We start from the raw sequence: 144,179 nt of genomic DNA on the forward strand, positions 1-144,179 counted from the left end.
CTCTCATTAAAAACTAAAAATCAAACGTATTGTAATTCATCACCACCTTCCTTTCTCGGTTATTTGAAATAACTATAGGTTATACTTGGTCTGGCATGGTCACGTGGTTAGAGTGCTCGACTCGTAACTTGAGTGTCGCGGGATCGAATCTCTGTTACACCAAACATGCTCATTCTTTCAGTCGTAGGGGCGTATTAATGTGATGGTCAATTCCGCTGTTCGTTGGTCAAAGAGTATCTCAAGAGTTGGCGATATGTGGTGATGAGTTTCTGCCTTCTCTCTAGTCTTACACTGCTAAATTAGAAACGGCTAGCACAGATAGTTCTCGTGTAACTTTGCACAAAATTCAAAACCAAACCCAAGTTACAGGAACTAAATTAGGGTTCAAACGTCTGAGTATTCATAAAACTGAAATTAGGGTTCAAACGTCTGAGTATTCATACAACTTAAATTAAGCTTCAAACGTCTGAGTATTCATACAACTTAAATTAGGCTTCAAACGTCTGGGTATTCATACATCTTAAATTAGGCTTCAAACGTCTGAGTATTCATACAACTTAAATTAAGCTTCAAACGCCTCAGTGATCATACAGTTTAAATTAGGTTTCAGATTTCTGAGTGGTGATGGTACCATTGAGGCTTGCACTACTTTTCCTTTTGTTTGTTTTCGCGCGAAGTTATAAAACATCCATCTGTAATTCTTAACTAATGGAGTTAGGTGTAAGCATCATACCAACTAAAGGTAAGACAAACTGTTAAGCTACTCTTGTTTGACCAAATTAATCTAACAGTTACACTTCTAACGCGCAACAACAGCCCTAAATTGGAGATCGTTTTTGCAGCGTTGAGCCTCAAACATTTCATCCTCGAATTCACATCGCGAACGCCACAGCTGGACATGCAGTTTTCCAGATACTAGAAAAATAAAGAGTACTTGTGGTATAGTTGGATCACTCAGAGGCAATTTATGGTCACTGAAAAGTCCTTCAGTATACTAAAATGGTAGAAAAGAGTCTGCTTTAGGTTATATATATCTCCAGATACACCTCTATGGATAAACGTGTTTGTTGTCTGCTTTAGGTTATATATATTTCCAGATACAACTCTATAGATGAACGTGTTTGTTGTCTGCTTTAGGTTATATATATCTCGAGATACATCTCTATGGATAAACGTGTTTGTTGTCTGCTTTAGGTTATATATATCTCCAGATACACCTCTATGGATAAACGTGTTTGTTGTCTGCTTTAGGTTCTATATATCTCCAGATACATCTCTATGGATAAACGTGTTTGTTTTTTTATTGCAAAGCCACATCGTACCATTGTCTGAACCCTGATTTTAGCGTTGTAAATCCATTGTCTTACCATGGAACTCGCGTGGGGCTAGAGGATAAACCATCTATCACTTTTACCCTCTTTCCTTAAGCCTCGCATATGAAATAAAATATGAGACAATTTAACATTTCAAGTAGGTTTAGACGTTTAGGTAGAAATACAAAAATGATAGATGAACCACAGCGTAATAATATAGCATTATTATTTGCATATGGTCACCGATCTGGTGACTCAGAGAGAAGTCTGAAAGCTTATAATGCTAAAAACCAGGTTTTGATAACCGTGGTGAGCACATTACACTGAATCCATTATGTAGCTTCAAGGTTAAAACCGTGGTGAGCACATTACACTGAATCCATTATGTAGTTTCAAGGTTAAAACCGTGGTGAGCACATTACACTGAATCCATTATGTAGCTTCAAGGTTAAAACCGTGGTGAGCACAGTACACTGAATCCATTATGTAGCTTCAAGGTTAAAACCGTGGTGAGCACATTACTCTGAATCCATTATGTAGCTTCAAGGTTAAAACCGTGGTGAGCACATTACACTGAATCCATTATGTAGCTTCAAGGTTATAACCATGGTGAGCACATTACACTGAATCCATTATGTAGCTTCAAGGTTAAAACTGTGGTGAGCACATTACACTGAATCCATTCTGTAGCTTCAAGGTTAAAACCGTGGTGAGCACATTACACTGAATCCATTCTGTAGCTTCAAGGTTATAACCGTGGTGAGCACATTACACTGAATCCATTATGTAGCTTCAAGGTTAAAACCGTGGTGAGCACATTACACTGAATCCATTATGTAGCTTCAAGGTTATAACCGTGGTGAGCACAGTACACTGAATCCATTATGTAGCTTCAAGGTTAAAACCGTGGTGAGCACATTACTCTGAATCCATTATGTAGCTTCAAGGTTAAAACCGTGGTGAGCACATTACACTGAATCCATTATGTAGCTTCAAGGTTAAAAGCGAACAAACAAAATCATGGAGGTCATGAAGATTTCATTTTTTTTAATGATAAGCGTCTGTTTTTTGTAAATGTGCAAACATTAGTAAAAAGAAACACAGCAGAACATAATCGTTATCATTACTGCAAGAGGAGAAACAAACAAACCATTTTACAAACTGCCAGTTTCCAGTAAGAACCAGTTGGATTTATGTTTTCTTCTAATAATATTACTTACGGTTCCATACAAAAGCTTAAAGAATTGAGTGAGAAACAAGTGGAGACAGCTAACGACATGGACACTAACTGTATTGTGTGATTTTAAAGTAACGGAAGCAAAACATATTTTTTTCTCGAGCGGGTTATTTCTTCTATAATCTTCATTGGAATGGACCACAGAGAAATATTCTTCAAATAGAAATCTGATTGATTTATTGCAAATAACGAAACTGTGTCTGGAGTCAGAAGTCTTTGTTAATCGGTCAGTAACCAATAAGTGACTGTTTATACACAGATAGCTTCTCACTGACCAAGAACTGTTTCTATATAGTTAGCTTGTTACTTACTGACCAGGGTCTGTATACCTAGAGGTAGTTTCTCACTGACCAAGGACTGTTTATGTATGGTTAGCTTGTCACTGACCAGGGTCTGTATACATAGAGGTAGTTTCTCACTGACCAAGGACTGTTTATGAATGGTTAGCTTGTCACTGACCAGGGTCTGTATACATAGAGGTAGTTTCTCACTGACCAAGGACTGTTTATGAATGGTTAGCTCCTCTCTTATCTGTGATCATTATAAACTTTTAGTTTCCATTTACTTAAGATGGTTTGACGCAGATAAATGTCTGTTATGGGCGAGTGATTAGGTTACCGAGATACAAATTAAAACAATTTAAGACAGTGTTAAAATCAAGTTAATTTTCATATAACTTTCTCAACCTCCGTCGGATCTACAACCCCCTGACACATCTATGGAGAATCTTCTAGTGTATAGTATAACACTGACATTGTTCATGCCCCAAGACATCTGATTACAATACCCTTATTAAACTGACCCATCGGTTGAATGGTTTCATGTGTACTGATATTCATACCATATCAAGACTGTTTGTTTTTGAATTTCGCACATGGATACCCTAGGATTATAACCGCTATTTGAAAGTGATAAACTTAGGAGTGACGGCTAGTGAACACCACCTACCACTAGCTCGTGATCTACTGTAATTAATCTTTACTCTTATAACGCAACCACCGTGGGCGGAGGGATATTTCCACTCTAATTTTTGGGTTTCACTCGGCTGCTTTATCAAGATAAAAGATAATTTTATTTCAGTAAGTATATTATTTAATTAATATTATATTATGTCTACGCATACATCTGACTTATTATAATAATGTGTTTTAATATTCGTATAAATTAAAACTTAACATATATTTATGTTAACATATTTGTAGCGCCGGTGATTGTGACACCTCGGCAATAATTATTCCCCATCTAAGTGAATCAACTGTAAGGTAACACAATTAAAACACTAAAATTGAAGGTTCGATTCTTCGCGATGGACAGAGTGCAGATAAACCTTTTTTTTTATAATTTGACACTAAGAATATAATAACAACTGTAATAATTTTCACTATTAGTACTGAAGGATGTGTAGTTATGTGAGCTCACAGAATAAGGAAAATATCGAACAACAAAAACGTTAAAACCGAATGACCATGTCACGTGATATTCGGTTCCAATGACAAAATAACTTCTTATAGAATATGTTGATACACGTAACAAAACCTGCAAGTGTTGGGCACGCTCATGGAGTTGACAAGTTGATGAGACACCAAGTCGTATCTCAAAGTTGATAGCGATAATTTTTTCGCGTCATAAATCAGACGTTAAAACGGTGAATGACAAATGTGACGGAATAATCAAAAGACACGCTGGTGTTTCATCCGCTGGCTGACGGGAAAGTTGAGACAAACGCACCAGCTATTCTTATCTCTCCGTTTAATCGTCAGAATATAAATATATATTTCAATCTTTCTTCTGAAATCAAAATAACGTTGATTTTGGGAGGAATCTCAACTATAGAGGTTCATTTCCAAGATACAACGTTATAGTGGATCCCAAACTCTGTCAGAAATGTCTAAAACTGACGCAGCTGAAAACAGATTCAAGCTAAGAATCAAGTTCACGTTCACGTTTTATATCGGAGAATTACGAGATTCTCATAAGTTGCATATTAATTTCGAACGCTAAGAATTTTGTTTTTGTTCCAATGTCTGACTGTCTGTTGTATGAACTCAATATGATACACTTTTATAAACAATGAAAATAAAAATAACAAGAACCTATGGCAAGAGCAAAGACTATTCATGAGACCCGTGTGATCTTTATAGCTTCTTCAATTACAGACTTCAACAGAAAAACGTATTTAGTGGGTTTTCTTATAGCAAAGCCACATCGAGCTATCTGCTGAGCCCACCGAGGAGAATCGAACCCCTGATTTTAGCATTGTAATTCCGTAGACTTACCGCTGTACTAGCGGGGGGCCAAAACGTATTTACCACGCTATATATGTTCCTAAAGTCACAAAACATCTTCAACCAGTAACAGTCATATACTATTGAAGTTCCTTACCCTGACGTCACACTAAAACTAAGTATCTGACACGTATATTTCGCTATGTTTGTTTCTTTAAGAGCAAAGCCACACTGGGCAACCTGCTGTTTTCACGTACAAGAATCGAACCCTAGATCTTAGCATTGTAACTTTTTAAAATTACCGGTGTCCTATTGTTAAAGAAACGTTAATTATAAATTGTTGTTTGTTATTAAACACAAAGCTACACAAACGACTATATGTGCTCTGCAAACCACGGGAGTCAAAACCCCGTTTCTAGCTAATTATACGTAATCAGTATGATGGATCAAACTCATATAAGTTGTATAACATATCTTATATAACTTGTATAACACAAGTGAATCTTTATCTCTTATTTAAAACGTACGTGTAACTTCCTCTGATTAGTGGTTCTTGGAATGTAATACACGTTTCAATGACACTTTGAAAACATTGTAATGAGTGTAATAATATTCATGTATTCAACATTTTTATCTTAATTATTACTTGGTTCACGTAGAAAACGATAAAACAGACAAACGTCTGTTAAGATGGATTGAATTTGTTCTACAGGTAGTGTGGATTTAAATTGTTCTTCAGGTAGAATGGATTTAACTTGTTCTCCAAGTAGAGTGGATTTAACTTCTTCTACAGATAGTGTAGATTTAATTTGTTCTACAGGTAGAATAGATTTAACTTGTTTTACAAATAGTGTGGATTTAACTTGTTCCACAGGTAGAGATAATTTAACTTGTTCTACAAGTAGAGTGGATTTAACGTGTTCTACAGGTAGTGTAGATTTAACTTGTTTTACGGGTGGAGTGAATTTAACGTGTTCTACAGGTAGTGTAGATTTAACTTGTTTTACGGGTGGAGTGAATTTAACTTCTTCTACAGGCAGTGTGGATTTAACTTGTTCTAGAGGTAGTGTGGATTTAGCTTGTTCTACAGGTAGTGTGGATTTAACTTGTTCTACAGGTATAGCAGATTTAACTTGTTCTACAGGTAGTGCGGATTTAACTTGTTTTAACAAGTATAGCGAATTAAACTTGTTTTACAGGTAGTGTGGTTTTATCTTGATTTACAGGTAGGGTAGATTTAACTTATTCTACAGGTAGTGTCAATTTAACTTCTTCTACAGGCAGTGTAGATTTAACTTGTTCTACAGGTATAGCAGATTTAACTTGTTCTACAGGTAGTGCGGATTTAACTTGTTCTACGGGTAGAGCGAATTTAACTTGTTCTACATGTAGTGTGGATTCAACTTGTTCTACGAGTAGAGTAAATTTAACTTGTTCTAGGGGTAGAGCAAATTTAGCTTGTTCTACAGGTAGTGTGGATTTAACTTGTTCTACAGGTAGAGTCGATTTAACGTTTTATTCAGGTTGTGTAGATTTAACTTGTTTTACGGATAGAGCGGATTTAACTTGTTCTAGAGATTGTGGGGAATTAACTTGTTCTTCAGGTAATGTGAATTTAACTTGTTCTATAGGCAGTGTAGATTTAACTTGTTCTAATGGTAGAGCGGATATAAACTGTTCTACAGTTAGTGTAGATTTTACTTGTTCTACATATAGTGTGTATTTAATTCTTTTTACGGATAATGATTATTTAACTTGTCCTAGAGATTGTGGGAAGTTAACTTGTTCTTCAGGTATTGTGAATGTAACTTTATCTACAGGTAGTGTAGATTCAACTTGTTGTACAGGTAATGTAGATTTAACTCGTTTTACAGGTAGTGTAGATTTAACTTGTTCCACGGGTAATGAAGATTAACTTGTTCTACAAGTAGAGTGGATTTAACGTGTTCTTAAGGTAGTGTAGATTTAACTTGTTTTACAGTTAATGTAGATTTAACATCTTTTACAGGTAGTGTGTATTTATCTTGTTCTACGGGTAGAGCGGATTAAACTTGTTCTAAAGATTGTGTAGTTTTATCTTGTTCTACAAGTTGTGTAGGTTTAATTTATTCTACAGGTAATGTTATTTTAACTTCTTCTACAGGAAGTGTAGATTTAACCTGTTCTACGGGTAGAGCGGATTTGACTTGTTCTTCGGGTAGAATGAATTTAACTTGTTTTTCACGTTGTGTAGATTCAACTTGTTCTACATATAGTGTAGATTTAACTTATTCAAGTGCGAATTAGGTAGTGCGAACTTAACTTGTTCTACAGGTAGTGTAGATATAACTCGTTCTACTGGTAGAGCGGATTTAACTTGTTCTAGAGATTATGGTAATTTAACTTGATCTTCAGGTAATGTGAATTTAACTTGTTCTATAGGTAGTGTAGATTTAACTCGTTCTACAGGTAGTGTGGATTTAACTTGTTCTACAGTCGAGCGGATTTAACTTTCTACAGGTATAGCAGATTTAACTTGTTCTACATATAGTGTGAGTTTAACTTGTTCTACATATAGTGTGGGTTTAACTTGTTCTACGGTTAATGTGTATTTAACTTGATCTAGAGATTGTTGAAATTTAACTTGTTCTTCAGGTATTGTGAATTTAACTTTTTCCATACGTAGAGGGATTTAACTTCTTCTGCAGGTTGTGTGGATTTAAAATGTTCTTCAGATTATGTAAATTTAACTTTTTCGACGGTAGTGAGGATTCAAATTGTTCTAAAGGTAGTGTAGATGTAACTTGTTTTATCAGGTAGTACTTATTGAACTTGTTCTATAAGTTGTGTAGATTTAACTTTGTATACTTGTTGTGTAGATTTAACTTTGTCTATAGGTTGTGTAGATTTAACGTTTTCCTGGGTATTGGTTAAGAGAATCAACTTACTATACAACCTAGCATTGATAAAAGTATGTTGAAACAACACACGCCATTATTTATGTAAGTTTATGTTTATACCTCAAATCCACCTCTGAATTATGAATAATAATAATGATTCCACCACTCTGTTATACAAAACATATGATGATAGGTTCTTATACTTCGGGTCCAACTTGACAATCTACTGTTCTAACATCAGTAAAAGTAACGTACGTGGAACCAAACACAATGTTATTAAACATAAGATGTTCAATGCAATTAGTCATCCCATAAGTAACGTCCGAAAATTTAATACAGAAAGTCCTGTTGAGTTTAATAATGACCTGCTACTGGCTGTACTTGATGAAGATTGTGTTGTAACAGCTGAAGAACTAACACAGAAGCTTAAATCAACTCATTCAACAGTTCACCCACATCTGCAACAGCTTGGAAAGGTGTCAAAACTTGGAAAATGGGTCCTCCATTACTTGAGAGAAACCAACCTTAGAGCAAGAGAGAACATTTGTACTTCTTTGTACTATCGTGAACGTAACTCACCTTTTCTGGTCAGGTTAGTGAGCGGAGATAAAAAATCTATATATTATAAAAATGTTAAGCATAGCAAACAATAGTTCAGCGCAGATAACGTGGCTAAAACATAGCCTAAAATGGACCACCACTCAAGGAAAGTCTCGTTTAGAATTTGGTGGGATATTATTGGTGTGATCCACTTTGAGTTGCTGCCACTCAGTGTAACAGTTACATCAGATATCTATTGTCAACAGTTCGAGTGTTTGAATGTTGCACTGAAAGAAAAAAGGCCTGCTTTGATCAGTTATAAAGGTGTGTTACACCAGGATAATGCACGGCCCCATACAGCATGTTGTGTTACACCAGGATAATGCACGGCCCCATACAGCATCTTGTGTTACACCAGGATAATACACGGCCCCGTACAGCATGTTGTGTTACACCAGGATAAAGCACGGCCCCATACAGCATGTTGTGTTACACCAGGATAATGCACGACCCCATACAGCAGGGATCACATCTGTAAAGACTGACCAGTTGGAGTGGGAAAAACTTCCACATCTTCCTTATTCTCCAGACCTGCTTCATCTGATTATCATCTAGTTTGCAGAACGATCTTGATGGAAAAGAACTTGGAACACATGAAGATGTCAAAACTACCCTCTCTACATTCTTTTCCTCCAAACCCCAAGAATTTTATAGAAGTGACATTCAGAAGCTTGTGAATCATTGGCATGAAGTAATTAATAATAATGGAACACACATTACTGATTAAATAACATTAAAAGTGTTTCAAGTTCTTTCTCTTTTTCTGCACCTAAATTCTGACATTGCTTGAGGGATGACCTGATATAATCACTTCCTCTGATCACCCAGTGCCTCAGCGGTACATGTGAGAATTCATAACGCCAAAAATTCGGTTTCAAATATCCGCGTTAGACTGTGTAAAATAACCCACTGTGAAGGTTAGGGACACAATTCAGGTTAAACACAAAGCTTCTCATTGAGCTATTTATGCCCTTGTTACCAAAGTTATCGAACCCCGGACTGTAGCGTTTAACTATCGATAAATCTGGATTATTCAATTTCACATAACTGCTTTCTTTCAATACTGTAGTTTATCAAAACTGTATTACTGAGTTCCATAATAATATAGTGCAGTAAAATGATACAATAAAGATATAATATACTCGGTGGTAAATGTTCAGTAATTCCAAAGATTTTTTGTATCCACACAAGTTTGAGAAATAGACATTATGAACAAGTATAGTTTTTCTGCTGTTTCTTAAGTCAGTATGTGTTGTTCCTATGGTCTTATTCCTTAGTCTAGGGCTTGAGGTTGACTTTACCATCAACTCCAGAACCGTGTCGTTATTTATGAAGGCCTTGCCGTCAATCCTAGAGCCTCATTGGTGATTCTAGTAGCGTATCATTAATTCTACAAACCTGTCGTTAATTCTGTCTCAACTTGATGTTAACATTATGATCAACAACGCGAAAAACTAATTTTAAAACAATAACAATTTTAATTAAATGTTTTTCATCAACTGAAGTGTGCAATATATTTATTCATTTAAATAAAATAAGCTTTATGTCTTTCTTTTAATTAATTAAAGCCAAGTGCTTTTCGTGCTTTTCTTTTAATTAATTAAAGTAGGTATGGTACCCTTCTTTTAAATAATTAAAGTAGGTATTGTGCCTTCTAATTAATTAAAATAGGTATGGTGCCCTTCTTTTGATTAATTAGAGTAGGCATGGTGCCTTTATTTTAATTAAATAAAGTAGGTATTGTGCCCTTCTTTTAAATAATTAAAGTAGGTATGGTACCCTTCTTTTAAATAATTAAAGTAGGTATTGTGCCTTCTAATTAATTAAAATAGGTATGGTGCCCTTCTTTTGATTAATTAGAGTAGGCATGGTGCCTTTATTTTAATTAAATAAAGTAGATATTGTGCCCTTCTTTTAAATAATTAAAGTAGGCATGGTGCCTTTCTTTTAATTAATCAAAGTAAGTATGGTACCTTTCTTTTAATAAATTAAAGTAGGTATGGTGCCCTTCTTTTAATTAATTAAAGTATGTATTGTGCCTTTCTTTTAATAAATTAAAGTAGGTATCGTGCCTTTCTTTTAATTAATTAAAGTAGGTATGGTGCCATTCTTTTAATTAATTAAAGTAGGTATCGTGCCTTTCTTTAATTAATTAAAGTATGTTTAGTGCTTTTTTATTAGATAAGTAAATTATGTTTATTGCCTTTTCCTTTAATTAATTAAAGTTCGTTTTGTAATTTTGTAATCTCTATGCTGAAACGAACCTTTATTTCTGTGTAAGACAACGTCAACGTGTTTCCATCTATAACATAGGTTTTGTATTAAGTATGAATTTTACTTGTTTTTACCTGGATAAACTTTATCTCATCTCTTTACATCTTTCAAAGTTTACAAATTATTTATACAGTATGTTTTTCAGAAGCTTTTATTAAATAGCTTAATGTATCTCAGGACGCCTGGTATTGGTAGTAACACTTTTACCAAATTAAAGCAGAGCACAATGTTAACCTGAAGATGACCTAAGAAAGCCTAAGTTGTTCTCTGATTTATTTTGGTAAAAGTGTTAATACCAATACCAGCTGTCCTCAGATACATTTTTTACTTCAAGTGGGTTTCTCGTCATCACATATGTAGTTTAACATTGAAATATCTTTATGTTTTTCAGATTGGAAAAACTTTCATAATACTCTGGCAAACAAAGGACTTATATTAACTATACGTTTATTTTAACAATTATATGTTGCTTGAATTCACGATATATACTGGTCCAGATGGTGAACAATAAGTCTTAAGAATATTGTTATTTTATAATTCTATCACTGATATTAATTTATATTTATCAAAGAAACAGTCATTCTATTTATTAAAATAAAACTGGTTTCTGGTATACAAATATTAAGTTACGACAAGTTTTGTTCCTTTAATTTCACATTCTAAATTTAGAATTATTTATTAATCACTTTATATTGCTATTATTTTATGAATGTTAGTTTAAAGTTATCCGATGTAAGAATATTTATAATTCAGTTATTTTATTTTTAAAAGAAATATTTATAATGAATGTTTCATTTTTCAGTCTGTAATACAATTTCCTTATAAAAAAACTTTAGTTTTTATTCATTTATAAATGTGTACGTTACGTAAGATTTCCTAATATTATTTATATTTTTTTCTTATTAGACTTACGCTCTCAGGAATATCAAAACTTGCGAAAATGTACAAAATATTTCAACATTATTTGTAATTAATATTTGCTTTATTAAGATAATGAACTTATTTTTTATTACAGTATGTCGTGTGGGCAGGCTTAATCATCGATTTTATCGTATGTGTGAAGGAAAACGTTAAATGATTCACATACGAACGTAGGCCAGTTCGAGAAGTACTTGACGTTAGAGATTGGTATACAAATATCTGTAATGAAAATATGGAAATCAACTATTTATCTTCATATCATGAAGGAGATTTCATTGACGAAGTCAGATTATCAGGTCTTTAAAAATGTTTTTCTGAATAAGACCAGTCAACAATCATTTATTAGATGAACCAATTATTACACCCGTTTATTTCCACATACGAAGTTTTTCGTTGTGTTTTGACGTAATTTATATTTCAGCACATTTTTAATAATAAAGCCCATGTGCTCTGCATGGCCAGGTGGGTTAAGGCACTCGACTCGTTATCCGAGGGTCGCGGGTGGGAATCCCCGTCACACCAAATATGCTAGCCAAAAAAAACCCTGTAACTGTGCATCTAGCTAAGGTAGAGAAACTTGAAAATGATAATTTGGAAAACTTGTAAGTATTATTTAATTTATTTTAAAGACTTTGGTAAGTCTTTGGATTTACAACGCTAAAATCAGCGTTTTGATTCCCCTCGGTGGACAGCAAATACCCCGACGTGGCTTTGTTATAAGAAAACACACACCTAAGACTTACATAAGTAACTTCATAACATATATGACATATATATCTGTCATAAGACAGATATTTCTTACTATTGATGAGAGTTTAATTTTACACTAAAAGTTTGGTATTATAGCGTTTTTGTAAATCTTTAAAAACAAAACCAAGCAACTGTGTTAGCATCGTGTGTTATTTATTTTCAAAACGAGACCCAAACCTCGTGCCTTTTCGAATAACTAACTATAATTCTTCCTGTGTTATCACTGCTTGACTTGTTTCAACTCTGGTTTTATCTTTTGTTCTCAGGTGATTCCGGAAAACGAATCTTGCCCAGCTTTGCCGAGCCTATTCGAAATGTTACGAGCGCGAATGGGCGGTCCTTGTCGTTAGCTTGTGTTGTGGAAAACCTCGAACCATTCAAGGTTAGTGACATCTAGTGACTTTAAACCAAGTGATCGCACACTCACGTGAATAATTATGTTTAGAGAAATCTCACAATGCGAGGTGACCTAATATATCCTCAGATATTATTACATTCAACTCTAAGTAGAGCGGATGGTGTGTGGGTTGCAAAGCTCCATTAGAAACGGTAGCTCTAAGATTCTTATCGTAGAAAGGATCCAAAAATACAGAAACACGGCTTTTGAAAATCTGATTCGTAAATACATACACCTAAACATGTATGCTTTAAACTTATCTGACTCACACAATACTACAGTTAAGTGTTGTCGATTTCTTATGTACAACCAAGTGTACTTTCTATTTCGATTTATTATGTTTCTGTTTGTTTTGTTTTGAATTTCGCACAAAGCAACTCGAGGGCTATCTGGGTTAGCCGTCCCTAATTTAGCAGTGTAAGACTAGAGGGACGGCAGCTAGTCATCACCACCCACCGCCAACTCTTGGGCTACTCTTTTACCAACGAATAGTGGGATTGACCGTCACATTATAACGCCCCCATGGCTGAAAGGGTGAGCATGTTTGGCGCGACGGGGATCGATTTATTAAGAATGGAGTATATAATAATGTTTCTACACACACACATAACCATTCGGTGTATATATTTCATTATTTTCACAATAAAAGCCACACTATTGTTTTCACACACAGCCATATAGAGTTTACACTTTATTAATCTCAGAAAAACTAAATTATTCATTATTTTTATTATCATCTCAAAAAAAGTTCGTTCCCTGCTAGTACAGCGGTAAGTCTAGGGATTTACAACGCTAAAATCAGGGTTTCGATTCCTCTCGGTGAGCTCAGTTAATAGCCCGACTTGACTCTGTTATAAGAAAACACACACACACAGAAAAGCTAAAATTGGTAAAACTGACAATTGTTGAATGAGTTAATTCGTAAGAACGTTGTAATAAAATTAGTAGGGATTTAATTATGGTATATAAACCACAGAACAAAGCTAACATTACAGAGCTTGTACCTTGAAAATATCTAAGTTTTCAGAAAGTTTAAAAATTATGGAAGCAAAAGAAGATGAGACATATTAATAAATGAAGGTAAGGTTTGTGACACATTTATACACTTGTACATAGGTAAGGTTTGTGACACACTCATACACTTGTACATAGTAGGTAAGGTTTGTGACACACTCATACACTTGTACATAGGTAAGGTTTGTGACACACTTATACACTTGTAGATAGGTCAGGCTTGTGACACACTTATACAATTGCAGATAGGTTAGGCTTGTGACACACTTATACATGTACCAAGGGATGAATTACAGTTAGAAGTTTGTTATAACAGGTCCAAATAATATAGTGTATTCAGCATATTATTATATATTACTATATATATTGTTACTATTTACTTGATATATATTACAATTGTTATGAATTACAGTTAGAAGTTTGTTATAACAGTTCCAAATAATATAGTGTATTCAGCATATTATTATATATTACTATATATATTGTTACTATTTACTTGTTATATATTACTCTATATATTGTTATGCTTTATTTCTTATATATTACTGTATATATTTTACTATTTACTTGTTATATATTACTGTATATATTGTTACCAGTTACTTTTTATATATTACTCTATATATTGTTACTATTTACTTGTTATATATTACTATATATATTGTTACTATTTACTTCTTATATATTACTGTATGTATTGTTACTATTTACTTCTTATATATAACTATATATATTGTCACTATTTACTTGTTATATATTACTGTATATATTGTTACTGTTTAATTGATATATATTACTATATATATTGTTACTATTTACTTGTTATATATTACTGTATATATGGTTACAATTTACTTGTTATATAAAACTGTATATATTGTTACTATTTACTTGTTATATATTATTTGTATATATATTGTTGCTTTATTTGTTGTTATATTACTGTTGTATATTGTTACTATTTACATGTTGTATATATAATATATATATTGTTACTATTTACTCTTGTCATATATTACTATATATATTGTTACTATTTACGTTTGTATATATTACTATATATATATTGTTACTATTTTACTTGTTATATATTACTATATATATTGTTACTATTTTACTCTTGTTGTAATACTGTATATATTGTTACTATTTACTTGTACTATGTATATTACTATATATATGTTGTTATGAATTTAACTTGTTATATATTACCTATATATTGTTACTTTTTACTTGTTATGTATCACTTTATTTGTTGTTACTATTTACTTCTTATATATTATTATATATATTGTAACTATTTACTTGTTATTTATTATTAAATATATTGTTACTATTTACATGCTATATATTATTATATATATTGTAATTATTTATTTCTTATATATTTCTGTATATATTGTTACTATTTATTTCTTATATATTACTGTATATGTTGTTACTCTTTACTTGTTATATATTACAATGTATATTGTTACTATTTACTTGTTATTTATTACTGTATATATTGTTACTATTTACTTGTTATATATTACTATATATATTGTTACTATTTTCTTGTCATATATTACTCTATATATTGTTACTATTTACTTGTCATATATTTAAATATATTGTTACTATTTACTTGTTATATATTACTGTATATATTGTTACTATTTACTTGTTATATATTACTGTATATTTGTTACTGTTTACTTGTTATATATTACTGTATATTTGTAGTATCTATTTAATTCTTATATACTGTTGTTATTACTATATATCTTGTTACTATTCTTATTATATATTACTGTATACTATTTTACTATTTACCTTATATTTTTACTGTTTATATTGTTACTATTTTACTTGTTATATTATTAATATATATATTGTTACTATTTTATTGTTATATATTACTGTATATATTGTTACTATTTTATTGTTATATATTACTCTATATATTGTTACTATTTTATTGTTATATATTACTCTATATATTGTTACTATTTTATTGTTATATATTACTCTATATATTGTTACTATTTACTTGTTATATATTACTATATATATTGTTACTATTTACTTGTTATATATTACTATATATATTGTTACTATTTACTTGTTATGTTTTACTGTATATATTGTTGCTATTTTATTTGTTATATTTACTATATATGTTGTTCCTATTTACTCTTGTTATATAACACTTTATACTGTTATATGTTAACACATTTATGTTGTTATATACTATAGTTATTGTTTATATATATATTGTTACTATTTACTTCTTATATATTATTAAATATATTGTTACTATTTACATGTTATATATTACTATATATATTGTTACTATTTATTTCTTATATATTTCTGTATATATTGTTACTATTTACTTCTTATATATTACTGTATATGTTGTTACTGATTACTTGTTATATATTACAATGTATATTGTTACTATTTACTTGTTATATATTACTGTATATATTGTTACTATTTACTTGTTATATATGTTACTATATATATTGTTACTATTTTCTTGTCATATATTACTATATATATTGTTATTTATTTACTTGTATATATGTTTAAATATATTGTTACTATTTATTGCTTGTTATATATTACTGTATATATTGTCACTATTTACTTGTCATATATTACTCTATATATTGTTACTATTTACTTGTCATATATTTAAATATATTGTTACTATTTACTTGTTATATATTACTGTATATATTGTCACTATTTACTTGTTATATATTACTATATATATTGTTACTATTTACTTGTTATATTTTATTATATATATTGTTACTATTTACTTTTTATATATTACAGTATATATTGTTATTGTTACTATTTACTTGTTATATATTATTATATATATTTTTACTATGTAATTTTGTTATATTAATACTATATATATATTTTCATTATGTATTGTTATTATTCACTATTTGTTATAATATATTGTTATATATATATATATATATTGTTACTATGTTACCAGTTTATATATTAATTATATTTATATTGTTACTATTTACTTTGTTATATATTACTATATATATTGTTACTATTTACTCTCTTTATATATTACTATATATATTGTTACTATTTTATTTGTTATATATTACTATATATATTGTTACTATTTATTCTCATATATTACTTATATATTGTTATATATTTAATATTTACTGTTATATATGGTTACTGTACCGTATATACATGTTGTATATACTACTATTTACTTGTTATATATTACTATATATATTGTTACCATTTTACTTGTTATATATTTTACTGTTATATATTGTTACCATTTCACTTGGTTTATATATTATTATATATATTGTTACTATTTATTTGTTATATATTACTATATATATTGTCACTATTTATTCTGTTATATATTACTATATATTGTTACTATTTACTTGTTATATCTTTATTTATATATATTGTTACTATTTACTTTGTTATATATTATTATATATATTGTTACTATTTACTTGTTATATATTACTATATATATATTATGTTACTATTTATTTGTTATATATTACTATATATATATTGTTATTTATTTATTTGTTATATAATACTACATATATATATGTAATTTGTTATATATTTTATATATTTACTATTTACTTGTTATATATTACTATATATATTGTTACTATTTACTCTGTTATATATTACTATATATATTGTTACTATTTATTTCTGTTATATTTATTACTATATATATTGTTACTATTTATCTTTTATATATTACTATATATATATTGTTACTATTTACTTGTTATATATATAATATATATATTATTACTATTACTTGTTATATAATACTGTATATATTGTTACTATTTACTTGATTTATATTACTATATATATTGTTACTATTTACTTGTTATATAATACTGTATATATTGTTACTATTTACTTGTTATATATTACTATATATTCCTATATATTGTTACTATTTACCTGTTATATATTACTATATATATTGTTACTATGTTACCTGTTATATATTATATACCATATATATTGTTACTATTTACTTTGTTATTTATATATATTAATATATATTACTATATACTATGTTATATGTTTATATATATTAATATATATATTGTTACTATTTACTTGTTATATATTACTATATATATATACTGTTACTATGTAATTTGTTATATTAATACTTGTTATATATTACTACTAGTATTTATTCTGTTATATATTACCGTATAAAAAGTTGTTATTATATAATTTGCTATTTATATTACTGTATATATTGTTACTATTTACTTGTTATATATTACTGTATATATTGTTACTATTTTACTCTGTTATATATTACTGTATATATTGTTACTATTTACTTGTTATATATTACTGTATATATTGTTACCATTTCACTTGTTATATATTACTGTATATATTGTTACTATTTTTACTTGTTATATATTACCTGTATATATTGTTACTATTTACTTGTTATATATTACTTATATATATTGTTACTATTTACCATCTTGTTATATATTACTGTATATATATTGTTACTATTTACTTGTTATATATTACTATATATATATTGTTACTATTTACTTGTTTATATATTACCGTATATACTTGTTACTATTTTACTTGTCATATATTACTATGTATATATTGTTACTATTTTACTTGTTATATACTCCATATATATATTGTTATCATATTTACTTGTTATATGTCAGTGTATATATTGTTACTATTGTTACCTGGTCGTATATATGTTACTAAACATATATTGTTACTATTTACTTTTTATATATTACTATATATATTGTTACTATTTTTTATTGGTTATATATTACTCTATATATTGTTACTATTTATTGTTATATATTACTATATATATTGTTACTATTTTACTTATTATATATTTATATATATTGTTACTATTTACTCTTGTTATATATTACTGTATATATATATTGTTACTATTTACTTTGCTTATATATTACTCTATATATTGTTACTTATTTACTTGTTATATTTTAATTATATATACATTGTTACTATTTACTTTTATATATTACAGTATATATTGTTACTATTTACTTGTTATATATTATTATATATATTTTTACTACTATTTACTTGTTATATATTACTATATTATATATTGTTATTATTTATTTTGTTATATATTACTCATATATATTGTTACTTATTTTTACTCTTTATATATTATAATATATATATTGTTACTATTTACTCTGTTATATATTACTATATATATTGTTACTATTTACTTGTTATATATTACTATATATATTGTTACTATTTACTCTTTATATATTACTACTATATATTGTTTTACTATTTTAATTTGTTATATATATTACTGTATATATTGTTACTATTTTTACTCCTTTATATATTACTGTATATATTGTTATTATTTCATTTGATTTTATATATTTCTGTCATATATATTGTTATTTATTTTACTGTTATATAATACTATATATATTGTTACTTGTTACTGTTATATATTACTATATATATTACTACTATATACTCTTACTTATTACTGTATTATATTGTTACTATATACTTGTTATATATTGTATATATTTATTGTTACTATTTATTTACTTGTTATATATTACTATATATATTGTTACTATTTACTTGTTATATATTACTATATATATTGTTACTATTTAATCTTGTTATATATTACTATATATATTGTTACTATTTACTTGTTATATATTACATTATATATATTGTTACTATTTATTTGTTATATATTACTATATATATTGTTGTTATTTATTTTATTTGTTATATATTACTATATATATATGTTACTATTTTAATTGTTATATATTACTTATATATATTGTTACTATTTACTCTTTATATATTACTATATATATTGTTACTATTTACTTGTTATATATTACTATATATATTGTTACTATTTACTCTGTTATATATTATTATATATATTGTTACTATTTCTATTTGTTATATATTACTGTATATATATTGTTACTATTTACCTTGTTATATATTACTGTATATATATTGTTACTTTATTTACTTGTTATATATTACATTATATATATTGTTACTATTTACTTGTTATATATTACTATATATATTGTTACTATTTACTTGTTATATATTACTATATATATTGTTACTATTTACTCTTGTTATATATTACTATATATATTGTTACTATTTACGCCTTACATATATTACTATATATATTGTTACTTATTTATCTTGTTATATATTATGTATATATTGTTACTATTTACTTGTTATATATTACTATATATATTGTTACTAATATTTACTCTGTTATATATTAGTACTATATATTGTTACTATTTACTTGTTATATAATACTATATATATTGTTACTATTTACTCTTTATATATTACTGTATATATTGTTACTATTTACTTGTTATATATTACTATATATATTGTTACTATTTACTGTTATATATTACTATTTATATATTGTTACTATTTACTCTTTATATATTACTATATATATTGTTACTATTTACTCTTGTTATATATTACTATATATATTGTTATATATTTACTTACCACTTATATATATTACTTTATATATTGTTACTATTTTTACTTGTTATATATTACTATATATATTGTTACTATTTTACTTGTTATATATTACCACCTATATATTGTTACTATTTACATCATATTGTTATATATTACTTATATAATGTTACTATTTACTCTTGTTATATAATACTATTATTATATATATTGTTACTATTAATTCTTGTTTATATATTACTATATATATTGTTACTATTTACTTGTTATATATTACTTCTCATATATATATATATTGTTACTATTTATACGTTATATATTACTATATATATTGTTACTATTTACTTGTTATATATTACTGTATATATTGTTACTATTTACTTTTCTTATATATTACTATATATATTGTTACTATTTACTTGTTGTTATTTATTACTGTATATATTGTTACTATTTACTCTAATGTTTATTATATATATTGTTACTATTTACTTGTTATATATATTACTATATATATTGTTACTATTTACTTGTTATATATTACTATATATATTGTTACTATTTACTTGTTATATATTACTATATATTTTGTTACTATTTACTTGTTATATATTACTATATATATTGTTACTATTTTTACTTGTTATATATTACTGTATATATTGTTACTATTTACTTGTTATATATTACTGTATATATTGTTACTATTTACTTGTTATATATTACTATATATATTGTTACTATTTACTTGTTATATATTACTATATATATTGTTACTATTTTACTTGTTATATATTACTATATATATTGTTACTATTTTACTTGTTATATATTACTATATATATTGTTACTATTTACTTGTTATATATTATTATATATATTGTTACTATTTACTTGTTATATATTACTATATATATTGTTACTATTTACTTGTTATATATTTTTATATATATTGTTACTATACTGTTTTATTTGTTATATTATTACTATATATATTGTTACTATTTACTTGTTATATATTACTATATATATTGTTACTATTTATTACTGTTATATATTACTATATATATTGTTACTATTTACTTGTTATATATTACTATATATATATTGTTATTATGTATTTGTTATATATTACTTTATATATTGTTACTATTTACTTCTTTATATATTACTATATATATTGTTACTATTTACTTGTTATATATTACTATATATATTGTTACTATTTACTTGTTATATATTACTATATATATTGTTACTATTTACTTGTTATATATTACTATATATATTGTTACCTTATTTTTGTTCTTATATTACTGTATATATTGTTACTATTTTACTTGTTATATAATACTATATATATTGTTACTATTTACTTGTTATATATTACTGTATATATTGTTACTATTTACTTGTTATATATTACTATATATATTGTTACTATTTACTTTTTATATATTACTATATATATTGTTACTATTTACTTGTTATATATTATTATATATATTGTTACTATTTACTTGTTATATACTACTATATATATTGTTACTATTTTTACTTGTTATATAATTATTATATATATTGTTACTATTTTATTTGTTATATATTACTATATATATTGTTACTATTTACTTGTTATATATTACTGTATATATTGTTACTATTTACTTGTTATATATTACTATATATATTGTTACTATTTAACTCTGTTATATATTACTATATATATTGTTACTATTTATTCTGATTATATATTACTATATATATTGTTACTATTTACTTGTTATATATTACTGTATATATTGTTACTTATTTACTTGTTATATATTACCATATATATATTGTTACTATTTACTTGTTATATATTACTATATATATTGTTACTATTTTACTTGTTATATTATTACTGTATATATTGTTACTATTTAACTGTTATATATTACTATATATATTGTTACTATTTACTCTTGTTATATATTACTATATATATTGTTACTATTTATTTGTTATATATTACTATATATATTGTTACTATTTACTTGTTATATATTACTATATATATTGTTATTGTTATTTACTTGTTATATATTACTATATATATTGTTACTATTTATATTTGTTATATATTACTGTTGTATATATTGTTATTGTTATTTACTCTTCTTATATATTACTATATATATTGTTACTATTTACTTGTTATATATTATTATATATATATATATTACTATTTACTCTGTTATATATTACTATATATATTGTTTTATATTTATATTGTTATATATTATTATATATATTGTTACTATTTACTTCTTATATATTTACTGTATATATTGTTACTATTTATTTCTTTATATATTACTATATATATTGTTACTATTTACTTGTTATTATACTATATATATTGTTATTATATATAATATATATTGTTACTATTTACTTGTTATATATTACTGTATATATTGTTACTATTTATTTCTTTTATATATTTACTGTATATATTTGTTATACTATTTACTTCTTTATATATTACTTATATATTGTTACTTTTCTTTTGTTATATATTACTCTATATATTGTTACTATTTACTTGTTATATATTACTATATATATTGTTACTATTTACTTGTTATATATTACTATATATATTGTTACTATTTACTTGTTATATATTACTATATATATTGTTACTATTTACTTGTTATATATTACTATATATATTGTTACTATTTACTGTTATATATATTACTGTATATATTGTTACTATTTACTTGTTATATATTACTATATATATTGTTACTATTTACTCTGTTATATATTACTATATATATTGTTACTATTTATCTTGTTATATATTACTATATATATTGTTACTATTTTTACTTGTTATATATTACTGTATATATTGTTACTATTTACTCTTGTTATATATTACTATATATATTGTTACTATTTACTTGTTATATATTACTTTATATATTGTTACTATTTTACTTGTTATATATTACTCTTATATATTGTTACTATTTACTTGTTATATATTACTATATATATTGTTACTATTTACTCTTGTTATATATTACTATATATATTGTTACTATTTACTTGTTATATATTACTATATATATTGTTACTATTTACTTGTTATATATTACAATATATATTGTTACTATTTACCTGTTATATATTACTATATATATTGTTACTATTTACTCTTGTTATATATTACTATATATATATTGTTACTATTTACTCTGTTATATATTACTATATATATTGTTATTACTGTATATATTGTTACTATTTAATTGTTATATATTATTGTATATATTGTTACTATTTACTTGTTATATATTACTATATATATTGTTACTATTTATATTACGTTATATATTGTTACTATATATATATTGTTACTATTGTAATTTACTCTTTTGTTATATATTACAGTATATATTGTTACTATTTACTTGTTATATATTATTATATATATTGTTACTATATTTAATTTTCATATATATTAACTATATATATTGTTACTATTTATTTGTTATATATTACTACTGTATATATTGTTACTATTTACTTGTTATATATAATTATATATATTGTTACTATTTACTTGTTATATATTACTGTATATATTGTTACCTATATTCTTGTTATATATTACTATATATATTGTTACTATTTTCTTGTTATATATTACTATATATATTGTTACTATTTTACTTGTTATATATTACTATATATATTGTTACTATTTACTTGTTATATATTACTATATATATTGTTACTATTTACTTGTTATATATTACTATATATATTGTTACTATTTATTTGTTATATATTACTGTATATATTGTTACTATTTACTTGTTATATATTACTATATATATTGTTACTATTTACTTGTTATATATTACTATATATATTGTTACTATTTACTTGTTATATATTACTCTATATATTGTTACTATTTACTTGTTATATATTATTACTTATATATTGTTACTATTTACTTGTTATACATTACTGTATATATTGTTACTATTTACTTGATTTATATTACTATTCATATCGTTACTATTTACTTGTTATATATTACTATATATATTGTTACTATTTAATTCTTATATATTACTACATATATTGTTACTATTTACTTGTTATATATTACTATATATATTGTTACTATTTACTCTGTTATATATTACTAAATATATATTGTTACTATTTACTTGTTATATATTACTATATATATTGTTACTATTTACTTGTTATATATTACTATATATATTGTTACTATTTACTTGTTATATATTACTATATATATTGTTACTATTTACTTGTTATATATTACTATATATATATTGTTACTATGTACTTGTTATATATTACTATATATATTGTTACTATTTACTTGTTATATATTACTATATATATTGTTACTATTTACTTCTTATATATTACTCTATATATTGTTACTATTCTCTTCTCATATATTACTATATATATTGCTATTATTTACTTGTTATATATTATTGTATATATTGTTACTATTTACTTGTTATATATTACTATATATATTGTTACTATTTACTTGTTATATATTATTATATATATTGTTACTATTTACTTGTTATATATTACTGTATATATTGTTACTATTTACTTGTTATATATTATTATATATATTTTTACTATGTATTTGTTATATATTACTATATATATATTGTTACTATGTACTTGTTATATATTACTGTATATATATTGTTACTATTTACCTCTTTATATATTACTATATATATTGTTACTATTTACTTTGTTATATATTACTGTATATATTGTTACTATTTACTCTGTTATATATTACTATATATATTGTTACTATTTACTTGTTATATATTACTATATATATTGTTACTATTTACTTTGTTATATATTACTGTATATATTGTTACTATTTACTCTGTTATATATTACTGTATATATTGTTATTATTTACTGATTTTATATTACTATATATATTGTTACTATTTTGTTATATATTACTGTATATATTGTTACTATTTACTTGTTATATATTTACTATATATTGTTACTACTTACTTGTTATATATTACTATATATATTGTTACTATTTACTTGTTATATATTACTATATATACATTGTTACTTATGTATTTGTTATATATTACTATATATATATTGTTACTATGTACTTGTTATATATTACTATATATTTTGTTACTATTTACTTGTTATATATTACTGTATATATTGTTACTATTTACTTGTTATATATTACTATATATATTGTTACTATTTACTTTTTATATTTATTACTTGTATATATTGTTACTATTTACTTGTTATATATTACTGTATATATTGTTACTATTTACTTGTTATATATTACTGTATATATTGTTACTATTTACTTGTTATATATTACTATATATATTGTTACTATTTACTTCTTATATATTACTATATATATTGTTACTATTTTATTGTTATATATTACTCTATATATTGTTACTATTTACTTGTTATATATTACTATATATATTGTTACTATTTACTTCTTATATATTATTATATATATTGTTACTATGTACTTGTTATATATTACTATATATATAATGTTACTATTTAATTTGTTATATAATACTATATATATATTGTTACTATTTAATTTGTTATATATTACTATATATATTGTTACTATTTACTTGTTATATATTATTCTCTATATATTGTTACTATTTACTTGTTATATATTACTATATATATTGTTACTATTTACTTTGTTATATACTTTATATATATTGTTACTATTTACTCTGTTATATATTACTCTTATATATATTGTTACTATTTACTTGTTATATATTACTACATATATTGTTACTATGTACTTGTTTTATATTACTATATATATATTGTTACTATGTACTTGTTATATATTACTATATATATATTGTTACTATTTACTTGTTATATATTACTATATATATTGTTACTATTTACTTGTTATATATTACTATATATATTGTTACTATTTAATTCTTATATATTACTATATATATTGTTAGTATTTATTTGTTATATATTACTATATATTTTGTTACTATTTACTTCTTATATATTACTATATATATTGTTACTATTTTTTGTTATATATTACTATATATATTGCTACTATTTACTTGTTATATATTACTGTATATATTGTTACTATTTACTCTCTTATATATTACTATATATATTGTTTCTATTTACTTGTTATGTATTACTATATATATTGTTACTATTTATTTTGTTATATATTACTATATATATTGTTACTATTTACTTGTTATATATTACTATATATATTGTTACTATTTACTCTTGTTATATATTACTATATATATTGTTACTATTTACTTCTTTATATATTATTATATATATTGTTACTATTTACTTGTTATATATTACTGTATATATTGTTACTATTTACTTGTTATATATTACTGTATATATTGTTACTATATTTACTCTTTATATATTACTATATATATTGTTACTATTTACTTGTTATATATTACAATATATATTGTTACTATTTACTTGTTATATATTACTTCATTATATGCTTTGTTACTATTTACTTGTTATATATTACTATATATATTGTTACTATTTCATTGTTATATATTACTATATATATTGTTACTATTTACTTGTTATATATATTACCTATATATATTGTTACTATTTACTTTGTTATATATTACTATATATATTGTTACTATTTACTTGTTATATATTACTATATATATTGTTACTATTTACTCTTGTTATATATTATTATATATATTGTTACTATTTACTTGTTATATATTACTATATATATTGTTACTATTTACTTGTTATATATTACTATATATATTGTTACTATTTACTTTTTATATATTACTATATATATTGTTACTATTTACTTGTTATATATTACTATATATATTGTTACTATTTACTTGTTATATATTACTATATATATATTGTTACTATGTACTTGTTATGTATTACTATATATACATTGTTACTATGTACTTGTTATATATTATTACATATATATTGTTACTATTTACTCTACTATATTATATATTACTTTTATATATTATATATATATTGTTACTATTTACTTGTTATATATTACTATATATATTGTTACTATTTACTTGTTATATATTACTATATATATTGTTACTATTTACTTGTTATATATTACTATATATTTTGTTACTATTTACTTGTTATATATTACTATATATATTGTTACTATTTACTTGTTATATATTACTATATATATTGTTACTATTTTTTTTATATATTACTATATATATTGTTACTATTTACTTGTTATATATTACTGTATATATTGTTACTATTTACTTGTTATATATTACTATATATATTGTACTATTTTTTTTTAATATAATACTATATATTTTGTTACTATTTACTTGTTATATATTACTATATATATTGTTACTATTTTACTTGTTATATATTACTATATATATTGTTACTATTTACTTGTTATATATTACTATATATATATTGTTACTATTTATTTGTTATATATTACTATATATATTGTTACTATTTACTTGTTATATATTACTATATATATTGTTACTATTTACTTGTTATATATTACTATATATATTGTTACTATTTACTTCTTATATATTACTTATATATATTGTTACTATTTACTTTGTTATATATTATTATATATATTGTTACTATTTACTTGTTATATATTACTATATATATTGTTACTATTTACTCTTGTTATATATTACTATATATATTGTTACTATTTTACTTGTTTTATATATTACTATATATATTGTTACTATTTACTCTTGTTATATATTACTATATATATTGTTACTATTTACTCTCTTATATTTACTGTATATATTGTTACTATTTACTCTGTTATATATTACTTGTATATATTGTTACTATTTCTACTCTGTTATATATACTACTGTATATATTGTTATTATTTACTTGATTTATAATACTATATATATTGTTACTATTTACTTGTTATATATTACTGTATATATTGTTACTATTTACTTCTTATATATTACTATATATTGTTACTATTACTTTTTATATATTACTATATATATTGTTACTATTTTACTTGTTATATATTACTATATATATTGTTACTATTTACTTTGTTATATATTACTATATATATTGTTACTATTTTACTTGTTATATATTACTATATATATTGTTACTATTTACTTTGTTATATATTACTATATATATTGTTACTATTTTACTCATTATTTATTATCTATATATATTGTTACTATTTACTTGTTATATATTACTGTATATATTGTTACTATTTACTTCTTTATATATATTACTATATATATTGTTACTATTTACTTTTTATATATTACTGTATATATTGTTATACTTATTTATTTGTTATATATTACTATATATATTGTTACTATTTACTTGTTATATATTACTATATATATTGTTACTATTTACTTGTTATATATTACTATATATATTGTTACTATTTTACTCTGTTATATATTACTATATATATTGTTACTATTTACTTGTTATATATTATTATATATATATTGTTACTATTTACTTGTTATATATTACTATATATATTGTTACTATTTACTTGTTATATATTACTATATATATTGTTACTATTTACTTGTTATATATTACTGTATATATTGTTACTATTTACTTGTTATATATTACTATATATATTGTTACTATTTATTCTTGTTATATATTACTATATATATTGTTACTATTTACTTGTTATATATTACTATATATATATTGTTACTATTTATTTGTTATATATTACTATATATATTGTTACTATTTAATTTGTTATATATTACTATATATATTGTTACTATTTACTTGTTATATATTACTATATATATTGTTACTATTTTACTTGTTATATATTACTGTATATATTGTTACTATTTTATTGTTTATATTATTATATATATATATGTTACTACTTTATATATCTTGTTATATATTACTATATATATTGTTACTATTTATTTTGTTATATACATACTATATATATTGTTACTATTTACTTTTGTTATATATTACTGTATATATTGTTACTATTTACTTGTTATATATATTACTATATATATTGTTACTATTTACTTGTTATATATTACTATATATATTGTTACTATTTACTTGTTATATATTACTATATATATTGTTACTATTTACTTGTTATATATTACTATATATATTGTTACTATTTTATTTGTTATATATTACTACTGTATATATTGTTACTATTTACTTGTTATATATTACTATATATATTGTTACTATTTACTTGTTATATATTACTATATATATATATTGTTACTATTTATTTGTTATATATTACTGTATATATTGTTACTATTTACTTGTTATATATTACTATATATATTGTTACTATTTACTTGTTATATATTACTATATATATATTGTTACTATTTTTTTTGTTATATATTACTATATATATTGTTACTATTTACTTTGTTATATATTACTATATATATTGTTACTATTTTACTTGTTATATATTACTATATATATTGTTACTATTTACTTGTTATATATTACTATATATATTGTTACTATTTACTTGTTATATATTACTATATATATTGTTACTATTTACTCTTATATATTACTATATATATTGTTACTATTTACTTGTTATATATTATATATATATTGTTACTATTTACTTGTTATATATTATTATATATATTGTTACTATTTACTTTGTTATATATTACATATATATATTGTTACTATTTACTTGTTATATATTACTATATATATATATTGTTACTATTTACTTGTTATATATTATTATATATATTGTTACTATTTACTTGTTATATATTACTATATATATATTGTTACTATTTTCTTGTTATATATTACTACTATATATATTGTTACTATTTACTTGTTATATATTATTGTATGTATTGTTACTATTTATTCTTGTTATATATTATTATATATATTGTTACTATTTACTTGTTATATATTACTATATATATTGTTACTATTTACTTGTTATATATTACTATATATATTGTTACTATTTTACTTGTTATATATTATATATATTGTTACTATTTACTTGTTATATATTACTATATATATTGTTACTATTTATTTTTGTTATATTATTATATATATTGTTACTATTTACTTGTTATATATTATTATATATATTGTTACTATTTTCTTTATATATTACTATATATATTGTTACTATTTACTTGTTATATATTACTATATATATTGTTACTATTTATTTGTTATATATTACTATATATATTGTTACTACTATTTTACTTGTTATATATTTATTATATATTGTTACTATGTACTTGTTATATATTACTATATATATATTGTTACTATGTACTTGTTATATATTACTATATATATTGTTACTATTTACTTGTTATATATTACTATATATATTGTTACTATTTACTTGTTATATATTACTATATATATTGTTACTATTTACTTGTTATATATTACTATATATATGTGTTATTGTTATTTACTTGTTATATATTACTATATATATTGTTACTATTTACTTGTTATATATAATACTATATATATTGTTACTATTTACTTGTTATATATTACTGTATATATTGTTACTATTTACTTATTATATATTACTATATATATATTGTTACTATTTACTATTCTTATATATTACTATATATATTGTTACTATTTACTTGTGTTATATATTACTATATATATTGTTACTATTTACTTGTTATATATTACTGTATATATTGTTACTATTTACTTTGTTATATATTACTATGTATATATTGTTACTATTTAGTTTTTATATATTACTGTATATATTGTTACTATTTACTTGTTATATATTACTATATATATTGTTACTATTTACTTTGTTATATATTACTATATATATTGTTACTATTTACCTTGTTATATATTACTATATATATTGTTACTATTTACTTGTTATATATTACTATATATATTGTTACTATTTACCTTTTGTTATATATTTACTATATATATTGTTACTATTTTACTTGTTATATATTACTATATATATTGTTACTATTTACTTGTTATATATTACTATATATATTGTTACTATTTACTTGTTATATATTATTATATATTTTACTATGTACTTGTTATATAATACTATATATATATTGTTACTATGTACTTGTTATATATTACTATATATATTGTTACTATTTACTTGTTATATATTACTATATATATTGTTACTATTTATTTGTTATATATTACTGTATATATACTATTTACTTGTTATATATTATTCTTATATATTGTTTACTATATTGTTTATTTACTTGTTATATATTACATATATATATTGTTACTATTTACTTGTTATATATTACTATATATATTGTTACTATTTACTTCTTTATATATTACTATATATATTGTTACTATTTACTTGTTATATATTACTATATATATTGTTACTATTTTACTTGTTATTATATATTACTATTATATATTGTTACTATTTACTTGTTATATATACTACTATATATATTGTTACTATTTACTTGTTATATATTACTATATATATTGTTACTATTTACTCTGTTATATATTACTATATATATATTGTTACTATGTACTTGTTATATATTACTATATATATTGTTACTATTTACTTGTTATATATTACTATATATATTGTTACTATTTACTTGTTATATATTACTATATATATTGTTACTATTTACTCTGTTATATATTACTATATATATTGTTACTATTTACTTGTTATATATTACTATATATATTGTTACTATTTACTTCTTTATATATTACTATATATATATTGTTACTATTTTACTTGTTATATATTATATTTATATATATTGTTACTATTTACTTGTTATATATTATTATATATATTGTTACTATTTACTTGTTATATATTATATATATATATTGTTACTATTTACTCTGTTATATATTACTATATATATTGTTACTATTTACTTTTATATATTACTATATATATTGTTACTATTTACTTGTTATATATTACTATATATATTGTTACTATTTACTTGTTATATATTATCATATATATTGTTACTATTTACTTGTTATATATTATTATATATATTGTTACTATTTACTCTTGTTATATATATTACTATATATATTGTTACTATTTACTTTATTATATATTACTGTATATATTGTTACTATTTACTTGTTATATATTACTATATATATATTGTTACTATTTACTTTGTTATATATTACTATATAAAATGTTACAATGTACTTGTTATGTATTAGTATATATGTTGCTACTATTTACTTCTTATATATATCTTTATATATATTGTTACTATTTACTTTTTATGTATTATTATATATATTGTTACTATTTACTTTGTTATATATTACTATATATATTGTTACTATTTATTTCTTTTATATATTACTATATATATTGTTACTATTTACTTGTTATATATTACTATATATATTGTTACTATTTATTGTTAGTATATTATATATTTTGTTACTATTTACTTGTTATATATTACTATATATATTGTTACTATTTACTTGTTATATATTACTATATATATTGTTACTATTTACTTGTTATATATTACTATATATATTGTTACTATTTACTTGTTTATATATTACTATATATATTGTTACTATTTACTTGTTATATATTATTATATATATTGTTACTATTTACTTGTTATATATTACTATATATATTGTTACTATGTACTTGTTATATATTACTATATATATATTGTTACTATGTACTTGTTATATATTACTATATATATTGTTACTATTTACTTGTTATATATTATTATATATATTGTTACTATTTACTTGTTATATATTACTATATATATATTGTTACTATTTTATTTGTTATATATTACTATATATATTGTTACTATTTACTTGTTATATATTACTATATATATTGTTACTATTTACTTCCTTATATATTACTATATATATTGTTACTATTTACTTCTGTTATATATTACTATATATATTGTTACTATTTACTTGTTATATATTACTGTATTATATATTGTTACTATTTACTTGTTATATATTACTATATATATTGTTACTATTTATTGTTATATATTATATATATATTGTTACTATTTACTTGTTATATATACTATGTTATTGTTACTATTTACTCTTTTATATATTATATATTGTTACTATTTACTTGTTATATATTACTATATATATTGTTACTATTTATTTGTTATATATTACTATATATATTGTTACTATTTATTTCTTATATATTACTATATATATTGTTACTATTTACTTGTTATATATTACTGTATATATTGTTACTATTTACTTGTTATATATTACTATATATATTGTTACTATTTACTTTTTATATATTACTATATATATTGTTACTATTTACTTGTTATATATTACTATATATATTGTTACTATTTACTTGTTATATATTACTATATATATTGTTACTATTTACTTGTTATATATTACTATATATATTGTTACTATTTACTTGTTATATATTACTATATATATTGTTACTATTTACTTCTTATATATTATTATATATATTGTTACTATTTACTTGTTATATATTACTATATATATATTGTTACTATGTACTTGTTATATATTACTATATATATTGTTACTATGTACTTGTGAATATTACTATATATATATTGTTACTATTTACTTGTTATATATTACTATATATATTGTTACTATTTACTTTTGTTATATATTACTATATATATTGTTACTATTTACTTGTTATATATTACTATATATATTGTTACTATTTACTTGTTATATATTACTATATATATTGTTACTATTTACTTGTTATATATTACTATATATATTGTTACTATTTACTTGTTATATATTACTATTCATATCGTTACTATTTACTTGTTATATATTACTATATATATTGTTACTATTTAATTTGTTATATATTACTATATATATTGTTACTATTTATTTTGTTATATATTACTATATATATTGTTACTATTTACTTGTTATATATTATTTATATATTTTGTTACTATTTACTTGTTATATATATATACTATATATATTGTTACTATTTACTTGTTATATATTATATATATATTGTTACTATTTACTTGTTATATATTACTATATATATTGTTACTATTTACTTCTTTATATATTACTATATATATTGTTACTATTTACTTTTTATATATTACTATATATATTGTTACTTATTATATTTTATATATTACTATATATATTGTTACTATTTACTTGTTATATATTACTATATATATTGTTACTATTTACTTGTTATATATTACTATATATATATTGTTACTATTTACTCTTGTTATATATTACTATATATATTGTTACTATTTACTTGTTATATATTTACTATATATATTGTTACTATTTACTTGTTATATATTACTATATATATTGTTACTATTTTTTTTTATATATTACTATATATATTGTTACTATTTTATATATTACTTATATTTGTTATATTATTGTTACTGTATATATTGTTACTATTTCTTGTTATATATTACTATATATATTGTTACTATTTACTTGTTATATATATTACTGTATATATTGTTACTATTTACTTGTTATATATTACTATATATATTGTTACTATTTTATTTGTTATATATTACTATATATATATGTTACTATTTACTTGTTATATATTACTTATATATATATATATTGTTACTATTTATTTGTTATATATTACTATATATATTGTTACTATTTATTTGTTATATATTACATATATATATATTGTTACTATTTACTCTTGTTATATATTACTATATATATTGTTACTATTTACTTTGTTATATATTACTGTATATATTGTTACTATTTACTTGTTATATATTACTATATATATATTGTTACTCATATTAATATATTATTATTTATATATTGTTACTATTTACTTGTTATATATTACTATATATATTGTTACTATTTACTTTGTTATATATATTACTATATATATTGTTACTATTTCTTGTTATATATTACTATATATATTGTTACTATTTTATTGTTATATATTACTATATATATTTGTTGTTATTATTTACTTTTGTTATATATTACTATATATATTGTTACTTATTTTACTTGTTATATATTACTATATATATTGTTATTTATTTACTTGTTATATATTACTATATATATTGTTACTATATTTACTTTTATATATTACTATATATATTGTTACTATTTAATTTTTTATATATTATATATATATATTGTTACTATTTTACTTGTTATATATTACTATATATATTGTTACTATTTACTTGTTATATATTATTATATATATTGTTACTATTTACTTGTTATATATTACTATTATATATATATTGTTACTATTTACTTGTTATATTATTATCATATATATTGTTACTATTTACTTGTTATATATTATTATATATATTGTTACTATTTACTTGTTATATATTACTATATATATTGTTACTATTTTACTTGTTATATATTACTATATATATTGTTACTATTTATTTTATATATTACTATATATATTGTTACTATTTACTTCTTTATATATTACTATATATATTGTTACTATTTACTTTTTATATATTACTATATATATTGTTACTATTTACTTGTTATATATTTGTATATATTGTTACTATTATACTTGTTATATATTACTATATATTGATTTATTTTACTTGTTATATATTACTATATATATTGTTACTATTTACTTTTATATATTACTTATATATTGTTACTATATATTATGTTATATATATTTACTTGTTATATATTACTATATATATTGTTACTATTTATTTTTATATATTACTATATATATTGTTACTATTTAATTTTGTTATATAATACTATATATATTGTTACTATTTACTTGTTATATATTACTATATATATTGTTACTATTTATTTGTTATATATTATTTATATATATTGTTACTATTTAATTTGTTATATATTATTATATATATTGTTACTATTTACTTTTTTATATATTGTATATATATTGTTACTATTTATTTCTTATATATTACTATATATATTGTTACTATTTACTTTTTATATATTACTATATATATTGTTACTATTTTACTCTATTATATATTACTATATATATTGTTACTATTTAACTTGTTATATATTACTATATATATTGTTACTATTATTTGTTATATATTACTATATATATTGTTACTATTTACTTGTTATATATTATTATATATATATTGTTACTATTTTATTTTGTTTATATATTATATATATATATTGTTACTATTTATTGTTATATATTACTATATATATTGTTACTATTTATTTGTTATATATTACTATATATATATTGTTACTATTTACTTGTTATATATTATATATATATATTGTTACTATTTATTTCTTATATATTACTATATATATTGTTACTATTTACTTGTTATATATTACTATATATATTGTTACTATTTACTTTTTATATTACTATATATATATTGTTACTATGTACTTGTTATATATTACTATATATATATTGTTACTATTTACTTGTTATATATTACTATATATATTGTTACTATTTACTTGTTATATATTACTGTATATATTGTTACTATTTACTCTTGTTATATATTACTATATATATTGTTACTATTTACTTGTTATATATTTATATATATTGTTACTATTTTACTTGTTATATATTACTATATATATTGTTACTATTTACTTGTTATATATTACTATATATGTTATTGTTACTCTTATATATATTTATATATTGTTATATATTGTTATATATTACTATATATATTGTTACTATTTACTTTGTTATATATTACTATATATATATTGTTACTATTTATTATTCTTATTATACTATTTTATATATATTGTTACTATTTATATTGTTATATATTACTATATATATTGTTACTATTTTACTTGTTATATATTATTATATATATTTGTTACTATTTACTTGTTATATATTACTGTATATATATTGTTACTATTTACTTTGTTATATAATTATATATATATTGTTACTATTTACTTGTTATATATTACTATATATATATTGTTACTATTTACTTCTTATATATTACTATATATATATTGTTACTATTTTATTACTTTTATATATTACTATATATATTGTTACTATTTACTTGTTATATATTACTATATATATTGTTTATTTATTTGTTATATATTACTATATTGTTACTACTATTTACTTGTTATATATTACTATATATATTGTTACTATTTACTTGTTATATATTACTATATATATTGTTACTATTTACTTGTTATATATTACTGTATATATTGTTACTATATTGTATATTACTGTATATTGTTACTATATATTATTACTATATATATTGTTACTATTTACTTGTATATATATTACTATATATATTGTTACTATTTACTTGTTATATATTACTGTATATATTGTTACTATATTTACTTGTTATATATTACTATATATATATTGTTACTATTTATTTGTTATATATTACTATATATATTGTTACTATTTACTTGTTATATATTACTATATATATTGTTACTATTTATTTCTTATATATTACTATATATATTGTTACTATTTACTTGTTATATATTACTATATATATTGTTACTATTTACTTGTTATATATTACTATATATATTGTTACTATTTACTTGTTATATATTACTATATATATTGTTACTATTTACTCTTTTATATATTACTATATATATTGTTACTATTTATTTGTTATATATTATTATATATATTGTTACTATTTACTTGTTATATATTATATATTATTGTTATATTTACTTGTTATATAACACTTTATATATTGTTACTATTTACTTGTTATATATTACTATATATATTGTTACTATGTACTTGTTATATATTACTATATATATATTGTTAGTATGTACTTGTTATATATTACTATATATATATTGTTACTATGTACTTGTTATATATTACTATATATATATTGTTACTATTTATTTACTTGTTATATATTACTATATATATTATTACTATTTACTTGTTATATATTACTATATATATTGTTACTATTTACTTGTTATATATTACTATATATATTGTTACTATTTACTTGTTATATATTACTATATATATTGTTACTATTTACTCTTGTTATATATTACTATATATATTGTTACTATTTACTTGTTATATATTACTATATATATTGTTACTATTTACTTGTTATATATTACTATATATATTGTTACTATTTACTTGTTATATATTACTGTATATATTGTTACTATTTACTTGTTATATATTACTATATATATTGTTACTATTTTCTTTATATATTACTATATATATTGTTACTATTTACTTGTTATATATTACTATATATTTGTTACTATTACTCTTGTTATATATTACTATATATATTGTTACTATTTACTTGTTATATATTATTATATATGTTACTATTATTTTTTATATATTACTATATATATTGTTACTATTTACTTTTTATATATTACTATATATATTGTTACTATTTACTTGTTATATATTACTATATATATTGTTACTATTTACTTGTTATATATTACTATATATATTGTTACTATTTACTTGTTATATATTACTGTATATATTGTTACTATTTATTTGTTATATATTACTATATATATTGTTACTATTTACTTTTTATATATTACTATATATATTGTTACTATTTACTTGTTATATATTACTATATATATTGTTACTATTTACTTGTTATATATTACTATATATATTGTTACTATTTACTTGTTATATATTACTATATATATTGTTACTATTTACTTGTTATATATTACTATATATATTGTTACTATTTACTTGTTATATATTACTATATATATTGTTACTATTTACTTGTTATATATTATTATATATATATTGTTACTATGTACTTGTTATATATTACTATATATATATTGTTACTATGTACTTGTTATATATTACTATATATATATTGTTACTATGTACTTGTTATATATTACTATATATATATTGTTACTATGTACTTGTTATATATTACTATATATATATTGTTACTATTTACTTTTATATATTATTACTATATATATTGTTACTATTTACTTGTTATATATTACTGTATATATTGTTACTATTTACTTGTTATATATTACTGTATATATTGTTACTATTTACTTGTTATATATATTTATTATATATATTGTTACTATGTACTTGTTATATATTACTATATATATAATGTTAGTATGTACTTGTTATATATTACTATATATATTGTTACTATTTACTTTGTTATATATTACTATATATATATTGTTACTATTTACTTGTTATATATATATTACTATATATATTGTTACTATTTACTTGTTATATATTTATATATATTATTTGTATTGTTATTGTTATTCTATATATATGTTACTATTTACTTGTTTATATACTATTTATATTATTATGTATATATATACTATGTATATTTGTTATATATAACTATATATATATTGTTACTATGTTATTTATTTATATATTACTATATATATATTGTTACTATGTAATTTGTTATATATTACTATATATTTTGTTACTATTTACTTGTTATATATTACTATATATATTGTTACTATTTACTTGTTATATATTACTATATATATTGTTACTATTTACTTCTTATATATTACTGTATATATTGTTACTATTTACTTGTTATATATTACTATATATATTGTTACTATTACTCTGTTATATATTACTATATATATTATTGTTACTATTTTATTGTTATATATTACTATATATATTGTTACTATTTACTTGTTATATATTACTGTATATATTGTTACTATTTACTTGTTGTTATATATTACTATATATATTGTTACTATGTTACTTGTTATATATTACTATATATTTTGTTACTATTTACTTGTTATATATTATTCTATATATTGATACTATTTACTTGTTATATTTTATTGCATATATTGATACTATTTTTTTTTATATAATACTATATATATTGTTACTATTTACTTTTTATATATTACTGTATATATTGTTACTATTTATTTTTTATATATTACTATTTATATTGTTACTATTTACTTGTTATATATTACTATATATATTGTTACTATTTACTTGTTATATATTACTATATATATATTGTTACTATTTTATTTCTGTTATATATTACTATATATATTGTTACTTTATTTACTTGTTATATATTATTATATATATTGTTACTATTTACTTTGTTATATATTATTATATATATTGTTACTATTTAATTTGTTTTATATATTACTATATATTTTGTTACTATTTACTTTCTATATATTACTGTATATATTGTTACTATTTACTTGTTATATATTATTATATATATTGTTACTATGTACTTGTTATATATTACTATATATATATTGTTACTATGTACTTGTTATATATTACTATATATATATTGTTACTATGTACTTGTTATATATTACTATATATATATATATTGTTACTATTTACTTGTTATATATTACTGTATATATTGTTTTTATTTATTTGTTATATATTACTGTATATATTGTTACTATTTTACTTGTTATATATTACTATATATATATTGTTACTATTTAACTTGTTATATATTACTGTATATATTGTTACTATTTTACTTGTTTATATATTACTATATATATTGTTACTATTCTACTTGTTATATATTACTATATATATTAGTTACTATTTACTTTTGTTTATATATTATTATATATATTGTTACTATTTACTTGTTATATATTACTATATATGTTGTTACTATTTACTTCTTATATATTACTACATATATTGTTACTATTTACTTGTTATATATTACTGTATATTTGTTACTATTTACTTGTTATATATTACTGTATATATTGTTGCTATCTTATTATATATTTTATATATTGTTACTATTTACTTGTTATATATTAGTGTATATATTGTTACTATTTACTTCTTTATATATTACTGTATATATTGTTACTATTTATTTTTATATATTACTATATATATTGTTACTATTTACTTGTTATATATTACTGTATATATTGTTACTATTTACTTGTTATATATTACTGTATATATTGTTACTATTTTTTTGTATTATATTACTATTTATATTGTTACTATTTACTTGTTATGTATTAGTATATATGTTGTTACTATTTAGTTGTTATATATTACTATATATATTGTTACTATTTACCTGTTATATATTACTATATATATTGTTGCTATTTACTTGTTATATATTAGTATATATTTTGTTACTTTTTACTTTCTATATATTACTGTATATATTGTTACTATTTACTTGTTATATATTATTGTATATATTCTTACTATGTACTTGTTATATATTACTATATATATATTGTTACTATGTACTTGTTATATATTACTATATATACATTGTTACTATGTACTTGTTATATATAATTACCATATATATATTGTTACTATGTTACTTGTTATATATTATATATATATAGTTAGTATGTACTTGTTATATATTACTATATATATATTGTTACTATGTACTTGTTATATATTACTATATATATATTGTTACTATGTACTTGTTATACATTACTATATATAATGTTATGATTTACTTGTTATATATTACTGTATATATAGTTACTATTTACTTGTTATATATTGCTGTATATATTGTTACCATTTACTTCTTATATATTACTATATATACTGCTACTATTTACTTGTCTTATTTTATTATATATATCGTTACTATTTACTTGTTATATATTACTATATATGTTGTTACTATTTATTTCTTATATATTACTGTATATTTGTTACTATTTACTTGTTATATATTACTGTATATTTGTTGTATGTATTTATTTCTTATATATTGTTACTATTTAGTTGTTATATATTAGTGTATATATTGTTACTATTTACTTCTTATATATTACTCTATATATTGTTACTATTTACTTCTTATATATAACTATTTATATTGTCACTATTTTATTGTTATATATTACTATATATATTGTTGCTGTTTACTTGTTATATATTATTATATATTTTGTTACTTTTTACTTTTTATATATTATTGTATATATTGTTACTATTTACTTGTTATATATTATTATATATATATTGTTACTATGTAATTGTTATATATTACTATATATATATTGTTACTATGTACTTGTTATATATTACTATATATATTGTTACTATGTACTTGTTATATATTACTATATATATTGTTACTATTTACTTGTTCTTCTCTGCCACTAGGTGTCGTGGATACACATCGACAGACATATGCTTCTGACTCTACATGATACTGTGATTACTAGAAATCCACGTTTTCATATTAATCACAACGGACACAGCACGTGGGTCCTACACATCACTGATGTAAGACAAGAAGATCAGGGCCAGTATATGTGTCAAATTAATACAAACCCCATGATTAGCCAGAGTGGATACGTGAGAGTTGTAGGTGAGTCAATAACAAGCTGTATTATGTAGGTGTTACTACCCATATTACACTAACAACAAGAGGAGTTCACTGCAGTTGGTGAATCAATTGCAAGCTGTATTATGTAGGTGTTACTACCCATATTACACTAACAACAAGAGGAGTTCACTGTAGTAGGTGAATCAATTGCAAGCTGTATTATGTAGGTGTTACTAAACATATTACACTGACAACAAGAGGAGTTCACTGTAGTAGGTGAATCAATTGCAAGCTGTATTATGTGGGTGTTACTAAACATATTAGATTAGCTCTAACAACAAGACAAGTTCACCGTAGTTGGTGAATCAATTACAAGCTTTATTATGTAGGTGTTACTACACATTATATTAGCTCTAACATCGAGACAAGTTAACTGTAGTAGGTGAATCAATTACAAGCTGTATTATGTGGGTGTTACTACACATATTAGATTAGCTCTAACAACGAGACAAGTTCACCGTAGTAGGTGAATCAATTACAAGCTGAATTATGTACGTGTTACTACACATATTACACTAACAACAAGACAAGTTCACTGTAGTGGATGTATTATTTTCTGTTACAAAACGTGTTTTTGACATTAACAGAAAGGAAAGTCCACGATATTGGGTTAATAACAAACTATATAATGCAGGTGCTAATAAACATTAGCACAACATTAAGAAGAAGTCCAGCAGGTGAATCAGTAATAAACTGTATTATGTAGGTGTTAGTACACATATTACACTAACAACAAGAGAAGTTCAGCAGGTGAACTTGTATTGTCTATTAAATTCATCAGAGCCAGAACTAGTGTAAAACGAACATTAATATGACTATGAATCTATATATTTCTGTGATACATGTAGTGTCCAGTTTGTTCATTAAGTCAGTCTGTGTTCTTGAGTAAAATTAACGTGAATCTGGGAGTCTTTTTATTACTGTGATAAACAACTCTGTAGTTGTAATGTACAGTAGGTTCATTAGATCAAATCGTTGTTCTAAAACAAACCTAACATGAATCTGATAGTTTTTATTTTACTGTGATGCATTATTGTGTAAATGTAGTGTCCAGTAAGTTCCTAGTTAATTTTTTTATTACTACTGTAATACTGTTAATGTTGTATATTACTATTGTAATACTGTTAATGTTCTAAATTACTACTGTAATACTGTTAATGTTCTATATTACTACTGTAATACTGTTAATGTTCTATATTACTACTGTAATACTGTTAATGTTTCATATTACTACTGTAATACTGTTAATGTTCTAAATTACTACTGTAATACTGTTAAGGTTCTGTATTACTACTGTAATACTGTTAATGTTCTATATTACTACTGTAATACTGTTAATGTTTCATATTACTACTGTAATACTGTTAATGTTTCATATTACTACTGTGATACTGTAAATGTTTCATATTACTACTGTAATACTATTAATGTTTCATATTACTACTGTAATACTGTTAATGTTTCATATTACTACTGTAATACTGTTAATGTTTCATATTACTGCTGTAATACTGTTAATGTTTCATATTACTACTGCAATACCATTAGTGTTCTGTTATAATTTTCTACATTACTACTATAATACTATTAATGCTCTATATTACTACTGCAATAATATTAATGTTCTATATTACTACCGTAATACTGTAAATGTTTCATATTACCACTGCAATACTATTAGTGTTCTGTTTTACTACTGTAATGCTGTTAATGTTCTATATTACTACTGTAATATTATTAGTGTTCTGTTTTAATGTTCTATATTACTACTGTAATGCTGTTAATGTTCTATATTACCACTGTAATGCTGTTAATGTTCTCTATTACTACTGTTATATTGTTAATGTTCTACATGTTTACAGTTCCACTAGTTCTTCTATAAGTTTTTTTAAACATAGATTTGTATCATTTCTAGTTCCACCGAAAATTAATGAAGAGAAAACTAGTTCTGATAAAGAAGTTAAAGAAGGAAGTCATGTTACTTTACATTGTCGAGCGTCTGGGATTCCAACTCCTAATATCACCTGGAGGAGAGAAGACAACAAGGAGATTATTTTAGGACGTAAGAAAGGTTTGTAAGAAACATGATTTATATGTTTGGTTTGTAAAAAGTACTATTACTATTATTAATGACAGGACTCAAATCTCTAATTTTGGTAAATAAGGCACCTTCATCAATGATAACTCCAACAATTAAATATAATATGTATAATGTTCTTATTTTATATTTAAAATGATTAGAAGGCATCATTTCATGAGTTAGGTAGCGTCGTTGTTATCGGCTGTAACCCCAGTAATGCCCATGAATTTTCGTTAGTGTAGGAGATTTAGTTTAGTGTTAGACAGTGACACTAACAACTTTCACGATAAATATATTGCTGGTATAGTTCTTTTTCTGTGCTGTAAATTGGTGCCATTTTCCAATACTGGGGGCTGGAATCCTTACATCGAGAGGTAAGGTTATATCTTACTTACTTCCAAATGGTAGTACCTTTGTTCTTTATTTGAATTAATTATTTATATGGGAGAGCACTCACCTTCTCGCAACTGTCTGCAGGCAGTGAAGGGTGATATACCCACATCTCCTAATTTCTATTTCTAATTCTATATCTGTTAGTATTCTTTATTTCTTATGTGAGACTGGCGAATGGAGGTTAAGACTGATAGACGGTGTATCCCCACTTTTAGGTGAGTCGTACTTCCGCAGCCACCTCCGAAACGTAGGATACATTTTATAATCCCACATTTTAGGTTGAACCATGGAATCTTTCAGTTGATACTGTGTTTATGTTTAGTTTGTTTATCTTTCGTTTTGTTTTGAGTTAAAATAACAAATTATATAATTTAGTTAGAGGTTTGGATTTCCTGTTTTAATGCAGTCCTTTCTTATGATTTCTTCTTTTTATATAAATCAATTATAAATAGAAAAATAAAAATGTCTTATATGTATTAAATAATTAACACATATCGTTGACGAAACATTAATAATATAATGTGGTATAACTTTGCTAGAAGATACATAAAAACACTTTGTTTCCTTCATTAACTGTTATAAACGTAGTTTTCTAAAGAAGTTAAAAACAGGTGTTGAAAGGACTCGAATCCCCAATTTCACTTTTCATAATCGGATGCTTAACTAAGAAAGCTACAATGAGACAGTTGGTTGAAGCAGCAGTCAATGGGACGGAGTTAAGTTATGATTGATGTCTGTTTTTAGTTATTAAAAACCTTTTGTACTGAATGATCTAATGATATCTAGGAAATATGAAATATAATTCATTTTAACTTTAAAAGATGTATACCTTCCCTTTTAGAATTGTTTATTTTGGAATTTTGCGCAAAGCTACTGAAGGGCTATCTGCGCTAGCTTCCCTAACTTAGCAGTGTAAGACTAGAAGGAAGGCAGCTAGTCATCACCACCCCTCGACAATTCATGGACTACTCTTTTACTAACGAATATTGAGATTGACTGTCACATTATATCGCCCCACGGCTGAAAGGGTAAGTACGTTTTGTTCGACTGGGATTCAAACCCGCGACCCTCAGATTACAAGTCTAACGCCTCAACCCACCTGACCTTGCCGGGCCGTCCCTTTCTGGAATGTACTAGTTTAGAAGTTTAAAAGCGACTTCCAAAGCCACTATAATACAGACTCTGTAGAAGTAAGAGAGAAATGTTAATAAATTACAGATAACAAGGAATTATAGTTACTTCTTTCTAACATCATATACGACACCAAATCAAGGTAAAGAAAAAATAGACAGGAAATGATATTAAAATGCGAAACTAAATTAACATTAAAATCTTAACACTACCTCATAAATCACTTATACTGAATTATTTTCACAACAAAGACAAATCATGAAACAGATAATCCCATCAATAACACATTACAAGTGACCAATTAATCCTAAATGTTAATCCAGTAACACATTTTGAATGATCTCAATAATATATTTTAAACAATACACGACGTGTCAAATACATCCAACAGTACATCACGAGTAAACTAATCTCAACAATGTATTAAATAACACACGATATGTCAAATATACCAGCAGTTAGTCCAAAAATACATCACGAATAAACTAATCCCAACAATGTATTAAATAACACACGATATGTCAAATATACCAGCAGTTAGTCCAAAAATACATCACGAGAAAACTAATCCCAACAATGTATTAAATAACACACGATATGTCAAATATACCAGCAGTTAGTCCAAAAATACATTACGAATAAACTAATCTCAACAGTTCATTCAGTTATACAACTATTAGCAACAACTCATTCAACACGACCGTATATTTTAACAATATACAATTAGTGAACAATAAGGACGACTTCATAAAGTTTCGTCACTAATAACTCGTGTAAACTATTTACGACGTATTTGTTTCATAAATCAATAACTTCTGACATCTTAATGACCACGTCGTTCCGGACTCTTTCAATTGATCAATTTCAACACGTGTTTTGTTTGTATTCATGCCGAAACGTTCCTATTGGTTGATAAAATAGGGCTCAATGATTGTTCTTGTCTGATAGTCTAATTCTCGAATTTGTTCTGGTCTACTAACGTATAACAGATTTGACTGGTCGAAGCTGTTGTTTTGGTAATTTGAAAGACAATATAAAGAGACAATTGAGTCACTGTACATTGATTATAACGTCACCTCATTTACCGCAAATATGTTTACGTAACATCGGTCAACTTCTTGGCACGTGCTGACATAACATTCCAAATTTGAAACACCAAAAGAGCCAATGGAAACAAGCACAAAACGAATTTTCAATTCGCCCGCTTGTGTGAACTTTTGAATCAAGACAACTGAGATGCTTAAAATAGTTAAAGTGAAGTTTACCTGTATGAGGGCACATGGTGGTATGTTGTGTGGCCAAGAAGAGATTATGTGTCATTAACAGGATTGGCAGATTTGTTACCACATTCTATAGTTCGGATTGTGGTAATCCAAAGAATGACGTATTTTCAAAAAATGTTTTCTATTGGACTCCTACTTCACCAAATAAGGTAATCTGTTGTGAAACACCTGAGATATAATTTTTCATTAGTTTTCTTCCACTTTTTGTACTTATTTAACAGAAACACGTGCTTAAATTTAAGGATTTTCTTTTTTCAAATTTTGTTAAATGATATTTCTTTACAACCTTCAATTAGGAGTATCAGGTCGTGTCAATATAAGCCACAAGTGCAAAGTCATTCAACGAAAAACTGATCAAATTTAACGAAAACATTGCGCATGTCCACGCAAAAACCCATGTGATCACTTCACTAAATGTATAGGTGAACCGTTTTTAGCTTTTCTTTTTTTCGGATAAAAGACAGCTGAGTTAGAACAGCAAAACTATAAGGAGAAAGGGCGTGAAGAAACTCAAGCATTGTTTAGGACAACCAAATTATATTAGCATTTTCTGGATAAAGTTTTAAAGTAATTTAACGAGTGGACGGTTAGTTCTGATTATTCATTGTCAACTTTACACCATTTTATGAAATTATCCTAATTAAAGAGCAGTTAGCATTACATAATATTAGCTTAAGCAATTAGCATGAATAATGATTCTTGATATTGCTTTACCGATTGTATAAGGGTGATGACAGGAAACTGTTAGTTTAAATTCCATGGCGTTACAAACCAAAAAGCTATTAACACTAATTAAGAGAGGCAAACTATCACCATATATTTTATAGAATCTGGTTGGCTGTGTAAAGTAACGTTATATCCCTAATAATAAGGTTGCGATCCTAAAGCTAAGGCTGGTTAATATCGTGTGACACTTTCTTACTTGTCGTGGTTTGTTGGTGTGTATGAAGGAAAGACGGCGATATCTAATTAAAAACACTTTAGGTGTTTAAAAAAAACAACAACAACAACAGACCAAAACGGATTCAGCTTGAAATATGAGGTGATGAAATCAAAATTAGCGGTAAAACTCTTGTAGCATACATGAAAGGTTTACACAAACTACTAACTATTACCATGTAGTCTGTGTGTCATATAAACAAGCTATTAACTACTTCCCTGTAGTCAGGGAGTCATATAGCAAGCTAATATCTATTACCATGTAGTCAGTGTGTTATATAAACAAGCTGTTGACTATTTTCATAAAGTCAGTGTGTTATATAAACAAACTACTAACTATATCCATGTAGTCAGGGAGTCATATAGCAAGCTAATATCTATTACCATGTAGTCAGTGTGCTATATAAACAGCTATTAACTATATATATGTAGTCATTGTGCTGTATAAACAAGCTACTAACTCTTACCATGTATTCAGAGTGTTATATAAACAACCTATTAACTGTTTCCATATAGTCATTGTGCTATATAAACATGCTACTAACTATTGCCATGTATTCAGTGTGTTATATAAACAAGCTACTAACTATTACCATGTATTCAGTGTGTTATATAAACAACCTATTAACTGTTTCCATATAGTCATTGTGCTATATAAACATGCTACTAACTATTGCCATATATTCATTGTGCTATATAACAAGCTACTAACTATTACCATGTATTCAGTGTGTTATATAAACAACCTATTAACTATTACCATGTAGTCATTGTGCTATATAAACAAGCTATTAACTATTTCCATATAGTCATTGTGCTATATAACCAAGCTACTAACTATTACCATGTATTCAGTGTGTTATATAAACAACCTATTAACTATTACCATGTAGTCATTGTGCTATATCAACAAGCCACTAACTATTTCTATGTAATCAGAGTGCTATATAACCAAGCTACTAATTCTCTCCTTTTCCAGTTACCAAAGTTGTTGGAAATTCATTAACAATAAACAACGTCAAGAGAACCCACATGGGGGCCTACCTGTGTATTGCTTCTAACCAAGTACAACCTTCTGTCAGTAAACGTATAGTTCTTAGTGTGAAATGTAAGTTACAACTATCTTAAAGTAGTATTAAACCATCCTAAGTGTTTACAGTGTTAGGCTTCAAGACAATATCTTAAAGTAGTATTAAACCATCCTAAGTGTTTACAGTGTTAGGCTTCAAGACAATATCTTATAGTAGTATTAAACCATCCTAAGTGTTTACAGTGTTAGGCTTCAAGACAATATCTTATAGTAGTATTAAACCATCCTAAGTGTTTACAGTGTTAGGCTTCAAGACAATACCTTAAAGTAGTATTAAACCATCCTAAGTGTTTACAGTGTTAGGCTTCAAGACAATACCTTAAAGTAGTATTAAACCATCCTAAGTGTTTACAGTGTTAGGCTTCAAGACAATATCTTAAAGTAGTATTAAACCATCCTAAGTGTTTACAGTGTTAGGCTTCAAGACAGTACCTTAAAGTAGTATTAAACCATCCTAAGTGTTTACAGTGTTAGGCTTCAAGACAATACCTTAAAGTAGTATTAAACCATCCTAAGTGTTTACAGTGTTAGGATTCAAGACAATATCTTAAAGTAATATTAAACCATCCTAAGTGTTTACAGTGTTAGGCTTCAAACCTTTATGAGATTTAATAAAAGACGAAATATTTTCATAGTAAACATAAACCACCCTAAATAATTTAATTAGTTATAATACAAGGATGACCTTGAGTAACTATTCAACTCTATGCTCTTCCCAAAGCAGTTTCGATAATCGAGTGTTTACTTATAATTTATTATAAAAATATATAAGGTATTTATATATATATATGATGTTAGTGATTATTATGAATCTTTAGTGCGTTTGTTATACAGAGACAAACTGAAACCTTTTTAAACCAACAATGTGATTATAAGTGTTTAGAAACATATAATCGTCTTTGACTGTCAAATGAAATGACTTCTCTACAAGTTCATAACTCTGATAACTAGATTTCTAACGTCTTTACAATTGATGTCCCGAGATCTCCATGTTTGTATTTTGAAGTTAACGTTGTGAGCGACTGTTTCTATCTAATGCCTCCCTAAGGTTTTTAACCCAACTTAATTTGTATCCTAAATCGTGTATGCACTTTTATTTACCAGTCCGCGTAATACAGAATCGTAATCTTTATTACACCCTTTGGACATTTCAGAAAACTAATCGTTTACAGTTTTAGTTTCTTGTTGTGATCCTGTACTTGATAAAATACCTTTCTTGTTCGATATTAACACGTTTATATTTATATATTTCAGGTACTTACTGATAGATAAAACAAAAACGTAAATTTGAATCAATACATAACGAATAGTTATACAACTAACAACTCTGCTGTTTTATAACAAAGGCTATCGATTTCATAGTGTTATCGATTGAATATTAATCGTGCTTGTAAGTTAGATACCATTGACTTCCGTCTCGTCTTGACTAGCATTCATTATTCATTACGTAGAGGGCGCTAATTTTCTTCGTGGATCAGCAAACCTGGAACAGTTGAATATGTTATTAAACCATATAGGTTGCTCTATATTACAAATGTTGTATACCACCTGAAGTACCTTTAATCTGGACATAACTTATGTATAAATTCATGGTTAATGAAAAGTTATCTTAGTATACATAAAGTTTTTTGTTTTTTTTCCCTTATATGCAAGTGCAAAAATAAACCACAAAAAACATAGAAATCGCAAAGTACAAAATGCAAAACTGAAAATATGTATGTGTGTCTCCAGACATTCATTAAACCTTCTTACCAGTTTTTGTGAAGCTCCATTTATATAGATAAGTAGTTACACGGACATACATGAGACACTACTGTTATATTTATATAGATAAGTAGTTACGTGGACACACAAGAGGCAGTACTGTTATATTTATATAGATAAGTAGTTACGTAGACACACAAGAGACAGAACTGTTATATTTATATAGATTAACACCCTTATCATCTCACTGTTAATTGTTTATAAACGTAAAGTAAGCCACCACCTCAATTTGTGAGTTCACTAATCATTGTTTATAAACGTAAAGTAAGCCACCACCTCAATTTGTGAGTTCACTAATCATTGTTTATAAACGTAAAGTAAGCCACCACCTCAATTTGCGAGTTCACTAATCATTGTTTATAAACGTAAAGTAAGCCACCACCTCAATTTGTGAGTTCACTAATCATTGTTTATAAACATAAAGTAAGCCATCATCTCAATTTGTGAGTTCACTAATCATTGTTTATAAACGTAAAGTAAGCCACCACCTCAATTTGCGAGTTCACTAATAATTGTTTATAAACGTAAAGTAAGCCACCACCTCAATTTGCGAGTTCACTAATCATTGTTTATAAACGTAAAGTAAGCACCACCTCAATTTGCGAGTTCACTAATCATCGTTTATAAACGTAAAGTAAGCCACCATCTCAATTTGTGAGTTCACTAATCATTGTTTGTAAATGTAAAGTAAGCCACCACCTCAATTTGTGAGTTCACTAATCATTGTTTATAAACGTAAAGTAAGCCACAACCTCAATTTGTGAGTTCATTAATCATTGTTTATAAACGTAAAGTAAGCCACCATCTCAATTTGTGAGTTCACTAATCATTGTTTATAAACGTAAAGTAAGCCACTACCTCAATTTGTGAGTTCACTAATCATTGTTTATAAACGTAAAGTAAGCCACCACCTCAATTTGCGAGTTCACTAATCATTGTTTATAAACGTAAAGTAAGCCACCACCTCAATTTGTGAGTTCACTAATCATTGTTTATAAACATAAAGTAAGCCATCATCTCAATTTGTGAGTTCACTAATCATTGTTTATAAACGTAAAGTAAGCCACCACCTCAATTTGCGAGTTCACTAATAATTGTTTATAAACGTAAAGTAAGCCACCACCTCAATTTGCGAGTTCACTAATCATTGTTTATAAACGTAAAGTAAGCACCACCTCAATTTGCGAGTTCACTAATCATCGTTTATAAACGTAAAGTAAGCCACCATCTCAATTTGTGAGTTCACTAATCATTGTTTGTAAACGTAAAGTAAGCCACCACCTCAATTTGTGAGTTCACTAATCATTGTTTATAAACGTAAAGTAAGCCACAACCTCAATTTGTGAGTTCATTAATCATTGTTTATAAACGTAAAGTAAGCCACCATCTCAATTTGTGAGTTCACTAATCATTGTTTATAAACGTAAAGTAAGCCACTACCTCAATTTGTGAGTTCACTAATCATTGTTTATAAACGTAAAGTAAGCCACCACCTCAATTTGCGAGTTCACTAATCATTGTTTATAAACGTAAAGTAAGCCACCACCTCAATTTGTGAGTTTACTAATCATTTTTGAAGCGAATTCTCCTCAAGATTGGTCAGAGATCTTGATTTATCCAAACTCTGTCGTCTGATTCACTTTACATCACATAAAAATATACAGGTTACTAATGACAGGCAAACAAGAAATGTACTGAGTTTCTTATGAAACACACCTCACATCAATAATATTTAGTATTTAATCGCTTGGTACTAAATACAGTAATGGAAAAAGAGTCCCGCTGAACAGAACCCTAAACCGGATAAAAGTTTGGACTTTTCTTTGAGTGAATATTTTAACGGATCAGAGCTACATGAAAGATAAAACCTTTCGATTAAAGTATCAACGAACAGATTTCTGCGATAAAGAACGTATAGTTCACGAGACCGTAACATAACCTTTCAACTTTCCTTAGCTAATTATCAATCGATGTTCCATGGATATACTTCTATAATAACAGGTATGATACTAAAAAAAATTACTGGAAGGTCTACTGTGTAGTCACGTAGTACGACATGTCTTACATAAGAAATTATTTTGTTGTATACACTGTCTCGTGTCGACTAGAATCAGATGGGTCAAACGTTACCAGAATTGATACTGTAACACCCTGGTTGACAACCAGATGTTACAACAGCTGAGATTTACGCTTTTAGTGGACAATGTCTTCACATAATACAGATTGTTAATTCGGTAACAAACAAATGTGTACACTTAACGTGTACAAACAACCAAACTGACTGACTGTTAAACCTCATACGTTTATGTTTCGTGAAAGGTTTACACTGAGTTAAATATAAAATGATTTAAGAATTACATACATAGGCTACAATGTCTAAGATGGGAGTACTCATTAAGCTGTCAGTTACTTCGAAGTAATGACCTGCTAAATTCAAGCAACATCTTGTTCGTCAAAAATTTAACGATAATTACTTCGTTTTATTTAAAGTTCTATTTCAGAAGGTCAGGAAGTCAATTATTAATTTAAATTACTTTAGATAAGTTTGACTTGAAATATATATTTTTTTTTCTCTCTTTGCTAAGTTTCTCCCATGATTTGGACAAAGGATGAAGTGGTGGGAGCAGCTGTGGGGACCAGTGTGACACTGGAGTGTCACCTGGAGTCCTATCCTTCCTCTGTGACCTACTGGACGAGAAACGAAAACAATATTATCATCTCAGATTCTAAATACGATGTGATGCCAGTTGAGATAAACCTCTATAAGGTGGAGATGAGGCTAAGGATACGACAGGTTGAACACGACGACTTCGGTTCTTATACTTGTCATGCTAAGAATTCTCTAGGAGAAGTTCAAGCTTCCATTAAATTACATGGTAACTTGGTTGTATATAAACACAACAGTATGTGGTACTAACACTGACAACACAGTAGGTGTTACTATAGATTAACACTAGCACTGACAACACATGAGATGTTAGTGTTGATTAACACTACCAGTATCAAGACAGTAGGATTTAGTGTAGATTAACTCTAGCCCTGACAACACAGTAGGTGTTACTATAGATTAACACTAGCCACTGACAACACAGAAGGTGTTACTATAGATTAACACTAGCACTGACAACACAGGAGATGTTAGTGTAGATTAACACTACCAGTGTCAAGACAGTAGGAATTACTGTATATTAACTCTAGCACTGACAACATAGTAGGTGTTAATATAGATTAACTCTAGCACTGACAACATAGTAGGTGTTCATGTAGATTAACACTAGCACTGACAACACAGTAGGTGTTAATGTAAACTAACACTAGCACTGACAACACAGTAGGTGTTACTATAGATTAACACTATGACATGACTCTATAATAAGTACACTATACATTAACATTTGATTCTACAATAAATGTTATGATGGATTAACACTAACATTTGACTGTAGCAGGTGTTACATTAGGTTACAATAGATCTAATCTAACAACTGGCACGATACAATAGGTAAATCAATACTAGTATGTTAACAACAGGTTAATTATTATTAACTTTTCATATATAAAACTTATTATCATCTGATATGTAATTATTACTTGTGGTCTAATTAACATCTCATATATATTACATATGCGTTTATTTGTGCATATGTTGTACATGTCATATTCCTTTGCTAGTTACCCTTACTATATTACTTTATGGTAGCAATATTTATACAGTCGTCTTTATATTTATATCTCTACTTTAGATTTAGTTTATATGCTTCTATAATGTTTGTAGCACATCTTGTTACTGACCGTTCGCAACCTCCTGGGGTTGCGCGCCCCAGAGTTTGGTCACAATATATGGGTTTTTGTAAAGACATGATTTTCATGATTTATAAAACTTACGAACATGTTATCTGTTCTTTACATCAAACATGTCATGTGCTCGCAATGTTTAGGTAAGCACTCACAGTCTGAGTGTTACTCTTGTGTTAATAATGTTTAGGTAAGCACTCACAGTCTGTGTATTACTCTAGTGTTAATAATGTTTTAGGTAAGCACTCACAGTCTGTGTGTCACTCTAGTGTTAATAATGTTTAGGTAAGCACTCACAGTCTGTGTGTTACTCTAGTGTTAATAATGTTTAGGTAAGCACTCACAGTCTGTGTGTTACTCTAGTGTTAATAATGTTTAGGTAAGCACTCACAGTCTGTGTATTACTCTAGTGTTAATAATGTTTTAGGTAAGCACTCACAGTCTGTGTGTTACTCTAGTGTTAATAATGTTTAGGTAAGCACTCACAGTCTGTGTGTTACTCTAGTGTTAATAATGTTTAGGTAAGCACTCACAGTCTGAGTAGCTGTGTTACTTTTGTGTTAATAATGTTTAGGTAAGAACTCAGTCTGTGTGTTACTCTTGTATTAATATAATGTTATTGTTTTCTATTTAAATAAGTTCTCCGCTGTTTGGGTTTTTTTTAACAAAAAAGAATTTTTTTTTCCCCTCAAATATCAGTCAGTTGTTAAATTAAAGAGTTTGTTTTACAGCACCTTTAGTCTCTAGTTACGAAGAAAAATGACACCATTAGAGAAGGCTAAAATCAATACCCGCAATTAACTTATCTTATAACCAAAATGGATTCGTTCCTTTACGATAAGAGGGCGCTGAGATAGCTGTACAGAAAGCAGCTCGTGATAAGGAAGTCTTTCTTTTCTCAATTGATACCTTGACCAAACATTTTTGTATTAGTGTAAATTAGTTGAAACGCGTCAGGAAATTGATACTTAAATTCACAAGTGAGTCTGAATTATAGAAATGAGTAGAAATAAGATGAAGACGTTGATTCATGTGAACTATGACCTGTTTGGACTGTGATACACAGGATCTGTTGCTACGGCGAACGAAAATGTTGCCTTCCCTTAAACTTTTGGGCCCAGCATGGCCAGGTGGTTAATATACTCGACTCTTAATGTGAGGGTCGGGGGCTCGAATCCCTGTCACACGAAACATGCTCACCCTTTCAGCCGTGGGGACGTTATAAGTGACGGTCAATCCCACTATTCGTTGGTAAAAGAGTTACCCAGGAGTTGGCGGTATGTGATGATGACTAATCACTGTTAAATTAGGGACAACTGGCTCAGATAACTCTCGTGTAGCTTTGCGTAAATATTCCAAGCAAACTTAAACGCTGAGATTTGTTTGTATCTCCTGGTTTTACGGTTTAGTTAAATTCGACACAACATTATGTTTAACTGCAATAATCATAAGCCTAAGAGCACAGATTGATGCTTTGTGTGCACGTGAAAGCCAACAATCGAACGGACGACACAGATATCCACTGGTTAGAGAAGCATTTGCATTACATTAACGTAAAAAAAATAAATAAATCCGTTGTCTGACCATATAAACCAGGCGATAGAATAAAACTGAATTCTCTTCACAGGACTAGAAAGATACGGGATTATGTCATGAGAGAGTGAAGTTAAAATACGGGATTATGTCATGAGAGAGTGAAGTTAAAATACGGGATTATGTCATGAAGTTAAGAGACGCGTGTACCATTGATCGTGTTCATTCTCTTCTTTGACTTTTAAAGAGTTTCTACTCGATTAAGCGGAAAACAAAATGTTGTAATAGTAATGGCGGATTTCAGAATAATTTGCAATCGATTGAGGGTAATTAATTTTGTCGTTCTGAGTATAACAGATTTGTAACAAACAAATAGAAAAGACGTAATCTTTGTCATAAAATAACGACGCAGATTCGACAGACACTGGCACATCTTCGAAGAAACACTGTAAAGTGGTAGATGATTTGTTTTCAACATCACGTTATAACGATCACGCTGCTGAAAGTGTGACGTATTTGAGTCGAGAACCCCAACTATCAGATCATGAAATGCCCCAGCTGGAGAATAGACACTTTTGGTTTCATTGTTGATTAATATTGACACGTGGTAGATTTTGGTTTCAGGTTATCTTGTTGATAAGTCTTAGTATATTCAACGTGAACAGTTATAGACCACAAAGTTTAGGCTTAGTTAGCTGTCTGTAATTTAGTAGTGTAAAACTAGAAGGAAGACAGCTACACATCTTCACCCTCCTGTAAATGAGTTGTTAGTTAACAGCTTTCACCACTGCACACACAACTGTAGGTGGATTGACTGTCTATATGCATAACTTGTTCACAGCTAAAAGCGCAAAGCGTGTTCAGTGGTATATATCAAACTCGAACCTTGGACCTTTTGATGCGCAGCCTGTCACGCCAACCACCCAATCATTAACCATAAGTAATAAAACGAAGTTACTGATTAACTCACTGAAAATTTGAATCGATAACAAACACGACTGACGTTGTTGTCTTAGTTTAGGATATATCTATATCTATAACAAACATGTTATTCTAAAGCTTAATTTAAAATTAATATTTCATACATACATGCAAAGGATAGTGTCCACTTTCTAAAATCAAATTTTCTTTTTATTTCTTGTAGGGATTTTTCTGGTTATAATATGACCCTCATTTCTTCTTAAATTTATTTAGTAACCATTAGAGTATCTTACTTGCAATACACGGGTCGCGGGACCTAAACATGTCCTAGATTCTCCTTGCTCTATCACCCACGGGGGTATTATAATGTGCCGATTTATCCCATGATCATATTTTCATTAGGTTATCGTTCAGAAAACTGTCAGTGTCGATTTTTAGAGATTTATTTTCATGAATCATTGTCTTACATTTCTACAAATATTTTGAATTAACTTAGGAATGATTCGTTGTGTTACGTTTCATGGTTTGTTTACCACCATTTTCGGCCTCAGCCAGTTTCTTACAAAAAACTATTTTAGCGAATTTCTCACGAAACGTTGTTTGTGAAACTTGACTGTTTTACTACAAACGAAGTATAAAATATTTCCCAGAATATCTGAAAAGTTCTTTTTTCTAGTTCTGCGTTCTATATAAGGTTTTTTATGTTCGACTTATCTTACAAACGTGATTAAAATCACGTTCTACTCTAGTTGAGTTTGTTTTCTTTCTGCTCTAGCGAGTTCACCAAGACTTTTAAACAAGGTTTATTTAAAGGTTCCATCTCATTTCGTTATCATTTGCTTATTAGAACTCGAGTTATTTACAAAGAGACCTTTCGTTATTTACCGGTCATGCATTTCGTACTAGGAGTCAAATCATTGTCCAATAGGCCTCCGTGCATTGTCAGAACTCGAGTCACTGTTTAAGAAGCCTTCCATTTGGTACCCGAACTGAAATCACTAAGAAGTCTCCAGTTATGTGTAACTTAATTCACTGTTTAAGAAACCTATTAAATCTGTACCATACAGTTTCTCACTATAACAGGCCTTACGCTTTTACCAGAACTTGAGTCATCACAATAAGTGACCTCAGGTTACTACTACAACTTGAGTCACTCTCTGTAAGAGACCTCACGTTCCTACTACAACTTGGGTCACTCTCTATAAGAGACCTTACGTTCCTACTACAACTTGAGTCACTCTCTATAAGATACCTTACGTTCCTACTACAACTTGAGTCATCGCTATAAGATACTTTACGTTCCTACTACAACTTGAGTCACTCTCTATAAGATACCTTACGTTGCTATTATAACTTGAGTCACTCTCCATAAGACACCTCTCTTTCAGTACTAGTATTCATCTGCAAGTCCCAAACTTTAGTTTTGTCTTTTTATTTCTTAATTAGTTTGTTTTCTAGTATTCTGTAAATTTCAACAATCTCACATAATTAAAAAAACAAACTAGACGTGATACCGTCGACCCAGGTGTGCATCTCTAAGGCTATCTACTAAATATTACTTGTTTCTTTCTAAGTACGCCAATAAATAAGACAGTTTGTCTTAACTGATTTCATTGGATGAGATTTTCGTGCTTAAAATGTTTAATATTCTTTTATTGGCTTCCGTGGACTTATGTAAATTGGCGTTTACAACATATCCAATCAAGCTCGCGAAGATGCTTAAAAATGCATGCTTCTCTACTTTGCAAACCCTACCCAAACTACACCCCACATCGTATTGTTTCTCTATTGCTAATAAAAGACGCAATTTCCTGCAGTCGCCAGACAAGACGGCGGTGTCAGAAACATGTGTTCGCTCGTGCATGTTAGTTAGAAGTCTCGTGCCGCGAGCAGATGGGGAGAATGATCAATGGAACCCGAGAAAATGTACCCAAGGCTATTAAGACGTTAAGCCTTCCACAAATAATAAGCTTTTACCAATCACGATTAAGCATTCTGTAGAACCGACAGATTAATGTCGAATTTTGCTTGTAACATATCAATGTTAACTCCCTTCATCAATTCCTACGCTAGCGTTCTTAATAAGTAGACTTTGAAACACCACGCTTTATATTACTTTATCAACCACCTTGAAGAGGTGAATCACTCTAACAAGTAATGTCATACATAAACGACATGTTACGTGTTTTCATTTAAGGTTTCCTAAGTTAAAAACATAAACCGAATGTCTAGATAGTAATTACTTACCAATCATTGCAGTTTGTTCCTCCAATGTATTTTAAGCTACGGTCATATAAGACAGTGCAATTAAAGCTGCAACAAAAATATCAACTTTGTTAATACAATACAATTTGTGATAACTTCATTTTGAAAGTGTCAATATGTGCGTTTTGTTGTTAAATAACTTGTTTAACGAGTACTGACGTCGGAAAATATAAGGGTTTAAATTATCAGGGTTTCTTAAGTAGGGTGTAATTAATTCTCTATTCAACAACCAGATTATCCTTAACATAAATTATTCATGTCGATGTCCATAGATTAATTTATTTTTATTACTTATATTTTTATTACTACATACTAATTACTGATTAGCATATATCTTCAGTAAATCCCTGTCTTCGTGGTGGTTGTAGGGGATAGTTTTCATAGAACGTCCAGTGGGCTACCCTTTATTTTTTCCACCTGAATCTTTGTGTTAAATTTCCCAGTAGCACAACGGTGTGTTTATGGACTCACACCACTAAAACCAGGTTTCGATAACCGTAGTGATCAGATAGTCAATTGCGTAACTTTGTGCTTAATTCTAAACAAATCTTCTGTTAAGTATTACATGTTCTTGTGTCTTAATCAATCAAAGCATTAAATACGGTATATTAGATGTTACTGGAAGGTCATGGTATCAATCGCTTAAATATTTCTGTGGAAACTATAGTTGTTGTTATATAAAAATTCATAAAATACGCCAGAAATTCACAGTCAAAGCTACGAGCTTTGGGAAATATCCTACATAAGCTAGTGTTAGCACATGAATGACCTTACTATTTGAAATAACGAACTCGGGTACAAAGCTATCGAAATGGGTATTCTCAAACCAAACGTTTCTAAGAAACCGAATGCAGAACTCAAAACAACACTTATTTCTTGAAAGCATCTGAACGACTTTAAAACGAAGAATTTTCGTTTGTTGTAAGAACAAAATAACAGTAGAGAGTAAATCATAGTTTTGAAAGAAAATAGCACTGAAGCCTACAACTATTACCCTTTGAATATCACTGAAGCCTACAACTATTACTCTTTGAACATCACTGAAGCCTACAACTATTACCCTTTGAATATATTATTGTGTGCCAAGCTACACAATAAGACATTTGCTCTTGTCTATGACGGGTATGGAAACCCGATTTTTGGCGTTATAAGTCCTTAAACTGACCGACTGGGCTCGAGGGTACTTCATTACTGTCTTTATATACTTATAAACATTAAAATTAAAATTAAACCACTCATGTAGCTTTCCCTTGGGCATTTTATTAAGTTACAAATAAACTAGAAATGTAACTTTATCTTGGTATTTTATTAAGTTACAGTTAAACTACTAAAGTAACCTAAGTTTGGGACTTTCATGAAGTTGCAATTAAACCAGTAATATAACTTTATCTTGGGTCTTTTAAACAATTGAAATTAAACTAGTAACGTAACTTTATGTTGAATATTTAATTAAGTTACAATTAAACCAATAATGTAACTTTATCTTAGGTCATTTATGAAGGAAAAATTATACCAGTAATGTAACATCATCTTGGGTCTTTTATTCAGTTAACTTAAACCAGTAATGTAATTTTTCTTGGTGTTTTTATTAAATTACAATTCAACCTGTAATGTAAATTTATTTTGGGACTTTTATTAAGTTACAATAACACCAGTATATAACTTTGTCTAAAGCATTTTCTTAAGTTACAATTACGACAGTAATGTAACTTTATGTTAATTTTATAAGGTTAATATTAAACCAGTTATTTAACATTATCTTTGTTCTTTTATTAAGGTACAATTAAACCGGTAATGTAACTTTATCTAGGGTCATTTATTAAGTTACAATTAAACTAGATTTGTAACTTTATCTTGGTTTATTATTAATTTTACAATCAAATCAGTAATGTAACTTTATCTTGGTTTTTTTTATTAAGTTACAATTAATCCAGTAATGTAACTTTATCTAAGTTCTTTTACTAAAGTAAAATTGCACAAGTAATGAAACTTTATCTTGTGTCTTTTATTGGGTTACAATTATTCTAGTGATGTATCTTTATCTAGGTTCTTTTACTAAAGTACAAGTGAAAAGTACTTTAACTTTGTCGTGGGTGTTTTATTAAACTACAAGTAAAACCAGTAGTGCAACTTTATCTTGGGTCTAATATTAAGGTACAATTAAACGAATAATGTATATTTATCTAGATTATTTTATTAAATTACAATAAAACCAGTTTCATAACTTTATCTTGGGTCTTTAAGTAAGGTACAAATGTACCACTAATGTATCTTTATCTAGGTTCTTTAATAAAGTTACAATTAAACCACTAATGTTACTTTATCTTGGCTTTTTTATTAAGGAGGAATTAAATAAGTAATATAAATTTATCTTGGGTATTTTATTAAGATACAATTATACCGGTAATTTAACTTTATCTTGGTTATTTTATTTAGTTACAACTAAACTATTAATATAACTTTATCTTTGGTCTTCTATCAAGGCACAATAACATCAATGCCATAGCTTTATCTTGGGTCATTTATTAAGGTAAAATTAATAGAGTAATGAAATTTTGTCTAGGGTCATTTATTAAAGTACAATTAAACAAGTAATGTAATTTTATCTTGGTTCATTTATTAGATAAAATTAAAACAGTTACATAACTTTTTTATGAAGGTGCAATTTAACCAATAATTATCTTTATCTTTGCTTTTTTATTACGTTGCAATGAAACCAGTAATGTTGGCATTTATTAAGTTATAATTAAACAACTAATGTAACTTTGTATAGGTTCTTTTATTAAGGAATAATTAAACTAGTAGTGTAATTTTATCTTGTTTGCTTTATTGAGGTAAAATGACACTATTAATGTAACTTTTTCTTGGGTTTTTCATTAATTTATAATTCAACCACAAATTAACTAAATCTTCGGGATTTAATTAAATTACAATTAAACAACTAATGTAACTTTATCTTCAGTCTTTTATTAAGTTACAATTAAACTAGTAGTGTAACGTTATCTTGCTTATTTTATTAAGTTACAACAAAACTAGTAATATAACTTTTTTTCGTCTATCTTTTATTAAGTTACAATTAAACTAGTGATATAACTTCATATTGGGTATTTTATTAATTTATAATTAAACCAGTTATGTAACTTTATTATGGATCTTTTATTAAGTTACAACTAAACAAGTAATGTAACTTTATGTTGAGTCTTTTATTAATTTACAATTAAACCACTAATGAACATTATCTTGGGTATTTTATTATGTTAGATCTATACTAGTAATCTAACTTGATCTTGGTTCTTTTATTAAGTTACAATTACACCAGTATGAAACACTATTTTAGGTATTTTATTAAGTTATAATTTAACCATTAATGAACCTTATCTTGGGTCTTTTATTACGGAGCAATTAAACAAGTAGCGTAGTTTTATCTTGGGTTCTTTTATTAAATTAAAATTAAACCACAAATGGACTTATGTTGAGACTTTTATTAAATTACAATTAAACAAGTAATGTAACTTTGTCAGGTTCTTATACTAAGATACAATTAAATTAATAATGTAACTTTATATTGGGTTTTTTATTAATTTACAATTAAACCACTAATGAACTTTATCTTCGGTCTTTTATTAAGGGACAATTAAACCAGTTCTGTAACTTTATCTTGGGTCTTATATTAAGTTCCAATAAAACCAATAATGTAACGTTCTCTTCGGTCTCTCATTAAGATATAATTAAACAAGTATTGTAACTTTATCAAGAATATTTTATTAATATAATAGTAATATAATATTTTATAATATAATATAATAATTAATATAATATAATAGTAATATAACGTTATCTTGAGTCTTCTATTACGTTACAATGATCCAATAATGTAATGTAGTTTTATTAAGTAAGAGTCAAACCAGTAATGAAACTTTATATTGGTTTTATTAAACCAGGAACTTTATACTGGGTTTTTATAACGTCAAAAATAAACTAGTAATATAATTTCATCATGGGTATTTTATTTCAAGTATTAATGTCACTTTATCTTGGATCTTTTATTAAGTTACATTAGTCTAGTAAAGTAACTTTCCCTTGAGTCTTTTATTAAATTACAAATTAACTAGTAATATAACTTTATCTTAGATCTGTTATTAACTTACAACTAAACTAGTAATGTAATTTTATGTTGGTCTTTTATTAAGCTATAATTAAACCAGTAATGTAATTTTCTATTGGTTCTTTTATTACGTTTCAACTAAACTAGTAATATGAATTTATATTTCAATTTTCATTAAATTACAATTAAATTAATAATGTAACTTTATATTGGGTTTTTTATTAATTTACAATTAAATTACTAATGAACTTTATCTTCGGTCTATTATTAAGGGACAGTTAAACCAGTTCTGTAACTTTATCTTGGGTCTTATATTAAGTTCTAATAAAACCAATAATGTAACGTTCTCTTCGGTCTCTCATTAAGATATAATTAAACAAGTATTGTAACTTTATCAAGAATCTTTTATTAAGTTACAATTAAACCAGTAATATAACGTTATCTTGAGTCTTTTATAAGTTAGCATTCAACCAGTTATGTAACTTTATGTCTGGTCCTTTATTAAGTTACAATTAAACCATTAATGTTACTTTATCTAAAGTATTTTATTAAGTTATATTAAACCGGTATTGAAACTTTATCTTGGGTCTTTTATTAAGTTACAATTAAACCACTAATGTAACGATATTTTGGGTCTTTTATTAAGTTACAATTTAAAAAGTAATGTAATTTTATCTTGTTCTATTATTTAGTTTTAATTAAACGAGTAATGTAACTTTATTTTGGTTTTACTAAGTTTCAATTAAACCAGTAATGTAACAATATCTCGATTCTTTTAGTAAGTAAAAATTAAAATAGTAATATAACTTTATCTTGGTTCTATTATTTAGGTATAATGAAACCAGTAATGTATCTTTACCTTGGGTGTTTCATTAAGTCACAATTAAATCTGTAAAGAAACTTTATCTTGGGTGTTTCATTAAGTCACAATTAAACCCGTAATGTAACAATATCTTGGATGTTTTATTAAGTTACAACTAAACTAGTAATGTATCTTTATATTGGTCTTTTATTAAGTTATAATTAAACCATTTTTGTGAGTATATCTTGGGTTTTTTTATTACGTTATTATTGAGCCAGTAATTATGTTTATCCCGATTCATTTATTATGATGTAATTAAACTAGTAATGTAACTTTATCTAGGATATCTCATTAATTTGTAATTAAACCACAAATGTACTTTACCTTCAGTCATTTATTAAGGTACAATTAAACTAGTAATGTAACTTTATCTTGGGTGTTTTGTTAAGTTAGATTAAAACCTATAATTCAACTTTATCTTGGTTCTATTATAATTTTGCCATAAAACTAGTTATGTGACTTTATCTAGTGTTTTTTATTAAATAACAATTAAACGAGTAATGTAACTTTATCTTGGTTGTCTTATTAAATTACAATTACGCCAGAATGTAACTTTTACTTAGGTCTTTTAAGTAAGTTACAATTAAATCGGAAATTAACTTTATATTCGGTACTTTATTAAGTTACAGTTCAAATAGTAAGGTAATTTTATCTTGTTCTTTTATAAGGTAAGAATTGAACGAGTAATGTAACATTATTTTCGTTTTATTATGTTACAATTAAACCAGTAATACATTATCTTGGTTAATTTCTTAAGGTACAATTAAACAAGTAATGTTACTTTATCTTGGGCATTTATTAAGTGACAATAAAACCATTTATGTTACTTGATCTAGGTACTTTTATTAAGTTACAATTAAGATAGTAATGCTATTTTTTTAGGTTCTTTTACTAAGGTATAATTAAACAAGTTATATAACTTTATCTTGGTCTTTTATTAAGTTATAATTAAACAAGTAATGAATCTTTAACTGGGTCTTTTATTAAGGTAGAATTAAACTATTAATGTAACTTTATGTTAGGTCTTTTATTAAGTTACAATTAATATAGAATGTAACTTTATCTTGTGTCTTATATTAAGTTACAAATAAGCCAGTAATGTAACTTTACCTCGGGTCTTTTATTAAGTTACAATTAATCAAGTAAGGTAACTTTATATAAGTTCTTTTATTACGGTACAATTAAAGCAGTAATGTAACATTATGTTGGTTTTTAAGTTACAATTAAACCAGTAATATAACTTTGTCTTGAGTCTTTTATTAAGATAAAATTAATCCAGTAATGTAACGTGATCTTGATTTTTATAGGGCTACAATTAAAACAGTTACATAATTTTATATTTGTTCTTTTATGAAAGTACAATTAAACCAATAATGTAACTTTATCTTTGGTTTTTAATTATGTTGCAATGAAACCAGTAATGAAACTTTATCTTGGTTCTTTTATTAAGTTGCAGTTAAACCAGTAATGTAACTTAATTTTGGGTCTTTTATTAAGTTACAATTAAAAAGATAATGTAGTTCTATCTTGGTTTTTTTTATTGAGTTACATTTAAACAATTAATGTAACTTTATCTTTGGTCTTTTATTAAGTTATACTAAACCAGCAATGTAAGTTTGTCTTGGGTCTTTTGTTAAGTTACAACGATACAACTAATGTCACTTTATGTTTATTGTTTTATTAAGTTGCAGTTAAATCACTAATGTATCTTTATCTTGGGTCTCTTATTTAGTTACAATTAAACCAGTCATGTAACCTTACATTGATGCTTTTATTAAGGTAAATTAAACCAGTTATGTAATTTTATGTTGAGGCTTTAATTAAATTACAATTAAACGAATAATGTAACTTTATCTTGGTTCTTTTAATACGGTACCATTAAACAGTAATATAACTTTATCTTGTGTCTTTTATTAAGTTGCGTTTACACCAGTAATGTGACTTCATCTTCTTTCTTTATTAAGTTACAAATAAACCAGAAATGTAATTTTATCTTGATTCTTTTATTAAGTTACAATTAAACCAGTAATATAAGTTTATGTTAGGTATTTTATTTAGTTTCAATTAAACCTGTAGTGTAATTTTATGTTGGGTTTTTTATTATGTTACAATTAAACCTGTAATGTAACTTTATCTTGGGTTTTTATTAAGATAAAATTAAACCAGTAATATAACTTTATCTTGGATCTTTTATTAACTCACGATTAAACTAATATTGTAACTTTATGTTTGTTTTTTATTAAGTTACAATTAAACGAATAATGTATATTTATTTTGGGTCTTTTATTAAGTCACAATTAAACCAGTAATATATCTTTATCTTTGGTCTATTGTTAATGTACAATGGAACCTGTAATGTAACTTTATCTTGGGTTTTTATTTAGGTACAATTGAACAGTAATGTTTCTTTATTTTGGTTATTTAGGCGTTTTGTTCTTGTATTTACCGCTTTAGTTTTGAAATATTAAAAGAAAACCAAATTTCATTTGTTGGTCATGGTCCAAAATCTTTTCAACACTTTATCTTCAACTTTTGCTCTTCGATATTCTGGAAGAGACCTTGACAAAAACAGTTCCGTAAGAGAGAGATAGAAAAAGGAAAGAGGTCATCATGAAGAGAAACGTGTAGAATGATCCGTACAAAGATAACATTTTTTGGCACACTGTAGATATAAATATCTGATCGTGACTATGTCAACTGTCGGATGTCTAAAACTGCTCTTCTCGTATTGAACGAAAATCGAAGATATTTTTCTTATCGAGTGATGTGATTTTGTGTATCTTTGAAACATTCTTGAAGTCTGCGTTACCTAATTGAATCCAATCTATATTTTTTTTTCTTCAATGCTTCGCGAAATATAAAAGTTTAACTTTGAATTACAAGTTCGTGCCTTAAGTTTGGGTAACATTCTGAACGTTTCTCTTGTGGGGAACCTATAAGATCGTTCCTCAAAACAAGCTAACCCAGTTTTTTCTTCTGTTCGTAAGCCTACGAGAATTCGCAGTGAAAAATTATACATCTTTAATACGCATGTCAATGAAAGAGACAGAGCACCAATAGAAGAATGGGTTCTGTTCGACTCTTGTAATTTAAACAAATTAAACTTTGGCAAGTGTGAAAGTACGAAAACTCAGGTGTATCTGTATTTATATTTGCTATTGTTAAACAGCGAGCAGGTAGAAGTGACTTAGAATGGATCGTCTGATCAATCGGATGAAATATTCACCGACAGAAATCGTTAATAATGAAATCTGTTGAAGCAGCCATGTGCTAATTTTTATTAAGAAACCACTTGAAATGCACAGTTTTGTTTCCCTTTGCTCCAAACGTACTCACTCAAGAGGTGGAGAATCGAAGGACAATTCTTAGTTATAGGAATAACCTACTCAAAACAACCGACAGAACGTAAAAAAACTGACGCGTTTTCCAAGTATCGCTTTTCGAGAAAGCCTACATTTCCGAATATTATGTGATTTTTGATTCCCATGTTTTGTAAAATCCTTTACTGTGTTTCTTCCCCATGTTTTGTAAAATCCTCTACTGTGTTTCTTCCCCATGTTTTGTAAAATCCTCTACTGTGTTTCTTCCCCATGTTTTGTAAAATCCTCCACTGTGTTTCTTCCCCATGTTCTGTAAAATCCTGTACTGTGTTTCTTCCCATGTTCTGTAAATCCTCCACTGTGTTTCTTCCCATGTTCTGTAAAATCCTCTACTGTGTTTCTTCTTCCCATGTTTTGTAAAATCCTCTACTGTGTTTCTTCCCCATGTTTTGTAAAATCCTCCACTGTGTTTCTTCCCCATGTTCTGTAAAATCCTGTACTGTGTTTCTTCCCCATGTTCTGTAAAATCCTCCACTGTGTTTCTTCCCCATGTTCTGTAAAATCCTCTACTGTGTTTCTTCCCCATGTTTTGTAAAATCCTCTACTGTGTTTCTTCCCATGTTCTGTAAGATCCTCTACTGTGTTTCTTCCCGATGTTCTGTAAAATCCTCCACTGTGTTTCTTCCCATGTTTTGTAAGATCCTCTACTGTGTTTCTTCCCGATGTTCTGTAAAATCCTCTACTGTGTTTCTTCCCGATGTTCTGTAAAATCCTCTACTGTGTTTCTTCCCCATGTTTTGTAAAATCCTCTGCTGTGTTTCTTCCCCATGTTCTGTAAAATCCTGTACTGTGTTTCTTCCCCATGTTCTGTAAAATCCTCCACTGTGTTTCTTCCCCATGTTCTGTAAAATCCTCTACTGTGTTTCTTCCCCATGTTTTGTAAAATCCTCTACTGTGTTTCTTCCCCATGTTTTGTAAAATCCTCTACTGTGTTTCTTCCCATGTTCTGTAAGATCCTCTACTGTGTTTCTTCCCGATGTTCTGTAAAATCCTCTACTGTGTTTCTTCCCCATGTTTTGTAAAATCCTCTGCTGTGTTTCTTCCCCATGTTTTGTAAAATCCTCTACTATGTTTCTTCCCCATATCTGTAAAATCCTCTACTGTGTTTCTTCCCCATGTTTTGTAAAATCCGCTACTGTGTTTCTTCCCATGTTCTGTAAGATCCTCTACCGTGTTTCTTCCCCATGTTTTGTAAAATCCTACTGTGTTTCTTCCCATGTTCTGTAAGATCCTCTACTGTGTTTCTTCCCGATGTTCTGTAAAATCCTCTATTGTGTTTCTTCCCTATGTTTTGTAAAATCCTGTACTGTGTTTCTTCCCCATGTTCTGTAAAATCCTGTACTGTGTTTCTTCCCCATGTTTTGTAAAATCCTCTACTGTGTTTCTTCCCCATGTTTTGTAAAATCCTCTACTGTGTTTCTTCCCATGTTCTGTAAAATCCTCCACTGTGTTTCTTCCCCATGTTCTGTAAAATTCTCCACTGTGTTTCTTCCCCTTGTTTTGTAAAATCCTCCACTGTGTTTCTTCCCCATGTTCTGTAAAATCCTCCACTGTGTTTCATCCCCATGTTCTGTAAAATCCTCCACTGTGTTTCTTCCCCATGTTTTGTAAAATCCTCCACTGTGTTTCTTCCCCATGTTCTGTAAAATCCTCTACTGTGTTTCCTGCAGAGATTAGGGCTTCCAGTTATAGTGTAGGCGTTTATTTTTTGAAGCAGTTTTTTTCATTCTTTAAAGGTGTATTTAGAGGAAAATTATCGGTTGGCGACTTGCCACGTGCCACTGTGTAAATAGTTGTTCACGTACCACGCGCCAGTGGCTAATGCGAATAATATTCAAAGACTGTCTAATAATGCAGTGTCCCGCGATGTAAGTCGGTATGAGTGGAAGTCACTTTGAGTTTAGAGGTACTATTTCTAAAGTCGTAGAAACAAAGAACTTTTGATGACGACAACTTTTTGCACATTTGCCAGAAAATGTGTTACAGTATCGAACACTAACTGAGCGGCATCTTCTCTCGAGTTTGATTGGGAGATAGCAAACGAACGTTATATACTCTCGAGTTTCACTGGGGGTTGAGTAACCGAAAACCATATTCTCTCGAATTTCACTGGAGGTAAAATAAACGAAGGTTAAAGATAGTCGAGTTCACCGGGGGTAGAATAAACGAACGTTATCTACTCTCGATTTTCATTAGGGATCGAGTAACCGGAAGTTATAAATTCTAGTATTTCATTGGGGGAAGAATAACTTTGAACCGAAGCACTATAAGTCTTTATAAGGTCTTAAAATTTGACTAAAAACTGAAGAAATCGAAAGAATACATGACAGATAATAAAGAGCGGAGAAAAAGAATAAAAAATTTCAGTGATGCCGAGAAAACCCACTTGTAGAGAAATATGTATGTAAAAACGGCTCGTTTGGGTTGGGAAAATATTTTATGTAGAGTTTGTCAACCCTAACGAGCCATTTTTGTATATAAATCAAAAAATTTGTTTTACTTCAGACAGTTGCTTCACTTTAGTGTATTTATTGTGTTACTTCAGACAGTTGTTTCACTTTACTGTATTTATTGTGTTACTTCAGACAGTTGTTTCACTTTACTGTATTTATTGTGTTACTTCAGACAGTTGTTTCAATTTTACTGTATTTATTGTTTTACTTCAGACAGTTGTTTCACTTTACTGTATTTATTGTGTTACTTCAGACAGTTGTTTCACTTTACTGTATTTATTGTTTTACTTCAGACAGTTGTTTCACTTTTCTGTATTTATTGTGTCACTTCAGACAGTTGTTTCACTTTACTGTATTTATTGTGTTACTTCAGACAGTTGTTTCACTTTACTGTATTTATTGTGTTACTTCAGACAGTTGTTTCACTTTACTGTATTTATTGTGTTACTTCAGACAGTTGCTTCACTTTACTGTATTTATTGTTTTACTTCAGACAGTTGCTTCACTTTACTGTACTTATTGTTTTACTTCAGATAGTTGCTTCACTTTAGTGTATTTATTGTTTTACTTCAGACAGTTGCTTCACTTTACTGTATTTATGAGGTTTCATCTTCAGTTTGAGGCCCGGCATGGCCAGTTGGGATACGACGATCGACTCGTAATCTGAGGGTCGCGGGTTCGAATCCACGTCGCACCAAACATGCTCGCCTTCTTAGCTGCGGGAGCATTATAAAGTTACGATCAATTCCACTATTCGTTGGTAAAATAGAGCCCAAGAGTTGGTGGTGGGTGGTGATGACTAGCTGCCTTCCTTCTAGCCTCACACTGCTAAATTAGGGACGGCTAGCGCATAGAGCCCTCAAATAGCTTTGCGCGAAATTAAAAACAAACAAACAAACCTACAGTTTGAGATAAAGTAAAATTTTTGATACGTTTTACGCGATTGGACATTTTTGGAGAACTTTTACGTATTTCTATGTCTTACATGAATCGCAGGCACTTAAACTGCGATCAGTTAAAGTAGAACGTAACTCGTAGACAGATGTAACCGCAAGATGAGTATTATAATATCATGATCATGAAGACCAGCTTTTAGAATGACGGCTTGTGAGAAAGAACCGGAAACACTAGTGTCGCATGCGATCTGAGCTGAGTTATGCGAAGTGAGATCTGGGAACGAGGGTGACTGGACGTAGGGAAGAACAGTGGTTTTTATGAACCGAAGTTTTCTCTTATTCACTGCTGATGTGGCAAGCTTCCAAGAATAGACATTTATTTACAACTAATAAGAAAAATAAATTATTTTTAGCTAAATAAAGATCGACAGTATTTGCTCCTCCCTATCACTGGCTTAGCATGAACATATATATCTTAATATTGGGAAGTGATAAAGAGAAAACCAGCTGGCCGTTGTAACTAGGCGCTCACGCTGCAGTCGCTCGGGATGGTTGCGGACGAACATTAAAATTTACATTGGAACAAACAGAAAATGTTCAAATAGATTCGAAAGTTTTTGAAATGATTATGCATGGTTCAAAAATGTTTAACAAAAGTCAAGGTTACCAACTTTCACTTACTAACGATTCTAAAAATAAAGTAAATATATTTAAAGATATCAAAAAAAATATCGGATATCATTTCAAAATACATCCATTAAAGTACTATAGTACATCATTAACTGTAACATCCATTAAAGTACTATAGTACATCATTAACTGTAACATCTATTAAAGTACTATAGTACATCATTAACTGTAACATCTATTAAAGTAGTTCTGTACACCATTAACTGTAACATCTAGTAAAACAGTTCTGTACACTGTAGCATTTATTAAAGTAATGTTTTATATCACTAACTGCAACATCTATTAAAGTAGTTCTGTACATTACTGGCTGTAACATCTATTAAAGTAGTGTTGAACATCACTAACTGTAACATTTATTAATATAGTTCTGTACATCACTGATTGTAGCATCTATTAATGTAGTTCTGTACATCACTAAATGTATCATCTATTAAAATAGTGTTACACATCACTAACTGTAACATATGTTAAAGTTGTACTTTACAAACTGTAACATCTATTAAAGTAGTTCTGTACATCACTAAATGTATCATCTATTAAAATAATTCTCTACACCACTATCATCTCTCAAAGTATTGCTCTATATCACTAGCTGTAACATTTATAAGAGTAGTGTTCTAATTTACTAACTGTAACATCAATTAAAGTAGTGTTATACATCACTAATTGTATAATCCATCAAAGAAATGATGTACATCACTAACTTTAACATCTATTAAAGTAGTTCTGTACCTTACTAAAACTCAATGATATCAAATCTTTGATTACAGAACTTTTGAAAGTAACGGGAAGATCATATGAAGTAGATTTTCTTTTTTTCTAACCCATATATATGTAAAAACGGCTCGTTTGGGTTGAGAAAATATTTTACGTGGAGGAGCGAACAACGTTTCGACCTTCTTCGGTCATCGTCAGGTTCACAAAGAAAGAGGTTACTGACCGGAAGCTGACCACATGTTTTAAAGGAGGTTGTGTAACTGAGTGTCAGAATGTAGAGGGCGGTATTAGATGTTTGAATATATAATTTTATTTATTTCATTATATTAATATAGGTATAAAGGCGTTCCTTTATATTGTTTTATTTTGGGTTTAAGTTGTTGTATAAGTAAGGCTTCTTTAATTTTGCGTTTGTTCATGTTTGTTTCTTTATTTAGTATTTGAGTGTTTTCTATGGTTATGTTGTGTTTATTTGACTTGCAGTGTTCGAAAACGTGTGAAGGTGACTTTTTATGTTCTTTGAATCTGGTTTCCATTTTTCTAATTGCTTCTCCAATATAGAAGTCGTGGCAGTTATCACATTGTATTTTATAAATAATGTTGGTGTGGTGTTTGTCAGTGTAGTTTTTACATAGTATAGACCTCAGTTTTGTGCCTGGTTTTTGAATAAATTTGGTATTAACTGGAATGTCATATTTTGTTACTAATTTTTTGCCAAATGTTGGTTATTTGTCTGCTGATGTCAGGAATATATAGTATACAGCAGTATATGGTTTCGTGATATTTTGATTCGTGATATATTTACTTTAGTTGGTTGATTTTGCTTTCTGTCTAAGTGTGTACATATAATGTTTTCTACGGTTTATGGATGAAACGTATTGATGTTGATAAAGTATTGTTTTAATTTGTCTAATTCATTGTTAATTTTATCTGGTGATTACTAGAATTAACAGATCCGACCAACAATTAAACACAGACGAGATACATCTACTTAACAAAGGACTCAACTTCACAATAGCACCAAGGTACATTCCAACCATAGAAATAAAAACATGTTTAGAAGATCTAGCCAGGAGACTTGTGATACTTTCTACAGAAAACAAAGACAAGGAAACAACCAACAGAAAGAAGACAACTTAGATAATTTTATTGACATCCAACAGCCAAACTTCCCAGGTAAAATTAAAACGTTATATTTTCAAGAAACATCTAAAAACAACATCTTAAACGATTTTTTCAAAGAATTTTCTCACAAAACCGTCAACATAATTTCCCAAAACAGAAAGCTAAAAAACAATCTTACAAAAAGAGACATTAATTCCATTAAAAACCTAAAACAAGACAAAACATTAAAATTCTAAAAGCAGATAAAGGAAACTCTATAGTCATAATGAACACGAATGAATACATCCAAAAAATGAAGAACATCCTATCAGACACGAACAAATTTAAACCAATACACACAAATTTAACAAAGACACACGAAATGCAACTAAACAAATTACTACTGAAAATGAAAAAAGCCAACATAATTTCACAAACACTTTATTCCTACCTACGTAAAACCGATTCACGCACATCACAAATATACGGCATCCCTAAACCTCGTAAACCAGATTGTCCATTACGACCAATAATGTCCACATATGAATCGTTTAATTAAAATCTTGGTAAATACATAGCATGGGCATTCTCCAAATATGTAACATCAGCCAGCTCATTCATCAAAGACTCTTTTAATTTCAAGTCTAATCTAAATCAACTTAATCATAAAGCCTTAATGGCCAGTTTCGATGTTATATCCCTCTTTACAGAAGTCCCAACCACTGAAGCCTGCAAGATAGCCTTAGAACTCTATATCCGAGACCCTAACCCAACTACAGACATTCCAAGTAACCAATTAGCAACCCTCATAGAATTCACCACGATAAAGACAAACTTCATGTTCAACAACAAAAACTATATACAAACAAATGGCCTAAGCATGGGCAACCCAGTATCGCCAGTTCTAGCCAATATTTTTATGACACAAGTTGAAACACAAGCAATTAACACAGCATTACATCCACCACTATACTGGCACAGATATGTAGATGACACGGTTGCGGGATTCAAATCTACAGAACACATACTTAATTTTTTCAATCACATTAACTCTATACATCCCAACATTAACTTCACTTGTGAACAGGAAGAAAGCAATCACATATCATTTCTTAACCTCAAAATTACAAGAACCGACACACAATTCAAACCAGAAATCCACCGAAAAATCACCCATACTGGACTATACATTCCTTGGGACTCAGCACATGAAACAAAACAAAAACTCAACATACTAAGAAACCAAATAAACACAGCCATAAAACTATGTTTGCCAGATAAAATTAACGATGAATTAGACAAAATAAAACAATACTTCATCAACATCAATAAGTTTCCTTCACAAACCGTAGAAAACATTATACACACACACCTAGACAAAGCAAACTTAACTAACAAAATATATCTCACGAATCAAAAAATCACAAAACCATATACTGCTGTATACCATATATTCCTGACATCAGTAAACAAATAACCAACATTTGGCAAAAACTAGTAACAAAATATGACATTCCAGTTAATACCAAATTTATTCAAAACCCAGGCACAAAACTGAAGTCTATACTATGTAAAAACTGCACTGACAAACACCATACCAACATTATTTATAAAATACAATGTGATAACTGCCACGACTTCTATATTGGAGAAGCAATTAGAAAAATGGAAACCAGATTCAAAGAACATAAAAAAGTCACCTTCACACGTTTTCGAACACTGCAAGTCAAATAAACACAACATAACCATAGAAAACACTCAAATACTAAATAAAGAAACAAACATAAACAAACGCAAAATTAAAGAAGCCTTACTTATACAACAACTTAAACCCAAAATAAACCAATATAAAGGAACGTCTTTATACCTATATTAATATAATAAAATAAATAAAATTATATATTCAAACATCTAACACCGCCCTCTATATTCCGACACTCGGTTACACAACCCTTTCAAACATGTGGTCAGCTTCCGGTCAGTTACCTCTTTCTTTCTTTGTGAACCTGACGATGACCGAAGAAGGTCGAAACGTTGTTCGCTCTTCTACGTAAAATATTTTCTCAACCCAAACGAGCCGTTTTACATAAATATTTCTCTACAAGTGGGTTTTCTCGACATCACTGATTTCTCTAACCCAGTTTCGCAAAACTTTTTCTTTGTTTTTGTATTTGGAAAAAAAACATTAATTAATAATTTTGTTAAAAATAGTTATTCATGAATCAGAGAATATGGTGGTTATATAAGGTTGAATGTTTCGAAATATCTACCATTTGTTATTGAACTAAACGACAAATTTTTTTACATATAATTAATTTTAAGCTGCTTACACTGACTATTTTATTATGACGTTTCTTACAGCACGTGTTTTACTGTTATATCGCTGACACCAGTTGTTGTGTTCTTACTTTCCTTAAACCACGTTTTACAGAGGTCTGCTTGTTGTTAGAGAACTTGGTTATTAAAATACATCAATATTCACGTTCATAAAAACAAAACAGTAAAACGATATGAAAACATCCAGCTTAAAATACAAGTGAAATCTATTTGTGGAGCATCAGGTTCCAATTCTCTAACATTCGATAAATGAGAAAGTGTCTTATAACATGCTGCCAATGTGACATTCTGCACATGAACATGTAACGTGAATATCGCTGCTATTAGAAATCGATGGTGGAGTAAGTTTATACGATATAAACACATCTGTACAGCAGTCCAAACTAGTCATACATTCTCCTGACAGAAAGGGGCGGAGATTCCTCTCTGAACTTAATGGAATTCTGTGTGAATTAAGTAAGCTAAACAAGGTTCATTGTCAGAAACTTGTTAGAAATAATCGTAGAAGTTAATTGTTTTTTCAGTTTCTCTTTCATAATCTGTTTACTATTTTCTACACAGGTATTCCACCCCCTGTTGTGACTACCACAGAAACTGAGGTTCAACAGACAGATAAAAAGTTCGAAGGTAATCAACACTTTTTTTCCAACATATTTCTTCGTCCTTTCTTTGTTTTCAAGTAGGATCAACGACTGATCTAATTTGTCTGTTCTTCCCAGTTGTGAGCTTTTCTGTGTCCGTATTTCGTGTTAATGTTAAATACACAGGAGGGTCAGGTGCATTAGACCTCTTCCTCCATCCCGAACGTTGATGGCGTCTATTGTTCAGGGTTTGTTAAGTGTTATAGCTGTGGGCCAAAGTATGACACCGTACTCAGACCCGTTTCAGGGCACTGTCCATGCATGGACATTGACCCAAGGACGTTGTTCTTGTTTTGAATTTCGCGCCAAAGCTACACGAGGGAGATCTGCACTAGCCGTCTTTGGTCATCACCACCCACCGTCACCTGTTGAACTACTCTTTTATCAACGAATAGTTGAGTTGACCGACACATTATAACGCCCCCACGGCTGAAAGGGTGAGCGTGTTTGGTGTGACGAGGATTTGAACCCGACACCCTCAGATTACGAATCGAGCGCCTTAACCACCTGGCCATGCCCGAAGGAAAGCTACAATGTTGTCAACAATAGAGTTGGTTTAATTCATATTTGAACAAACAAAACACCAGTTATCGGATCTTAAAAATGACACGGATATTGTCTTTAGTTCATTTAACAAACAACTAAGAGTAGTGGTTGTACACAAAGAGTTTTTAATACTTGCGCTAAACTAGTAAAACAAATCTCCACAAAGTTATCCGACGAGATTAGTAAAACTTTTGGTATTGTAAATTACTGTGGCAACTGGTCGTGTCAATTGTTAATTGATATGGAGTTGGTATACCTAAAGGTACTGAAAGGTTACTTCAAAATTCTGCCATTTATACAGTGACAGTAATCTGGGGTTTCAGTCACCCAAGATAAAAGGTTTCAACTTTCTAATCAATATAATGGCTCATTAACATATTGAAAATCACATGCTAATTTATTCAGGTCAATAGAATTGTTGCTGTCTCCAACAATCCGACTTGATAATAATTATTACATCACAATTCCAACGCTTATCAAACCGAATGAAATTAATAGATATATAATTACCTCAGTGAAATGGGTGATTACCTTGTAGCTCGTGCTAGTTCGCTTATCGATTTTCTTAAGAGAGTTATTTTCCACTGATATTATTATGCATTATGACGGATATGTTTTATTATTTTAAATCAAATTATTAAGAACTAGATTCCTTGAAACTAACGGAAATACAAAACGTATGTAGGAAGAGATTTATACTTTAATCAAATACACATATATGATCATATAAGTTTTATAAACAGATACGATATTACTTGTTTATGCTGAAGACATGGATCGAATTATTGACACTGAAGAATTATTCTACTTTATAACTTTAAACTGAATACTGTAATGTACATTGTTAAGATACGTGCACAAAGAATCAGTAAAATACATGTATAGCACATGGTGAGTTTCAAAACTTAATTAGAAACTACGTGTCATAATACATTGTTATATCTTCTCCCATTGTTAGTTCCAAACTTAATTACAAACCACATATCAAGGTACATTGTTATATCTTCTCCTTTTGTTAGTTCCAAACTTAATTACAAATTACGTGTCAATGTACTTTGTTATATCTTCTCCCATTGTTAGTTCCAAACTTAATTACAAACCACATGTCAAGGTACATTGTTATATCTTCTCCCATTGTTAGTTCCAAACTTAATTACAAACCACATGTCAAGGTACATTGTTATATCTTCTCCCATTGTTAGTTCCAAACTTAATTACAAATCACATGTCAAGGTACCTTGTTATATCTTCTCCCATTGTTACTTCTAAACTTAATTACAAACTACATGTCAAGGTACATTGTTATATCTTCTCCCATTGTTACTTCCAAACTTAATTACAAACCACATGTCAAGGTACATTGTTATATCTTCTCCCATTGTTAGCTCCAAACTTAACTACAAACCACATACAGTGGAGCGCCGTTAAGCCGCGGTATTTGGGGGTGAACCTGCTTAACCGTGGCTTAAGTGGTCCGCGGCTAAAATCTTTGTGACTGAAAAGCCGAAGTCGCCAACAGCTCCGCCGAGGCGTCTCATCCGGGCCATTGCGTGATCATTATATCGGATTATCAAATTAAAAATAATACTTTAATTATTGATCACTTTTTTTCACGGATTTACCGCGGATTAACTTTAATGTATGGAGAGGTGTGATTCGGTAACAATGGCGGCCTCCATAAAGCTGGCATAGAGAGCGGATAAGGTAGATTAACGGTCGATTTCTATTGTAATATATTTTAGTTATTTCCCAAATTAAAGCAAATCCTTTTTAAATATCCCCTTGAAGTTATAAAGCCAGGATTAAATTCGTAAGCCGCGTTTTACACGTTCTTAAATTAGCGGTGAGCCGCGATAATCCTCGCTCACAAGACTTGCTGCAGCGACTTAAGCGATTTCGCAGTTTACTGGTCCGTGACTTAATGGCGCCCCACTGTATGAAGGTATATTGTTACATCTTCTCCCATTGTTAGCTCCAAATTTAATTACAAACCACATATCAAGGTACATTGTTATATCTTCTCCCGTTGTTAGCTACAAACTTAATTACAAACCACATGTCAAGGTACATTGTTATATCTTCTCCCATTGTTAGTTCCAAACTTAATTACAAACCACATGTCAAGGTACCTTGTTATATCTTCTCCCATTGTTACTTCTAAACTTAATTACAAACCACATATCAAGGTACATTGTTATATCTTCTCCCATTGTTAGCTCCAAACTTAATTACAAACCACATATCAAGGTACATTGTTATATCTTCTCCCATTGTTAGCTCCAAACTTAATTACAAACCACATGTCAAGGTACATTGTTATATCTTCTCCCATTGTTAGTTCCAAACTTAATTACAAACCACATGTCAAGGTACCTTGTTATATCTTCTCCCATTGTTACTTCTAAACTTAATTACAAACCACATGTCAAGGTACATTGTTATATCTTCTCCCATTGTTAGTTCCAAACTTAATTACAAACCACATGTCAAGGTACCTTGTTATATCTTCTCCCATTGTTACTTCTAAACTTAATTACAAACCACATATCAAGGTACATTGTTATATCTTCTCCCATTGTTAGCTCCAAACTTAATTACAAACCACATATCAAGGTACATTGTTATATCTTCTCCCATTGTTAGCTCCAAACTTAATTACAAACCACATGTCAAGGTACATTGTTATATCTTCTCCCATTGTTAGTTCCAAACTTAATTACAAACCACATGTCAAGGTACCTTGTTATATCTTCTCCCATTGTTACTTCTAAACTTAATTACAAACCACATATCAAGGTACATTGTTATATCTTCTCCCATTGTTAGCTCCAAACTTAATTACAAACCACATATCAAGGTACATTGTTATATCTTCTCCCATTGTTAGCTCCAAACTTAATTACAAACCACATGTCAAGGTACCTTGTTATATCTTCTCCCATTGTTACTTCTAAACTTAATTACAAACCACATATCAAGGTACATTGTTATATCTTCTCCCATTGTTAGCTCCAAACTTAATTACAAACCACATATCAAGGTACATTGTTATATCTTCTCCCATTGTTAGCTCCAAACTTAATTACAAACCACATATCAAGGTACATTGTTATATCTTCTCCCATTGTTACTTTCAAAAATTAATTACAAATTACGTGTCAAGGTACATTGTTATGTCTTCTCCCATTGTTAGTTGAAAACATAATTACAAGGTACATGACACACCGCTGTTTCTTGCTTAGAATAAAATTAATGTACGAAGGCGACAGTTTTCTAGTGAATTCAACCTTCTCACCACAAGGATATTTAAAGGCTCTGCGTTTGGCGACCTGACATGTATGTAATAGCGTAAATATTCATTTTATTCTCCGGCGTCCTGAGATATGCGAGAGTAAACGAAAATATAGTGGCGTAACTTTTGTGCACGTGACCTGTGTCGCTTTCCCAATTGTCCTTCTTTGGTCATTCGTAACGACGAGAAACCCACTTGAAGTAAAAAAATATATCTCAGGACAGCTGATACGGATATTAACACTTTTACCAAAATAAAGTAGAGAACAACATTTCGACCTTCTTACGTCATCTTCAGATTAACCTGTTAACTTTTGTTAACTCTTTGTTAACCTGAGATGATCTCAGAAGGTCGAAATGTTATTCTCTACTTTATTTAAGGAAAATTGTTAACACCCATGTCAGCCGTCAGAGATACACTTCTTTAATTATGTTATCACTTAGGGCTTGTGTCACTAACGTTTTACGTTTCTCAGAGTATCACAAAACGCCCTAACTTGCTTGACAGAACAAGGTTCGAGGTCTCCTTCCGTGTTCCAAGCTGGTATGTATTTATTTGTTTTCTAATACCATTAAGCGGCCCGGCATGGCCAGGTGGTTAAGGCACTTAACTAGTGATCTGATGGTCGTGGGTTCGAATCTCCATCGTACCAAATATGCGCGCGCTTTTAGCCGTGTAGGATTTATGTGACGGTCAATATCATTATTCGTTGGTAAAAAAGTAGTAGAAAAGTTGGTGGTGATAACTACCTACCTTCCCTTTAGTCTTACACTGCTAAATTAGGGACGACTAGCGCAGATAAGCCTCGTGTATCCTTGGTGGAAATTCAAACCCAACCGAACAATTAAGCACAAGGAATATCCCATATTCTCATCCCCTCCCTTGATATATCTTCATATCTCATTGTACGAGCGCCCCAGTGGCTCAACAGTATGTATGCGGACTTACAACCCTAAAAAGCGGGTTTCGATAGCCGTGGTGGGCAGAGCACAAATAGTCCATTGTGTAGCTTTGTGCTTAATTTTAAACAACAACAATTGTACGAATACTGTGATTCAGAAATAGTTTTTTTTTTATAAATATTCTTGTCAAAACAGATCAGTTGTCACACTACCCTACAGAACGACAAACAACTATAAAAAGTAGTTCTTATACATCCCTCCTCACCACAAAAATCGACTGTGACTCACGTGATTTACATGTTAAGAATCGTTTTAACATAACGTATTTAACCTTTGTATTTTTACATTGATTATTAGTGTTAGTGTGAACCAATTTTTTGTGCTGAATCTTAATTATTAATATTTTGATTATTACGTTTTTTTTTTGTAGTTTCTAATTATCAGTATACCTGTGTAAAATATGTTTGAGTTTCATTGCTAAATAACCTCTATTTATCTCTGTATGTTAATAATGTGTTTTCCAGTATCCAGTTATCATCATACGTACGTAGTTATAACTTCCTGTCAGCACTAAAACAAGTAACATATTTACATATACAAAATACAGCCACGTATCAAGAATCATTAGTAGTAATAGCAGGAAGACATTTCTAATTTTATATATAAATCTTAGAAAGGATAAAAAAACAAGATATTTTAAATTTATCCAAAACAACAGGGTGCTGAAACTGAGACAGAAATAAACAAAGAGCTTGGCAAAAAAACTGTTGTAATATGTTACAAAGATCTGGTACAATAAATTGTTTTAATATTTAACATTGTTCTGTTCTAGGTTATTAAGTAATGAGTTGTACTGTTCTAGGTTATTAAGTAATGAATTGTTCTGTTCTAGGTTATTAAGTAATGAATTGTTCTGTTCTAGGTTATTAAGTAATGAATTGTACTGTTCTAGGTTATTAAGTAATGAATTGTTCTGTTCTAGGTTATTAAGTAATGAATTGTTCTGTTCTAGGTTATAAAGTAATGAATTGTTCTGTTCTAGGTTATTAAGTAATGAGTTGTTCTGTTCTAGGTTATTAAGTAATGAATTGTTCTGTTCTAATGAATTGTTCTGTTCTAGGTAATTAAGTAATGAGTTGTTCTGTTCTAGGTTATTAAGTAATGAATTGTTCTGTTCTAGGTAATTAAGTAATGAGTTGTTCTGTTCTAGGTAATTAAGTAATGAATTGTTCTGTTCTAGGTTATTAAGTAATGAGTTGTTCTGTTCTAGGTTATTAAGTAATGAGTTGTTCTGTTCTAGGTTATAAAGTAATGAATTGTTCTGTTCTAGGTTATTAAGTAATGAATTGTTCAATTCTAGGTTATTAAGTGATGAATTGTTCTGTTCTAGGTTATTAAGTAATGAGTTGTTCTGTTCTAGGTTATTAAGTAATGAATTGTTCTGTTCTAGGTTATTAAGTAATGAATTGTTCTGTTCTAGGTAATTAAGTAATGAGTTGTTCTGTTCTAGGTTATTAAGTAATGAATTGTTCTGTTCTAGGTTATAAAGTAATGAATTGTTCTGTTCTAGGTTATTAAGTAATGAATTGTCCTGTTCTAGATTATTAAGTAATGAGTTGTTCTGTTCTAGGTTATTAAGTAATGAATTGTTCTGTTCTAGGTTATTAAGTAATGAATTGTCCTGTTCTAGGTTATTAAGCAATGAGTTGTTCTGTTCTAGGTTATTAAGTAACGAGTTGTTCTGTTCTAGGTTATTAAGCAATGAGTTGTTCTATTCTAGGTTGTAAAGTAATGAATTGTTCTGTTCTAGGTAATTAAGTAATGAATTGTTCTGTTCTAGGTTATTAAGTAATGAATTGTTCTGTTCTAGGTTATTTAGTAATGAATTTTTCTGTTCTAGGTTATTAAGTAATGAATTGTTCTGTTCTAGGTTATTAAGTAATGCATTGTTCTGTTCTAGGTTATTAAGTAATGAATTGTACTGTTCTTGGTTATTAAGTAATGCATTGTTCTGTTCTAGGTTATTAAGTAATGAATTGTACTGTTCTAGGTTATTAAGTAATGAATTGTTCTGTTCTATTTATTAATTAATGAATTGTTCTGTTCTAGGTTATTAAGTAATGAATTGTTCTGTTCTAGGTTATTAATTAGTGCATTGTTCTGTTCTAGGTGATTAAATAATGCATTGTTCTGTTCTAGGTTATTAAGTAATGAATTGTTCTCTTGTAGGTTATTAAGTAATGAATTGTTCTGTTCTAGGTTATTAAGTAATGAATTGTTCTGTTCTAGGATACCATTTTACTACAAGTGACAGAGTGTTTTTGAATAACCTATTTCCTGATAATCGAAGAAACGGTAAGTCTATTGGTAAAGGTTAAGTGGAAAGTAAACAAATTTACATATATATTAATCATTCTTCAGGGTGACGTTTCTTTAGCGTAACGGTTTAAACTTCCTTCAGAATAAATATTTATACCTTATTCAAGATAAATGCTTAAATAATCTTACATGTTTAAGAATTTTTCGTAGTTAATTATTACATTTGATTTACGAAAGTTGTTTAAACATTTTATCAAAATATAGTGTCGTTCTAGTAACAGCCTTAATGCAGTCATTATTTAACTGATGGTAGTCTGAGAGGGAAGCACCAAGTTCACGTCCATGTACGTTTGTCTTAACATTACCTTTAGATAAATATTGCTGTCATGAAAATACCGATGTCGTTATGGGATTAACGGTGACTCTGAACTTATCTAATGAAATTATTTCAGTTATCCTAATTAAATATTGTTGTTAACAGAATGAAATCTTAAAGTAAAATAGAAACTAGATTGAAAGAATACACCGGTTGTATTTCTTTACATCTGACGTTAATGTGTCTCAGGTTTCATTGTTTTGTCATTTGGTGTTGTTTTTCTCTCTCTAATAATTTAGAACATTGGCAAAAAATTGTGAAAAAAATATTTGTATCCATTCATACACAGGGTTCTATCTGTTACTTTAGTGCTAGTTTTAAAAGCATTTAAAATACATTTCTTAATGTTGTTGTCATTTCTATGTCCGTTTATGATAAGTGTATTTGCGTTGACGTGTTTTCTACCAGCGTGTCCCGGCATGGCTAGGTGATTAAGGCACTCGACTCGTAATTCGAGAGTGGCGGGTTCGAATCTCCATCACATCAAACATGCTTGCCCTTTCAGCCGTAAGGGCGTTATAATGTTATGGTCAATCCCATTATTCATTGGTAAAGAGTAGCCCAATAGTTGGCGGTGGGTGGTGATGACTAGCTGCCTTCCCTCTAGTCTTACACTGCTAAATTAGGGACTGCTTATGCAGATAGCCCTCGAATAGCTTTGTGTTAAATTCCAAACAAACCAAATCTACCAGTGTTTTTATTAGTATTTTTAGATAAACTAATGATATACAATATAAACTACGTATATGTTTCTTTATTTTCTACAAATATGTAAAATTTACAATGAAGTCATTTTATAATTTATTTTAATAAAGTGTGTGCAATTTATTTTTCCCGCACCTAGTTTAAATTGTTTGACGTCATAAACAATCATACGCAAGTTAACAATGAACCGACCACTACATTTATAACGACAAACTTGTAGAAAGACCGAGAAACATAATTTATTTTAATAAAGTGTGTGCAATTTATTTTTCCCGCACCTAGTTTAAATTGTTTGACGTCATAAACAATCAAACGCAAGTTAACAATGAACCGACCACTACATTTATAACGACAAACTTGTAGAAAGACCGAGAAACTGTTTTAACTGACTACACTGAAGGCCAAGAGTGCATAATCCGTTTCAAGGTTTGTATTAAGTAAGTTTTGAATTCAATTATATTTATTATAATTTTATTATATTTTATTATATTATTATATTTATTTATTATATTTTATTATATTATTATATTTATTTATTATATTTTATTATATTATATTATTTTATTATATTATATTTTATTATATTTATGTTATATTTGTAACGATTCTGGTTTGGTTTGAATTTCGCGCAAAGCTACTCAAGTGATATCTGCGTTAACCGTCCCTAATTTAGCAGTATAAGATAAGAGAGAAGGCAGCTAGCTAGTCATCACCACCCTATTTTACCAACGAATAGTGGGATTCACCGTCGAATTATAACGCCCCCACGGCTGAAAGGGCGAGCATGTTTAGTGTGACGGGGATTCAAACCTGTGACCCTCAGATTATGAGTCGAAAGCCTTATCCACCTGCCCATGTTCTAATATTCGCTGTTCTCTTCCGTTGCCAGAAAAATGATAAACAGTTTTTGTTCCTTGAAAGCAGTTTAGTAGATTATCACACACAGTCGTTACAATCCACTTGAAAATACTAGAGTAAATTATCATATACGTTGAAAATACTGTGTTAGTTTATCTTATATGCTTGAGTACGTTATATGAAAAATATTTTAAATATAATCATTTTACAGTCACGTGACAACCACAGTAAGTAAAAATTCGTGATCGTACGGTATGCATCACTGATACATTTTTAAGTGGGTTAGTTTCGTATGTAGTTTCGTAACTACATAAAATTGGTTACTATTTTAAAAGAAACTTAAAGCCCTTTCCGACACAAACTGTTGATACAGTCAGATCATGAAGTTGTATTTAGATTGAATATTCAAAATATCCAAGATAGGGATATCTAATTATGTAATGGTATTGAAACGCAACAGAATATGGATCAGATTAAGGTACCTGGACCACTCCGAAAGAAACGTACAGCAAATCACATCTCAATCGTAGCAGGTAAAGTACGGCGCCTTATAATAAGCGAGAACCTACGATACTAAAGTCAGTGGCAAAAGTCATACACGTGCCTCAGGTAACAGTATGTAGTATAATCAACAAGTATCTTCGTTTGACACAAGTCACGAGCCCACAAGCTCCCTCCCTTTATGGCATATTAGTGTCACTCTTGCTCGCCTCAAGCAGCTGAAGAATAAACAGGTATTCTTGGTATTCTAAACTTGCTGCACATTAATTCCAGTGTTATCAGACTGTTGTAAGTGACATCAAAAATTATTGTCAAAGTACAACCTTAAAACGGTACCTTTTGTGATGGAATGTTAGTGTTAATATTCATGGTCATCAGACAAAACATAATGTGACGTGGTAATGTGGACTGTAACGACGTGGCTCCAAAATTGCTTTAATATGACGCAGCCAAGTTCTTTGGAATTACTTTATTTCGTGAAGTCCCCTTGAGATCACTACAGACATATTTTATCATGTACATGTACCATGGCTTTGAAAATATTACAGACATATTTGATCATGTAGAGACTTCTTGAAAATACTACTGAAGTGTTATATTACGTACAGCACTATTGAAAATATCACTGAAGTGTTATATTACGTAGAGCATCATTGAAAATATCACTGAAGTGTTATATTACGTACAGCACCATTGAAAATACTACTGAAGTGTTATATTACGTACAGCACCATTGAAAATACTACTGAAGTGTTATATTACGTACAGCACCATTGAAAATATCACTGAAGTGTTATATTACGTACAGCACCATTGAAAATATCACTGAAGTGTTATATTGCATACAGTACCATTGAAAACATTACTGAAGTGTTATATTGCATACAGTACCATTGAAAATATCACTGAAGTGTTATATTACATGCAGTACCATTGAAAATATCACTGAAGTGTTATATTACATACAGTACTATTGAAAATATCACTGAAGTGTTATATTACGTACAGCACCATTGAAAATATCACTGAAGTGTTATATTGCATACAGTACCATTGAAAACATTACTGAAGTGTTATATTGCATACAGTACCATTGAAAATATCACTGAAGTGTTATATTACATGCAGTACCATTGAAAATATCACTGAAGTGTTATATTACATACAGTACTATTGAAAATATCACTGAAGTGTTATATTGCATACAGTACCATTGAAAACATTACTGAAGTGTTATATTGCATACAGTACCATTGAAAATATCACTGAAATGTTATATTACATACAGTACCATTGAAAATATCACTGAAGTGTTATATTACATACAGTACTATTGAAAATATCACTGAAGTGTTATATTGCATAAAGTACCATTAAAAATATTACTGAAGTGTTATATTACATACAGTACCATTGAAAATATTAGAGAAGTGTTTTAACACTTGTATTCGTTTTGAAGAGTGTTATAGAATTATTTTATTTTATATTTTATCGAAAATAAAAGATAAATAGCTCACTTCCGCTAACAAGAAACAACAAAAACCAACACTTCAGAAATATGTTTATTGAGAAAACAGTATTAAATTTGAAAATGTCTGAACAACCGCTGTGTCTGTTGGGCATCTAACTTACAATAAATCCTATAACAAGAAGTTTCGCTGAATCTATTGAACACCGAGTGGGAAAGAAACGAAACATTTTTATTGAGTTTTTAGAGACGAAATAAACTTTATAAAAATAGTTTCTGAAATGTTTCTCCATCTACTTATGTTTTTAATATAATCAGGTGACATTGTGACTACAACGCCTGAAATCGAGAGTATATTTGAGGGTCAATTTCCTGTTACTGAAAACAACATGAAGCTACCGGGTAAGTGTCAGTTTCTTAAACCAAATCCTCTCGTGCGTATTTTTGAGAAGCATTAACAGCTTTTAATTATGCAAAGAAACTTTGTTTAATCTCCGAAAACTAGTTATTGAAAGTTTAATATCTGAAGAAACAGAACAGTATCGTGTGGATAACACGTGTTTAGCTACTTTTCATTTATTCCTTCATTTTAGGGAAAAAACTTTAAAAATTATTTTAAGTTTGAAGAAACTGTATCTTTAACCTTTCAAACTTTGCATTCTTTAAAAACTGGTTGACAAAACCATTAAAATTATTTTAAAATTCAGAAATTTCTCTCTAGCACTGTGTCTTAACATTCCAGTAATTTTATGTTTTACTCTGACTTAAAACTATCCCAGTTTTCTGTTTTTTTACTCTGACATAACATTAAAATAATTTTCTGTTCTTGAACTCTGAATTACAACTATCACAATTTTCTGTTCTACTCTGACTTAAAACTAATCCAGTTTTCTGTTCTTGAACTCTGAATTACAACTATCACAATTTTCTGTTCTACTCTGACTTAAAACTAACCTAGTTTTCTGTTCTTGAACTCTGACTAAACATTGTGATAATTTTCTGTTCTACTCTGACTTAAAACTATCACAATTTTCTGTGTTTGGACTCTGACTAAACATTATAATAATTTTCTGCATGACTTGAATATTAACAAATTTAAATTACATGTTTCTCCTATTTCAGTTACACACACAAAAGTAAACTACAAACCAATACGTGTCCGACAGAACACATCTAATGTTGATAGATACAAACACACGTATGGGAAGTCTCTGTAGTTTTGTAATCAGTATAATTCATATTTTACCAATATTAGCTGTTAACTGTTCTTATTATTATATTGTAGAAAAAGGAATAAGTCACTCGTTTCCAAATGGAGCCTCAACTGTAAAACCATTCTTCGATGACACGAAGAAAACATTAGTAACTTTACTGTATGTTATTGGATCCACAATCGTAGCGTCTTCTTTAGAACGACTTTAGACCTTTGGCCTTTGTGCAGGTCAACAACTAACCCTACATGAAGAAGTGGAAACTTCAACATCTTTTCCATAGTTGAAGCATCTTAGAAGAAAAGCAATGACCTTTGTTTTTTGTGTTTTTACTTTGAACTTCTGTGGGATTTTTATTAACAGCAATCTATATATACAGGTATTATATTAATATATATATACAGACATATAACGAAACGTTTAATTTGTCAGTCATTTCAAAACCTCACTTTCACATCTTATGATTGCTTTTAAGCTTCAACAGTTCTCACATAGGAAGTACCTGTTTCTCCATACGTCATTTATTTAGAGAAAATAATTCACTCGACATACTCAAGAATGGCGCCTTTGTTTAATTTATTAATATGTTACTTAGGATCACAGAAGTTAACGTAAGTTTTTCCTCTACACACTTACTATCCTCAGATGTTTCTTCTACATCACCAATAAATATGTATGTTGTGAACCTTTGTGTCAAACTAATATCCATTACCCAAAACCTTTATTAATGATCCCTTAAATAATGCATTATACAAATTATACAATGAATTGACGAAGCGTTTATTGTAAGAATAAAAAGGTAGCACACAATAATTATTTGTTTGAAATAAGAGAATCTACTCATCAAAACAAAACACTGTAATTTTTGTTATTGTTATCTTAGCCAAATCTTATATTTCTATAACTTGCATACCAACACTTTATGGTCGATTATTTAACATAGAGAATCAATTAAATATACAATACGGAAACTAGCATGGCTTGTCGGTATTCCAAGTTCCATCAACTTCTAGAGGTGACTGATAGACTTGTCTGTATTCCAAGTTCCATCAACTTCTAGAGGTGAATAATAGACTTGTCGGTATTCCAAGTTCTACAATGTTCTAGGGTGACTGATAGACTTGTCGGTATTCCAAGTTCCATCAACTTCTAGAGGTGACTGATAGACTTGTCTGTATTCCAAGTTCCATCAACTTCTAGAGGTGAATAATAAACTTGTCGGTATTCCAAGTTCTACAATGTTCTAGAGGTGACTGATAGACTTGTCGGTATTCCAAGTTCTATCAACTTCTAGAGGTGACTGATAGACTTCGGTATTCCAAGTTCCATCAACTTCTAGAGGTGACTGATAGACTTGTCGGTATTCCATGTTCTACAATATTCTAGAGGTGACTGATAGACTTGTCGGTATTCCAAGTTCCATCAACTTCTAGAGGTGAATAATAGACTTGTCGGTATTCCAAGTTCTACAATGTTCTAGAGGTGAATAATAGACTTGTCGGTATTCCAAGTTCCATCAACTTCTAGAGGTGACTGATAGACTTGTCGGTATTCCAAGTTCCATCAACTTCTAGAGGTGACTGATAGACTTGTCGGTATTCCAAGTTCTATCAACTTCTAGAGGTGACTGATAGGCGTGTCGGTATTCCAAGTTCCATCAACTTCTAAAGGTGACTGATAGACTTGTTGGTATTCCAAGTTCTACAATGTTCTAGAGGTGAATAATAGACTTGTCGGTATTCCAAGTTCTACAATGTTCTAGAGGTGAATAATAGACTTGTCGGTATTCCAAGTTCCATCAACTTTTAGAGGTGAATAATAGACTTGTCGATATTCCAAGTTCTACAATATTCTAGAGGTGACTGATAGACTTGTCGGTATTCCAAGTTCCATCAACTTCTAGAGGTGAATAATAGACTTGTCAGTATTCCAAGTTCTACAATGTTCTAGAGGTGAATAATAGACTTGTCGGTATTCCAAGTTCTACAATGTTCTAGAGGTGACTGACAGACTTATTGACATTCCAAGTTCTAGATGTATTTGATAGGCTTGTCGGTATTTCAAGTTCTATCATGTTCTAGAGGTGACTGATAGACCTGTCGGTATTCCAAGTTCTACAATGTTCTAGAGGTAACTTGTCGGTATTCCAAGTTCCGTCAACTTCTAGAGGTGACTGATAGACTTGTCGGTATTCCAAGTTCCATCAACTTCTAGAGGTGACTGATAGACTTGTCGGTATTCCAAGTTCCATCAACTTCTAGAGGTGACTGATAGACTTGTCGGTATTCCAAGTTCCATCAACTTCTAGAGGTGACTGATAGACTTGTCGGTATTCCAAGTTCCATCAACTTCTAATAGACTTGTCGGTATTCCAAGTTCTACAATGTTCTAGAGGTAACTTGTCGGTATTCCAAGTTCCACAACTTCTAGAGGTGAATAATAGACTTGTCGGTATTCCAAGTTCTACAATGTTCTAGAGGTGACTGATAGACTTGTCGGTATTCCAAGTTCCATCAACTTTTAGAGGTGAATAATAGACTTGTCGATATTCCAAGTTCTACAATATTCTAGAGGTGACTGACAGACTTATTGACATTTCAAGTTCTAGAGGTATTTGATAGGCTTGTCGGTATTTCAAGTTCTATCATGTTCTAGAGGTGACTGATAGACTTGTCGGTATTCCAAGTTCTACAATATTCTAGAGGTGACTGATAGACTTGTCGGTATTCCAAGTTCCATCAACTTCTAGAGGTGAATAATAGACTTGTCGGTATTCCAAGTTCTACAGTGTTCTAGAGGTGACTGACAGACTTTTTGACATTTCAAGTTCTAGAGGTATTTGATAGGCTTGTCGGTATTTCAAGTTCTATCATGTTCTAGATGTGGCTGATAGGCTTGTCGGTATTCCAAGTTCTACCAACTTCTAGAGGTAAATGATAGAATTGTCGGTATTTCAAGTTCTAGAGGTATTTGATAGGCTTGTCGGTATTTCAAGTTCTATCATGTTCTAGATGTGGCTGATAGGCTTGTCGGTATTCCAAGTTCTACCAACTTCTAGAGGTAAATGATAGAATTGTCGGTATTTCAAGTTCTAGAGGTATTTGATAGGCTTGTCGGTATTCCAAGTTCCATCAACTTCTAGAGGTGACTGATAGACTTGTCGGTATTCCAAGTTCTACGAAGTTCTAGAAATATCTCTTACTTAATAAACAAATATATCACTTGTTGAATCGACTATTATTTACGATTATTATGCGTGCTCAGTAACATAGGATGTTATATAAAATGGAGACATTCGAAGTTCTAAATCTGTTTACGTTTATGTGTTCAATTACTATGTTCTGCCACAAAACGCTTATATTACATTCTAGTCTCAGTGACGGAACGTTTTGGAAGTTTGAGTTAAATTAATGTGTTTAGACTTTTAACTATACGTAATGTCTGAGACACAAAGTCAAAACTCTGACATCAGAGTTCAAAGTTTCCGTGAAATCCGAAGAAAAAGGTCATGAGGGTAATAATTTTCCGTGTAAATGTTTGTAAATATCTAAATTTATCTTAACTTCATTTATTAGGTTATCCTGTTCGGAGACAGAAAGTGCCAAAATACATTTCATATCCGATATTTTGTCGATACGTGTGTTTGTCATGAGCTCCATTTAGTCTGTATATACCTTTAAAAATGTATAACAAACACGACCTCTAGTGACTTTAAAATATATATAATAAATAAAATATATTTATTATGTTCTTCTTAAGAAACTACGTAGTAAACAAGATATATTGTGCTACAAAGAAACCAGAATTGAGTTACCTGTCTAAGAAACTAATTTATTTTATCAGTTTAATTACTAACACACTTATAACTTAAGTCTTAAAACCAGTATTGGTTTACTATCTCGCCAACATATGGCCAGTATAATTAATAGATTTCTGAAACTAATTATGATCAAAAATACATAATGTTATTCACGAGTGGCTATTAGTTGGAACGACAGAGGTTCGAGTAATCGAGAATAGTTTTAAGTTTAAGATAATCTATGTAAATATTTATGTATAATTAAATTAATTTAAATATTTCATGAATTATGGGTTAGTTTATACAAAAATAATCAACGTTTGTGATTACGTAAATAATGTTTAATTATCTGTTTTTCTCAAGGAGAAATGTTTCATTAATTAAACTCGGTGTAGAAGACATATTATCTTGCTAGTGTTGAAACGAGTGTGGCGTACATAAATAAAGTTAGATTTTGAGATCAATTTCTTTCATACCACTTGTCTTGTGTCATTTATTATAAAACTTATGTTAGGGAGACGGAATAACAAGGCATTAATTATGCTGACGATTCTGACCCGATAGATGGACAGGTCGGTTTCTTTTCAAGTCTCGTTTAATTCAACCTTTCAGTGTTAACCCACAATACATTAAATATACTGTTGGTATGAACTTGCTTCATAGTCAAAATGTGTAAATCCTATACACTGCATAACAACAAGAATGTCCGTCATCATTCAGATCTTCGCATAATATAGGCGCCCAGTAGCATATAAACAAACTTGGAATTTGGAATATTGTTTAATATTAAAGATTAAGTTCCAGGAAAGTCCAGTTTACTCTATACTTTGATCAACGTGTGTTATACTAATTTAGGAGAATTCCATTCCTCATCCATAACACAAGTTAATCAAAGAGAGATAAACTGGACCTACATCACAGTGGAAAACATCAAACACTGTTCATGTGAACCTGCTTTCTATTCATTGTTAGATGAAACTGTACATTGGATATGCGAAATATCATTGGCTGTGTTTATTGTTTATATCTGCTATTGTGAGGCGATATAATATAAGACAGTGAATATTAACTTTGTTTATTTTAAACTCATAAAACTGTTTCACTGTTTTAACAAGATGCAACAATACCTAATGAGGTGATTAACACAGCAAAATACTAATAGAAAAATAAATGCTAGTATTGGTTTCCAGTAATAGTATTACTTTATGTGATAACTATTATTTTCATATGTTATTAATAAAGATATTATATTTGGTACGTTTGCATTATAACAAAGTAACGTGTAGGTTTATAAACTGACTTCGCTAAACCTAACAGTAATGTTAAAAATAAAATTTACAAACTTATTTTATCACATGGAATTTTCGGTAACTGTGAAACCTCAAACCTCAGTGGACAGTAAACCAAACGTATAAGAAATATAAATTCTCACGTTTAACGAAATTACATCCCAAACTCTGATAAATTACAACAGGATCACATCCCAAATCCCTGATAAATTACAGTAGTATTACATCCTGAACTTTGACAAATTACAACAGGATCACATCCCAAATCCCTGATAAATTACAGTAGTATTACATCCTGAACTTCCTGATAAATTACAGCGGGATTATATTCCAAACTCTCTGATAAATTACAGTAGGATTACAAATCCCAAACTCTGATAAATTACAACAGGATCACATTCCAAACTCTGATAAATTACAACAGGATCACATTCCCTGATAAATTACAGTAGTATTACATGCTGAACTTCCTGATAAATTACAGTGGGATTATATTCCAAACTCTCTGATAAAATACAGTAGGATTACATTCCAAACTCCCTGATAAATTACTCCAGGATTACATTCCAAACTCCCTGATAAATTACAGTAGGATTACATCCCAAACTCCCTGATAAATTACTCCAGGATTACATTCCAAACTTCCTGATAAATTACAGTAGTATTACATCCTGAAGTTCCTGATAAATTACAGCGGGAGTATATTCCAAACTCTCTGATAAATTACAGTAGGATTACATCCCAAACTCCCTGATAAATTACTCCAGGATTATATTCCAAACTCCCTGATAAAGTACAGTAGGATTACATCCTGAAAACCCTGAAAAATTACACTAGGTTTAAATTTCAAACTCCCCCGACGAAGTGCAACAGGATTACAACCGAAACTCCTTGTTAAATTACAGTCAGCTTACCTCAGAAACTTTTCAGTGAATTATAGTGATGTTACATGAAAAACCGCTCTCTATATAAATATATATTTATTAACGGGTAAATGTTTTTATTTTTCAAGCTACTTGAACAGTTATGTGGGACAGTTTTTCTTCCTTTCTATCACCACAATCCTTGAAATTACATTAATAGTGACGTATCTTATATAGGAATGAAATAAGTGTTTAATATAGATTTCCCAAATATACTTTGATATTATCTCTTGGTAGTAACTTTGAATATGCTTCAAGATTTACTTGATTTATTCAGTGACATTCATTCCGTTTAAAACAAATGAAAATTGTTTTAAAAAGTGAAGGAATATTCTGTTTCTGCGAAAATCAGATGATGAAATGTGTAAAACTGTATTGGAACCATGATGAAATGTGTAAAACTATATTAGAACCATGATGAAATGTGTAAAACTGCATTGGAACCATGATGAAATGTGTAAAACTGTATTGGAACCATGATCAAATGTGTAAAACTGCATTGGAAACATGATGAAATGTGTAAAACTGTATTGGAACCATGATCAAATGTGTAAAACTATATTGGAACCATGATGAAATGTGTAAAACTGTATTGGAACCATGATCAAATGTGTAAAACTGTATTGGAACCATGATCAAATATGTAAAACTATATTGGAAGAATGATGAAATGTGTAAAACTGTATTGGAACCAGAATGAAATGTGTAAAACTATATTAGAACCATGATGAAATGTGTAAAAATATATTGGAACCATGATCAAATGTGTAAAACTGTATTGGAACCATGATCAAATGTGTAAAACTATATTGGAACAATGATGAAATGTGTAAAACTGTATTGGAACCAGAATGAAATGCGTAAAACTATATTAGAACCATGATGAAATGTTTAAAACTATATTGGAACCATGATGAAATGTGTAAAACTATATTGGAACCATGATGAAATGTGTAAAACTGCATTGGAACCATGATGAAATGTGTAAAACTATATTGGAACCATGATAAAATGTGTAAAACTATATTGGAACCATGATGAAATGTGTAAAACTGCATTGGAACCATGATCAAATGTGTAAAACTATATTGGAACAATGATGAAATGTGTAAAACTGTATTGGAACCAGAATGAAATGTGTAAAACTATATTGGAACCATGATGAAATGTCTAAAACTATAGTGGAACAAGGATGAAATGTGTAAAACTGCATTGGAACCATGATGAAATGTGTAAAACTATATTGGAACCATGATGAAATGTCTAAAACTATATTGGAACCATGATGAAATGTGTAAAACTATTTGGAACCATGATGAAATGTGTAAAACTGCATTGGAACCATGATGAAATGTGTAAAACTATATTTGAACCATGATGAAATGTGTAAAACTGCATTGGAACCATGATGAAATGTCTAAAACTATATTGGAACCATGATGAGATGTGTAAAACTATATTGGAACCATGATAAAAAGTGTAAAACTATATTGGAACCATGATGAAATGTGTAAAAATGTATTGGAACAATGATGAAATGTGTAAAACTGTATTGGAACCATGATGAAATGTGTAAAACTGTATTGGAACCAGAATGAAATGTGTAAAACTATATTAGAACCATGATGAAATGTGTAAAACTATATTGGAACCATGATGAAATGTGTAAAACTGTATTGGAACCATGATGAAATGTGTAGAACTATATTAGAACCATGATGAAATATGTAAAACTATATTAGAACCATGATGAAATGTGTAAAACTGTATTGGAACCATGATGAAATGTGTAAAACTGTATTGGAACCATGATGAAATGTGTAAAACTGTATTGGAACCATGATGAAATGTGTAAAACTGTATTGGAACCAGAATGAAATGTGTAAAACTATATTAGAACCATGATGAAATGTGTAAAACTATATTGGAACCATGATGAAATGTGTAAAACTGTATTGGAACCATGATGAAATGTGTAGAACTATATTAGAACCATGATGAAATATGTAAAACTATATTAGAACCATGATGAAATATGTAAAACTGTATTGGAACCATGATGAAATGTGTAAAACTGTATTGGAACCAGAATGAAATGTGTAAAACTGTATTGGAACCATGATGAAATGTGTAAAACTGTATTGGAACCATGATGAAATGTGTAAAACTATATTGGAACCATGATGAAATGTGTAAAACTGCATTGGAACCATGATGAAATGTGTAAAACTGTATTGGAACCAGAATGAAATGTGTAAAACTATATTAGAACCATGATGAAATGTGTAAAACTATATTGGAACCATGATGAAATGTGTAAAACTGTATTGGAACCATGATGAAATGTGTAAAACTATATTGGAACCATGATAAAATGTGTAAAACTATATTGGAACCATGATGAAATGTGTAAAACTATATTGGAACCATGATGAAATGTGTAAAACTATATTGGAACCATGATGAAATGTGTAAAACTATATTGGAACCATGATGAAATGTGTAAAACTGCATTGGAACCATGATGAAATGTGTAAAACTGTATTGGAACCATGATGAAATGTGTAAAACTATATTGGAACCATGATAAAATGTGTAAAACTATGTTGGAACCATGATGAAATGTGTAAAACTGCATTGGAACCATGATGAAATGTGTAAAACTATATTGGAACCATGATGAAATGTCTAAAACTATATTGGAACCATGATGAAATGTGTAAAACTGCATTGGAACCATGATGAAATGTGTAAAACTATATTGGAACCATGATGAAATGTCTAAAACTATATTGGAACCATGATGAAATGTGTAAAACTATTTGGAACCATGATGAAATGTGTAAAACTGCATTGGAACCATGATGAAATGTGTAAAACTATATTGGAACCATGATGAAATGTGTAAAACTGCATTGGAACCATGATGAAATGTGTAAAACTATATTGGAACCATGATGAGATGTGTAAAACTATATTGGAACCATGATAAAATGTGTAAAACTATATTGGAACCATGATGAAATGTGTAAAAATGTATTGGAACAATGATGAAATGTGTAAAACTGTATTGGAACCATGATGAAATGTGTAAAACTGTATTGGAACCAGAATGAAATGTGTAAAACTATATTAGATCCATGATGAAATGTGTAAAACTATATTGGAACCATGATGAAATGTGTAAAACTGTATTGGAACCATGATGAAATGTGTAAAACTGTATTGGAACCATGATGAAATGTGTAAAACTGTATTGGAACCATGATGAAATGTGTAAAACTATACTGGAACCAGAATGAAATGTGTAAAACTATATTAGAACCATGATGAAATGTGTAAAACTATATTGGAACCATGATGAAATGTGTAAAACTGTATTGGAACCATGATGAAATGTGTAGAACTATATTAGAACCATGATGAAATATGTAAAACTATATTAGAACCATGATGAAATGTGTAAAACTGTATTGGAACCATGATGAAATGTGTAAAACTGTATTGGAACCATGATGAAATGTGTAAAACTGTATTGGAACCAGAATGAAATGTGTAAAACTGTATTGGAACCATGATGAAATGTGTAAAACTGTATTGGAACCATGATGAAATGTGTAAAACTATATTGGAACCATGATGAAATGTGTAAAACTGTATTGGAACCATGATGAAATGTGTAAAACTGTATTGGAACCAGAATGAAATGTGTAAAACTATATTAGAACCATGATGAAATGTGTAAAACTATATTGGAACCATGATGAAATGTGTAAAACTGTATTGGAACCATGATGAAATGTGTAGAACTATATCAGAACCATGATAAAATATGTAAAACTATATTAGAACCATGATGAAATGTGTAAAACTGTATTGGAACCATGATGAAATGTGTAAAACTGTATTGGAACCATGATGAAATGTGTAAAACTGTATTGGAACCAGAATGAAATGTGTAAAACTGTATTGGAACCATGATGAAATGTGTAAAACTGTATTGGAACCATGATGAAATGTGTAAAACTATATTGGAACCATGATGAAATGTGTAAAACTGCATTGGAACCATGATGAAATGTGTAAAACTATATTGGAACCATGATGAAATGTGTAAAACTGCATTGGAACCATGATGAAATGTGTAAAAATATATTGGAACCATGATAAAATGTGTAAAACTGTATTGGAACCATGATGAAATGTGTAAAACTGTATTGGAACCAGAATGAAATGTGTAAAACTGTATTGGAACCATGATGAAATGTGTAAAACTGTATGTCATTGTTATGACATAGCTGAATAAGTCAGCTAACTTACTCTCTCCACTACAACACATTTTTTTCTCGGGGACATTACGGACATTTCTATCCGTGATATAAAATTAACGTTAATTTATGACCTCAACAGACTAATGTTCAATAACTTATAACATTTGGAACATTATACGTAATAGGTTACGATAGACGAATAGAAAATGCTAAGTTATGTTTTTTAGGATATTTATTAAAGGTACAGTTTACTAGGTTATTCTAATATTTATTTTTAGAAGTATTCTCAGTTGGGTAATGTTTTTTTCTTTATTTTCTACGGAGATGTTTCTCTCTTGAGTAACGATTTGTTTTTGTAAGGCACAAAGCGAAACATTTGACTATCTGCCCTCCGCGATTACAGAAACCCGATTTTTAACGTTATAAACCCATCGACTTGCCACGTAGCTAGCTATCATGAGGAATTCGATAGCGTTTTTTTTTCCCGTTAGAGAGATTTATTCCAGAAGCATTCACTTTATTGTGTGTCCGTTTTACGCAGCAGGTTGATAGTGGCTAAAATTGTCAGTTATTTAGAATATGTTGTGCTATCTTATATGTAAATAAAATTGAATTATTTATGGATTTCTATAATAATAGTATATCAATACGATTATACGTCAGCATACACGTCACATGCGCAGTGGTTTGTTACGTTGCGATATAATCAAATTTGATTAAAATGTGAATATTTAGTTTTTCCACAAGAAAATAATTTCAAATATTGAATTAAACCTTCAATTTATTTATCAATTTTCCCAAAATATTTTATTTATGTAAAATCCATCTGATACGTATCCTAGAAAATTTTACTAAAAACAGGGAAAAATACACAGAACAACGTTATATCAGATTCCTGGATGGTCTCAAACTCAGTGTAAAAGTGACTCAAAAAAACTGAATATAATATGTATATTTCTTCTCTACAGTGTACATTGAATAATAACCTGAACCTTTAGAACCAGAGAAGTATGAAAGTAGGTAGAGAAGATACTAGAAAGTTGAGAGCAAACTAGTGTAATAAATGCTTTGGCTGGAGACTTGACATGCAAAGAAATAAAACACAGCAGCATCTTACAATAGAACAAACTAAAATATTCATTATTCTGAGATACGGCTCACCCTTACATCAGTGATAAATCTGCAAACTTTCGTGGCTGACAGATGGCAAATAGTCCATTGTGTAACTCTGCGCTTAGCAACGAACAAACAATTTGAGATACACTGCTGGCCAAAATCTTAAGGCCAATGGACATAAAGACAAAATATGCATTTTGCGTTGTTAGACTCAACCACTTATTTGGGTAGAGCTTCGATGGATGAAAATAAGAAAAGGGAAAATAAAAATAAAAATGTTTTTAGCATTTAATAGGGAAAATGTAAACACTATGAAATTAGCCTAAATACTAGCTGGTCAAAAGTTTAAGACCATATTAAAACGAAGCGTTAATAGGTAAACATGTAACAAAATTTAGTCATTTGTGTTCAAGCATTAGCGTTGTCAACATCTCCCACTGACATCTCCTGTGTTACATTGGGTAAAAACATGGCAAAGGCTAAAAAGTTGACAGAGTTTGAACGTGGCAGAATTGTCGAGCTGCAAAAGCAAGGTCTCTCTCAACGTGAGATTGGATGTAGTAAAACTGATGTTGCAAATTTTTAAAGACCCTGAGGGATACGGAACGAAGGTTTCGGCCCAAGAAAATTTCGTCGTGTTGAGCAGGAGGATTCGACGAGTTGTCCGGCAAGACACAAGCCGATCGTCGAACCAGATTAAGGCCCTTACGGACGCAGAATGCAGCTCAAGAACGATAAGACGGCACCTACGAGAGAAAGGCTTTAAAAACCGTAAACGTCTTCAAAGGCCACGCCTCCTTCCACACTACGAAACAGCTCGGTTAAACTTTGCTGAGAAGCACCAAACATGGGACGTAGAAAAGTGGATGAAGGTTTTGTTCTCTAATGAGAAAAAATTTAACCTGTATGGTCCAGATGGCTTCCAACGTTATTGTCACGATAAGGATATCCCACCGGAGACATTTTCTACACGACACAGTGGAGGAGGTTCCATCATGATAAAGGGTGCTTTCTCCTTCCATGGAATAATGGAGCTTCAGATTACATAGGGGCGTCAAACAGCATCTGGCTACATTGGCAAGGGAAGTCTATAGAAATGGACGTCAATTCCAAACAGTGCATGATTTTCGTGAGGCCATCTTCACCACGTGGAATAACATTCTAACCAGCCTTCTGTAAACGCTTATATTGACCATGCCAATGCGAATGTTTGCAGTTATTCGCAATGACGGCCGTGCAACTCACTACTGAGACCTCTTGTTGGGCATTTCCTACCCTGTTTAGGACATCGTTTCAGTATCATCTTAAACTTTTGACCAGCTAGTATTTAGGCTAATTTCATAGTATTCACATTTTCCCTATTATATGCTAAAAACGTTTTTTATTTTTATTTTCCCTTTTCTTATTTTTATCTTTCGAAGGTCTACTCAAATAAGTGGTTGAGTCTAACAACGCTAAATTCATATCTTGTCTTTATGTTCATTGATTTTGGCCAGCAGTGTATCTGGAGAGTAACGAATATCGTTTAAAAATTAAAATATAAATAACCTAAAGCTTGCATAAGTTCATTTGCCTAATGAGCCAGCTGTATATACCTATTTTTAATATAGTAAATCCAAAATTATATTTTTACCTGTTCATTAAACAAAGAAACTGAATAAATAAGGTTAAAAGTTTTAAAATTCACTCCTTTTGATAAAAGACGTTAACGGTACTGCAGTTAACTTTGTAAAGTATTTCAAGAATTTCAGCCACTGTTTACTAACACAAAAATAAAGTAAACTAAAATATTATATGCAGTTGACCATAACAACGTCACTGATGTTGATGAACTATTGTTAATCGAAAATTAGATATTATACGTACCGGACCACATTTATGTCATCAGTGTAGATAGACATATGTTAATGATAACCATAAATACGTTATAAGTGTAGATAGACACATGTTCATGATAACCATATTTATGTCATCAGTGTAGATAGACATATGTTAATGATAACCATATTTATGTCATCAGTGTAGATAGACACATGTTCATGATAACCATATTTATGTCATCAGTGTAGATAGACACATGTTCATGATAACCATATTTATGTCATCAGTGTAGATAGACATATGTTCATGATAACCATATTTATGTCATCAGTGTAGATAGACACATGTTCATGATAACCATATTTATGTCATCAGTGTAGATAGACATATGTTAATGATAACCATATTTATGTCATCAGTGTAGATAGACATATGTTAATGATAACCATATTTATGTCATCAGTGTAGATAGACATATGTTAATGATAACCATATTTATGTCATCAGTGTAGATAGACATATGTTAATGATAACCATATTTATGTCATCAGTGTAGATAGACATATGTTAATGATAACCATATTTATGTCATCAGTGTAGATAGACACATGTTAATGATAACCATATTTATGTCATCAGTGTAGATAGACATATGTTAATGATAACCATATTTATGTCATCAGTGTAGAAAGACACATGTTAATGATAACCATATTTATGTCATCAGTGTAGAAAGACACATGTTAATGATAACCATATTTATGTCATCAGTGTAGATAGACAAATGTTAATGATAACCATATTTATGTCATCAGTGTAGATAGACACATGTTAATGATAACCATATTTATGTCATCAGTGTAGATAGACACATGTTAATGATAACCATATTTATGTCATCAGTGTAGATAGATATATGTTAATGATAACCATATTTATGTCATCAGTGTAGATAGACACATGTTAATGATAACCATATTTATGTCATCAGTGTAGATAGACACATGTTAATGATAACCATATTTATGTCATCAGTGTAGATAGATATATGTTAATGATAACCATATTTATGTCATCAGTGTAAATAGACACATGTTAATGATAACCATATTTATGTCATCAGTGTAGATAGACACATGTTAATGATAACCATAAATATGTCATCAGTGTAGATAGACACATGTTAATGATAACCATATTTATGTCATCAGTGTAGATAGACATATGTTAATGATAACCATATTTATGTCATCAGTGTAGATAGACACATGTTAATGATAACCATATTTATGTCATCAGTGTAGATAGACATATGTTAATGATAACCATATTTATGTCATCAGTGTAGATAGACACATGTTAATGATAACCATATTTATGTCATCAGTGTAGATAGACACATGTTAATGATAACCATATTTATGTCATCAGTGTAGATAGACACATGTTCATGATAACCATATTTATGTCTTCAGTGTAGATAGACACATGTTCATGATAACCATATTTATGTCATCAGTGTAGATAGACATATGTTCATGATAACCATATTTATGTCATCAGTGTAGATAGACACATGTTCATGATAACCATATTTATGTCATCAGTGTAGATAGACATATGTTAATGATAACCATATTTATGTCATCAGTGTAGATAGACATATGTTAATGATAACCATATTTATGTCATCAGTGTAGATAGACATATGTTAATGATAACCATATTTATGTCATCAGTGTAGATAGACATATGTTAATGATAACCATATTTATGTCATCAGTGTAGATAGACATATGTTAATGATAACCATATTTATGTCATCAGTGTAGATAGACACATGTTAATGATAACCATATTTATGTCATCAGTGTAGATAGACATATGTTAATGATAACCATATTTATGTCATCAGTGTAGAAAGACACATGTTAATGATAACCATATTTATGTCATCAGTGTAGAAAGACACATGTTAATGATAACCATATTTATGTCATCAGTGTAGATAGACAAATGTTAATGATAACCATATTTATGTCATCAGTGTAGATAGACACATGTTAATGATAACCATATTTATGTCATCAGTGTAGATAGACACATGTTAATGATAACCATATTTATGTCATCAGTGTAGATAGATATATGTTAATGATAACCATATTTATGTCATCAGTGTAGATAGACACATGTTAATGATAACCATATTTATGTCATCAGTGTAGATAGACACATGTTAATGATAACCATATTTATGTCATCAGTGTAGATAGATATATGTTAATGATAACCATATTTATGTCATCAGTGTAGATAGACACATGTTAATGATAACCATATTTATGTCATCAGTGTAGATAGACACATGTTAATGATAACCATAAATATGTCATCAGTGTAGATAGACACATGTTAATGATAACCATATTTATGTCATCAGTGTAGATAGACATATGTTAATGATAACCATATTTATGTCATCAGTGTAGATAGACACATGTTAATGATAACCATATTTATGTCATCAGTGTAGATAGACATATGTTAATGATAACCATATTTATGTCATCAGTGTAGATAGACACATGTTAATGATAACCATATTTATGTCATCAGTGTAGATAGACACATGTTAATGATAACCATATTTATGTCATCAGTGTAGATAGACATATGTTAATGATAACCATAAATATGTCATCAGTGTAGATAGACACATGTTAATGATAACCATATTTATGTCATCAGTGTAGATAGACACATGTTAATGATAACCATATTTATGTCATCAGTGTAGATAGACATATGTTAATGATAACCATAAATATGTCATCAGTGTAGATAGACACATGTTCATGATAACCATATTTATGTCATCAGTGTAGATAGACATATGTTAATGATAACCATATTTATGTCATCAGTGTAGATAGACATATGTTAATGATAACCATATTTATGTCATCAGTGTAGATAGACATATGTTAATGATAACCATATTTATGTCATCAGTGTAGAAAGACATATGTTAATGATAAACAAAACGTTTTCTCCAAAAATAGAAAAATAATAATATTTTGAATAATATTATTACACATATTATATCGTAGTTTCTGAGGTTCTATTCCTATAACTAACAAAATACTGATAAATGAAAACCAAAGTAGTATAAATACGTTTGGTAGTAAGTTGTAGACATTACGGCCATGTTTAATACATCACCTACTGAACGTTTGGTAGTAAGTTGTAGACATTACGGCCATGTTAAATACATCACCTTCTGAACGTTTGGTACTAAGTTGTAGACATTACGGCCATGTTAAATACATCACCTACTGAACGTTTGGTAGTAAGTTGTAGACATTACGGCCACGTTTAATACATTACCTACTGAACGTTTGGTAGTAAGTTGTAGACATTACGGCCATGTTTAATACATCACCTACTGAACGTTTGGTACTAAGTTGTAGACATTACGGCCATGTTAAATACATCACCTACTGAACGTTTGGTAGTAAGTTGTAGACATTACGGCCACGTTTAATACATTACCTACTGAACGTTTGGTAGTAAGTTGTAGACATTACGGCCACGTTTAATACATCACCTACTGAACGTTTGGTAGTAAGTTGTAGACATTACGGCCATGTTAAATACATCACCTACTGAACGTTTGGTAGTAAGTTGTAGACATTACGGCCACGTTTAATACATCACCTACTGAACGTTTGGTAGTAAGTTGTAGACATTACGGCCATGTTAAATACATCACCTACTGAACGTTTGGTAGTAAGTTGTAGACATTACGGCCATGTTTAATACATCACCTACTGAACGTTTGGTAGTAAGTTGTAGACATTACGGCCATGTTTAATACATCACCTACTGAACGTTTGGTACTAAGTTGTAGACATTACGGCCATGTAAAATACATCACCTACTGAACGTTTGGTAGTAAGTTGTAGACATTACGGCCACGTTTAATACATTACCTACTGAACGTTTGGTAGTAAGTTGTAGACATTACGGCCACGTTTAATACATCACCTACTGAACGTTTGGTAGTAAGTTGTAGACATTACGGCCATGTTAAATACATCACCTACTGAACGTTTGGTAGTAAGTTGTAGACATTACGGCCACGTTTAATACATCACCTACTGAACGTTTGGTAGTAAGTTGTAGACATTACGGCCATGTTAAATACATCACCTACTGAACGTTTGGTAGTAAGTTGTAGACATTACGGCCATGTTAAATACATCACCTACTGAACGTTTGGTAGTAAGTTGTAGACATTACGGCCACGTTTAATACATCACCTACTGAACGTTTGGTAGTAAGTTGTAGACATTACGGCCATGTTAAATACATCACCTACTGAACGTTTGGTAGTAAGTTGTAGACATTACGGCCATGTTAAATACATCACCTACTGAACGTTTGGTAGTAAGTTGTAGACATTACGGCCACGTTTAATACATTACCTACTGAACGTTTGGTAGTAAGTTGTAGACATTACGGCCATGTTAAATACATCACCTACTGAACGTTTGGTAGTAAGTTGTAGACATTACGGCCACGTTTAATACATCACCTACTGAACGTTTGGTAGTAAGTTGTAGATATTACGGCCATGTTTAATACATCACCTACTGAACGTTTGGTAGTAAGTTGTAGATATTACGGCCATGTTAAATACATCACCTACTGAACGTTTGGTAGTAAGTTGTAGACATTACGGCCATGTTTTATACATCACCTACTGAACGTTTGGTAGTAAGTTGTAGATATTACGGCCATGTTAAATACATCACCTACTGAACGTTTGGTAGTAAGTTGTAGATATTACGGCCATGTTTTATACATCACCTACTGAACGTTTGGTAGTAAGTTGTAGATATTACGGCCATGTTTAATACATCACCTACTGAACGTTTGGTAGTAAGTTGTAGATATTACGGCCATGTTAAATACATCACCTACTGAACGTTTGGTAGTAAGTTGTAGACATTACGGCCATGTTTTATACATCACCTACTGAACGTTTGGTAGTAAGTTGTAGATATTACGGCCATGTTTAATACATCACCTACTGAACGTTTGGTAGTAAGTTGTAGACATTACGGCCATGTTTAATAGATCACCTACTGAACGTTTGGTAGTAAGTTGTAGACATTACGGCCACGTTTAATACATCACCTACTGAACGTTTGGTAGTAAGTTGTAGACATTACGGCCATGTTAAATACATCACCTACTGAACGTTTGGTAGTAAGTTGTAGACATTACGGCCACGTTTAATACATCACCTACTGAACGTTTGGTAGTAAGTTGTAGACATTACGGCCATGTTAAATACATCACCTACTGAACGTTTGGTAGTAAGTTGTAGACATTACGGCCATGTTTAATACATTACCTACTGAACGTTTGGTACTAAGTTGTAGACATTACGGCCATGTTAAATACATCACCTACTGAACGTTTGGTAGTAAGTTGTAGACATTACGGCCACGTTTAATACATTACCTACTGAACGTTTGGTAGTAAGTTGTAGACATTACGGCCACGTTTAATACATCACCTACTGAACGTTTGGTAGTAAGTTGTAGACATTACGGCCATGTTAAATACATCACCTACTGAACGTTTGGTAGTAAGTTGTAGACATTACGGCCACGTTTAATACATCACCTACTGAACGTTTGGTAGTAAGTTGTAGACATTACGGCCATGTTAAATACATCACCTACTGAACGTTTGGTAGTAAGTTGTAGACATTACGGCCATGTTAAATACATCACCTACTGAACGTTTGGTAGTAAGTTGTAGACATTACGGCCACGTTTAATACATTACCTACTGAACGTTTGGTAGTAAGTTGTAGACATTACGGCCATGTTAAATACATCACCTACTGAACGTTTGGTAGTAAGTTGTAGACATTACGGGCACGTTTAATACATCACCTACTGAACGTTTGGTAGTAAGTTGTAGACATTACGGCCATGTTAAATACATCACCTACTGAACGTTTGGTAGTAAGTTGTAGACATTACGGCCATGTTTAATATATTACTATCTGAACGTTTGGTAGTAAGTTGTTGATATTACGGCCATGTTTAATACATCACCTACTGAAAGTTTGGTAGTAAGTTGTAGACATTACGGCCATGTTTAATACATCACCTACTGAACGTTTGGTAGTAAGTTGTTGATATTACGGCCATGTTTAATACATCACCTACTGAACGTTTGGTAGTAAGTTGTAGACATTACGGCCATGTTTAATACATTATCTACTGAAAGTTTGGTAGTAAGTTTTAGACATTACGGACATATTTAATACATCACCTACTGAACGTTTGGTAGTAAGTTGTTGATATTACGGCCATGTTTAATACATTATCTACTGAAAGTTTGGTAGTAAGTTGTAGACATTACGGCCATGTTTAATACATCACCTACTGAACGTTTGGTAGTAAGTTGTTGATATTACGGCCATGTTTAATACATTATCTACTGAAAGTTTGGTAGTAAGTTGTAGACATTACGGACATATTTAATACATCACCTACTGAACATTTGGTAGTAAGTTGTTGATATTACGGCCATGTTTAATATATTACTATCTGAAAGTTTGGTAGTAAGTTGTAGACATTACGGCCATGTTCAATACATCACCTACTGAACGTTTGGTAGTAAGTTGTTGATATTACGGCCATGTTTAATATATTACTATCTGAACGTTGTAGACATTACGGCCATGTTTAATACATTACCTACTGATTCTTTCACTACCTTCTTCTCTGGGTCAATATCTGTAGTAGAACACAGATAAACCATTACGTTGCTTTATTTTTGAACTTTAATAAAGGAGAAACAAATGTAAAATATGACGTTTAAATTACTGTAGTTATTTCTAGAACCTAAACTGTTGTTTTCCTTTAATAACTCTAAAACTTTTTCTAAGATCGGTTAAGCCCAGAAAATAAGGTTTTATTTGTCTTCTTACATAGTTAATTTTTTATCTTTTTACGACCGAAGTTTGTTACTTTCCTTTGTGAAAGACTTTGGTTACAAACTCGTTAGTGCTTACCGTGATGGAATAAAACAGCTGATTTCACACAAATTTTAACAATATGATCGATTTGAACGAACTGTCTCCTCCGGCAATACTGGGTCTTAGAGTTTTTAAACAAAGATAAAGTTCTACCCGTGGCTTAAAGGGCTTTCACTTCAGTTCTACCAAACATAAACCTTACCATTCTGACGTTTAACTTCATTTTGCGAAACTGTTATGTTTAATTGTTTAAGTATTTTACTTGGAACCGTTTAAGTATGAAGTGCGTGTTTGTTTGTGTGTGTTGCATGTCATAGTTTGGCACGAATATACTCAAATAAACACACTTTAACAATTGTTTGTAGCTGTGTTTCTAACACAGTTCATTTGTTTTACTTCCAAGATGAAATCGGGGGAACCAACACAGTTTTTCATGCCACTTAATAATGCGAGCTCGTGTTTACGTTCGACTCTCGAACTTGCTTCAGTCAGTGAATCAGTGGGATTTATCGATCGGTTGAACAATGACGAGTTTGGCAAATTTTAAACGGACTTCTTAGAAAGACACGTGTTTCTGAAGCATCCAAGGTTCTACACAGCTTGTCACCATCAACCCTGTTGAGACGGCTCTCGATCTGGGTGTGACTTACTCTCCACAACGTTTACATGGTAGTAAAACGCGAAACCAGAAATCTATAGAAGCTGTCCAAATGTGAATACCTAGAGTAGTGAAAATTATCTCATTTTCATATGCTGAATTATTGTGAGGGTCAATGGTGTAGTATTGTGAGTGTTAATCTAATATTATTGTATGCGTTATTCAACACCTAAAGCTAATAATATATTCACCTATTTTTGGGATATCGTTGTATTTTACTGAAGGTATTTTTATATTAATATACGTCTCTGGTATGGTTTATAGTTAACTAAAGGAACCCGTATATTAATCTATGACTATGTTATTAAGGTAAATACTCCAGTAGTTAAAACACGTGTAATATTTATACATGGTCCTTCATTAACGTAATGAGAGGCTAAACATGTTATATTACAACAGTTTTTTCAGTCAGTAAGTCTAGTCTCGCCCACAACCGACGTTAAGGGCATGTGTTAGCCTGAAGATGACCTAGGAAGGTCAAAACGTTGTTCTCTGTTTGTCAATAAAAGTGTAAATACCCACAGCGGCTGTTCTGAGATACATTGATATTTCAAGTGGGTTTCTCCTCATCAAGAAGGTGGATTCGCGTGAATTCTACACTTTGACACTGTTTGACCTTCACTAGGTCATGTTTGGTTGTACTCTGACATGACTGGAAATATCATCCTGGACAACCCCAGTATATTGCTAGTCTAATCTATAACTTTATGACTGGTTAATTAGTTAGTATGTTATTATTTTATTGAAGTAGTAAGTAATTACAATGTAAACTCTAATCTTATGTCCACTTTATTTTGATGAAAATGTTTTACATGAAAATCTTATAAATCGCAGAAGGAATAGAAAGAATACAATTCAAGTTATGTCTAAAGTGTTTATTGTATACAATTCCCAGTGTGAGAAAATAGAATGGTTAAATTTCACTACATCTCAGCATCTGAAACAAATAATAACGTATTTCAGAACGGCTGGTGTGGGTGTTAACACATCTATCGGTAAGCAGAGAACAACGTTTCGACCTTATCATTAGGTGTGTGTTTTCTTAGAGCAAAGCCACATCAGGCTATCTACTGAGGCCACCGAGTGGAATCGAACCCCTAATTTTAGTGTTCTAAATCCGGAGACATACCGTTGTACTAGCGGGAGACCTTATCAGTAAAAATGTTAATACCCATACCAGCCGTTCTCAGATACATTTTTATTTCAAGTGGGTTTCTCGTCATCAAGAAATAATAACATATCTTAATTTAATTACGAAACAAACCTTACTGGTTCATATATAACCAATATTGGCAGTTTACTATATGCTTTTTCAAGAAAACTCAAAATGTGACAAATAAAGTTAGAGCATTTCAAAGAATATCTTCTTTAAACATTGTATTTCCGCCAATTCTGTTTGATTTCTGAAAAATATTCACCATTTGGAAATAAAACAGTGAGATGACAAATATTTTGATAATTTTTAATTAAACTTTGAAACTAATTTCACGTTATTGTTAAATCGTTCTGTGGTTTTGACTATAAGTGAAAAACCAAAGATGGTAAAAACGTGTAATATTAAAAAATATATTTTCTAACTGCACAGTCCAAGACCTCAGTACAAATACAGTGATGACTTCCAAGACCTCAGTACAAATACAGTGATGACTTCCAAGACCTCAGTACAAATACAGTGATGACTTCCAAGACCTCAGTACAAATACAGTGATGACTTCCAAGACCTAAGTATAAATACAGTGATGACTTCCAAGACCTAAGAACAAATACAGTGATGACTTCCAAGACCTCAGTATAAATACAGTGATGACTTCCAAGACCTAAGAACAAATACAGTGATGACTTCCAAGACCTAAGTATAAATACAGTGATGACTTCCAAGACCTAAGTATAAATACAGTGATGACTTCCAAGACCTCAGTATAAATACAGTGATGACTTCCAAGACCTCAGTATAAATACAGTGATGACTTCCAAGACCTCAGTATAAATACAGTGATGACTTCCAAGACCTCAGTACAAATACAGTGATGACTTCCAAGACCTAAGTATAAATACAGTGATGACTTCCAAGACCTAAGAACAAATACAGTGATGACTTCCAAGACCTCAGTATAAATACAGTGATGACTTCCAAGACCTAAGAACAAATACAGTGATGACTTCCAAGACCTCAGTATAAATACAGTGATGACTTCCAAGACCTAAGTATAAATACAGTGATGACTTCCAAGACCTCAGTATAAATACAGTGATGACTTCCAAGACCTCAGTATAAATACAGTGATGACTTCCAAGACCTCAGTATAAATACAGTGATGACTTCCAAGACCTCAGTATAAATACAGTGATGACTTCCAAGACCTCAGTATAAATACAATGATGACTTCCAAGACCTCAGTATAAATACAATGATGACTTCCAAAAAAATAGATAATATTTAATATAATGATAAGCGACGTTTCTCTGGGTGACGCAAACAAAATAATATGTTTTTGTTTTTTTTTGTCGGTAACAGTTTACGAAACTTCCATGTCTATTTCCTTATCTGAAGCTGGTTAGGAACACGTGAATATAAACAGCAGTGTCTTAGTACTGTATGATAAATAATTATATGTAACACTGAAGCTGGTTAGGAACAGATGAATATAAACAGCAGTGTCTTAGTACTGTATGATAAATAATTCAATATTAACTGGTAACACTGAAGCTGGTTAGGAACATGTGAATATAAACAGCAGTGTCTTAGTACTGTTTGATAAATAATTCAATATTAACTGGTAACACTGAAGCTGGTTAGGAACATGTGAATATAAACAGCAGTGTCTTAGTACTGTATGATAAATAATTCAATATTAACTGGTAACACTGAAGCTGGTTAGGAACATGTGAATATAAACAGCAGTGTCTTAGTACTGTATGATAAATAATTCAATATTAACTGGTAACACTGAAGCTGGTTAGGAACATGTGAATATAAACAGCAGTGTCGTAGTACTGTATGATAAATAATTCAATATTAACTGGTAACACTGAAGCTGGTTAGGAACATGTGAATATAAACAGCAGTGTCTTAGTACTGTTTGATAAATAATTATATATTAACTGGTAACACTGAAGCTGGTTAGGAACACATGAATATAAACAGCAGTGTCTTAGTACTGTATGATAAATAATTCAATATTAACTGGTAACACTGAAGCTGGTTAGGAACATGTGAATATAAACAGCAGTGTCTTAGTACTGTATGATAAATAATTCAATATTAACTGGTAACACTGAAGCTGGTTAGGAACATGTGAATATAAACAGCAGTGTCTTAGTACTGTTTGATAAATAATTATATATTAACTGGTAACACTGAAGCTGGTTAGGAACATGTGAATATAAACAGCAGTGTCTTAGTACTGTATGATAAATAATTCAATATTAACTGGTAACACTGAAGCTGGTTAGGAACACGTGAATATAAACAGCAGTGTCTTAGTACTGTATGATAAATAATTCAATATTAACTGGTAACTCTGAAGCTGGTTAGGAACACGTGAATATAAACAGCAGTGTCTTAGTACTGTATGATAAATAATTCAATATTAACTGGTAACTATGAAGCTGGTTAGGAACACGTGAATATAAACAGCAGTGTCGTAGTACTGTTTGATAAATAATTCAATATTAACTGGTAACACTGAAGCTGGTTAGGAACATGTGAATATAAACAGCAGTGTCTTAGTACTGTATGATAAATAATTCAATATTAACTGGTAACACTGAAGCTGGTTAGGAACACGTGAATATAAACAGCAGTGTCTTAGTACTGTTTGATAAATAATTATATATTAACTTCGAACTACCTTCAGCTTCTGTTAGTTAACATTTTATCAAACAGTGAGAACAATGAATTAGGATTCTTTAGATTTATTGTGACGATATTAAAGTTTACTGTTTCCATAATTGTGGTTTAGTTTGCTTTGAATTTCGCGCATAGCTACACGAGAGCTATCTGCGCTAGCCATCCTTAATTTAGCAGTGTAAGACTAGAGGGAAGGCAGCTAGTCATCACCACCCACCGCCAACTCTTGGTCTACTCTTTTTACCAATGAATAGTGGGATTGACCATAACATTATAACGCTCCCCACGAAAATGCGAGCATGTTTGGTGTGAGTGAGATTCGAACCCGCGACCATTGGATTACGGGTCGAGTGCCTTAACCACCTGGCCATGCCGGACCTTATAATTGTGAATCACTTTTGTTAATTATTTACTCACAAATCAAGAACTTCTGCCAAGTTACGTAACGGTTTCACTGACACTTTATCCCATATAAGGATATATGGAAGAAACCTGTTTTACCTCAGTAACTTGAAGGGCACTATAAAAATTACAAAAGCCACTGTTAAGAGAAATGCTCATAATGCAACTTACCACGATATTAATGACAGTGTTATAAAGTTAGGTTAGTTAATAATACAAGCCGACTGTAGACCGATTTGATTAGTTTAACTACAGTCTTAGTTAAAAAGTTCGCATATTGTTCTATATTGTCGACATCAATAGAATAGTTGTTAAATAAATACCAAAGTAACAGTAGACAAACATGTATGAGTTATTATCATGGTCTGTATAATTTATTTTGAACATTTGTTTGTTAAAACATGCGAACATCATGTTTTGTATAAAAGAGTGAAAGTTTGGTGATTGTCGGTCAAGACTTTGTTCAAACAGTTTATGTACATTTTAGAGTCATATCTCGTCGTGCTGGATGTTATAAGGTGTCAAACTGTTCGACTGTAAAACAATAGTACGAAGTAAGCGGACATTGAAAGAACAGTAATCCACCTGTACTGATACATTGTACTGTGTACAGTAATTCACCTGCACTGATACAGTGTACTGTATCAAGATTCCTGAGAAGTGACTGGACGACAGAAAACGTTGTTCTTGGAAAGTTTAGCGGTAAACCCCAAAAAGCTACTGCTAGAGATGACTGTTTTAATTAGTTTAACAGGTCAAGGCCGAAAGAGGTCTTCCAACACGACAGAAATGGCATATAGAGAAGAAAGGTAAATATGGAACTGACTAAACAAGGTTATTTTAGAAGGTAAGCTGATATCGACTATAATTCACCGTAATAACCGTGTTCCTTGGACATGACAATTTACAGTTGGGACAGGGGCAACATGTCACCTTCTCACATGAGTTTTGTTTTCGACTTGTTGATAATAAGATTTACTCTCCTCATTTGCCCAGACAACAGATAACGTAAATTGTCCTTCACACAGGGAACACACAGGAGGTGGTGCAGTATATGCTTGAGAAACTATTCATCATGGTGGAAAAAATTTCTTGTCCTCTAGGAAAACGCCAATGGTACCACCTACAGGTAACACGAAGTAATAAATTTGAGTTCGTGTATTATACAGAACTATCTTGACCTTGAAGAGATTACAGATTTGCCATGAAAAGAAAAGACTCCAGACTGTAATTCCGTCGACAACTGTTGGGCAGAAATGAGTTTTAAAATTCCTAACCACAACCTTAATCCAACTACTGTGTACTATAATTTGGTTTCATCATCTTCTAGTGACCATCCGAGTACGAGAAGAATCAACCAAGAACTGGATGTTTAATATGAACTGATACAGACGCTACTTAATGTAATGTTTTATAATTATATTAGTCTGATACAATTGTTTGTTGTTCTACAGGGAGTTTGGAAAGTCACTGTCCACTTATATATTTATTAACAGACAAAACTGCACAGTGGCTTTCCGAACACCCTGTAGTATATTGTTCATGGTGTCCATAGAACCTGCCTCATTATATCATTTACATAAGTGAATGGTTAATATGGTTTTCATTTGTAACTAGCTGTTCCTAATTTAGCAGTGTAAGACTAAAGGGAGGCAGCTAGTAATAACCACCCACCGCCAACTCTTGGACTACTTTTTTTACCAACGAATAGTGGTATTGATTGTCACTTATAACACCGTCACGACTGAAAGAGCGAGCATGTTTGGTGTGACGGAGATTCAAACCCTCGACCCTCAGTTTGCGAGTCGAGTATCTTAACCACCTGGCCATGCTCAGTTGGTACTCAACACATGGTTAATTAAAATTATATAACTTTTTTCCATCGTAGCACACGGTTACATTAACTCAGAGTTAGGCTTAACTTTTTTCGACATAGTTATAATACATTATTTATTAAAGCATGTTGTGTGTCCTCACTGGATTTTTAGTGCAAGTTAAATATTTCAATTACTGATTAATTATTTATTTTGTTGTTTCATTAAACAACATTTTCAATAACTGAAACTATAACAATCACTTACGAATTGGAAAATGTACTTTGATAAGATTATCCACATGAGATTACGTAAAAAAATGGTCCCCTCCCCAGTGGCTCAACCATAAATCTGCCAAATAACGACGTTAAACTCGGGTTTCGATACCCGTGGTTGACAAACAGCCCATTGTGTGACTTTTCTTGCATTAACAACGAATTGACCAACGCAATTAACGTTATTTTAGCAGCTTGTTTGACGTAAAGTATTCATTTAATTCAAAGACAAAAACTGATAAATATATTTTACAGTAGAAAAAAATACTCGGATGTAATAACTTTAAAGAGACAAGCAGAACGAACACGAAAAATTTACGTTTTTATAACGTTATCATCTTGAACCACATTCATCCTTCCCCTAACCAGTCAGGCGCCAGAATCTCCCTATTTATGCACAACACTTACTATACTTTCAAACCTCCTCTCCTTATATGTATATATATGTGGAACCGAACACTTACTTTACATTTATCCATTCGATTTTTTTCTTCCGATGACAAATGAAAAGTCAGCGTTATAAATGTAGTCACGCGCTGAGTAGCCATAACATATCATCCGTGACACATTGTATACCTTTATCCACGTCCAAGATACTATTAATGTAGGAAGGACAGCTCTGTAACGTGAAAACCGATGACTGGCAGGCATATTATAAAAAAAAATTCAATACATTAGATCTATAAAAACTATGAGAGACAATGTTCTTTCTCGGGCTTGTTTTTACCATTTATTTACTTTGATCGACCGACTATTGTTTTTTGCACGACCATGGTAACAACAGAACTGCAACTTACGGGGCTTTAGAAATGTTATATGTATTTATTTTGTTGAAATACAGTGACAAGAAGATTAAACCTAACGTGGTTGATAACACAAGGTAAAGTGAGCGTTAAATACAGTGACAATGAGATTAAACCTAACGTGGTTGATAACACAAGGTAAAGCGAGCGTTAAATACAGTGACAAGGACATTAAACCTAACGTGGCTGATAACATAAGGTAAAGCGAGCGTTAAATACAGTGACAAGGAGATTAAACCTAACGTGGTTGATAACACAAGGTAAATCGAGTGTTAGATACAGTGACAAGGAGATTAAACCTAACGTGGTTGATAACATAAAGTAAAGCGAGAGTTAAATACAGTGACAAGGAGATTAAACCTAACGTGGTTGATAACACAAGGTAAAGCGAGAGTTAAATACAGTGACAAGGAGATTAAACCTAACGTGGTTGATAACACAAGGTAAAGCGAGAGTTAAATACAGTGACAAGGAGATTAAACCTAACGTGGTTGATAACATAAGGTAAAGCGAGCGTTAAATACAGTGACAAGGACATTAAACCTAACGTGGTTGATAACATAAGGTAAAGCGAGCGTTAAATACAGTGACAAGGAGATTAAACCTAACGTGGTTGATAACATAAGGTAAAGCGAGCGTTAAATACAGTGACAAGGAGATTAAACCTAACGTGGTTGATCACACAAGGTAAAGCAAGCGTTAAATACAGTGACAAGGAGATTAAACCTAACGTGGTTGATAACACAAGGTAAAATCAAAATTAAGATTCTTCGGAGTTCAAATCAGACATTGTTTCCAGACCGTTTATAGGTAGAACAGAAATGAATTAAACAGCTGATCATGAAACTTTATCTGTTGGAATAATGATCAGTTGTTACCTGTCCTAAAATGTGCGCGCACGTCATAACAACAGATGTAAAGGAAAGAGAATTGTCAACATACTAAACAGTTGTGAGTCTGTTTAAAAAGGTCTAACTTTAAGTAGTAGAACAACATGAGATGTTATGTACATTTATTGTATTAAGTACGGTATAGTTTAGTCCTAACTAAAATAAAGCAAAAAAACGTACAAAAATTACAGTGTTAATTCAGCTCTTTGTCGAATATAGGCTTAACTATTGTTAGGTCTAATAAAACTGATTCGAACCCGCGACCCTCAAAATGCCAATCGAGCGTCCTAACTACCTGGTCATATCGGGCTATAGAAATTTATTTTGTAAAGCAAAGTTTATGGTAAAATTTCTGAAACTGTACTCTTCTGAGTTCATATTCTAAATGTGGAGTCAGAAGGATATTTGGTAATTTATCAGGTCATCCCACAAGTAATGTCGTTTGTAACACTAAGATTTAAAATAAGAAAAAAACTCAAATAACAACTTCAATTAATTATGTATTTTCCACCACTTTCAATAACAGTCTGTCAACGTCTCAAAATATTTTCAATACCACAAAAAAATGGGATGGTTTTGAGATAAAAAATACAAAGACTATTTTTTAACTCAACTATAGAAGTAAACTATTCGAATTTACATTCGAATTACAAAAGGCCAAGCGTGTTAAGGCGTGCGACTCCTAATCTGAGGGTCGCGGGTTTGCATCCCCATCGCGCCAAACATACTCGCCCTTTCAGCCGTTGATGCGTTATAATGTGACGTTTAATCCCACTATTCGTTGGTAAAAGAGTTGGCGGTGGGTGGTGATGACTAGCTGCCTTCCCTCTAGTCTTACACTGCTAAATTAGGGACGTCTAGCGCAGATAACCGTCGGGTAACTTTGTGCGAAATTCAAAATACAAACACAAACAATCAGATGAAAGCTTATAAAAAGATGTTATTCTGAAGGAAAAAAATCGTATAAAAAAGATGGTAATCTGACGGAGCAAAATCGTATAAAAAGATGTTAATCTGACGGAGCAAAATCGTATAAAATGATGTTAATCTGACGGAGCAAAATCGTATAAAAAGATGTTAATCTGACGGAGCAAAATCGTATAAAAAGATGTTAATTTGACGTAGCAAAATCGTATAAAAAGATGTTAATCTGACGGAGCAAAATCATATAAAAAGATGTTAATCTGACGGAGCAAAATCGGGAGAATTAGAAGGAGAAAGAAGTTTCTCCCAGTTGAATTTTTCTGGAATCAAGTGTTGCTAGAAGCAGGTCATTCATTATCAAACTCAACAGGGCGCACAGTGCATCTGTTGAACTGCAGTACCCAGTTCTAAATTTATTGAACTATCTTTGACACTTCCTCCCATTCAGAATGTCATTGCTGTGCACATCTTGAATGCTTCGCATAGCTTCAGTAGCACTTTTCTTAATTCGTAAAACATTACATGCCTTATGTGCTCCTCAGTCACCTCCGTGGGACTTTTAAAATAAATCAAACAAAACTAGTAAATAAACGAACTGGCTTACACTTGATTCTACAAGTCGTCCCATATAACTTGTATGACTTTGAGAATAACTTTATTTAGCCAAGAAATATGCATTTAAACTTAACCTATCTCAAAAAACGACATTACTTATAGGATGACCTGATATTGTCACTAACAAGAAACATTATTATATAGACCGCATATTTAAATGTTATTCACTGGCTTATGAGACTTTTAGAAACCCACTAAACTGGATTTCATTAAAACAGGCAGGAATGTTTGAACATTTTTGAAACCTCGTAAATTACATTTAAATTATATGCACTGACCTTTCAAACTCTTAGAAATCTCATGAGTCACGTTTAAGTAGATCCACTGGCCTTTGTAACTCTTAGCATTCTTGTGAGTTACATCTAAATAGATCCACTGGCCTTTGCAACTCTTGGCATTCTTGTGAGTTACATCTAAATAGATCCGCTGGCCTTTGTAACTCTTAGCATTCTTGTGAGTTACATCTAAATAGATCCACTGGCCTTTGTAACTCTTAGCATTCTTGTGAGTTACATCTAAATAGATCCACTGGCCTTTGGAACTTTTAGCGCTTTATGAACTACATCTAAATAATGTCCACTAAACTTTAAAATGTTTAGGAACCTACTGAGTTATATTTAAACCAAATCCACTGATCTATGCAACTCTCAAACACCCCCAACTACATTGGGATGGTATAGATTAGTCTTTGGAAATCTTAGAAACCCCACCTACCTTTTCCTTAAGCTGTATACAGTGCTTACCACAGTACATTTCAATTGACGATAACAACACTAATAGTAAACGTTTAAACACTGGTCTATTTCTACGATTTTGTTTTTCGTACGTTCATACATATCGACAAGTACGTTTCAATATTGATACAATATCTTAATTTCTCAAATAACACAAGTTTATTCTGCAGTTACGAGTCGTTTATTTGTTATAAGAAAGATACTTAGGAGTGCTAGTACCTGATATTGACAAAAGGTATTAGTAAAATACAGTGTATATTGGCTAAGATACTTTAAATTCAAGGTTAACAACAGTTTACAAACTTGGTAGCAGCATACGAATCAAGTGTTTAAGTTTGGCTTTTTTTCTCTATATTTTTCGAAAACATTCAATTGGTGGAACAGCTTTTGTCAGAACTGTTTGGCGTTACGTACATACTATAATGCTACCGAAAATTAGTCGCTTCGCTTTGGAAAAGTGGATATATCTTCTCTTTCCAGTGCAAATTCTTTATACACTCAGTTCATCAAGTAGTGTTCAGATCGTGGCCTTAGATTTTACAGTTGCATTGCAAAACAGAGAAGCATGGATGAACTTAGGACGCCAGATCCGTCCGAAAAGAGACTTGCAACAAATCGTATCATAGTGGTTGTAATAAAAGTGGAACGCATGAGAATCTACGACTAAAAATGTCAGAGGCAAAAACCGTTCACGTTTTCCAGGAAACAGTACACAATATAATCAAGAACGATCTTTAAAAAAATGACCATACCAGAATATGACTTCTTGTCATACCTACCGTTTAAGTGTTGTATACCTCAAACAACAATAGAATTATCCGGTATTTATATGCGAAAACCTACTGATCAAATAATAAATTCAGTGCGAATTAATTTCTCTTCAATTGGAATATTGAAACGGAGAGTGAAAATACTGTGGTTCATGTGCACTATATAAAGCATACTTAGAAAAGCGTGGTTCTAATGAAGTATATAAAGCATACTTAGAAAAGCGTGGTTCTAATGAAGTATATAAAACATACTTAGAAAAGAGTGGTTCTAATGAAGTATATAAAGCAAACTTAGAAAAGCGTGGTTCTAATGAAGTATATAAAACATACTTAGAAAAGAGTGGTTCTAAGGAAGTATATAAAGCAAACTTAGAAAAGCGTGGTTCTAATGAAGTATATAAAACATACTTAGAAAAGAGTGGTTCTAATGAAGTATATAAAGCATACTTAGAAAAGCGTGGTTCTAATTAAGTATATAAAGCATACTTAGAAAAGCATGGTTCTAATGAAGTATATAAAGCATACTTAGAAAAGAGTGGTTCTAATGAAGTATATAAAGCAAACATAGAAAAGAGTGGTTCTAATGAAGTATATAAAGCATACTTAGAAAAGAGTGGTTCTAATGAAGTATATAAAGCATACTTAGAAAAGCGTGGTTCTAATGAAGTATATAAAGCATACTTAGAAAAGCGTGGTTCTAATGAAGTATATAAAGCATACTTAGAAAAGCGTGGTTCTAATGAAGTATATAAAGCATACTTAGAAATGCGTGGTTCTAATGAAGTATATAAAGCATACTTAGAAAAGAGTGGTTCCAATGAAGTATATAAAGCATACTTAGAAAAGCGTGGTTCTAATGAAGTATATAAAGCATACTTAGAAAAGCGTGGTTCTAATGAAGTATATAAAGCATACTTAGAAAAGAGTGGTTCTTATGAAGTATATATAGCATACTTAGAAAAGCGTGGTTCTAATGTAGTATATAAAGCATACTTAGAAAAGCGTGGTTCTAATGAAGTATATAAAGCATACTTAGAAAAGAGTGGTTCTAATGAAGTATATAAAGCAAACTTAGAAAAGCGTGGTTCTAATGAAGTATATAAAGCATACTTAGAAAAGAGTGGTTCTAATGAAGTATATAAAGCATACTTAGAAAAGCGTGGTTCTAATGAAGTATATAAAGCATACTTAGAAAAGCGTGGTTCTAATGAAGTATATAAAGCATACTTAGAAAAGAGTGGTTCTAATGAGGTATATAAAGCATAGTTAGAAAAGCGTGGTTCTAATGAAGTATATAAAGCATACTTAGAAAAGAGTGGTTCTTATGAAGTATATAAAGCATACTTAGAAAAGAGTGGTTCTAATGAAGTATATAAAGCATACTTAGAAAAGCGTGGTTCTAATGAAGTATATAAAGCATACTTAGAAAAGCGTGGTTCTAATGAAGTATATAAAGCATACTTAGAAAAGAGTGGTTCTAATGAGGTATATAAAGCATAGTTAGAAAAGCGTGGTTCTAATGAAGTATATAAAGCATACTTAGAAAAGAGTGGTTCTAATGAAGTATATAAAGCAAACTTAGAAAAGCGTGGTTCTAATGAAGTATATAAAGCATACTTAGAAAAGAGTGGTTCTAATGAAGTAAATAAAGCATACTTAGAAAAGCGTGGTTCTAATGAAGTATATAAAGCATACTTAGAAAAGCGTGGTTCTAATGAAGTATATAAAGCATACTTAGAAAACAGTGGTTCTAATGAAGTATATAAAGCATACTTAGAAAAGCGTGGTTCTAATGAAGTATATAAAGCATACTTAAAAAAGCGTGGTTCTAATGAAGTATATAAAGCATACTTAGAAAAGCGTGGTTCTAATGAAGTATATAAAGCATACTTAGAAAAGAGTGGTTCTAATGAAGTATATAAAGCATACTTAGAAAAGCGTGGTTCTAATGAAGTATATAAAGCATACTTAGAAAAGAGTGGTTCTTATGAAGTATAAATAGCATACTTAGAAAAGCGTGGTTCTAATGTAGTATATAAAGCATACTTAGAAAAGCGTGGTTCTAATGAAGTATATAAAGCATACTTAGAAAAGAGTGGTTCTAATGAAGTATATAAAGCATACTTAGAAAAGAGTGGTTTTAATGAAGTATATAAAGCAAACTTAGAAAAGCGTGGTTCTAATGAAGTATATAAAGCATACTTAGAAAAGAGTGGTTCTAATGAAGTATATAAAAGCATACTTAGAAAAGCGTGGTTCTAATGAAGTATATAAAGCACATACTTAGAAAAGCGTGGTTCTAATGAAGTATATAAAGCATACTTAGAAAACAGTGGTTCTAATGAAGTATATAAAACATACTTAGAAAAAGCGTGGTTCTAATGAAGTATATAAAACATACTTAGAAAAGCGTGGTTCTAATGAAGTATATAAAGCATACTTAGAAAAGCGTGGTTCTAATGAAGTATATAAAGCATACTTAGAAAAGAGTGGTTCTAATGAAGTATATAAAGCATACTTAGAAAAGCGTGGTTCTAATGAAGTATATAAAGCATACTTAGAAAAGAGTGGTTCTAATGAAGTAAATAAAGACATACTTAGAAAAGCGTGGTTCTAATGAAGTATATAAAACATACTTAGAAAAGCGTGGTTCTAATGAAGTATATAAAGCATACTTAGAAAAGAGTGGTTCCTAATGAAGTATATAAAGCATACTTAGAAAAGCGTGGTTCTAATGAAGTATATAAAGACATACTTAGAAAAGAGTGGTTCTAATGAAGTATATAAAAAACATACTTAGAAAAGCGTGGTTCTAATGAAGTATATAAAGCATACTTAGAAAAGAGTGGTTCTAATGAAGTATATAAAGCATACTTAGAAAAGAGTGGTTCTAATGTAGTATATAAAGCATACTTAGAAAAGCGTGGTTCTAATGAAGTATATAAAGCATACTTAGAAAAGAGTGGTTCTAATGAAGTATATAAAGCATACTTAGAAAAGCGTGGTTCTAATGAAGTATATAAAGCATACTTAGAAAAGCGTGGTTCTAATGAAGTATATAAAGCATACTTAGAAAAGAGTGGTTCTAATGAGGTATATAAAGCATAGTTAGAAAAGCATGGTTCTAATGAAGTATATAAAGCATACTTAGAAAAGAGTGGTTCTAATGAAGTATATAAAGCAAACTTAGAAAAGCGTGGTTCTAATGAAGTATATAAAGCATACTTAGAAAAGAGTGGTTCTAATGAAGTATATAAAGCATACTTAGAAAAGCGTGGTTCTAATGAAGTATATAAAGCATACTTAGAAATGCGTGGTTCTAATGAAGTATATAAAGCATACTTAGAAAAGAGTGGTTCTAATGAAGTATATAAAGCATACTTAGAAAAGAGTGGTTCTAATGAAGTATATAAAGCAAACTTAGAAAAGCGTGGTTCTAATGAAGTATATAAAGCATACTTAGAAAAGAGTGGTTCTAATGAAGTATATAAAGCATACTTAGAAAAGCGTCGTTCTAATAAAGTATATAAAGCATACTTAGAAAAGCGTCGTTCTAATGAAGTATATAAAGCATACTTAGAAAAGCGTGGTTCTAATGAAGTATATAAAGCATACTTAGAAAAGCGTGGTTCTAATGTAGTATATAAAGCATACTTAGAAAAGCGTGGTTCTAATGAAGTATATAAAGCATACTTAGAAAAGAGTGGTTCTAATGAAGTATATAAAGCATACTTAGAAAAGCGTGGTTCTAATGAAGTATATAAAGCATACTTAGAAAAGCGTGGTTCTAATGAAGTATATAAAAACATACTTAGAAAAGAGTGGTTCTAATGAAGTATATAAAGCATACTTAGAAAAGCGTGGTTCTAATGAAGTATATAAAGCATACTTAGAAAAGAGTGGTTCTAATGAAGTATATAAAGCATACTTAGAAAAGAGTGGTTCTAATGAAGTATATAAAGCATACTTAGAAAAGAGTGGTTCTAATGAAGTATATAAAGCAAACTTAGAAAAGCGTGGTTCTAATGAAGTATATAAAGCATACTTAGAAAAGCGTCGTTCTAATAAAGTATATAAAGCATACTTAGAAAAGCGTCGTTCTAATGAAGTATATAAAGCATACTTAGAAAAGAGTGGTTCTAATGAAGTATATAAAGCATACTTAGAAAAGCGATGTGCTTTGGGCCTGACAACATTACAATTTAGAATTTTTTATGAAAACTACGTTGTAGAGCTAGTTTCAAAATGTGCGGTTCTTACAAAGAAATTAACCGGACGTAGTGACGTGGACTGTAACGACGTGTTGATATTCCAAATCGTTTTAATATATTCTATTCAACCTTTGTATAAACATTGTCACTTCATCTTATTTTATTCAAAATGAACCAAACGACAGAGGATAACGTTCAGAGATAGTTCAATAGAACAACGTATTTACAATTATATTAATACTTTTTAAACCTTTAACATTCTTATAATATAATTATGTAACACCGGTACATTTTCCACTATAAACCAGACATATATATTATATGTGATAAAAGTTTCTATTGCTTATTCGTGTAATTCAATATATCAAAATTAAATTAGCGAATAAATATATTATAGATAAACTAACAAAACAAATATCACGACTAGAAATACGCTTTTATTAAAATGAAGTTCAAACCAGATTACGTTTCTGTATCTTTCGTTATATGTTAGTTGTTATTTGTTTTGAAAAATAAAACAATCATAATTGGATCTTTCCACGTCTTTAGTAATTGAGTTAAATTTAAGAAATACAACTGATTTTAATCCGTGATGACGAGAAAGCCCACTTGTATAGAACAATATATGTGTGAAGAGAAAGAGATAACTGACCGATAACTGATTTTAGTTTCTAAACAACATTATTTGATATGCGAGGTTTCCATTACTATACAATCCCTTCTCTCTTATATCAGTGTTAGGTCTGAGGGCTTATAACTCTAAAAATCTGCTTTGTATGCTTGTGGTGGGTACAGCGCAGAAAACCCTTTGTGTAGCTACAAACAAGCACAATGTATTGTAAATAAATATATATATATTTAAAAGAGAGATAGATAAAAATACCTTCTAAGTTTAATTTCTATTGTAGTAAAATAGCTCGAAAGAGCCTGGTGGTTAGAACACTCCATCACATTTCTCGGATCGAGAGATCGAAACCTGCTGTTGAACGAGCTAGCTCTTTTAGTCGTGGGTATGGTTGTAAGCTAGTTTTGAAAATAAATACAAAGCCACACGATGTGCTATTTGTGCTCTGCACACCACAGGTATCGAAACCCTGTTTCTAGCGTTGTAATACCGCTCATTTACTGGGTGGGGGAATTTTAGTCATGGGAGCGTTATAAATCAGCAGTTCAGTATTGGGAAAGTACAAATATGTTTAACAATCAATGAAATAAATGTCCCCACTAATTTTTAAAGGTCTACTAAACGTAAACATTTCGCTCGATGATAAGTCGTTTTACTTATGTGTACATCAGTAACACTTGTATTATCGGATTAATAATATTTAACTCTTACACAAATTTTTTTATCAGTTTGTTTTCTTATATTTTAATTCGACTGCTCAGTGTCTTCTAATATTAGAAGGTGTTAATTGCGTAAGGTTCATTCTAGTGAGCATTAAGTTATAATGAAAATAATATCAAATAAAAATAATACGTATTTGTTATTTATTTGACAATTTTGTTTTGTTCTTGTCCGAGACCTACGTTTGAATGTTGGGAATCCGTGCGAGAGGTTTGTATCTTGACACGTTCCAGAGATTACATGGGGAACCTCTTCACTGAGATCGTTCTAATGTAAAAAAAAACACACACACATTCTACTGGCTGAAGATAAATATTGTCACTAGACTGTTTTGTTTTTTTTTTCTGGTAGCGGTTTCAATTAGGCTTTCTTTCATCTCTTGTTTGCTCTGAAAATTGAAACCGCGAAGGTTTTTAACAAGAACCTGGCCATCTGTCTGCAGAACTGGCTGGAGTTTAAAGTATAAATTTGGCTGCTGTAACTAAGGATATGATTTTCAAGAAGTCTATGTCAGTACCAGCTGCAAGCTTCGGTGACAAGACGTAATCTCCTCTTGTGGCTTTCACAATCAATATAGATCTCTGTTTTAATGCCACCAAAGATATACGGTCCGAAAACAGCGAATCGTTGGTAGTGATTGAGTTTTTAAATCCCTGTCCTACTGATTGCTAGCATCATCCAAAACGTTTAATTACAAATGAATAAAGGAACAACTGTAATTTAATATATATTGAAAACGTACAATTTTGAGGCTTAATATTTACTAGAAATAAACTTTGGTGTTTCAGGACTTTTTCTTTAATCTGTATCCTACGAGTGTTTCGAGATTCACTTAACAGTGTATTTTAACACCACTATTATCTATTCGTTGTAAGATGACAGGTTTCTAACTCTACATTTAGGTCTTGCAGCATGTGGTGGACTCGGCATAAGTAACCCATTGTGTAGCACTCTGGTTAACAGAGAAACATACTGTCTCTTGGTCAGTTCTTAGAAGTATTCAGTCTCGGAACTTTAGACTTCATACACGTAGTGGGCACAGCACAGATAGCCCATTGTGTAGCACTCTGGTTAACAGAAAAACATACTGTCTCTTGGTCAGTTCTTAGAAGTATTCAGTCTCGGAACTTTAGACTTCATACACGTAGTGGGCACAGCATAGATAGCCCATTGTGTAGCACTCTGGTTAATTGTCAGTATTTAGTTTCTGAACTCAATTTGTATTATAATTGAAAAGAGTATCTAGAGTTTTGTCGGAAGTAATGAAATATTACAGAAATTCTTCTTAAGTTTAATATGTTTTGATAATAGGTTTGAGACCCATAGGAGATTTAGAATCTGAGATTGTGAGAACTTGTTAAAACAGTACCTACTCGCGCCTCCTAGTGGTACAGCGGGATGTCTGGGGACTCACATCGCTAGAAACTACGTTTCTAAACTCGTGGTGGGCAGAACACAGACAGACAGATTTGCTACTTAATTAGAAACAAGGACAGCATAATATTTCATAAAATTTCACTTCCAGATAAGTTAACTTAGGATAAAATAAAACCCAGTGAGATGATTTTAAAGAGGAAAATTTTCCTTCTATTTTCAGTTTTTCTTTTCTCACACTATTAATAGATCTGTTCAGATAAAACAACATAAATATTGTGTCTACTGTGACAGGACTTTACCAGGAACGTCGTCAGTGGCTGACATTCATCATAAAGCTGTGTGTGATTATGGAGAAAGTGAGAATCACAGACCGAATTTTATATCTTAGAACGAAGATAAAATTCTCTTTCTTGTAAGCTCCAAGACAGAAAGAAATTGAACAATTCAAACAGTTTTATGTCGTGTAATGCTCAGATCGACACTAAAGAATGTGGAGATCTCTTGTAACGAGGATTTTTAACGACACTGACGCTTTTAAACGTTTCTTCAAGTAACAAATAAATCTCTCGGGAAAATACTGTTTTGTTTCACTGAATCCTGTTCAGCAAACTTTTGGATTATTTGACACATTTCAAAGGAAGAATGTAGAAAAACTAATTCTGAGAAATACTATTTGAAAGACTGATATTGTTATGAAACAAAGAAGACTTCATTTAACTCTGAGTACTATAGAGAAAAACTTGCTAACCCAATCACTCTTACCGGACACAAGAATCGCATAAATTCATTATTTGAGGAAGAGATTAAATCAAATAGTTCGTAGTATACTGTGCACCTACATCAAATAGTTCGTAGTTTATTGTGTACCTGAATCAAATAGTTCGTAGTTTATTGTGTACTTAAATCAAATAGTTCGTAGTTTATTGTGTACTTAAATCAAATAGTTTGTAGTTTATTGGGTACTTGAATCAAATAGTTCGTAGTTTATTGTGTACTTAAATCAAATAGTTTGTAGTTTATTGTGTACCTGAATCAAATAGTTCGTAGTTTATTGTGTACTTAAATCAAATAGTTCGTAGTTTATTGTGTACTTGAATCAAATAGTTCGTAGTTTATTGTGTACTTAAATCAAATAGTTCGTAGTTTATTGTGTACTTAAATCAAATAGTTCGTAGTTTATTGTGTACTTAAATAAAATAGTTCGTAGTTTATTGTGTACTTAAATAAAATAGTTCTTAGTTTATTGTGTACTTAAATAAAATAGTTCGTAGTTTATTGTTTTTCAGGACCTTTCACTGTTTTCGATGTCGTTGTGTGTCAGGTACTTTCTTTTCTTTTAGTGTCGTTGTTTGTGAATATTTTACATTATTTTCAGTGTTCTTTGTTTGTAAAGAGAAAATTTGCTTTCAATGTTCTTGTTTATATTGCGTTCAGTGTTGTTTGTAAGAACTCCACATTGTTTGAAATGTTGCATGTTTATGAAAACCTATATCACGATATGTGTTTGTTACACTTAAACCCTACATAACATTACATTAAATTGTCATTTCACTTTCCTTGACTCGTATTGATTTATACGTGTTTATTGATACGGAGTGCACATTACATCAAACGATGTTTATTTTTGAAAATCTAACATGATGTGATTTGTTGTTATGAGAACCTTTTACTGTGTTAGATATAATTGCTGAAGTCCTTTTAAAATGTTATAATAGTATTCGTACGTGAGGACTTCACATAACTAGTTTGTTTTCTGTATGTGAAAACTTTGTGTTAACTTAAAAACCTCACTTTAAATATTGTTTGTCTCTGAGGATCTCTCATTGCTTCAAAGAGTGTCTGTCTAAGGAGACTTTTCACTGTTTTAAGTAGGTTTTCTTTGTAAGGACAATACCAGGACTTATATGTGTAATTCTTAAGACATTATTCATATTATCTTTAGATCTTTGTAAAAAAAGAACAAGTCTATTAATCCTATTAGTCTGTCTCTCATATTATCTTTAGATCTTTGTAGAGCCAGAACAAGTCTATTAACTCTATTAGTCTGTCTCTCATATCATCTTTAGATCTTTGTAGAGCCAGAACAAGTCTATTAACTCTATTAGTCTGTCTCTCATATTATCTTTAGATCTTTGTAGAACCAGAACAAGTCTATTAACTCCATTAGTCTGTCTCTCATATTATCTTTAGATCTTTGTAGAGCCAGAACAAGTCTATTAACTCTATTAGTCTGTCTCTTATATTATCTTTAGATCTTTATAGAGCCAGGACAAGTGTATTAACTGTATTAGTCTGTCTCTCATATTAGCTGTAGATCTTTGTAGAGCCAAAACAAGTCTATTAACTTCATTAGTCTGTTTCTCATATCATCTTTAGATCTTTGTAGAGACAGAACAAGTCTATTAACTCTATTAGTCTGTCTCTCATATTATCTTTAGATCTTTGTAGAGACAGAACAAGTCTATTAACTCTATTAGTCTGTCTCTCATATTATCTTTAGATCATTGTAGAACCAGAACAAGTCTATTAAATCTGTTAGTCTGTCTCTCATATTATCTTTAGATCTTTGTAGAGCCAGAACAAGTCTATTAACTCTATTAGTTTGACTCTCATATTATCTTTAGATCTTTGTAGAGCCAGAACAAGTCTATTAACTCTATTAGTCTGTCTCTCATATTATCTTTAGATCATTGTAGAACCAGAACAAGTCTATTAAATCTGTTAGTCTGTCTCTCATATTATCTTTAGATCTTTGTAGAGCCATAAGAAGTCTATTAACTCTGTTAGTCTGTCTCTCATATTCGTACTACTTGCTATATTCTCAAAACTCTTCAGTTGATCACTTATTTGTTAGCAACATCAACAAATATTTTGGAAGTGTTGTCGTTTGACCTAAAGTATAAATAGACGAGCTACAGAATTTCTTATTGTCGATTTTAGCCCACGATATAGCTGCTATATACATGTTTGCAATTATGTTGCTGTAGTAAAGGTCGCCTAAATCATGTTAATGGTTCAATCCAGGAGAAACAGGAATGTTGTGAAGAACTGAACACGATTTTGCTGTCATGACCGGCCAGAAGATGTCGCTGTTTCATGTCGGATGACAACAACTCATTTCTAACTAGTTCAAGCATCTTAATGTAGAAAGTCGGAAAGTAAATCTATTTCCTGTTCCACGTGGCTGTTTCTCTGATGTTTGGAGCACAAGGATGTGGTCGTAGCATTCTATCAACCATTAAGCATTCGATTATTTCAGTCACTTAGTTAAATGAAATAATTTGAATTTCAAACATTCAAATTTATATTTAAAAATTTTAAGTAATTTGTTTGTTTGTTTTGAATTTCGCACAAAGCTACACGAGGGCTATCTGTGCTAACCGTCCCTAATTTAGTAGTAAAAGTTTGCGCACAAAGCTACTCGAGGGCTAACTGTGCTAACCGTCCCTAATTTAGTAGTATAAGTTCGCGCACAAAGCTACTCTAGGGCTAACTGTGCTAACCGTCCCTAATTTAGTAGTATAAGTTCGCCCACAAAGCTACTCGAGGGCTATCTGTGCTAACCGTCCCTAATTTAGTAGTATAAGTTCGCGCACAAAGCTACTCGAGGGCTAACTGTGCTAACCGTCCCTAATTTAGTAGTATAAGTTCGCGCACAAAGCTACTCGAGGGCTATCTGTGCTAGCCGTCCCTAATTTAGTAGTGTAAGTTCGCGCACAAAGCTACACGAGGGCTATCTGTTCTAACCGTCCCTAATTTAGTAGTATAAGACTAGAGGGAAGGTTAGTCATCACCACCCACCGCCAACTCTTGGGCTACTCTTTTACCAACGAATAGTGGAATTGACCGTCACATTATAACACCCCCACGGCTGAAAGGGCGAGCATGTTTGGCGCGACGGTGATGCGAATCCGCGACTCTCAGATTAAGAGTCGCACGTCTCAACACGCTTGGCCATTCAGGGCCTATTTCAAGTAATATATCAGTTTGTGTCTTATTGAAATAATTAATGGTAGTTTTGTGAGGAAAATAACAGACATACATTTTTTCTATCAATTGTTTACCATTAAAATACTAAATCATTTGAAATGGTCTTTTAGTATTATTATAATCTTTCGGTCAAGCGTGGCCAAGTGATGAGCGAGCCGGATTCCACATCCGATGTAGTCCGTGAGTTGATGATGGGAGATGTTAAATAGTTGCCTTCTCACATATAAATTACAGACGGTTAGCACAAGTAGCCCTCGTGGCACTTTGCGCGAAAGATTTTAAAGCCAAACTTGTTCTTATTTTGAGTTTTTATTTCCAAAGCAGCTTTTCGTAATCTGCCGTTAAATACATTACGTAAAATAAATATTCACAAATTACATTATAAGGAGAAGAAATCTAACGTTATTCTGTGTCATAAAATGTTGAATTAAATTATTACACATTCTTTAAGTTCCAGGTATTAATCTCTGTTATCATATAACAAAACAAAACAAAGTTTTATTAATGAATTATCTCTACCATGTAATGTTTCTCTTTCGTCATAAAAATATTGTTCTCTTCCCATACATTAAACACTCTGTTTTAATACATATAGGATAGTGTTTAAGTTTGGGCCTAACTACATGCATTATTATCTTAGCCTTATTTGTGGATAAAGACAAGAGAGGATTTCGTTGTAAACTTTTCAGCTACATGTTTGTTGCTATTCTGTTAGTAGCTTTCATCAGAGTATCGTGCATTATATTTTATTAATGTCTTCATTAGGCGAAGCAGGTATACACAGAAAGTTTCATACGTTATTAATTCAATTTTTTGTGAACGTAGTCGCTTGCGGTGATAGTAAGTTCCACATTTGTGTCAAATCCTAATACGTTTTTATTTAGATTGTGACTTGGAAATGAGATTAGTCAAACTGTATTTTTGAATTCAGTGCATTAACTGAACAACTGAGGCTTAAAATATCTTATTACCTTTTGTTTATTTTTTAGTTTTAAAACGAGAGAGCGACTTTCTTTCAAAATAAACCATCGTGGTAGGAAAATTGTTCGATACAAATTAAAACGGTTACTTACAACTTTCCTTATTTACAAATTATTATACGACGTATTATTACCAGTGTTCCGATCTGCCACTACTGTAATTGTTTACAACTGAAACACGTCGGACGGTTTGTTTCTTGACAAAATATTGTTAAGAAAACCAATTACAATATTCATTTCACAATCTCCAACATCATCGTTCAGGAATAAATGAGATAACAGTATATAGGTTATTGTTTCCGTGTTTGTAGTACATCAAATACCAGGTTATAGTATTAGTGGTTAAAGCATCCGTGCTTCTAGTATATCCAAAGACAGATTCTATAGTTGCAGGTTAATGCGTCCGCATTTGTAATATATCCAACGACATGTTATAGTATTAGAGGTTAAATCATTTGTGTTTGTAGTATATCCAACGACAAGTTATAGTATTAGAGGTTAAATCATTTGTGCTTGTAGTATATCCAAGGACAGGTTATAATATCAATGGTTAAACCATCCGTGTTTCTAGTATTTCCAACGACAGGTTAAACTATTAGTGGTACAATCATCCATGTTTGTAGTGTATCCAACGACAGGTTAAACTATTAGTAGTACAATCATCCATGTTTGTAGTGTATCCAACGACAGGTTAAACTATTAGTGGTACAATCATCCATGTTTGTAGTATATCTAACAACAGATTAAACTATTAGTGGTACAATCATCCATGTTTGTAGTGTATCCAACGACAGGTTAAACTATTAGTGATACAAGCATCCATGTTTGTAGTGCATCCAACAACAGGTTAAACTATTAGTGATACAAGCATCCATGTTTGTAGTGCATCCAACAACAGGTTAAACTATTAGTAATACAATCATCCATGTTTGTAGTGCATCCAACAACAGGTTAAACTATTAGTAATACAATCATCCATGTTTGTAGTGTATCCAACAACAGGTTAAACTATTAGTGGTTAAACCATCCGTGTTTGTAATATAACCAACGACAAGTTATAGTATTAAATGGTAAATCATTCGTGTCTGTAGTATATCCAACAACAGGCTGTAGTGTTTATGGTTAAACGATCCATGTTTGTAGTATATCTAATGTCAGTATATAGTATTTGTGGTTAAAGCATCCGTGTTTATGGTATGTCCAATAACAGTTTCTAGAGTTACAAGTTAATGCGTCTGCGTTTGTAGTATATCGAACGACAGGTTATTGTATTAGTGGTTAAATAATCTATATTTGTAATATATCCAATGATGGGTTATAGAGTTAAAGGTTAACTTATCCTTGTTTGTAGTGTATCTAATGACAGGTTATAATATTAGTGGTTACATCGTTTATGTTTGTAGTATATCCAATCAAATGTTATATTATTAGTGGTTAATTCATCCATGTTTATAGAATATGCAAAGAGAGGTTATAGTACTAGAGGTTAATGAGTCTGTTTTTGAAGCATATGCAATAACAGTTTCAAGTGTACAGGTTAATGCGTCCGTGTTTGTTGAAAATCCAGTGTTAAATTATGGTATTAGTGGTTAAATAATTAATGTTCGTAATATGTCTTATAACAGGTTAATGAGTTAGAGGCTAACTCATCCTTTTTTGTAGTATATCCAATGAGAGTTTATAATATTAGTGGTTACATCATTAATGTTTGTAGTATATCGAATGATAGGTTATAGTGTTAGACGTCAATCCGTCCATGTTTGTAGTATATCGATCGTCTCATCTGTGTCTCTAGTATATCCAACGACAGGTTATAATACTAGTGGTCAAACCGTCCGTGTTTGTAGTATATCCATCGACAGGTCATTCTATTAGAGGTGAAATCATCCGTATTAGTAGCATATCCAATCTCATTTTATAGTATTAGAGGTTAAATAATCCGTGTTTTTAGCATATCCAACAACTGGTTATAGTATTAGTGGTTAATGCGTCCGTGTTTTTAGTATATCTAATATCAGATTACAGAATTTCATTGTTGTTAGTGGCATATTTTATTTGTAACACGGTAGTCAAGTGCTATAAAATAACAAGTCTCTATCTTTGGACACTATTATTCAATGAATACCATGAGTTCTGACAGTAGCTCTGAGCATAAATAAAAAATAAATGAAATTATCCCTTTTTCTCTATGTCTATTTATAGTCTGTCCTCATCGGCCTCCGAACAACCAGAAAACAAGTTACAAAACAAAACCCTATTAGCGTTACGCTAGTCCTACAGTTATTGTAAAAAATTAAAAATATAACTTTCTTGATATCGTGAGTGACCACTAATCTCGTCCATATTTTAACCTTCAGTCTAAATTAAACATACAAGTTTTATTATTGTTGATATCCGTCTGTCAAGTGTGAATAATTATCAAACGTTTTTCTTCTTCTAAATCTTAATTAATTATTCACGTCCATGTGTTTATTTTATTTCATACTTCGCGCTATCATTAAACACGTGTTTTCATCCAAAGATAAGAATGTCCTCTCGTAATTTGTATTTTAACAAACGACTTTAAGCATGATCATTTCGCGTACTCTATTGCTAGGATACCATTTTTAATAATGTATCCGCATACCATTTTTAATAGTGTATCCGCATATTTAAAAGGAAAACTATTTCATACTTTCTTCGTAATAGGAAAGAAAAAAGAACAAATTTATTTAATGGTAAAAATTTACGCATTATAATTAAATTAGACTTTCTTTTAAACATCAGTTCCATGTTCGAAAACGGCGATAATGAATAAGCAGAAGTTAAATACAGTTATTTCAGAACGGAAAAAAATTTAGAGATAAAAGGTATTTAGATAAAAGACAACAACTATGAGATATAAATGTATCCATTCTCTGATAGGTTGTTTTGGTAGAGTATTCATAATGAAACTTTGTTGAATGGACGGCAACTGCCTGTTGTAGAGACACAAGTGTAGAGGACAACATTTTGAGTCTTCCGTCTTTTGTCTTCACGTCAGTGTGTGTGTGTGCACATGTTGTTGGTCTTTATGGTGTCCTGGTGGATTGTAGAGAACGTGTCTGAAAGACAAGAAAAGTCAAAGAGTCGTTTTATATTAACACTGTTAAACCTTCACTTAACAAAGATTCCTGATTAGAGTAGATTCAACCAATGACAACCACAGGAAATCTCTCCTCCAATCAGAAATAGTGATAATCCAACCAATCATAACACGATCTCCACAATCCACCAGGACACTATGAAAGACCGACAACACCTACACACACACTGACGTGAAGAAGTTAAGATGGACGATTTTCGAAACGTTGTCTCCTACACTTGTGTCTCCACAAAAAGCAATTGCCGTCCATTTTACAAATGTATCCATTCTTGAAGTTAAATCCGTATTAAAAAATCACTAAACTAATTTTGGTGTAAAAATGGAAAAATAATATCAGGATGTAATAGAATTACCAAATTTATTGGAATAATTCATTATGTGATTACGTATAAGAACAAAATAGCTGTTTCGTTATGGATAAAATAATCTTTTATTAATACACGATGCGAAATATTTGTATTTAATCCGGAGAGAAAAAGGAAACAGGAAGTTATTCAATATAAACTGGACTTCTTTTGCTTAAAGTTAGAATGATAAACCAACAAAATAAGCCTAGAATAAACTCCGCACTTTCTCAGCTTTTACATCAAAATTATTCATTTGTTCAGAGTAAATATTTAAAAAGTAAATCCTCTTTACCGTGTGGTAATCACAGAAAGCATGGCATTTCTAAATCTTTGATGTCCACTTCCGCTGAAATATTGTCTTGTTGCTAGGATATGTCGTTGATAGCGCGCAGAATGTAAGACAAACAAGAAACTTGGCTGAGCCAACTTGTCTCCGCTACTCAGCTCTCCTTTCTAGAGATTCTACGGTTCCCCACGGAGGCGTTAGGTTAGTCCGTGATCGCAATGCCCTGATGAAATCATTCTTCGTGTGCTTAAAGAAACAAACATTATATTTAGTTTTTGTTTATGAGTACCAAAGAATGATATCAGTTAATGTAACACATTTATTTCTTTTTAATCTGTATCTTCGAAAAAAACAAGAAGATGAAATAACAATGAAAATATTCAGTGTATTTTGACTTCTTTGAGTTAAACTGTTAATATCTCAATTAGACTACCTACTTAACAGTTCAGAAAGATGTTAATATTATCTGTTACTTGATTATTGGTTGTTCATCCTCTTTACAACTGTTCGACTTATTGTTGTCGTCAGGACATCCTTATCACAAATGTTCAGCTTTTTGCTCTTACAAAAACATTCTCACCACAAATGTTTATCTTATTCCTGTTACAAAAACATCCTCATCACAAATGTCCATATTGTTCCTGTTACAAAAACATCCTCATCACAAATGTCAATTTTGTTCCTGTTACAAAAACATCCTCATCACAAATGTCCATCTTGTTGCTTTTATCAGAACATCCTCATCACAAACGTCCATCTTATTGCTGTTACCATAACATCCTCCCAGAAAAATTGTTTTTTCTGTTATAAATTGTTATTAATTAGACTGTGGATATCACATGATGTTATAAGTAAAGGTCAAAGTTGTTATTAGTTAGACAATAAAAATCACGTGTTTATAAATAAAGTAAAGGTTGTTATTAATTAGACTGTGGATATCACATTATGTTATAAGTAGAGGTGAAAGTTGTTATTAGTTAGACAATAAAAATCACGTGTTTATAAATAAAGTAAAGGTTGTTATTAATTAGACTGTGGATATCACATTATGTTATAAGTAGAGGTGAAAGTTGTTATTAGTTAGACAATAAAAATCACGTGTTTATAAATAAAGTCAAGGTTGTTATTAATTAGACTGTGGATATCACATTATGTTATAAGTAGAGGTGAAAGTTGTTATTAGTTAGACAATAAAAATCACGTGTTTATAAATAAAGTCAAGGTTGTTATTAATTAGACTGTGGATATCACATGATGTTATAAGTAAAGGTCAAAGCTGTTATTAGTTACACAATAAAAATCACGTGTTTATAAATAAAGTCAAGGTTATTATTAATTAGACTGTGGATATCACATTATGTTATAAGTAAAGGTAAAGGTCGTTATTAAATAAACTAAGGTTGTCTTGTGTTAAAGGTCATACCTTCTATTAATTGTACTACGTGAGAAACTACCAAAGGAATCTTTTAAGTTGATTTAAAATAATATTTAGTTCATTTGCTGGAATACAAATGTGGTATTATTGGTGACACAAAATCAGTATAACATTCACATATACAGCCCACTGTAAATAGTCTTTTTCCAACTTACCAAATCTCTGACCACCAGGGTTTGTTTCTAAGTTTTCTTTTTTTAATTCATTTTCTCATTTTACGAGTTTTGCCGTTATTTCAACTTCCATTGGCCCGGCATGGCCAAGCGTGTTTAGGCGTGCGACTCTTAATTTGAGGGTCGCAGGTTCGCAGGTTCGCATCCCGGTCGCGCCAAACATACTAGCCCTCCCAGGCGTGGGGGTGTTGTAATGTGACGGTCAATCCCACTATTCGTTGGTAAAAGAGTAGCCCAAGAGTTGGCGGTGGGTGGTGATGACTAGCTGCCTTCCCTCTAGTCTTACACTGCTAAATTAGGGACGGCTAGCACAGAGAGCCCTCGAGTAGCTTTGTGCGAAATTCAAAAACAAACAAACAATCAACTTCCATTATTGTTACTTACTCTCCTTTTAACTATCAAGCTTGTTGTCCTCTCTATCACGCTCCGTCACGTTCCCACGTGAAATACGGGGGGAATATGACGCACATATTCGTATGAAGACAACAAAAAAATAATGCGTCTGATTGACAGTTGTTTGTTTGTCTCTAGAATTTTGCAGATAGCTAAGCAATATCTTATCTTAAGATATCGTTACGGGTCGTTACGGGAAGGCAAATAATCAAAAGCATCCACCGCCACCTCTTCGGTTACTTTTATAATCGAATAGTGAGATTTGACAGTTACTTTTAAAGTACATCTATAACCCACATTGGAAAATTCATTTTCACTTCAACAAGTTGCAAACCAAGAACCCTCATTGCACATTAGTATCCATAATATATAAACGTCACTGTTTTATTAATTTTTTAAATACCTTAGGTTATTTCAAAAATGGTAACTTGTCGGACAATGTTCAAATGTAGTTTCGCTACACACTTCTCGCGCTTTCAACTGTGGGAACGTTATAAGAGTGACTGTCAGTCAATAATTATATTAAAAGCACCGAGTATATATGATAAATGTCTAGATCAACAAACAATACACCGTCAGGAGCTCCGTGTTGGTGTATTTGTGTGTTGAGAAATAGAATAGAAGACTGTTTGTTTTTAATAAAGATTGCCAGTATCTCCGTTTGAGGGTATTTATAGAAACTGAATACGCTTGTACTATATTACTGGCTTAATGAATTCCGTATTGGTTAATATGAGCAGTCACCGTCTTCTTTACACGTATTTATAGAATCTGTTTATACCTTAAAGTATGACTTAGTAACCGAAATCTTCGTCGCTTAATATTCGTTGTTAATACTGTTATCTATGAAACCTGAATACGTTTAAACTTTTTGTTTGGTTTGTTTTCTAATTTTGCGCGAAGCTACACGAGGTCTATCTGCGCAAGCCGTTCCTAATTTAGTAGTGTAAGACTAGAGGGAAGGCAGCTAGTCATCACCACACACCGCCAACTCTTGGACCAGTCTTTTTCCAACGAATAGGGGGATTGATACGTTATAACGCCCCCACGACTGAAATGGCGAGCATTTTTGGTGTTATGGGAATTTCAACCCTCGACCCTTAGATTACGAGTCGGGTGTCTTAACCACCTGGCCATGCCGGGGCTGTTTGACCGAAGGAAAGCCATTATTCTGTCATTATTTTCCATCTTGGTTGACTTCATATTTGAAACAAACAAGGGGCGAACGCTAATCATTACCACCCATCACCAACTCTTGGACAACTCTGTCATCAACAAAGAGAGCGATTGAGCGACACATTGTAACATCCCCTCAGTTGAAGGAGCGTATATGTGGGGTGTGACGGGAAGTCGAACCACCGGACCACGTTAGGCTTATTCAGTTTTTATGTGTGAAACAAAGTGTTCATTTATTGGTGTCTCTCCCTCCACCTTGTGGAAGATTGGGTAATCATTTTATAATTAAATTCTATTAAATTGAAGAAAAGTTAAAAACGAGGATAGACTGGTAATATTTTATACTCGTGTAGAATATTAATATTCTCATAAAGTAAATGGATCGACATAGAAGCCTGATGTATTCTTTGATTCACCGATCCTACGTAACAAATTATATTTTCAATTTTATCTTTGATAAAAGAAATGTTATCTGTTATACAATCATTAAACAAATAGAATCTATATACTATAGAATAATATATTAGGCATAACGCATAGCGTTATTTACTGACCTAAATTATTTTAGGTTACCATATGATAAGTTAAAAATAACTCAGAACACCCATAAATATTATGAAGTATTCAGGTATTAAATATCTGTTCTGATGAATCTCTTATTTAGTGATTAGGTAATTATACTTTGGTTGAGTATAAACGGAAAGAATAGTAGATGGCGTTCTAACAGCTTTGATTAGTACGTAATCGAAACTTGTGATGACGAGAAACCCACGTGAAGTGAAAATATATTCTCAAGAAGGATGATTGTTAACCTGAAGATGACGTAAGAAGGTTAAAACGTTATTCTTTATTTTGATACCCATACCAGCCGACTGGTTTATGTTATAATAAATTGAAGAAAGTTAAGCCTATTGTAATCTGAGAAACAGAATATTTTCCCAAAATTATTTGTTTTATTTTATTTTATTATTAAATAAAAATAATAAAATCGGTTTGAATTTATCTACAGACATAAAGTATGGTGATTCACTTGTTAAAGGAACCTTTAAACCCTATGAAACCAATACTATTTACCTTTTAACCCTAAGTACCATACATAATTTATCTTTTAACCCTAAGTACCATACATAATTTATCTTTTAACCCTATATGATATTCATAAGAACTGCACATTGTATTTCAGAAACAAGATAGATACCGTTTCTAAATGTCTATTATCCCTAACCAACGTCAGGGTTACTCAAACAGAAACGTGTTTCTGGCGGGTTTCACTTATCGCGTTTCTTCTTTTCCCTTGACTGAGCTAATGGGAAAACCATTTGTTATTGTACACGAAAAAGTGTGTCCACTGCAGAATTGAGCCTGTCATCTTCAACGAAGAGGTTCTGGGAGTGTCACGGACAACGGAAACCTCAAAGTAGAAAAGCTAACTCCAGCGAAACCAGGATAATTAAATTGTATTTTTCATTTTTCACCTTCCCAAGGTACTGCGCATATTTCTTGTCATCTACGTCATATAAATACTCGACTTATCTAATGGTGTGAGCGGATTACGTTTAGTTAAGCGATGCTACATACTGTGTAATTTTTCAACCAATTTTCTATCTTCTTTCGTTTTAAACTACCACTTTCATGTTTTAAGAGTGAGATTACAATATAGTTTGTTTCCAAACTGACGACGAAACTAGTTCGTGATACGTTTTTAAATTAATGATAGTCTAAAAATGAAACTTGATAAAAATATAGAAACCTAAACCAAATAACTTTATAGTAACAAAAACAAGGGAATCAATAGGATTTCAAATTCATAGACTAGAGAAAATGGGGAAACTTTATAATTTAGATAAAATAAAAGACAAAATATATTATTTTACCAAGGTCTTTGTTTGGTTCGTTTAATAAAAAGTGGAGGGAATAAAAAGCAAAATTTTAACAAGGTTTGCTTTGAGGTTTTGGTTTCACTTTCGCTCAAAGCTACACGAGGGCTATCTGCACTAGCTGTCCCTAATTTAGTAGTGTAAGACTAGGAAAAACGCAACTAGTCATGAACACCCACCGCTAACTCTTGGGCTACTCCTTTACTAACGAATAATGGGATTGATCGTCACATTATAACATACACACGGCTGGAAGGGTAAGCATGTTTAGTACGATCGAACCCGCAATCCTCAGGTTATGAGTCGAATGCTACACCCATCTAGCCATACCAGGCCAAATTAATAACAACGTCCAGGCCTCGTGGTAAAATAAGGTGTATGTGTTAACATACAGCAAAGCTCTCTGCTGTGTCCATCGACGGGAATCGAACCCCTGATTTTAGCATTGTAAATCCGAAGACTTACCGCTGTCCCAGAGGGAAATGTAAAGTAAGGTAATTTTTATTACGTCTTGTAAAGTAATATTACATGCTTTGAAGTACAGTTATGCCACAGAACCTGTGATTAAATAAATTACAGGTCTTAGGACAAAGTTGTGTCACAGGTGCTATAGTACATTAAACTTAAGGTGAGGTAAAATCACAATTAATATTCTAGAGTCAAATCATTGGTTTTATAATACAAAGTATTATTGTACCTGCCGTAGTTTCTTATATCATCTTATTCCAAATAGCCTACAAGATGATCAGTCACGTTTCTCTGCAAAAATCGAACGTTAAAATGAAACTGAGAACAGCATGAACCAGTTTCACAAGCTCATATCTAGTCGGCATTCCCTTGTATTTCAGTTTCACATCGGCATAGCACGATTTAAATGACTTTGTGTAGAGATATTAATGATTAATTGACTACCATCATTCTTTGAGTACTTGAAGAAATTCATCTTCCGTGTTTGGTTTGTGACCTTTCGTTAATCGGTTCAACTCAGTCCATAAGTTTTCAATCTCATTAATATCAAGTGATTCACCTGACCGTTCTGTCAGTTCCCTTATTTTAAAGATATCTTTTAACGACTTCAAACTTGTAGAGAAACGTGTTTAATTTTTTTTATTTTGTGGCCCGGCATGGCCAGTTGGTTAAGACAGTCGACTCGTTATCTGAGGGTCGCGGGTTCGAATCCCAGTCACACCAAACACGCTCGCCCTTTAGCCGTGGGAGCGTTATAATGTCACGGCCAATCCCACTATTCGTTGGTAAAAGAGTAGCCCAAGAGTTGGCGGTGGGTGGTGATGACTAGCTGCCTTCCCTCTTGTCTTACACTGCTAAATTAGGGACGGCTAGCGCAGATAGCCCTCGAGAAACTCTGCGCAAAATTCAAATCATTTTTTGTAGACTAATTATAATAATAAGATATAAGATACTACAGCAGATGCAAAACTCTGTTTTACTAAAATCATGAAAGGTTTAGATATACACGAAGGCTAGAGTTAAAATTATTATTTGATATCATATTTGAGCAGATTTCGTCAAGTACATTCTAAAACATAAAGTTTTATATATCTTTATGTTATCTAATAAAGATAAGACAAATTAACAACACTTCCAAGAGTGACCACTTTTTGTCCACCCCTGCGTATGGTGCTGTCTTGTGTTTGTGGTTTTATATGGACCTTAACTAGTCATTGAAAGCTGAATCTGGAAGGCAGCGACATCTATTTCCATCCCTCAGTCACCTTTCCTCCCACGTATCGATTTTCATATAAATAAAATATTCACCATCGGTTGTCCTGAGGCTACTCAA

The 144,179-nt window shown here is 29.3% G+C and overlaps 1 protein-coding gene across 1 annotated transcript; it reads left to right on the top strand.

Moving 5' to 3' along the window:
* The first annotated feature begins 12,469 nt into the window (after positions 1-12,469).
* LOC143241945 (lachesin-like) lies at positions 12,470-90,717 on the top strand. The gene is made up of 9 exons (XM_076485262.1): positions 12,470-12,581; positions 42,859-43,066; positions 45,000-45,155; positions 49,890-50,018; positions 54,350-54,640; positions 77,384-77,449; positions 84,493-84,558; positions 88,749-88,832; positions 89,716-90,717. The coding sequence occupies exons 2-9, from the start codon at positions 42,886-42,888 to the stop codon at positions 89,850-89,852; spliced, it is 1,110 nt and encodes a 369-aa protein (XP_076341377.1). The 5' UTR covers positions 12,470-12,581; positions 42,859-42,885; the 3' UTR covers positions 89,853-90,717.
* Positions 90,718-144,179: the final 53,462 nt, after the last annotated feature.

Source organism: Tachypleus tridentatus, unplaced genomic scaffold (assembly GCF_004210375.1).
Source record: "Tachypleus tridentatus isolate NWPU-2018 unplaced genomic scaffold, ASM421037v1 Hic_cluster_1, whole genome shotgun sequence".
NCBI classification, from domain to species: domain Eukaryota; kingdom Metazoa; phylum Arthropoda; class Merostomata; order Xiphosura; family Limulidae; genus Tachypleus; species Tachypleus tridentatus.

Coding starts and splice junctions, on each gene's coding strand:
- LOC143241945 (XM_076485262.1), top strand. CDS start 42,886: ATGCTTCTGACTCTACATGATACTGTGATTACTAGAAATCCACGTTTT. Junction 54,641..77,383: donor AGCTTCCATTAAATTACATG/GTAACTTGGTTG, acceptor TTTTCTACACAG/GTATTCCACCCCCTGTTGTG. Junction 84,559..88,748: donor TCCTGATAATCGAAGAAACG/GTAAGTCTATTG, acceptor TAATATAATCAG/GTGACATTGTGACTACAACG.